Here is a 144,179-nt window from a genome sequence, read left to right on the forward strand (position 1 = left end):
GATTGACTTGCCTATGTTGGGAAGGAGATACATGGTGTAATTCAATGGAAGGTGAGAGATGGAGTAGGTTAGACAGGTTCCTGGTTAACTCAAATTGGTTGGGTTGGTTTAGATACAAACTCTGGGGTCTGACTAGGTCTATCTCAGATCACTGTCCAATTATCCTGATGGAGGACGAGGGAAATTGGGGCCCAAAGCCATTTAGATTCATCAATGCTTGGGTAGCTCATCCTTCCTTCATGTCTGAACTGAAAAAAGTTTGGAAGGGCAGCCAGGTAGATGGTTGGGCTGGCTACAAAATAAAAACCAAACTCGAAGAACTTAAACAAGCTTTAAAGAAGTGGAATGTTGAAGTGTTTAGGAATATGAAGTCTAAACTAAAACAAGCTGAAGGGAAATTACATGCTCTGGAGCTAATTGCTGAAAGTAGAACTCTGAATGAGGATGAAGGTAGGAGGAGCAGAGAGGTGAGAGGAGAAGTATGGAAGCTCAGAAAGATGCTAGAAAGAATTTGGTTGCAGAAGTCAAGGTTGAACTGGAGTTTAAAGGGAGATAAAAATACTAAATTTTTTCACATCATAGTTACGAAAAGACAAAATATTAATGCAGTTGACTCTATGTTAGTGAATGGGGCAGCAGTGAAGCATCCTATGGAGGTGAGACAAGTTGTGTATGATCACTTCAGATGTAGTTTCCTTGAACATTGGCATCACAGACCCAAGCAAATGGGCCCATTTAAGGTAATCCAACAGAGCCAGCAGTTCAGTAGTTTGGAAGTTGAATTCTCTGAAGATGAAATTAAGGCTGCAGTTTCAGATTGTAATGGTAACAAGGCTCCTGGCCTTGATGGGTTCAATATGACCTGCTTCCAAAAAGGATGGAAATTCATGAAAGGTGATATCCTCTCTTTCCTGTAGGAATTCTACACTAACAGCAGTTTGGTTGGGGGTTTAAATAGTTCTTTCATTACTTTGGTTCCAAAAACAGACAACCCTTTAGGCATCCAAGATTTTAGGCCCATTAGTCTTATAAATTCCACATATAAAATTCTTTCCAAGGTTCTCTCCAATAGAATGAAAAGAGTTCTTCCTGATGTGATGGATACTGCCCCATCTGCATTCCTAGGGGGAAGGAATATTTTGGATGGAGTATTGATAGCTAATGAGGTGGTGAACTGGTGGAAGAAATCTAGAAGAAAAGGGCTGATTTTGAAATTGGATTTCCAAAAAGCTTATGATACAGTTAATTAGAACTTTCTTATCCAAATGCTATCCAACTTTGGGTTTGCTGCTAAGTGGGTGAATTGGATCCATACTTGCATTTCTTAAGCTAAAGTTTCTGTGTTGGTTAATGGTTCACCTACACCTGAGTTTTGCCCTCAAAAAGGGCTCAGACAAGGTGACCCATTATCACATTTCCTATTTAATGTGGTGGCTGAAGGTCTCAATCTGCTTTTTACAAGAGCAAAGGGGTTGGGCTTGGTTAAAGGGATAACCATTGGATCTAATGGCATTAATATTTCCCATCTCCAGTTTGCGAATGACACAATTATTTTTTGTGAAGCTGAGTGGTCGGAAGTGTTGATTGTGAAGAGAATTCTCAGATGCTTTGAGATTATTTCTGGGTTGAGGATCAATTTTCATAAGAGTACTGTATGTGGTGTGGGCATTCCTGATGTTATGGTGCAATCCTTTGCTTCTAGACTAAACTGTAAATGCCAAAAGCTCCCATTGAAGTATCTTGGAATGCCTTTAGGGGCCAATCCACCAAGGAGAGCAACATGGAAGCCTGTGATGGAGAAATTTAGAAAGAAACTATCTGGTTGGAAGAGGATGCTGTTGTCCTTTGCAGGTAGAGTAACACTAATCAAATTGGTTTTGTCCTCATCACCTGTTTATTACTTGTCTTTGCCCAGTAGTGTGGGTAAAGAGATCGATAAGATCCAAGCAACTTTCTTGTTGGGTGATTCTGAGGCCAAGAAGAGAGTCCACTTGGTGAAATGGAAAGATGTAACCATGGACAAAAACCTAGGTGGGTTGAGGATTCGAAACTTAAAGGTAGTAAACAATTGCTTACTTGCTAAGTGGTGGTGGAGATTTGGGAGAGAAGACAACTCTTTATGGAAACAACTCATCTGCAATAAGTATAAGTTAGAGGAGGGAAGGTGGTTCCTTTTCATGCAGAGGCCACCAATATCTCAAGAGTGTGGAGTGACATCATCCTTGTTAATGAATCTAACAACAACCTGTTTAACTATTATTTGCACAATGTTGAACTCAGGATTGGTAATGGTGAAAGACTTAGTTTCTGGGTTGATAATTGGTTAGGAACTAGTTGTTTGAAGTCCTAATTTCCTAGATTATACTACCTATCAGTGGAAAGGGACATATCTTTGCATATACTGTGGTCTAGGGCCAGAAATCAGCACATCTGGGCATTTAATTTCAAAAGACCTCTACTGGCATAGGAGGAAGATGAACTTCTGAGGCTTTATGATGTTCTAGGGTAGGGCCCTGTTTTGAATTTCGGTTCTAATGACACTATTTTGTGAAAAGCTGACCCTGCAGGCATTTTTACTATTAAACATGCTGTTAATTGGTGTGAATCTGTTATTGGTCCTGTTCTAAAGCTTCCTGATCTGATCTGGCATAATCTCTCTCTCCCTAAAGCCCAATTTCTCTCTTGGTTAGTATGGAAGGGGAGGTTAAAGACCTCAGATTATCTGCATAGAATGGGTATCCTAAGTGTTGAAGTTAGTAATAAGTGTGTGTTTTGTCATGCGAAGGTTGAAACACTCAATCATGTTCTTTTGCTTTTCCTCCTTTGCTTAGAAAGCTTGGTTTTCCATAATCAAATGGTGGGGTTTGCAATGGGCCTTCCCTAGTACTGTGGTCATGCTTATGCACTGGTGGTTTGGTTGGACTTATAGGAAAAGGGAGAAACAATTATGGAGATTAGTTTTAATTGTTGGGCTGTGGTCCCTTTGGAATTGCAGAAATGACTGCCTCTTCAATGATTTGCAGCCTATCTGTGAAGACCTCTGTCAGTTAATTAAAACTAGAGTAGCCTTATGGATGAAAGCTCATTCATTTGGCCAAGGTTATGCGATGGATGAATTTGTTTACAATATTCAACAAGTTAGAAGATGCCTGTAACTACCCTGTGGAGCCTGAGTGCTTTGCTTTTTTGCTCTGCTGCGATCTGTTTGCTGTCAGCAGAGATGGTTGAGGGTGGTCTAAACATGGTATGTACCTGTCTTGGGTTGGTCTGCCTCTATATTAGTATGGGAGCAGTGTTCACTGAATTTGCTGACGCTTCATATGGGAGCAGTATTCACTAGTATCTGTGTAATGGCTGAGTGTGGTCAACTCCTATACCAGTATCTGTGTAATAGTTGAGGCTTGCTGGCTCTTAGATTGGTCTGCTAAGTTTTGTTCTGGTGTATGGTGGTCTGATATTCTGGTGCTAAGTTCTGGTGTATGGTGGTCTAATATCCTTGGTGCTACTGAGTTCAATGCGGTTGAACTGATATGTTTAGCTGATGTCTGCTCTGTTGGTTTTACTAAGTGGTTGGTCTGCTCAGCTCTGTTGGACTGCTCAGCCAATAGCAGATTTGGTCTGCTCAGCTGATGCTAGTTTGTGTTGTGATGTTGTGATGAAATTGGGTGTTTGGTCTGCTCTGTTGCTCTAATGAAATTGGGTGTTTGCTCAGTTCTGTTTCTTTGTTATTATGTTTTGTTGCCTGTTACTGCATTGGTGGAAATTATTCAAGTTCCAAGCTGAAGTGTTTCTGAGGTCTACAAGTTACTCTAGTTCCAAGTTTGCATTGGTGGTTGCATTTGAAATTTCTCAGCTATTAGGTAATAGTCTGCTGGTCTTTATTGTTGGTGTTTGGTTTGTTTTCTCGTTGGTTTCTCATCAATTCTGGGGGTGCTAGCAAATGATAGGATGGGCTTTTTGGTGCTAACTTAGTTGGGATAATTTAGCTCATTGTGATGCTTCTGCATCTCCCTTTCCTTTATTGATGTTTTTTGTTTTGTACTGTGTACTTGTTTCTTATATCAATAAAACTTTTCTTTGCCGATCAAAAAAAATATATAAAAGGACTTTTGCTGAAACATCTTGTATTACTTCTACTCTAAATTGTTACAAAATTTTAAAGTTTAGTGATTTTAAATTTAGATATTTGTTTTAAAATAAAATTAATATTACTAAAATCTTCATGTTGAGATCAAAAAAATAAGATTTATATTGAATGTAAATTTTAAAAGATATAGTGAAATTTCGCTATCTGAGATAACATTAGTATAAATTTTACTATTTGAATATAACATTTAAATAATGAAATTTCACTATGTTATCTTTGAAAAATATATGAAATAAAAAATCCTAGATTATCTTCTTTTTTTTTTTTTTTTTTTTTTTTTACAGAATAATGACATGATGAAATTTGATTACTATCTAACAATTAATAAGTGAAATACCCTTCATAATAACATTGGACATTTTACAAGAAGGAAAAGTGAAATTTTAGCAAGAAGATTTAGTGGGCACCCTTTATGTTTTCATAAGGGCTCATTTGAAAGTAGTTTTTTCAATTAGGTTTTTTGTTTTAGTAGATTTTTTAAAAAAGTATTCACTATTTTTTTTTTGGTCTAAAAGTCCCTAAATTTTATATAATAAATGAATTTAAATAGTCCACTAAAAATAAAATGAAATGATTTAATTAAAAAATAGCATTTTATACAGTTTTTTAAATTTTTATTAAAAAATTAAGGGATTTTTATACTAAAATTTTTCTACAATTTTAAAAAAGATTAAGAAAATTACACATTGTGAATCTTTTCAAAACTAATTTCAAATCAGTGATAAATTTTATCAACTTTCACTACAACATGTAAGAGTTTTGGAGACCAAATGTTTTGGTTTCTAAAAGTGAAAATTTTATTGCAAAAAATATTTAAGGACAAATTTCTATTATTGTGAAAAATATGACTTTTAGTGACAAAATTTTGAAAGTGTCACTAATAAATAAAAACTTTTAGGGACAACATGATTTGGTCTCAAAATGGTTTATTTTTTCAGATAAAAAATTTAGTTCCAAAAAAATAATAATTCATCACTAATGTCCAATTTTTGTTACTAAAAATATAATGACGATACTTTTCACAATAAAAATATTTAGTCACTAAAAAATAATTTTGTTCCAAATTTTAGTTTTTAAAACCTTAATTTTTTGTAGTGTTTAATAATTATAACCATAAAGTTTTTATAAATTTATAAATTTATAATTATTTTGAGAAGTTACTATTGATTTGTAATTTTTTTAAAAATATTTGCTTAAAATTAGCAAAAATTCAAAAAGAAACATAAAAAAAGCTGTTTATTATTAATTCCCCCCCCCTCATACCTATGCAAACCTAACCGCTCAAAATTTCAGGGGATTTTTTTTTTTCGAAATTTCGTGGGAAAATGTTTCCTTTTGGCCAACTTTTCCCACCAAAACAAATAGAGCAAAGGTTGAACCGAACGTTTTGCATTTCTCATATTTATGTATAAAAAATTGTAAGAAATCTCAAAAATTTTATTAAATGTCTCGTAATTGTATGGATCTCACATTTGATAAAAATTTTGATAGAATTTTTGGTGTCTTATTATATGTTCTTGCAGGAGTCTCAGTAGTAATTAATTTCACAAGGTATAGTTTTTAATCTTTCGATCTTTTATTGTTGCTGTTTGGGTATTTCATTGTTCTATCATTTTGAGAAAATGAGCTCATATACCATGATCAATACCCATGATTTCTTTAATTTTCTTGTACTGGCTTTCATATTTTGTGTTCGTGATGAATATATATGATCTTTTCTGAAAAACACATTTATGCATACATACGAATGTGTTAGTAGATATTTTAATATTATAATGTGTTATAGGTTTGATTTTCTTTTCTTTCTCTCCAAGTTTTCTTCGCCTTTAAGTCAAGTTTTTCTTCTTCTCCAAGTCTTATAAGTCTTGCCCACCAAGTCAAGTCTTCTTCTCCAAGTCTTCCAAGGAAATTGCCCACCAATTTCCTCTCGTATACTTTTCCTCCAAGTTAACCCCTTTCTTGGTGACTAAGCTTTCCTCTCCTATAAATTGAGCCTTTTACCTCTCTTTTTGGTAGCTCAAATTTCTTATTTGAGAGATTATCAGGCAAAGAAATAAAATGTGTATGTGATGAAGTTTTGAGTTCAACCAATTGTGCAGTATTGGTGAACTATAAGACTTAGTCGGGCTGTTGTATCCTAGGGGGGACAAGTCATGGTTTTTTTCTGCTACACCAGTGTGAGGTTTTTTCTAACCGTAGAGGGCTTGAATTTCCTTAAAGAGAGCGAATTTTCCGTGCCTCAGCCCTTACAATAGTTATTATAATTTTTTTTTTTGTATTTTCTGGTGTTTTATTTGTATTTATCACCAACAATTTTAAGGAGATTCAAATAGTAAAATTCATGGAGCCAATATTGGAGAAGCCCAACGAGAATATCAGCGATCTTAACAAGCCCTTCCGGTTCAAAGGAGCCATTTCAAAAGATGGAATGGTAATGTGCTTTTCTATCTTAGTCTCTTCAAGGTGGCCTATATCCTGACCGAGTCTACTAAAGAGATGACTGACAAGGAGTATGCCGCTCATCTTGAAAAAATCGAGAAATACAACACAGATGAGTATAAATGTCAATATTATCTTTTGAATTGTCTTTCGGATCAATTTTATGATTATTATGATACTACTTACATCACTGCCAAGAAAATTTAGAAAGCCTTGCAAAATAAATATGACACTGAAGAGGTAGGCGCTAAAAAATATGCAGCAAGCTACTTTTTTCGCTATCAGATGATAGATGGAAAATCAGTGGTGGAACAAGTACAAGATTTTCAAATGCTAGTGGCTAAAGTTAGATCCAAAGGCATCAAAATTGGAGACAATCTTGTTGTGGCAGGTATTATTGACAAACTATCATCATCTTGGAGAGAGTTTTAGAAGTCAATGTGTCACAAGCAAAAAGAGACGTCCTTGGAGACTTTAATCATACGGATTCAGGTGGAGGAAGAAACACAAGGACAAGATACACTTATGACACAAAAGCATTCTACTACAAAGGTAAATTTAACTTTTGGAAATACTTTACCTAAAGGTCGATTTCATAAAAATAGTCACTTGAAACCAGTTAAGAAAATTTGGAAAAATACTAGAAGGCCACAAAATAAAAATTACCCGAGGCAAAAGAAATGGAACCAAGAACCCCCTTCACAAGATCTGACAAATGTGACATGTTTTGTGTGTGGCAAAAGTGGGCATATTGCTCGACCTTGCAAATTTCGGAAACAATAGTCTCGACCACAGGCTAATGTTACCGAGGAACCATTTGTGGCTATGATTACAGATATTTTTATGGTTCCATCTGTGGATGAGTGGTGGGCAGACTCTGGTGCCAATAGGCATGTCTGCTACGATAAAGATTGGTTCAAAGATTTCACTCCTTTTAATGAAGAGAGGACTGTTATGCTTGGTGACTCCAATTTAACCAAGGTGCTCGGGTGTGGAGTTGTTGAGCTGAAATTTACCTCTAGACGTATGCTTGTTTTAAAAGATATGTTGTACACATCGTCCATGAGGAAAAATTTGATGTCAAGTTATTTGCTCAACAAAGCTGGCTTCAAGCAGACTATTGAATCTGACCAATATGTAATCACTAAAAAAGACATATTTGTAGGGAAAGAGTATGCATGTAATGGAATGTTTAAATTAAATGTTGAGAATAAGAAAGCACATGTTTCTGTTTACATGCTGTCTTCTATGAATTTTTGGAATGCTTATTTGTGTCATATTAATAGCCGATATGTGGAAGTCATGAGTAGTTTAGGATTAATTCACAGGCTAACAAATAAGTTTGAGAAATGTGAAATTTGCAGTCAAGCAAAAATAACTAAAAGGTCTCATAAAGGTGTGGTGAGAAATACTGAATTGTTAGAATTAATTCACACTGATTTTATGTGAATTTGAAGGAATTTTAACACATGGTGGAAATAGATATTTTATCACTTTTATTGATAATTTTTCAAAATACACTTATGTATACTTGTTGAAAATAAAAGTGATGCTTTTGAAAATTCCTTCTTGAAGTTGAAAATCAATTCGGTAAAAAGATTAAAAGATATAGAAGTGATAGAGGTCGGGAGTATGAATATTTTGGATCCAACTCGTTTGCTCAGTCTTTGGGAATAATTCATGAAACTACTCTATCATATTCACCTGTATCTAATGGTGTAGCAGAAAGGAAATATAGAACTTTAATTGATTTAACAAATGCTATACTAATTGAAGTAGGTGCTCCTTCAAATTTGTGGGGAGAAGAAATTTTAACTGCATGTTATGTTATGAATAGAGTGCCACATAAAAAAATAAAAGTTACACCTTTTGAGTTGTGGTAAGGGCATAAGCCAAATTTGTTATATTTGAGGGTTTGGGATTGTTTAGATTTTGTTAGACTTGTAGACCCTCAAAAACCTAAATTATGTGTGAAAGCTGCCACTTGTGCTTTTCTTGGATATGCAACAAATAGTACAGTCTATAGATTTTTTGATATTGAAAACAAAATAATTTGTGTATCAGATGATGTAATTTTTCATGAAGAAAAATTTCATTTTAAATCTAAATATAGTGGGGGTCAAAATTATTAAAAAAATATTTTATCTGAAATCGTTTCCTTTACTCCTCTTTTACAAAACCAAGATACTGTAGTTTTTGAACCTAGAAGGAGTAAAAGAGCCAGATTAGAAAAAGATTTTGGCACTGATTATCCTGTTTTTAATATGGAGGAAACTCCATTAACTTTACAAGAAGCTTTGGCATCTCCTGACTCTATTTTTTGGAACGAGGTTGTAAATGATGAAATGGAATCATTATTATCCAATAAAACTTGGGTATTAGTAGATTTACCACCAGGTTATAAAACTATTGGCTGTAAATGGGTTTTGAGAAATAAACTTACACCGGATGGAACTAATGATAAATATAAAGTAAGGCTTGTTGCAAAAGGTTTTAAACAACAAATAGATCTTGACTTTTTTGATACATTTTCTCCAATTACTAAAGTTACATCCATTAGATTATTAATTGCAGTGGCTGCAATTCATGATCTAAAAATTCATCAAATGGATGTTAAAACAGCCTTTTTAAATGGAGACCTGGGTGAAGAAATCTATATGAATCAACCTGAGGGCTTTGTGGAACCCGGTCAAGAAAGCAAAGTGTGCAAGCTAGTTAAATCCCTATATGGCTTAAAATAGGTCCCTAAACAGTAGCATGAGAAATTGATTCCTGCATGATTGAGAATGGCTATAAAACGAATGAATGTGATAAATGCATCTACTATAAATCTGAAGAAAAATCACATGTCATTATTAGCCTCTATGTGGATAATTTACTTATATTTGGCTATAATTTGCATATTATCGTAGAAACTAAAAATATGCTTAGTAGCCATTTTGATATGAAAGATCTTGGTGAGGCTAATTATATTTTGGGAATGGAAATTACTAAAACTTGTGATGGTACATTTCTTGATCAGTTGCGTTATGTTGAGAAAATTTTGAGAAAATATAATATTTTTAAATGCAAGCATGTTCATACTCCTTTTGATCCTCATGTGCGTTTATTTCCTATTGAAAATAATAAGGATGTAATTAATCAAAAGGGATATGCTAGTATGATTGGTAGCCTGCATTATGCGACTGACTGTACTAGACTTGACATTGCCTATGCAGTTGGAGTACTTAGCAGGTTTACTAGCAAGCCTGGTAGTGATCACTAGCTAGCCATTGAGTGGATTATGAAATATTTATCTGGTATCATAAAATATGGCTTGTTTTATAATAAGTATCTTGCAGTACTTAAAGGTTACAGTGATGCCGATTGGAATACCTTGTCAGGTGATTCATTATCAACCACTGGTTATTTATTTACCTTGGGAGGTGGTGCTATAAGTTAGAAATCAAAAAAGCAAATCATTATTGCTAATTCAACAATGGAGGCTGAACTTATTGCTTTAGCTACAGCCAATGAAGAAGCAAATTAGTTAAGAGATTTGTTAAATGAAATCTTTTGTTAGGAAAAACCGATTACACCTATATTGATTCATTGTGATAGCACCACAGTAATTGGTCGAGTTAATAACCGTTATTATAACTGTAAATCCAGACCTATCAGAAGAAAACACAATACTGTGAGATCTTATATGAATAACGACATGATAAATGTGGATTATATTAAATCTGGTGATAATCTTGCAGATCCATTAACTAAGGCCTTAGCAAGAGATAGAGTCTGGAATATATCGAGGGGGATGGGGTTAAAGCCCATTGAATATAGCAGGAGCCATGTATGAGGATACTCAACCCAGGCACTAGAGATCCTATAACTGGGTTCAATGAGAAAAATGATCATATGATGGCCATGAGAAATGCACTAAATTACTTTTTACCCATCCCTATAATGTAAGTGCATTTATCCTATAACGTTGTAGAGGTTGAGTTATTAAAAAACTCTTAATGAATTTCTGTAGCTCTTATTGAGTGGGTTTCATAGTTACAGGAGCACCCTTGACAAAATTCACCTATGTGAGTGTGGTAGTGGGGACGCTACCTATGAGATTTGGGCTAATTCTCAAACATACTCATGAATCCTAAGATCGCCCAAGGCCGTAATGTGCTGACACTTAAAGTTTATGTGAACACCTGGAATATTATGTGTGTGCAATAATTGTTTATTTCCCTTTAGTAGTCATAGTTCAATGCTATGTATACTATTGGCTCTGGAGTAGATACTATTATTTCACTAATGGAGGTTCAATGTAGAGCACACCTACCATGATGCATAATATCCTTCTTTGCCTAATAATCTCAGATTTTGCTACCTATAATATTAAAATAGGTGGGGGAATGTTAGCAAATATTTTAATATTATAATGTGTTATAGGTTTGATTTTCTTTTCTTTCCCTCCAAGTTTTCTTTGCCTTTAAGTCAAGTTTTTCTTCTTCTCCAAGTCTTCCAAGTCTTGCCCACTAAGTCAAGTCTTCTTCTCCAGTCTTCCAAGGAAATTGCCTACCAATTTTCTCTCCTATACTTTTCCTCCAAGTTAACCCCTTTCTTCGTAACCAAGCTTTTCTCTCCTATAAATTCAGTCTTTCACCTCTTTTTTTGGTAACTCAAGTTTCCTATTTGAGAGACTATCAAGTAAAGAAATAAAAGGTGTATGTAATGAAGCTTTGGGTTTAACCAATTGTACAGTATTAGTGAACCATACGACTTAGTCGGGCTGTTGTATCCTAGGGGGGACGAGTCATGGTTTTTTGTCTGCTACCCCGGTGTGAGACTTTGCCAAACTGCAGAGGGCTTGAATCTCCTTAAAGAGAATGAATTTCCCGCGCCTCAGCCCTTACAATAGTTATTGTAATTTTTTTTTATTTGTATTTTCTGGTATTTTATTTGTAATTATCACCAACAGAATGTATATGTATAATCTTGGATAACCCTTGTTGTACCAAGCTCTGTAACATTCAATGGTGAGTGCATTTTTTGTTGGAAAAAATTAAGGCTGTATTTTGATCATGGATTTGGAAAGGGAAAGAAAAATTTGAATGTAAAAAGATAAAATTAGTATATATTTCCTTCATATTTCTCTTGCTTTTCCCTTTTCCAATTCTTATCCAAATTCATGATTCAAATTATGCTTAAAGGTGACCCCATGCATGAGACTCTAGCTAATGTGGGATTTTGGGAAGACAATATATACGCAACCTTATTTTATTTTTGAAGAGTTTGTTTTCATGACTCAAACCCACAACACCAGAGATACTAATGGCAAGACTTACTGTTCGGCCAAGCCACACCGATCCAAAATAGAATCACCCCTCCCAAAGAAAAAGAAAGAAAAATAAAAATTCACTCTTGAAAGAGAACATAAGCGTCATTGCTTGATGATTTGGTGATTAAGTATATAAAGGACTTGAGGTCGTGGAAACATCACTTGAGGATCTAACCAATTTGCGGGTCCATTTAACTGAACCAATTTATTTATCTTTTTATGAGGGGGTTGGGATGAGGGGACAATTTTCTTTCTTGTTTGCTTTAATCAAAGGAAATTCTATTCAAGCTTTCTTTTATTGGGATGAGTGTCTATAAAACCAAGGCATATTTCTCCCCTCCTTTTAAACTTAACTTCCAAGTCTATGCGTATTAGAGAGAAGGAATTGAATGTTCTTGTGGGGACATAATTTTTGAATAATAACACGTGGCCGAGGTGGCACTGAAGTGCCAGCCGAGGTGCCATGTGTCCTGGTCATGACGCCGAGATAATCTCGACTAAACCGAGGTTATCGGCGAAGATACCAGAATCCGGGATAAGAGAATAAGAGACAAGAGTCCTAGAATGAGAGAGGACTTCAGTTTGGATAAAGATAACTCTTAGAGAGTTTATCCTAATCTAACTGGGAGTCCAGGATTAGCATTGAGTTAGAGTCCATTGAAGCTAGGCTTCTATTGGGATTAGGTCAGTGTTGGCTATAAAAGAGAGGCACCCTCGTGGGTCTAAGGTACGCTTTTTATATTCTGAATAGTGAGTTAAGCACTTTTGTGATCTTTGAGAGATAACTGACTTGATGGTTGGAGTGCCCCCGGGTGGACGAACCACCGCCAGAACCTTATCTTTCTATAGCAGGTTGTTCGAGCTTAATCTATTCTGCCTCTGTTTTCCAGCTGAGAACCTATTTGGCAGTGTGGGAATGAAAGGAGAATAGATGGCCAACAACGAACAGAAAGAGAATGTTGGAGACGACATCCCTACTGGGAGTGGTAAGCACTTTGATCCCAACGTAGGGAAGGATAATTACAATGAAGAAACTTAGGATAAGAATCTCGGAGAGAAAGATGTCAGCCAAGAGGGCGACGTACCAAAGAAATCAAACCGAAGCGGGTATTACAACGAGGACGACCTCCAGGTATGGAAAGATAAATACCTGCGGAAGGACGACGAGATGAAGGGAATGGCGAACAAATTGGCGGACCTGCAAATGGTCGTCAATTTCATGATGCAAAACAACGTCATGCAGCCACCGTTCCCATTACAAGATATGCTGATTCCAGCGGCCAAGAAAGATGCCCGAAAAGGGGGGCAGAAAACAGTTCCTGTAGTCCCACAGCACGACAGGACCAAAGGACATTCTCACCGGCTTTCACGGGAGGACGGGCATAAAGAATTAACGAGAAGAGAATCCCAGAAGACACGTTGAACCAAAGAAGCCTGCACCAAAGAACATCGGGATGTTCAAAGGAAGGAACTCTGTTTCGACACGACCAATGAAGGGAGGTCCAAAAGGACTCATAATGACACTAGAAGTAGTGCACCAAAAAGGGTGAAATCCAGAGATAACCGAGCTCCTAGACGAACCAAGGAGGATCTGAGGGATTACCTCCAGAGAAAATGACAAGATGCCGAGGTAACTTCTCAAGTTAAACCGAGAATGCCGTTTTCGGTAGAATTGGATAAATTCGAAGCCCTGAAAAGGTTCAATATGCCGAGATTCCAGATATACGACAGTAAGTCGGACCCAACTTTCACGTCGGCTTGTACCTAAACTCAATGGCACTATACACTGGGAACGAGTCATTGATTTGCAAGGTGTTCCCCTCGTCCTTCGGGGAAATTGCATCGGACTGGTTTCACAAGTTGCCGAAAGGAACTGTGAAGACCTGGGAAGGCCTAGCCGAGATGTTCGTGGCCAGGTTTGTGACGAACGCGCTACAACCATTAAGGGTGGACTCCCTGATGGCTCTGAGAATCAGTGAGGATGAAAACCTTAGGGCCTATGCCAAGAGGTACGATGAGGTGTTCAACCGAATACCAGGGTACAATTAAGAGGTGGCGGTCTTGTCTTTTAAAAACGGCCTGAACGATGATTGTCTACTTCGAAAATCATTGGCAAAAACACTGCCAAAAAGTATAGAGGAATTAATGGCCAGAATATAGAAGTATGCCAGAGCCAAAGAAGACACGCCAAGGACAAAGGCGTCAAAACAAGAGAAGAGAAACGGCTCGTCAAAACGAGGCCGAGGTAATGGCGGATACAATAAGCCAGAGACAGGATTAAGGGCTGCGTAGGCAGTCACAACTGTATTCCGATTCCCAGTTTACAAAGTCTTGGAGAAAATCCAAAATCAACCCTATTACAGAGCACTAGTAAGGGTTCTGGGCGAATTTATGTGAAGAAGCCTTGGCAAGCACTGTGCTTACCACAATGAAGATGGGCATCTGACTTAAGGGTGCAGAGCCTTGAAGGCACATCTGGAAGACCTGGTAAGACAAGGTCATTTGAAAGACCTTGTAGACGAGGCCAGGACAAGGGAAGAGCAAGCAAGACTACCTCAGGCTCCGGCAGCACCACCTCTTCCAGCACCACAATCGCAGGCAGGAGGACCTCGAGTGATCAATGTGATTCACTCGAAGGTTAATGAAAATGAAATATGTGGGGAGACTCAGAAGGTAAAGCACTTGCAGCATGTATACCAGGTCCGGCAGAAAAGACCTAGGGCAGACAAGTGCCAAGGGTCAGTGGTGTGCTTTACTGAAGATGACCTAGAGATGATACAACATCCACACAACGATGCCTTGGTAATATCCCTCCAGATTGGAGAATGCCAAGTGAAGTGCATCTTAATTGACCAGGGCAACTCTTGTGACATCATGTATGTCAGGTGTTACAAAGAGCTTGGCCTTCACCAAGATGATCTAGAGCAATCCAATGGTCCAATGGTCCAATGGTCGGGTTCAATGGAACGCCGACGTGGCCCCTGGGAGCAGTAAGTTTAGAGGTGGAGGCTGGCACCAAAAAGATAAAACAGAGTTCGTAATAATTGACAATCCCTCCCCTTACAATGCTATCCTGTGAAGGTCATGGCTGCATGCAATGGAGGCTGTCCCCTCAACATTGCACTAGCTGTTACGATTCCCAACAGAGCATAGAATTGAGGAGGTTAAAGGGAACCAAATGCAGGCAAAGAATTGCTCCATGACAACAACGAAATCCACCTGTAATATACGAGAAGTAGAAACAACGGAGATCGAGGGTGAGGACATGGAAGTCCTGGAGGACGTCGGCAAAGAACCAGCCGAGAAGAATGAGGAAGCCCTAAATAAAATCCTTGTTGTCACGACCCAAACCCGCCCCTATGGGTTTAACATCATAACCGGCCAGTAATCCGTGATTACCAAAGGCCTACTTAACAGGGGTCTCGCTCGAGCATGGCTTTCTCTGATCAAGCGTGGCTTTCTCTGCTTGAGCGAGCTTACTGAAACAGAGAGGTCGCTCAAGCATAGACTCCCTCGCTCAAGCGGTCTGCAAAAATATGAAAAGTACTGGTTGCTGAAATTCTTCGCTCGATGGTCGCTCGAGCACGAGACACAGTTCCTCGCTCGAGCGTAGGTCCCGTCGCTCGAGCATATGTCTACACACGCAAAAATCTGAGAGCTTGCAATTCACGCTCGAGCCAGAATTTCGTCGCTCGAGCGGGATTCTGAAACAAAGGTGGTCGCTCGAGCGTGGAATACTTCGCTCAAGCGTGGAAGCCAAAATCTGGGTTTTCCAGATTTGCTCCCAAAGCTCAAACCAAGAATCAAACATGCCAAAACTCATCCTTTTGGGCCAATTTTCTAGAAAACGCGTAGAAACTCACAAGACAACATGTTTTGAAGATCATTTCATAAAACCAAGCCCAAAGGTGTGATAATTGAACACAAATTTTAATGTAAACATGAAGAACAATGCAAGAACATAACATGCATGAGTTCTTATGAACTCTTAAGCTCCAAAGTATGACCAAATGCAAGATTGAACTAAAAAACATAGTGAATTCTTGGATCACAACTAAAATATGAACATGCATGTGTGAATCCCATGAAAACAACTTCAAAATTTCCTTGGTATGATCATGCATGTATGAATGGACTCTCAAATTAACACTTTAAGCTAATTCTTGACTCTAATCACCAATTTTTCCATGAACCATGCATGTAACAACTTAAATTCATAATTAAGAGAATGAATTTCCTACCCCAAGTCTTGAATTCCAAGTGTGGTAGCTTAAACATGCAATTCTCCTTCAATTCCTCTAAATTTTCAAGCCAATATCTAGATGAATTCAATTTTCCCCTATTCTCTCTCTCTCTCTCTCTCTCACGGTTTGGTCTAGAGGATGCCAAAGATGATGTATCAAACATGTATGAAGTGTGAAAAGAGTTAGTCTTGAATTAACCCACTCAATGGCAAAAATGTAAATAACCTATATTCAATTAATTTAGCAATATTTATTCCAATTTAATCATTCCAAATTTAATTTTAATTAAACCTACCATAAAATCCTAAAAATCCTAATTAACATATAACACAAGACAATTTCTGAATCGGTCACCGATAATGCTTTCAATTCGCAATTTGAAATTAAAACATGAACAGATCATTCGGTAACAAACAGATAGAAATACAATAAAAACAACACACTCATGTAATCAATTTAGGATTCCATCTTAATCAATTACTTATCATGTTTAAACACAAATTAACGCTAATCAGGGGTGAGGGTTGTCACAGTCTTCCCCTCTTAAAAAGAGTTTGGTCCTTCAAACTCGAATTACCTTCATTTTGGAATAACACCGGATCCAGGGAGAACAATTCAGGATATCTTTTTATCATATCGTCTTCCCTTTTCCAAGTGGCATAAACGTCACCATGGTTTTTCCAATCCACTTTCACTAACGGGATTTCCTTATTTCTCAACTTCTTGATTCGTCGGTTTACAATCTGAATAGGCCGTTCTTCATAAGTGTAATCATCACTTAACACCACACGGGTAGGCTCAATAACATGGAAAGAACCCCGAAGATAATCCCTCAACATGGAAATATGGAAGACATTATGCATATGCTCCATTTCAGGAGGAAACACCACTTGATATGCCACTGGATTAATCTTTTCAATGATTTCATACTGCCCAACATATCTTGGTGCTAGCTTATCCTTAGCCCCAAAATGAGTCTGTCCTTTCATTGGTGTCACTTTAAAAAAAACATAATCACCCGCTTCATATTCCCTGTCTCGCCTTCGGACATCCGCATAACTTTTCTGTCGGCTTTGTGTAGTTTTTAACTTTTGTTGAATCAGTTTCACCTTTTCTGTGGTCTCGTGTACAATTGCGGGCTCAAGTAAAGGCCCATCTCCAACTTCTGCCCAACAAATAGGAGATCGACATTTTCTGGCATATAAAGCCTCGAAAGGCGTCATACCAATGCTCGAGTGAAAACTGTTGTTATAGGCGAACTCGGCTAAAGGTAAATGACTTTCCCAATTTCCTTGGAAATCAAGAACACACATGCACAATAAGTCTTCCAGAGTCTGGATTGTTCTTGCTGATTGGCCATCTGTATGAGGATGGTATGCACTACTTAGCCTCAATTCAGTACCCAAGGCCGTTTGTAGACTTTGCCAAAATCTTGATGTAAATTTCAAGTCCCTATCAAAAACAATAGACAAAGGCACTCCATGCAATCTTACAATCTCATCAATATAAATTGTAGCCAATTTGTTCACATTATAAATTGTTTTGACAGGTAAGAAATGAGCAGGTTTAGTCAATTGATCAACAATAACACAAATCGAGTCCATACCTCTACTGGAGTGAGGTAACCCAACAATGAAATCCATAGTAATATGTTCTCATTTCCACTCCGGTATTGGTAAGGGTTGAAGTAAACCTGCAGGTCGTTGATGTTCAGCTTTGACTTGTTGGCAATATAGGCATTTTGACACAAATTCAACAATTTGGCCACCAGAAATTAAGCTTCAAATCTTGATACATTTTTGTATTTCCTGGGTGGATAAAAAGTTTTGAATTGTGGCCTTCCTGCAAAACTCGCTTTTTCAATTCAGGATCATTTGGTACACACAACCTTCCCTGAAATTTCAATATATTGTTTTCAAATTTAAAATCTGGCCTTGGTTTGGATTCCCTTTAATCAATGATCTTTTTCAAAAAGTCATCTTGTTGTTGTTTCTCTTTGATCTCTTCAATGAGTGCTGGTTGAGCAGAAATAGCAGTCAATGTCCCACATTGTTCTCGCAAAACAATTTCAACTTCAAATTTCTCAAGATCACATAACAGTTCTTTCTGTCCGGTGAGTAAGCAGGCCAAATTCCCAATTGATTTCCGACTAAGTGCATCAGCAACGGTGTTAGCTTTCCTCGGATGGTATAAAATTTACAAATCATAGTCTTTTATCAGTTCTAACCATCTCCGCTGTCTCATGTTCAACTCTTTCCGTGTAAAGAAATATTTTAAACTCTTGTGATCGGTGTACACCTCACATGTTGCCCCATATAAGTAGTGACGCCAAATTTTCAATGCAAATACCACTGCGGTAAGTTCCAAGTCATGAGTTGGGTAATTCTTTTCGTGTGGCCTCAGTTGTTGGGAAGCATACACAATAACTTTACCATTCTGCATTAATACACATCCCAAACCCCTATAAGAAGCATCACTAAAAATAGTAAATCCATCCGTACCTGAGGGTAGGGTGAGAATCGGTACAGTCATAAGTCGAGTCTTTAATTCTTGGAAAGCTGATTCTCTCTGATCGGTCCAGTCAAATGATATTCCCTTTTGAGCCAACTGAGTTAATGGCAGAGCAATTTTGGAAAAATCTTTCACAAACCTTCTGTAGCACCCGGCTAAACTCAAGAAACTCCGAACTTCGGTAACATTAGTCGGTCGACGCCAATTCACCACTGCTTGAATCTTCTGTGGGTCAACTGAAATGCCATTCTTACTAATCACATGCCCCAAAAACATGACATTATCAAGCCAAAATTCACACTTTGTTAGTTTCGCATACAGTTTCTGTTCTCTTAAAGTCTGTAAAGCAATTCTCAAATGACGTTCATGTTCCTCCTTACTCTTAGAATAAATCAAAATGTCATCTATAAAAACAACCACAAATTCGTCAAGGAATAGTTTGAAAATTATGTTCATAAGATCCATAAATGCAGCAGGTGCATTAGTAACTCCGAAAGGCATAACAAGAAATTCATAATGTCCATACCTCGTTCGGAAGGCAGTCCTTTCAACGTCCTCTGCTTTGACTTTCAATTGATGATATTCAGATCTAAGGTCAATTTTGGAAAAGACCTGAGCACCTTGCAATTGGTCGAATAAATCATCAAGACAAGGCAATGGGTACTTGTTTTTCACTGTCACCTTGTTCAATTCACGGTAGTCAATGCAAAGTCTTAGTGAGCCATCCTTCTTTTTCACAAATAAAACTGGTCGCCCCACGGTGAAGTACTGGGTCTGATAAACTTCTTATCCAACAATTCTTGCAGCTGAATTTTCAATTCTTTCAATTTAGTAAGTGTCATTCTGTACGGAGCTTTGGAAATCGGCTGTGTACCTGGTAATACCTCAATGGTGAACTCAATCTCTTTATCAATCAAATCCCCTAGCAAATCATCTGAAAAAAAATCTGAGAATTCTCTGACTATAGGAATACTGTCCACATTAGTTTTAGTATCAGCAGGTACAGTCAATATGCAACATAAGTACCCTTTACACTCCTTTTTAATTAATTTGAATGCTTTCATGGACGAAATTAGATATGGGGGAGGTACTACACCAACTCCATTAAATACAAATTCAGGCAATCCAAGTGGACGAAAAACAACTTGTTTCGTTACACAATCAATGAAAGCATGGTATTTTGTCAACCAATCCATTTCCAAAATTACATCAAAGTAATCAAGGTTCAAGGATAGCAAGTCAACATACAAAAGTACATCTCCAATAACAATCTCACATGCAGGATACACATAAGCGCAAGTCACAGATCCCCCAGCAGGTGAAGATATAGCTAACAAATAGTTCATAGGTTCCAGTGGTCTATTTAATTTTAGTGAAAAAGCATGCAAGACAAACGAATGTGCAGACCCCGAATCAATTAGAATAAAAGCATTTTGGGCACAAATTGAGAGTATACCTGGCACAACTGTCTCGGTGTTCTGCACGTCTCCTGGTACAAGTGCAAACACCCAGCCTTGCCTTAACGGTTCCTTTCCAGTAGCTTTGGGATTGGGTTTTGGTATAACAGTTGATGCTGCGACACTAGTTGTAGCCCTACTAGTGCCTTGAGACGTGGAAGGGCAATCCTTGACCATGTGACCCACCTTACCATACTTGTAACATGCCCCAGAAATTTTGTAGCAAACCCCTTTGTGCCTCTTGCCGCATTCTAAACAAGGCGGTATGGAATTGTTGCCCTGGCTGGAACTGCTCGATGACCCAGTGTTTTGCTTCTTGTTCAATGAACTATTCCAGCCTTTCTTAAAATTAAAGCCCTACCTCTTACCCCGCCACTCAATCGCTGACGTTTTATTTGGTTTCAATGCTGCCTCATTCGTCTCGGCTATTATTGCTCGGTCAAAAACATTCACATATTTGAGTAGTTTCAAAACGTTGATTCGATCAAGTATCTCTACATTGAGCCCGCCTTCAAACTTTCTGGCCTTTTTATAATTAGTGTCAACCATGTGTGGTGCATATCGGGCGAGTTCGGTGAACTTTGATTCATATTCGGCTACAGACATTGTGCCCTACTTTAATTGCTCAAATTCAGTCACCTTGCGGTCCCTGACACACTGAGGGAAGTATTTCTCATAAAAAGCTTCCTTGAATTGAGTCCAGGTCATGGCATTGTTAGTACCACATATAAGCATCTACCACCGTCTGCCCTCTTCTTGCAAGGTAAATGTAGCCAGTAAGACTTTGTGTGCCTCAGAACAAGGAAACACTTCAAACAGCTTTTTAGTTTCCAATATACATGCTTTGGCCTTTAGTGGCTCAAGACCTCCTTGAAGCGTTGGTGGCTTCATTTTGTTAAACTTTTACGTCAAGGCAATCACATCATCAATGATATTTGGTTCAGGTTGTACAGGAGAAGGTGGGGGCTGTTAGTTCTGTTGTTGCCTTAGAGCGTCAGTTAACAGTTCAACCATTCTTTCCAACCTTGTCATTCTTGCTTCAGATGATTCAGATTCATCGGCATCTCTTACATTCTTCATTTCATTTCATTATATGCCCTAATTACTTTTCCATGACATCCTATAATTCATTTGGACACGTGTGTGCGGTATAACTCGTGCTCTGATACCGCTCTGTTACAACCCAAACCCGCCCTTATGGGTTTAGCATCGTAACCGGCCAGTAATTCGTGATTACCAAAGGTCTGCTTAATAGGGGTCTCGCTCGAGCGTGGCTTTCTTTGCTCGAGCGAGCTTACCGAAACAGAGAGGTCGCTTGAGCGTAGACTACCTCGCTCGAGCGGTCTGCAAAAATATGAAAAGTACTTGTTACTGAATTTCTCCGCTCGATGCTCGCTCGAGCGTGAGACACAGTTCCTCGCTCGAGTGTAGGTCCCCTCGCTCGAGTATACGTTTGCACACGCAAAAACCTGAGAGCTTGCAATTCACGCTCAAGCCGCATTCCGTCGCTCGAGCGGGATTCTGAAACAAAGGTGGTCACTCGAGTGTGGAATCCTTCGCTCGAACATAGAAGCCAAAATCTGGGTTTTCCAGATTTGCTCCCAAAGCTCAAACCAAGAATCAAACATGCCAAAACTCATCCTTTTGGGCTAATTTTCTGGAAAATACTTAGAAACTCATAATACAACATGTTTTGAAGATCATTTCATAAAATCAAGCCCAAAGGTGTGACAATTGAACACAAATTTTAATGTAAACATGAAGAACAACGCAAGAACATAACATGCATGAGTTCTTATGAACTCTTATGCTCCAAAGTATGACCAAATGCAAGATTGAACTAAAAAACATGGTGAATTCTTGGATCACAACTAAAATATGAACATGCATGTGTGAATCCCATGGAAACAACTTCAAAATTTCCTTGGTATGATCAAGCATGTATGAATGGACTCTCAAATTAACACTTTAAGCTAATTCTTGACTCTAATCACTAATTTTTCCATGAACCATGCATATAACAACTTAAATTCATAATTAAGAGAATGAATTTCCTACCTCAAGTCTTGAATTCCAAGTGTGGTAGCTTAAACATGCAATTTTCCTACAATTCCTCTAAATTTTCCAGCCAATCTCTAGATGAATCCAATTTTCCCCTATTTTCCCTCTCTCTCATAGTTTGGTCTAGAGGATGCCAAAGATGATGTATCAAACACGTATGAAGTGTGAAAAGAGTTGGTCTTGAATTAACCCACTCAATGGCAAAAATGTAAATAACCTATATTCAATTAATTTAGCAAAATTTTTTCCAATTTAATCATTCCAAATTGAATTTTAATTAAACCTAACATAAATTCCTATAAATCCTAATTAACATATAACACAAGACAATTTCTGAATTGGTCGCTGATAAGGCTTTCAATTCGCAATTCGAAATTAAAACATGAACAGATCATTCGGTAACAAACAGATAGAAATACAATTAAAACAACACACTCATGTAATCAATTTAAGATTTCATCTTAATCAATTACTTATCATGCTTAAACACAAATTAACGCTAATTAGGGGTGAGGGTCGTCACACTTGTCCAACAAGGGGGTGAAAAGCGCTTCTTCCTTCTCGGCTCGGGCTTGGCTGAGGAAGAGAAAAAAGAGCTAGAGGTGTTCTTGAGAGAAAACATTGAGGTGTTTTCCTAGACGTCGTACGAGATGCCTGATGTTGACCCCGAGGTCACTTGCCATAAGTTGAATGTAGACAAGCCGGCTAAACCTGTAATCCAGCAAGCAAGAAGGTTGACGTTAATGCATGTTGAGGCAGTGGAAGAGGAAGTGGATAAACTTCTGGAGACCAGAGCCATTCGAGAGGTAAATTACCCGGCATGGTTATCAAACACGGTGGTTGTGAAGAAAAAAAATGGGAAGTGAAGGGTCTATGTGGACTTCACCAGCCTGAACAAGGCTTGTCCCAAAGACAGTTTTCCACTACCTAAGATTGACCAACTGGTGGATGCCACCTCAGGACAAGGAAGGATGAGCTTCATGGATGCCTACAGGGGGTACCATTAGATAGCCATGTACCCTCCAGATGAGGAGAAGACTGCATTTATCACCCTAAAAGAGCTGTATTGCTACAGAGTAATTCCTTTTGGGTTGAAAAATACAGGAACTACTTACCAAAAATTGGTGACTAAGATGTTCAGACATCTGATAGGTAAAACGGTAGAGGTGTACATAGATGACATGGTCATGAAGACCAAGGAACCTGAGGATCATCTAGAAGACTTAAGGCAGTTTTTAACATCCTTAGAACATATCGGCTCTAACTCAATGCATCGAAGTGCGCATTTGGAGTTGGGTCTGGTAAGTTCTTAGGATACTTAGTTACCAGAAGGGGCATTGAGGTTAGCCCCGACCAAATCAAGGCCATTCTGGAGTTGAAGAGCCCAACATTGGCAAAGCAAGTGCAGATGTTGACTAGAAGGGCTGCAGCCCTGAATAGATTCACAAATAGAAGTTCTGACAAATGTAAACCTTTCTTCAGCTTAGTGAAGAAAGCCACAAACTTCTTATGGATAGAAAAGTGCGAAGTCGCCTTAGCCGACTTGAAGAAGTATTTGACCAAAGCTCCAGTCCTCTCAAATCCAGTACCTGGAGAGGAGCTGTTCTTATACTTGGCAGTATCAGAGCATGTAGTAAGTGCAGTAGTAACCAGAGAAGAAAAGGGAGAGCAAATAACAGTTTACTACATAAGTAAAACCCTAGCTGATGCAGAGACCAGATACCTACCCTTGGAGAAGCTAACACTGACTTTAGTAATAGCTTCCAAGAAGCTGAATCATTACTTTTAAGCCCACAAAATTATGGTGTAAACTGAGCATCTCTTGAAGTCCCTGTTGCAGCAGGGAGATCTGACAAGCAGAATAGCTAGATGGGCAGTGGTGTTGGGCCAATACGACCTGAAATTCAGACCTAGAACAGTAATCAAAGGCCAAGTTTTGGCCGACTTCGTGGCCGAGTTCACACCAGGCGCCATCACGTATCAGGTTCCGTTGAGCCGAGGCCCAGGTGAACAAGGAGAAACCCAGTTGGGGATAGCCAAATAGAGAAAAGAAGAGAAACTCAGGCCATGCAGTATTTACATAGGCGACTCCTTCTGGCTGTTTGTTGATGGGAGTTCAAACCGATAAGGAACGGGGGCAAGAGTAGTGCTAGTATCGCCAGATGGGCAAATGCTAGAACAATGCATTCGTTTGGGGTTTAAAGCCTCAAACAATGAAGCAGAGTATGAAGCACTGATCGCAGAATTAAAACTAGCAGTAGCAAGGGAAGCTAATGAGGTAATAGTCTTCTGTGACTCCCAGCTTATCGTCAACTAGGCAATAGACGAATATGCAGCCCGAGATAAAAGGATGTCGGCCTATGTAAAGAAGGTGGGCAGACTGGTAGCCGTATTCCAGAATTGCCGACTACAGCAGGTCAGTCGAGATGACAACAACTATGCTGATGCTCTGGCCAACCTAGCTAGTGCAATAAAACCTGGAGAGGCAAGGACGATAATGGTGGACTACTTGTCAGGTCCAAGCATAGAACCACTGAACACAGAGCATGAAACAATGTATATGGAAATGGGACCAAGCCGAATGGATGCAATCATAGTATTCCTTAAAGAGGAAAAACTGCCAGATGATCATAAAGAAGCACACAAGATCAGACTGAAGTCGGCAAGATTCGGTCTGACAATAGAAGGACATCTCTACAGAAGATCTTTTACTGGACCCCTTTTGAGGTGTGTACATCCTTCACAAGTTGAAGAGTTCTTGTATGAGGTACACGAAGAAGTATGTGGAAGCCACACAGGGGACAAGTCACTTGCTCATAAGGCCATTACTCAAGGGTACTGGTGGCCTTACATGCAGAAAGATGCTGAAGCTTATGTTAAGAAGTGTGAGAAATGCCAAAGGTTTGCACCTTTTATACATCAACCAGCAGCGGACTTGAACCCAGTGTCCAGCCCTTGGCCATTTGCCCAATGGGGCATGGATCTTGTTAGACAACTGCCTCAAGCAACTGGATAAAAGAAGTACCTGCTAGTGGCAATAGATTACTTTACCAAGTGGGTGGAAACTGAACCCCTCGCAAAGATTCGAGATGTTAATGTGAAGAGCTTCATGTGGAAGAACATCATCACCAGGTTTGGGATTCTAAGGGCAATAATAGCAGACAATGGTACACAGTTTAACAGTAAGCTAATCAAGAGCTTCTGTGCAAAGTATAAGATCAAGAATTACTATTCCACTCCAAGTTTCCCTCAAAGTAATGGACAAGCAGAAGCATCCAACAAAGTTATTTTGGATGAGATCAAGAAGAGGCTGGAAACAACAAAAGGAAGTGGGTAAAAGAGTTACCTAGTGTACTCTGGGTATATCAGACTACGCCGAGAAGATTAACTAGGGAGTCTCCATTTGCCATGGCTTATGGTACAGAAGCAGTTATTCCACTGGAGGTCGGCATCCCAGGGATCAGAACCCAAGGAGTAGAAAACGGGACCAATGAAGCATTCTTGGCGCGAGATCTGGATTTATTAGAAGAAAGAAGGGAGAAAACAACAATTCAGCTAGGGGTATACCAGCAGCAGCTTGTTAGGACTTATAATAAAAAGGTTAACCCATGAGAGTTCCAAGTTGGGGACCTCGTCCTAAGAAAGGTCGTCGGCAACAAGAAGGATCCTAGAGAGGGCAAGCTTGGCCCAAATTGGGGCGACCTTATAGAATCATCTCGGTCCTGGGCAATGGTGCGTATCAGCTTGAAGACAGTGAAGGCAAAGAGTTGCCAAGACCCTGAAATACTTGCAATCTGAAGTTTTTCTATCATTAGATTTTTTTTTTAAAGTTTTTTGTTATTAGCCGAAGTAATAATAAAATCTTAGCTTGATTTTTAAACTTGTGTAGTATGACTGACCAGTCACTTGGCAATGTTTCTGATTGAAACATGACGAATAACTTAGACTTATTATATAGTAGAGTTGAATTATACTTGCATATAATAGAGTTGAACTAAGTTGGCAATGTTTCTGATTGAAACATGACGAATAACTTAGACTTATTATATGGCAGAGTTGAATTATACTTGCATATAATAGAGTTGAACTAAGTTGGCGATGTTTCTGATTGAAACATGACGAATAACTTAGACTTCTTATTTGGCAGAGTTGAATTATACTTGCATATAATAGAGTTGAACTAAGTTGGCGATGTTTCCAATTGAAACATGACGAATAACTTAGACTTATCATATGGCAAAGTTTTTCGACTTACATATAATAGAGTTGAACTAAGTTGAATTAACATGGACATGCCATATCGGCAGAATCAGATACAAATTGAAACTAAGTACATATAAGTTAGATTAACAAAGAGACCAAGGTTAGTAACCTTGGCCAGTCTTTGTTTGAATATGACCTCGGCGACGAGGTCAAAGCCACATGCTTAATGAGAACCTAAGTGGAACTTAAGTTCACATTAGGGGGTAGAGGGCTGGAAGAATGATGTTTGGGAGTTGGAATTTACAAGCTAAGGTTGGTTTAACACTTGTTGAAATTTTAAGAAAAATTTACAAGTTGAAGTTAAGCCGATGTTATTTTAAAGGAAGGATGGTTTAACACTTGTTGAAATTTTAAGAAAAATTTACAAGTTGAAGTTAAGCCAAGATTATGCTAAAAGACGTATCTATGTACTTGCCGAGATTAACATGTTGCCAAGACTTGGAAGATATTTGAAGATAGAAGTTTTGCTAAGTAAAAGTAAAGTGGCAGGTTTTATATAGCACATATGAAAATATTTTTACAAATGTTTTCAAGTATTAAGCCATGGCCGAGATAAACAGTCAACAGTTATACCCGAAATATTTTACCCCGAGAAAATCACACACTTAAGGTGTACTTTGAAGACATGCAGAATATTATAAGTATAGAATCATACAAGACAGTAAAGAAAAGACAAACATGCAAACACTTGAAAAAAGAAGTTGTCTTGCATTCAAATGTGAGAAAGGGCACTTCGGCCTACAAAGGGATTACTTGTTCAGATTACGAAAGTGGCACGTCGGCCAAATTAAAGCTAACATTGTTTCACAAGTGAGAAAAAAAGTACAAGGTACAAGAAACAAAGGAAAAGATTATAACAAGACTACTCGGCAGGCTAGGTCTCGGTCCCAGAAGACAACTGGGGAATCTCCTCAACAGCCTTCTCAGCCTCAAGCTCGGCGTCGATCTCTTGTAGAGTATGATTGATGCTCCTCTCGGCGATTGGCACCTCAGAGGTTGTCTTCTAGGAGAAGGCACCTTTTGAGACTTCATCTTCCTCATCCTAAGTCAAGTCCAAGACTTGCTCATTCAGAGTTGGGGACTTGGCCCCAGCAGCTTCTTCCATCTTCTCGGCCTTAGCTTCCTCCTCAGACTGACTTGGAGTTGGGGGGAATGGTAGGACAAGTCGGCTTTCGTCTTTAAGCGCAGAATCCTCGGGGACGGCCAGTTCTTTCAAAGCAGCCATCCAGCCAAGAGAGTAACCCTTGTTGCATGCCTTTTTGACCTGCTTCTTGTAGTCCTCGCGAACATCGGCTGCCCCCTCCAAGTAGGCCTTCTCGTCCGCAACTTTGATCTCGACCTCTTTTGTGGCCAAGGCAGCCCGAAGCTCGGCCTGGGCTTTGACCGTTTTTGCTTCGGCCTCTTTTTTCTCGACTTTGAGGACCTTGGCAATGGCCTCAGCAGCTCCTACCCTCTCCTCGGCCTCATCTTGGGCCTGCTTGGCCACCTTAGCCTGATCCGTCGGTGTTTTCATCTTGGCCTCGGCTCTGTTGACTGTCTTCAGCAAACTAGCAGCCTCCTTGGTCTTGTTGACCAATTCGTTCTTGATGTCAAAAGCCTGCATCGCGAAGGAGTGGGCGTGTTGGATCACCTAGAAAAGATGGACAAAACAAAGTTAGTGAAATTCTCTAAGTATGCAAAAAATAAAGAATGAAAAATGCCAAGTGTTAGGGGCTTACTTGTACAGAGTGCTGCAACATCAGAGCGAAATTTTTACATTCGCTGACCTCAGCGTTGCGTCCGAGGTCTTTTGGAAGGAGCAAGGCAGTAGAGAGGGCAACGCCGACTTCAAGGTCAGTCGCACTGTTGCCGGCTCTGACTGGCTTGTCCTCAATGGTGATTGGAAAGGCCCAGGGGAAATCTGATTTCATAGACCCCGAGGCTATTGTAGACTCTGACCTCGACTTCTTTGACCGGGTTGATTCAGAGGGAGCAGCTGCGGCGGGCCTCTTTTTGGTAGCGAAGGCACTTTTTTCCGCCACAGCAATCTTGGAGATCAGCAAGGTATCCTCAGAGTCGATCTGAGTTACCGTTGCCTTAGGTTGGGCTTTCTTCAGTCTTTTCGGCTTCGGCTTTGGCTGAGACTGGAATGGTGAAATTTGAGCGGTGACAGAGTTGGGGATGTCGGCAAGAAGGTCGTCTGCTATAGCCTTCTTATGACCCATCTCGAAGGCAGCTACAGTTCGACGTCGATGCTTGCATTGAGAAGATGGGATTAGTTATGGAGCTGAGGTTGATGGCTGCTCTACGAGATCAGAGGTTGAGTAGCTCATAAAATCCTTTCTGGGATAGAAGTTTTTTCGAAAGTCTACAGTTCGACGTCGATGCTTGATTGATAGGCAACTTGAGTAGCTCATAAAATCCTTTCTGGGATAGAAGTTTTTTCGAAAGTCCTTTGAAGGCTGAGGAAGAACTGCAAAATAAAACATACAGACGTTAGAACATATAAAAATATCAAAGTAAAAAATACTTGAGAAGCAAGTAGAAGCAAACACTTGGATCTTACTATCTCTCTCTCTGAACAGTGTACGACTTAGAGGGTAGAGGTGAAGGTCGTCATCTGGAAGGAACTCCAAGTTTCCTGAGACGATGAAATAATCGTTCCCGGCGCCCTTGTTGGAATTAGGGAGGTTGGCGATGAGTTTGTATTCCGTCGACCTCGGCTTAAGGTAGTAAATGTAGCATTTTTCTGACTTAAGGCCACACATGGTGTAGCAGTACTAGATGTCGGCTAGAGTTACCATAACATTTTCTCGACCAGCTAAGGCGATAATACCATTGATGACTCTGTAAGAGTTAATGGTTAATTGCATTGGGTTGAGTTTATAATAGTGAAGGACTTCTCGGAAAAGAATATCGAGAGGGAGCCTAAGTCCACACTCGACGAAAGCTATGACTGGAAAAGGCATAGAGTCGTCATTGGGCATGATAGAGTCTTCCTCCCTAGCCAACCTAAGGTGAACGTCGGTAGGAATGACGAACTCCTGCCTGAAATATTATAGCTTAAGTGGGGTGTCTACCTTCCATCTCCACATACCCATGACGTTGGCTTAAGGGAAAAGTGTTGGATTGAAAAAGGAATTGGTTTGTTAGGGTTTAAAGGACCTCAACAAAACCTAAATGAATGCTGGGGCAAGGGTTTTTGAGGATCTAAAGGGAAATTGTTTCAATTTTTCCTAAAGTTTGTAAGTTCTAGAACTAGTCCCAAACCTAAGGCTACGGAAACAAGGATTGAAGGTAAGAATCTGGAGAACACAACAAAAAAACAGAGAAGAATAGAGATTCAGACTTAAGAAAACCAGAAGGGGATCAAGAACATCGTATAAAAAATAAAGGTGCACCAGTCAAGAACAATATTAAAATATCAAGAATGTCAAGTATATGAACAGTATGTGGGTACCACTTGTGTATACCAGCAACAGATTGTGCAAGAGTAGAATCATGAAACAGATGATAAATGGTGGAAATCAACACAGAAGTAACAAATTAAGAGCATAAATAAGAACACCATGGCAGTGTACAAGCATGGCAGTTTAAAGCAAAAGCAAGAAATTGAAGTAAGAAGGAACAGTCGCTTACCGAGAAAAGAAAGACCGGTGTGAAGTGCGCCGGTGTCAAACGGTGGCAGTGAGCAAAGAAGTGCAGCAAAAACCTCGCCAGAGGGAGAGAAAGAAAGTGGTTGCAGAAAGCTTCATGGAATCAGCAATGGAGGATTTGGGAGTAGAGAGAAAGTTTGAACAAAAACGAAGATACAAAAGTGAAAAGACAGAGAGAGATGGATGATTTTGATCAAACACGCAGAATGGCGGCAGAATGGCAATTAGTGTGCCTAGGACGACGTGCTTGTCAGACGGTGTACGCAAATGCGATGCGACTTAATGGCGCGTGTCAGGTACGGCTCAGTAGGGGAAGGACGCGTAGCAAAACGATTGAAATACTATGCGTGACAGTTCATACGCATGTTGAAACTCTTGGAGTTCTTGATTTAATGGAGCAGAACCTCAGCTAAGGGGATGATCTTGGCTGAGAAACTTGAACAAACTTGGTTATTGGTTTTGAAGCATTGCTGAAAATAGACCAAGTCTTGGTCATATTGAGCCGACGAATGATGACCTCGGTAATGAAGAACAAAGCGAGCTTAGCCGACGTGCTAAATGGAAGAAACGATATAGGTTCCATCACCTTAGGACGCTGAAGTAATAGAACCTAGGGGGCAGTTGTGGGGACATAATTTTTGAATGACAACACGTGGCCGAGGTGGCACCGAAGTGCCGGCCGAGGTGCCACGTGTCCTGGTCATGACACCGAGATAATCTCCACTAGGCCGAGGTTATCTGCGATGATACCGGAATCCGGGATAAGAGGATAAGGGACAAGAGTCTTAGAATGAGAGAGGACTTCAGTTTGGATAAAGATAACTCTTAGAGAGTTTATCCCAATTTAACTAGGAGTCTAGGATTAGTATTGAGCCAGAGTCCATTGAAGCTAGGCTTCTATTGGGATTAGGTCAGTGTTAGCTATAAAAGAGAGGCACCCTTATGGGTCTAAGGTAGGCTTTTTGTATTATGAATAGTGAGTTAAGCACTTTTGCTATCTTTGAGAGATAACTGACTTGATCGTCAGAGTACCTCCGGGTGGACGAATCACCACCGAAATCTTATCCTTCTATGACAGGTTGTTTGGGTTTAATCTATTCTGCCGGTATTCTCCAGCTGAGTACCTGTTTGGCAGTGTGGTCAGAAATTGACACACACAGTTCTCGAATGGAAGATTTAGATGTATTACTTCTAATGGTTGGCGTTGACTTTTAAAAGGGACATTGAAGAATCAAAGTTACAAAGGTTCTGATTGCATGGGGAATTTTTTTATTTTATTATTTTTTTTGCACCTAAAATGGAGTTCCTTATAGCATTTCCGAAAACCATTGCTTAGTTGGATGGGAAGACAGAGCTTTAACTTTAATAGGTCTTGTCATGGAGCTTAATAGTTTTAGATGAAGTGGAATTTCTTCAAACTTCAATTCTTTCCATATCACTCTCACATTTTGTGTTGGGTTATCATGGTCAAGATACTTCTAAGATCTGTCCTAAGTAAAGATGTATTCAAAATTTTTGTACCCTTGCTGTGTTGGTTTAGTACTTTTTAGAATTTGCCGTGTCAGTATTTCCATACTGTTTCTTGCCTGGTTTTGATGTCCAGTGGCTGCTGTTTATTCCTGTTCTACTAAAATGTCAAATGCATCTCTCATGTTTGGAATTTTTTGGGTGCTTGTGTCTGGGAGCATGAATCATTGAGTTTCAAGAAACTTCATAAAAACTCATCGCTGATAAATTGGAACTTTTGCTTTTTTAGGACCTTTCTAATTTAGACATGTTGCTTGGGATCATCGATTTTACTACCAATTGATTGGTTACATGCTTGCCTTCCAAGTCCGAGATATTGATGTGCATGTTTATCTTTCTTGTTTTTAGGGGCTGAACTACAATGGAGAAGTGGTGAATTAAGTTGTTAAAATAAGGGAAGGATTAGGGTCTGTAAAAATTGGAAATAGGCATTGGGCTGAGCTTTCATTTTGTTAATGCAAAGGGCTATAAACAATCTAATAGAAGAAGACAGTCAGCAAGTCAAGAGATTTGAGATAAAAAAAAATGAGAGCTACAATCAGATCAATAGAGAAGTTCTAGAGACATTGTTTTAGAAGATCATTGAGATCTGAGCATTGCTGTAGTTGGGCCAAGGGAATGAGCTGCCACATGTCCCTAAGCATGGAACACTGTGCAAGAGTGACTTGGGCTGGTCCTCACAGCCCAACTCTGGTGGTCTCATATTCAATTCTCTTATTTTATTTTGAATGGCAAATCCTTTGCATACAATTTCTACCCTTAATTTGAGCTGGAGTGTTGTCAGATTTGTTGTCAAAATGATGGAACTGTGAAAATATATTGTGTATATATGGCATTGTGTATATTAATTTACGCCTAAATCCTAATATACATAATGCCATATATACACACAATATTCTCAGAGGAACCAGTTGGACAAATACAATCCAATTCAACTTCTCAATTCAATGGGCCGTGTACTTGATGTATGGTCTAGATAATTAATTCCTCTTCTTTTTACATCAATTTTTATAATTAATAGGACAAAATGACTCAAGCACAGTCATGAGACAGAAGAGATAATGTCGTCTGGAGACCAAAAATGAGAGTAACTAGCTAGATGGTTTGAGACTTGCAAAAAAATTAATAACTGCACTAGTGAGGGGATAACATGGTTCATATTGAGGGTAATGCTAGGGAAAATGCAAATCCAAAAAACATCATGGATCGGGATAGCAAGGAAAGACATTTAGTTTGAGTTGTTTAACTGAAACTATATGTCCGAAGAAGATGCCAAACAGTCGGACAAGGCTTTATTGAGTTATGTTCTCTCTTCACTATTAGTCTAGCCTCTAGGCAAGTAGGGTGTATAGAGCTTGTTTGCTCAATACTTAGAAACATAGTGAGGAACAAAACCAATGCAAGATCATACTATTCCAGTAAATCTGAATGGTAGATGAGGTTTAGCTTAGAATACGAACATAATATCGGTTGACTAGTTGATTTGAAAGGTAAGGCTCAAATTAAATTCTAATTGTTTAAGAAAACAAAGAACTTGAAGACTGAAGTTTACAAAAGAAGAGGGGTAAATATAGCCAATGATGGGTAGAAGAGCAAATCATTGAAACAAGAAGAGAGATTTCAATATTTTAGTGTTTATCAACAAAAGTAAAAGGAAAGCTCGTTGAATCAGACCATGAGCACACATGGGAAGGAACATACATATGGTTTGATTCCAAAATTGTCAATATTTTGCTGCTCATCATTCGATATATATGATGTAATAAGTTTTAGAAGCAAATTGATATGCATCAGTAGTATGCATCCCATGGTTAATGCATCAAAGATGCACATACTATACAATAACCAATACAACACAATTTGAACATACTTCGATTGAAAAATTCTTCTATTTTTTGATTTCTTTGCTTTCTTAAAAACACAAAAAAAGAAAAGAAAAAAACTTTTTACAGTAATCAAGACATGACTCGACCATTTGGACTATTTTATGCCATTCACATTAGGAGAAGCCTAATTGTTGCACCTTTTTATTTTAAAATTTGGACGACATATGAACTTTGGCATTATAGGAAAATCTTAAAACCTAAAAGTCATAAATTAGAATTTGATGCAGTATTGAGTCTATGACATTAACAGAAATACATTGGACTATGAGAACAAGCACATCATTGAACTTTTCCAACTATGTTAACAATATCCTTATATTTCTGTTAGATCACAGATTTAACATTTGACCTAATCAAAAACAATAAAATAAAATAAAAAAACATTTAGCACTTAATTGTTGTTTCAATGAAGATGTTGTCTTGCGAGTTTCCTTTCCAATTTCATAGATATTTGCGCCTATTATTTTCTAACTTTTATTTCATTTCATTACTTAAATGTATCTCATGATAGAGGATATGGCACATGATACAAAATGGTAAAATATAAAATTCAATACAATATGTGATACACAAACAGACAATATACTGAATATCAGTAATTAGCTTGTTGAAACTCTCCGTTCTATTATGTAACTCTTTGATCTATAGAGAAAAATATCTGGCCCATAGCTATCTCTGTCGTAAGTGTCCAAAGTAATCTTTGGATGTAAAGTCATTTACATGTCATGTCTATGACTACAAGTATCCAACAGGCGGCAAATCAATATTGTTGTACAAAATCTTAGCTCTATACTTGGAAGAAAAATGTTGGGAGTGATTTTCTTAATTTATACTGTATACTACTTAAAAATGGTTTGTAAGAGGATAAGTCACAATGATGATTAAAAAACACACAACAAACCCAAGTTAGAACAAATAAAGTTCAAATGATTGTCTTGATATAGATTCTGACTCATAAGACAATGATGCTCGAGTTTTTTTGAAATCTTTAGTGACGACGGGGAATTAGGAAGCAAGGGCTTGAACTGGAATTTGGGATTATGCAAAATGTTCTAAAATGACACAAAAACTCGAGTCGTATCACACTGAAGGACTCTATTGAACCCTGGGATCTCATTGCTTGGTGTCATTCTTTGTCTTCGTTCATATCTATGCAAACTTATACCTTTGTGGATGGGACTTCCATTTAGTATTGGGCTTGGTGTTGATATCAATCTTATCATGCAACCTTGCTGACTTGAGCCGTGACTATTAGCCTACATATATTGGGCCTGCAAAGCTTGACTTATCTGAGGTGTTTTGACCTCATGCAAAAAGCCATCTGTTTTCCAAATTTGTAATTAAAGTCTATCAATTTGTTTTCTAGTTCAATAAACTTTTAGCCCTAGGATTTATTATATTCAAGTATCATGATTAGTTTTGTACTTGATTCATGCATTTTTTTAGGAGCGTCATTATTGGAATTCATAGATAGCATGGCTCCTTGATGAATTTTTAGTTATGCTTATCCTGTACTTTCTTTAATACAAAACTTAAATACTATTAGAAAATGATAATGTTTGGAATTTTCATACTTTATATTGATTTTGATTTTGACTTTCTAATGATAATGTTCCCTTTGTTAAGTTTCAACAAATACCAGGTGTTTCCTTATTCACTTTCACTTGGTTTTTTTAGTTTTATTATTTGGATAAATTTGTGCTTGTAGATCAAGATCCAAAATATATAAAAAGAAAAGGAAATTTCTTTATGTAGCAGTTATTATTCTGTATTTAAACATTGGCTTTTTCCACAATAACATCCTTTTTTGGAATGATTGAAGGGCAACTCAGCATCCACAACTTTATCTTTTTACTTTTGAATTTAAAACTTTAACCATTTGTTTGCATCAAAACTATGTGATTCCATGCCAATTCAACCATCATGAAAAATATGTTTTGCTGTTTGTACCAAATTAATTGGCTTTTGATTAGATTGAATTGATATACACTAGCTATTGAGGAACTATTTCTTTTAGAAAAATTTCATTTCAAGCCACAGATACATCAACTCATTAGAACAATGGATGTTGATATAATACATCAATATGCTTGATATTGATTTTCTTAAATTATGTTGCTATTATACTCATCTTGACAACCCAGAATGAGTTTAGACGAGCTTTCATGTACAAATACAACCCCCTCTGTCTTTCTTAAGGGGGGTTGACTTGGAGGATGATTTGTGTGGTTTTGGAGTCCTCCGAGAAGCATAAGTGCTTGCACAAGCTAACCACCACCAGTGGTTAGACTTTAGACAAAGGGAATCCATGTAGTAAGTAAAGGAGCGTTTCTTGCGGCTTGTCACTCGCTAACCACTCCCAGCTCCACAAGTTCCCACTCTCATGCTTTTTTTTTTGCTTTTATTCTAAACACTCCTATAAGTTATTCCATAATACAGTTGTCCTATTAGTCTCTTAGTTAGGAGCATCATAAATTTCTTACTAAAATATTAGGAGTTGGGTTCACATTCTATTCAAGAAAAAGGAGAAAAGAGTCTTGAAAGGGAACTCACATGTGCAAACTTGGTGCCGCTCACATATTTAATTAAGGGAAAAGCACAAAAAATGATGCTTTCATTGTAAGAGCCATGAATCTCTCTCTCTCTCTCTCTCTCTCTCTCTCTCTCTCTCCTGTGTGTCTACTTATTATATGTTGGGTAGTAATTTTTGTAGTCATTCATTTTTATTTTTATTTATTTATTTTTGTAGGTTTGAAGGAATGGTCTGATCCACATAATGCCCGTGATGGGAGCTCAAGATAAGCGTGTCCTCTAGGCTCTAGTTAACCAGTTTTTGAAGCTAATGCAACCTCATGGTGGTTTAAGCATCAATTTGAGGACAAAGCCAAGTATACAAGTAAAATTTCAAAATGACTGTTTATTATTCAGTTTGAAAGTTATTAAATCTTGTCCTCTAGGCTCTAGTTAACCAGTTTTTTATAATTGATGAGTTATGATAAATTTAAGAGGGTAGTCATTCGCACAACAAAAAGATTGCTTCATTGTGACTTGGGCATAAGTAAGGTTGCGCGTACATTTGACATCGTCAAACCTTGGAGTGGCAAAGGCCTCATATAATGGGACTGCCCTGATTAATTATGTAATAACACAACCTCAATTAAGTCTTAAGCTATACTTGGATTTTTGCATAACTGACCTCTTGATTGTTACATCTAAAACTTGTACTTGGAAATAGTAAACAAGATGCTAATGAACTATTTTGTAGATGTAATGATGAACCATGGGTTTCATTTGAACATGTACATAGAAGAAGTCACTTGACTCATTTTGTATGGCAACGGGACACTAAGTTCACTAATCACATGGCCAAACTCTCAAGCATGGAGCTCAAGCTTTCAACCAACTTCCAGTCATGAATTGAATCTAACTGAGCTTGTCGGTTGGATTGAATTGCTGCGTAAGTATCTTTCATGTAATCTTTATTAACTTGTTTGAAATTTCTTTTTAATCTTTGTTTATCAAATTTATCAGTTCATAAAATTTATTTGGATCATTAACTCATACTCATTCATCCTAATCATTTGTGCCCTTAAATAAAGTAGTATAAAAAGCCTGTCCCTCGTATACATCTTGACTAAGGGGTGTTTGGCAAATAACTAAAAAAGTCACATTTTTCATTTTCTGAACTTTTGTAGCTGGTGATTTTTTTGCAAAATTATATATATATATTTTTTTTCTTTTCAGCTCCATCTTGTGTAGAAAAATTTTAAAAGTAAAAAATAAAAAAATAAATAAAAAAGCATAAAAAGTCAATTTTGAGGGGTTTTTTTTAAAATTAAAAAAAAAAAATTGGTTCATCTAATCTAGTGCAACCCAAAAGTTTTTAAAAAAGTAAACTTCAGACACCACTAATATATAAAGCAAATGTATTATTTTAATTCTCTCTAACTACGTGATAATTATTAAATTCAATTACAAATTACATGTGCCCATCTCTAGTTAGAGTATAAAGGAAAGCTGATAATAAGAATTTTTGAGTTTTCAATAATAATAATTGAATTAAGTTCTACAAACATGGGTCTCTTTGAGAATTTTACAAATTAAGATTGTATTTGGTTTAAGAATTTGGAGAGAAATTTGAAAAGAAAAAGGAAAAGAAAAATAGTAGATAAAATGTAAATAAAATATAGAGAAAATTAGTGAAACATCCATCTCTAACTTTGTATAGTAGGAGATGTTGAAAATATTTTTTTTATTAGCTAAGGTCCTTCAATTAAATTTTTTTGTGAAAATTGAAATTTCTTTGTATCGGAGTCGAAATTTCTCTCAGTCGAATTTTCTCTATAAAAATATTGAGAGATTTTAACTATTATAAAAATATTATATATTATTTATCTTATAAAATTTTAATATCAGAAATTTTTTTAAAAATTCTTTTAAAATATATTTATATTTTACTTAATCTCATATATATATATATATATATATATATATTGTTTCAACAATGATTCATCCCCCTTTTCCCTCACCCCCTTTGACCCCCTCTCTCTCATTGGTTATATTTTCTTTTTCTTTTCTTTTTTTTTTTCTACTTCTCCAATCACCACCCGCCACGTAACAAAGAGGGTGAAGGAATGACCCCCAAAAGGGGTCCCAGCATTATTCATATTTTGTTTTTACACCTCTCCAAATCCAGTAGCGTGTGCGTGTCAGGTAGGAAATGAAGAGTGGGGGCCATGATTTCGTGTAGGCGAGTCCATTAGAAGGAGGTGGACCTCAGAGGATCACAGAGTGTCACGTGGTGAAGCGTGGAAGGAATAAAAAGTCTTCAATAGCCCAAGAAACCCCCATTAAGACTCGGCACGTGCTCACCATTGATGTTTGAGCCCTCGTGGATTCAAGTGGACTACGACTGTACAGGTGTCCTACTCTCAACGGTGACTTTTCCGGTCCTTTTTTGACTTGAGCTTCTGCACGTGATGCATAGTTTGTATTTGACCCAAGTATTTAGTTTCAATTTTTTAAATTTAATTTTTTGTAAATTTAATTTTTTATTTTTTTGTACTTTTTTTTATTTTTAATGATTATTTTTAAAATTTTAAGTATTTTCTTTAAAATTTTGTTTACATGCATCTTATTTAAATATATCTAAAATATAAATATTTGTAAAAAAATATTTTAACAAAGAAAAATGCTTGGGAGCACTAATTAGTGCTCCCACTAATTAGGTGGCAGTGGGTCCCGCCATTAATGATGTGATGTTTTGGTCTTGGAGTTGTGCTTTTTTTTTTTTACTTTTTTAATGCATTAGTGCTATTAGTGGTGATGTTTTTGGTGGGATGAATCATTGTTGTTTAACAAATTAATAAATACACAAGAATGCAAAAAAAAAGTATTATTTTTGGTATTTAGTGAAATTTTTTTAAAAAAATTTATGAATATTATACTTTTTAAGTGCATTTATGTTAGGTGTATCTAGAATTTTTTTAAAAAAATTGTTTAAAACATTAAAAAAATTAGTAAAAAAAAAAAGACAAAAAATTTTAATTTTCTGAAAAGTGAATCCTGAATTATGAAACCAAACAGTTGATTAATTTCAATTTTCTGGATTTACTTTTTAGAAAACTAGAATTTTTTTTATTTTTCATATATTTTTTTTTTGTTTTTATTTAATTTTTTAAATATATTAAGTAATTATTTTAATTTTTAGATGTACTAAACATAAATATACTTAAAAAATATAATATTTGTAAATTTTTTTTAAAAAAAAAAAACTCATTAAATACCAAAAATACAAAAAAAAAAAAAAGAAAATTCAATACATTTTTATATTCTTGTGTATTTATTGTTTTTCTACAAATATTTTATTTTTTAGATATATCTAAGTAAGGTGCATCTAAAAAAAAATTTACTTAAAATTTTAAAAATATTCACTAAAAATAAAGAATACTAAAAAATAGAAACCAAACAAGGTTAGTATTCAAGAGACTATACAATGTTAGAGATACCTCTTTATATAAAAATGAAAATAAAAAAAATTGAATTGTTATTCACATTTCATTTTGAAGTTGTTTGGAATTATTTAAATAAGTGTATTTTTTATTTTTTTTATAAAATATATATATATATATATATAATATGGATATTTACCAATAAATCTCATCTCACAAACAAGTACTCCCCAATTAATCCCAAGTTTTTTCTATTGACTGTTAAGTCCTATTAATGAAAAGTTTCTTTCCGTGTGCTCCTATTTTTTATTTTGGTATTGTTTTGGTGGACATCTATATCCTTTTATTAATGTGATAGGTATGATGTGATACTCTAATATGACATGTATTAATGTGACACTTCAAAAAAATTAAAAATTCCTTAGTGTATTTTTTTTTCTAAATGTGACAACGTAACGGGTATAATGTGACACTCCAAAACTTTTACTCTAAAAAAATTAAAAACTTTTTAGTGTATTTTTTTTCAAATGTGACAACGTGGCGAATGTGATATGACACTTCAAAAAAAATAAATATTTCTCAGTATACTTTTCTTAAACATGGCAACGTAACAGATATGATATGACACTCTAAAAAAAATTAAAAATTCCTTAGTGTATTTTTTTCCAAACGTAACATGTGATACTCTAACCTAGCGAGTATAATGTGACATTCTAAAAAAATTAAAAACTTGATGTACTTTTTCCAAACGTAACATGTGACACTCCATCCTGGTGGGTATAATATAACACTCTAAAAAAATTGAAAACTCTTTAGTGTATTTTTCTCAAATGTGGCACTCTAACATGGCGGGTATAATGTGACAGTAAAATCGGACAGGTATTAACGTGACACTTTAGCAATGTGACACTTCAAAAAAATTAAAAAGTTCTTAGTGTACTTTTCCTAAATGAAATTGCATGGCACACTTCAAAAAAATAAAAACTCTAGTGTACTTTTTTCAAATGTGACAACGTAGCGAGTATAATATGGCATTCCAAAAAAAATAAAAAAACTCCTTAGTGTATTTTTTCCAAATGTGACATGTAACACTCCAACATGACGGGTATGATATGACACTCTAAAAAAATTAAAAATTATTTAATGTATTTTTCTCAAATGTGACACTCTAACGTGGTGGGTATGATGTGACACTAAAAAACCTCTTTTTTGTACTTTTTTCTAAATGTGACACTTTAATGTAGTGGGTAAATGAGTCATTATACATTCAAAATGATTAAATGAATCACCAAAAAAAAAATATGAAACTATATTGGTTATGAATTTAAAATATTAGACTTATTGGTTAATTTCTTTAAAAAATAAAATAAATGATATGACTAGAAAAGGATAAAAAGATGGAGTAAAAAATATACCCAAACAAGCTCGGGCAACCACTCCCCTACGGTTGAATAGAAGCAATAAAAAGTTAAAAATATAAAATAGTGAGACTTTAATCAATACGAGCTATTTGCTGGTAATTATATGTATATAGAGTATATTTATAAGATTTTGTATTTATGTCATTTAAAAAAATAACAAATAATAATAACGATAATTTTACAGTTCATCTTGTTTCTTTTTCTTATTTTTTTTAGTTTTTATTTTTAATTTAAACAAAAATTCAATGTATGAGGAAAAAACTACTTGGATATTAAAGTGCAATAATAAAAATAATTTTGATTTCTTCTTTCAAGAAATTCCCTGTCATAGTACATATTGTATAGCTTAAATAAAAACCTATACCTACATTTAGATCACTAGTTTTAACAAAAAAATGTTCACAAAGACGAAATAAATGTGTGACGTCTATGGAGGATTTGAAGTATTATTAGATCTATATTTTTACAAGATATGCTAAGAAATAATTTGTGCATTGGAATCTTAAAACATATGAAAACAGTAATTAAATGAAGATTTCTTTAAATTCTTGCATTATGCATTGTATGTTCGTTTTAGGACTTAGGAATTCATCTAGTCCTCGAGTTTGAATTGCTCATACCTAATAGGAGAATATCGAGGCACTGCAAAGCGCGTGCATGCGCACACACACACTGTAAGTTTGTAATTTGAATCATTCTGGGATAGGGAGAAATTAGATTCAAATTCCCATTGGAGAACACTTCTCATGATCTCCAACAAGTTCATGCACATACTAGTAAGAAATCTAACCCTAACCCTAGCTAAAAACTGTGTTTATCAGACATATATCTTTGTTTGACAATTGGTGCAACACTCCAACACTCCTTTCCTTTCAGAATCCTTCCAACACAAATGCGAAAAGATAAGAAAGAGTGTTTTATGTCCAAGGAACGTTGATCAGGAAAAATGTTTTTGTTATACCAAATGCCGGAAAATATGGAAGCCGAAACAAACGGAGATGCTTCCTCTATGCCTAGTGAAACAGATAAACGGATAAACATGATCTATTTAGCAGCATGTAAGGCCAATGGGCTTATTTCATTATTTATTGCAAAGTCCTTAAAACCCACAACTGCAGTGGCACATTTACACTGTCTCTTAGTTAGGACCCCTTCACACACTGTCCCCTTATTTGGGTGACAAGCATTTCATCCATTTTCCTACTCCTTGTCCCTTCTCTGCATATTTTGAAACTGTCTGTGTTTGGTAGCAAGAATTTTTCTATCTTGTTCAAAGATATATGAACTCCCCAATGTTTAGCTTGCACTATTATATATGCTCCTTGATCCTTAGACCTGAGTGTGCTATATATCCTCATGTGCTATATATCCTCATTAATTATTATCAAACTAGGCATATTTATGTCAACAATATAAAAGATGAAGGAAAGAAGTGCTATTCAATGAAGAGACATTAGTTCTATTTCTTTATCCCTCTAACCAAACATGTCTTATTGTAATCTCAAAGGCTTAACTGATAGCAAATTGAGTAGTGATAAGCACCTCGGGAAGTCCATCGACCCTAGGGTCCAAGACTATTAATTATTGGGTATTTGTGAAACGGAAGAATTGCATGTATGGAGGGACTAATTGAGGCACAACCCAAATACTCCTTTGTTACCAAAAATATATATATGTATATAGAAAAAAACTTAATGATTTGTTGAACATAGTATTATTATTATAGGAGTAAAGATATTTTTGATTGGCGAAAGTCATTTGTTGATTTTTTGATTTTTATCCTGAAATCGAACCTCCAACCCCTTCTTTGCAAACACTTAAGTGCTGACTTCATGTCACTAGACCACAAGATTATAGGCCTTTATATACAACATATTTTTTGTATAAAATCTTTATACACAATGATGTGTTTTCTTATGGTCTCTTCATTTCCAATCCAAACAATTAATCTTGTTCTTATAATTTCAACATTGCTATAAATATATCATTTAAAATATATTTTCTGTATAATATTCTTTGTTATATAGCTCATAAACTAGTATTTGGTGGGGGCACAAAATATGTAACCAATGTTTAAGAAAGTAAAGCAAGTTGCAAAGACAAAACCCTCCTCCCAACATATGACAATAATAGGACAAATGGGAGTCATTATCAGAGCCACATGGGTTGGTCTCATGATAATAGTGTGTAGCAAACACATAACCCACCCATTATGTAGCCTTCTTCTCCTTTCTTTTTTAACTTTTTCTTTTTGTTTATTTTAAGATTTCAAACACCATGGAATCTATGCTGTAATGGCTTTGTTATTTTAATCGACAAATTTGTTTTTGTTTTAATTTTAAGTGCAGTGTAGGCCACCTTTCAAATGTTTTACAATCGTTCATTTTGAATATTAAATGGAGTTCACAAGTTAGCTTTAGCATAACCATTTAAAAAATTTTAAAATTAAAAAGACGATTTGATGTATTTGTCACTTTTGATGGTGATGGGTTTTTGGAGTTTTTAGAGAAAAGAACACAGTTAACATGATTGCAGTGGAGTTCCTAACCTAGACATATTTCCTTTTTGCTTCAACTTTACTGCCAAGTGCATTGCATTATTATTGTCCTCCTTAACTTTTTTTAGGCACAATTTAGTATTTGGAGCAGTAATACTATCTACTCAAATTTTTTATTTAAAAATATTAATACGTAATTCAGATTTATTGTACACATCGACCTCATAATATACCCATTCAATCTTCATTATAAATCTAAATTTCAAGTAAAAATCTAAACCAAATTTCTCGATTCTTATACTAGCAGTGTAGTACCAAACAAGAATGTTGACTCAGTGGCCTCTATGGTCATATAAATGTGCACAAAAAAATGAATATGTGATCTAAATTTGTCCTGGGTGTGCTAGGGATCACACTCAAAATGAATCTAAGTTCATATTAATTTTTTGAACAAATTACACGTGCAATCTCTGTAATTTATTTTTTGTGTTAATTTTTTATAATTTTCATTGTATCAATTTTATTTTTGATTTTTCATATTGTGTTATTGTAGCCCAATTAATAACGTTCCTTTAGAAATTTGACTTGAAATTAAGGAAAAAAATAGTTTGTTCACTCTCCTCAAAGTGATTGAACAACTGGTGTGCAATTGAAATAGATTGATCATTATGTTCTTAATTTCTATTCAATTTTTAATAAATATTATCAGTTGTACTAGAACTATTATGGAGAACAATGGTAGAATTTGCCTTCAAACTTTTATTTTTATTTTTTTGTGTGCACATTTTTATGCCTTTTGTTTTCTGTACTATTTTCAATAGTTCATATGACTAGGAAAGAGCAAAAATAAATGTTATTGTCATTCTAAACGTGTCCAGAAAATTGTGGAGATTTGGAAGTTTTCGAAGGTGAGAAGGGAAGTACATCCTGTTTATATGGCATTGGCATTTATTGTAGCTTCTATAAAGTCTTGCTTGTTCAACCATGATCGAGTAGTTACACCTTAGGTTGTAAAAAGTGAGAGGTTAAAAGTTCAAATTGATGGAGCAACGGTAACCCTTCAGTTGTAATCTAATTATACCTTTCAGTTGTGTCAACGGTGACTCTTCACTTGGTTATCATTTTTCAACAACACTTTTTAAAAAATTTTACTTTTTTATTTATCGTCTTTTTTTTGTTTTTACTGAATTTTTTTAATATTTTGAGCAATTTTTTTAATTTTTAAACATACCTAACATACATATACCTAAAAAGTAAAAAAAAATTAAAAAAAAAACCTTTTAAAAATTCACTAAATACCAAAAATACGAAAAAAAAATATGAGAATTCAGTACATTTTTTTGTATTTTTATGTATTTATTAATTTTTAAAAATATATTTTCACAAATTTTTTACTTTTTAGATACATCTAAGTAAGGTGCATCTAAAAAAGTTAAAAAAAAATATTTAAAATTTTAAAAATATTCACTAAAAACAAAAAAAAACACGAAAACCAAAAAACTCAATTTTCAAAAAACTTAATTCAAAAAACTCAAACCAAACACACTGAATGCAGAAAAAAAAAACCATGAGTTCACTACAACAAAAAGTGTATTTAGAGACGAAAACTAATGACGAAAATAAATTTTGTCACGAAAGACGTACCTTTTAATGAAGAAAATAATTTTTCGTCTCCAAATGTACCATTTTTAGAGATAAAAGTAAAATTTCGTCACCAATCTGCATACATAATAAAAAGATTAGGTGACGAAATTATTTTTCGTCATTATTTATTTTTTTGTCACTAAAGATTTTTCCGCTAATTTTTCGAATGGCGCCAAAATTTTCAAACTTTTGGTGAGGAAAAAATTGGTCACCAATAATAAAATTATTAATGACGAATATATTTTCGTCACCAATAATTTTTAATATTTTAATATTATTTCGTGAGAAAACTATTTTCGTGGCTAATAATTTTATCTTTTAGTGAGGAAATAATTTTGTCACCAAATAAATGGTTGAGTTGCTAAAGGTTTTTAGAGGGAAATGAATATATTAGCGCCTTAGATATATCAGTTCTTCTTCTCACACACAGATTTGACCACCAAACCTCACCCTACATGACCTCACCTCAGCGCACACCACCAACGTCGCTCGCCACCGCCACCCCTACAGCCACGACCACCGCCCGTAGATCACCACCGCCACATCCTCACAAGTATTCTCTCACTCTCGGTCTGTCTCTCTCTCACTTACAGTCTGTTTTTCGCTTTGCCTACCTCAGTCATTCTCTCTCCCTCTCTGTCTCCCTTTGTCTTCTCTCACACCTCACGCCTCTGTGTTTCTTCTCTCTTACACCTCACGCCTCTGCCCTCCTCTCTGTTATTGAAGCATCACCGCAAGGGTTAGACGAGCACAACGCAAGGGTTAGACGAGCACACCGTAAGGGTTAGCACCACCGTCGCTTTGTCTCGGGTAGGTATGTCCTCTATTTCGCCCTCTTTCTCTTTCTTTCTCTGTGCGTGTGTGTGTGTCTCTCTCTGTCTTCCTCTCCATGTCTTATTCGATTCGCATATACATTCGCACCCAACCCTAACACTACTAGAGAAATGGGTATATGACATGGAACTTTTAGCGACGGTATATTTTCTGTCACAAAAAGTAACCTTTTGTGACGGTTAATATCCTGTCGCTAATGGTCACTTTTTGCGATGGCAATTCCTGTCTCGAAAAGAGAAAATGATATGTTGGATGGTTTTTGCGATGGCAAACCATTAACTGTCGTAAAAGACCTTTTTTTTTAGACTGCTTTCTATCCCCGTCGCAAAAAGATTTTTTTTGCCACGGCCTTTGTTGTCGTGGCTAATGGACCCAAAAAAAAAACGCTTCTTATTCTTTCTCTCTATCACTCCTGTGTCTCTTTGTCACGCCCTCCTTCTCCTCCGCCCCCCCTCTCTCTTTCTCTCCACCGCCATCGGTACATAAGCACACGACGACCACCGTCATTGATATCACCATTGCAAACCAGCAACCATTCTCTAAAATTGGGGAGACGCAATCGAAGGGGTTTGACATTGAGATCGCTGGCCAAAGTTAGAGGCTAGAATCGACAGAGGCGGCAATTGAGATGCGTAGTAGGGGCGAAATGTAGTGGAGGAATCAAAAACCCTAATTTTATTTCTCTTTTCTCTCTCTCTCTCTCTCTCTCTCTCTCTCTCTCTCTCTCATATATATTATATATATACGTATGTATAAGCAGCTTCAAATCTCTCTCTTTCTTCAATTCAATTTACAAAACATGATGATTTGCTTTGTTTTGCTTTGATTGCTTTCTCAGAACTCAGAAACAAAAATAGAAAGGGTTTTCTTGACAACTCCATTCGATTCATCTGAAATTCTCGTTTTCTATGAAATAGGGTTGTGGAATTCCCTTCTCAATTGGCTCTGCAGGTAATTTACTCCCTTCTGTTCTAATCTTCCATATTTTTTTTTGTCATTCTTCAGATTGTCTCTCTCTTATTTTCTTGGAAATGTTGTTCATGGTTTATTGGGTTCAACCTGGTCTCACGAGGTTTCTTACATGGCCCTTTAGAGTTACACTTATTCATAACAAACACTACAAAAATTCATAACTTCACCTCAAAAAATTCTCAAGTTTCTTATGATAGTGGACTGTACGTGGTAGTATTTCCTTAAGAAAATTGAACAAAATAGGTTACCAAGAAAAAAAAAAAAAAAACTCTATGGAAGAAATACGATTTGTAAATACAACTACTATTGCAGTATTTTTCTAATATGAATTTTGTGATTGGTTTGAAATGAAAGGATTACAAAAGATTGTCATTATGCATGCAACTGAAAGTGAGAGAATTCAAGTTCAAAGTATTATTTGATTTCCTCTTTTTTTTTTTTTTTTTTAAATTACTCTTTGCTCCATAACCTTTGAAATTGAGATCACTCTGAAATTAAGATTTTATATTCAACTCCACAACATCAGCCCCCAAGCAACAGTGTGGCATTGCAAATATGAGATGGGCTTGTTACCAACAAAACAAAGCACCCACGTGCTAATTGTCGCGCGCGAGCAGGCGGGGAGGGGGAGGGGGAATTGAATAGCTATGCCATGTTGTTAGATAATCTTTGAGAAGCAAATTTAATTAGATCAGTTCCACAAGTACAAAGAATAAATTAGAGTAGCAAAATTCTTTTTGGAAGATTTACGATCAATTTGGTTCACTGTAATGGTTCTCTATTTTGGTGTAATGAGAAGAAATGTGGTATGGAAATACTATGGTTGGTTAGTTCTGTTACATTTTCTTTTATGAATTTCATATTGCCTCCAATCTTAACTAAATTAACCAAATGTATTCACTCTCTGCTTAATATGCAGGAAAAGCTTCGGCAGACTCGTGAATTATATGCCTCCTTTAATGCAATGTTGGAGATAAAAGACTTGATGCTAAAGAAGACTTCTTTGTTAAACTCTATAAACCCACCAATTTGTACTCTATCTTCATCCCTATTTCTAGTTTTGCTAGTTACAATTCTTATAGTCTATCCTAGTTCTACTTAAATCTAAACTTTTATATTTTGAAATATCTCTCCACAATTTTAGCTTAAAGTTTTCTCATTCTCTTGTTTCGTCAACTAAATTTGTATTGTCTGCAAATTTTATACACTGGAGATATTCTCTTTGAATGCTCTTTTTAAGTTCATCCATTACTATGTATGTAAGCATGTTGGAAATACTATATTTGTGATATGATATCTATTAAACTATATGACACAAAATAGGTTTCTTTCAAAATGTTTAATAAGTCTACATTTTGTATGTGTATAGGACATTTTTAAAGAGGTCATTGTCAGACGACAACATTCTTTGTGAAAGCAATTCACCCATTGAAGCCACTGATGTTTGACAAAATGAATATCACAATCAGCCTTTGCCTGATAAGACGCAAGGTCTTTCAGAGTCAACTCTAGAAATCTCAACTTGTGAAAGTGAATTATCTTATTCAAGGTGAGCTTACATCACTTTGTTAAATCTGGTACCTGAAGGAGCTTCTTTATCATTTAACTTTGTTCTCTACAAGTGCAATTGGGCTTTCCCATTATTTGATTTACTGTAGCTAATATAATGGCCAAAATTGACCATCTAATTTACATAATTCTTTGAAGAATAAAGTAGAAAGGCTCTAATAAAAATATAATGTTCCAAAGTTGTCAATTTGTCAAAAAAACCAATTTGGACTAGCCAATTGGACTGGATTGGCTCAGATGTGGAGCTCTTAAAGACCAAATGCCCAGGTGACCATAAAGTTGATGAAATTCAGAAAGTGTAGCTGCACTAAAGCTTTAACTTGCTGGATTCATCATGAGTGGACAAATAATCTACCCAGATGATATGAATGATGAATTTGAAACTGTTAAAGTATCATCTAACAAAAACATGTGGATTTTGACCACCATTTAGAATGTCTTTTGAAAATTGAATGAGTAATTTCAAATACCAAATGAGCTTATCATATATGATAAACACTTGAAGCTTGAATATTGTATTGAATACATCTTATATTTAAAACGTCTCTCTAGTATTGTTTTGCATGCATAGCTTGACTCCTCTTGGAAGTTAAAGTCACTGTTTGTGTGTCAATTAGTGTTGAACATGTGGTGTGGTATGCGATATGATGGCCAATTATATCTCACATTGTACACTTATATAATTTAATAATTACAACTGAGAGGGTAATTTATATGAATAAATTGGGCCGAGATTGGATAATGGGCCGCTTTGGGCCGTAGTAAGAAAGGCGGAGTGAAATGGCTTTTTTCATTAGCTCGGTACAAGAAGGCCTTGTTGTTATCTCGGTCGCCACGGCCAAATTGGTTGACCCGGTCGTAATCTTGAACCGAAGTATACTGAGCCCTCTTCAGGACTTGGTTTTAGGTTAGTTCGGCTTAAACTCTTCTATGGATAGCTCGGTCTTGGCATGTGAAGCCGAGGTAGAAGAAAAGCAAGGAAGAGCCGAACTAACAGTTAGATCGGTCACTCCAGGTAGTCTAGCATGGCAATGTTATTTCGGTTGTATGGTAGTCCGGCCATGGTAAAACCATCTCACTTGGTTTAAGCAGTGAGGGGGGTGTTGAAGGATAAGCATTATCCTTCAGGAGTATGAATCCTAGGAGGACTCTACATGGAGGAGTATGAGTCCTACTTGGATTGTGCTACACGGAACCTATAAAAGCTCACCAATATCACCTATGGAGAGGTAACACACAACTTTGATACACAGAGCTTTTTGTCTTTGTCTATTTTTCTAACTTAGGCATCGGAAGGGGTTTCCGGCACACACCCGCCGACTAGCTCACGTTTGTGTTTTCAGGGAGTAAAGCGACGACGTTTGGAGAAGCGCAGACTTGATCAAAAGGATTATACGAGAAGGTTTATTTCTTTCCCGTACAATTGGCGCCGTCTGTAGGAATTCAGACAAGAACAAAACCTCTTGATCAAGCTTTTCCTCTTTAGAAGTAATGGCACACAACGAAGATTTGTCGCAGTCTGCCATCGACGAACAAACACCAGAGGGGGGTGCAAGACACGAAGGCCTACCTTCTATCCCTCCCATGGGGGACTTAGAGCCACAGTGACAAAATCCCAGGAGGGATACAAGGGGGAGGAGGTGGACTAACAGCCCACGTCACTCTCATTCACGAAGTCCTAACAGACAAAGGCGGAGGATTGATCCTCAAGTTCTGGAGGACCGCGTGAAGGAGCAAGATGAATTAATAAGGAAGATGACGGCCAACATGGAGGCCTTGAAGCGCCAGATGAAGGGAAAAGGAGTGGCGACAGGAGAGGGGCGCAAAAACAAAACGCCCCCTCGCCGCTCAGAAGACCGTGGAAGGCATTCCACACCATCACAAGCAGAGAGTAGAAGCCTCAGGACAGGCGATACTCAATCCAGAACCTCCAGAACTCGTTACTCTAGGTCTGAGAGAACGAGATCATTGAGGTCTTACACTGACGGAAGTACCTATCGACCCTCGCGCTCGCACCAGACATCATCCAGGCAGACGGAGTTGCCAAGATCATCCGATTTGCGGATCATGCTAGAAGAAAAGGCACGATGGAAGGAGGATACTAGGGCACGCAACCCTCGCAGGGTATCTGCCCTTCAACGGTTGGCTCCTCGGACACATGGAAGCGTCGAGGTCGGAATGCCGTTAGCACACTCTGCCTACGAACCAACGGACAAAGCATTAGCAAGGCTGCAGACCTCACCGTTTGTCCCGGCAATTGAAAACGCACCCCTACCTTCAGGCTTCCTTCAGCCAAAATTCACCACGTACGAAGGGAAGACGGACCCTTACATACACCTAAGCCACTTCCGCCAATTCCATTTCACAGAGTTCTCCAATTTTGCATACCAGGTTGCGGCTATCCCAGACAGGGTTCGGCCGAATAGTGACAATTTCTGGGCTGTGGTCAAACCCATTGGCCTCAAGATATCAGAAAACAATTGGAGGTGCACCATTGGGTCTTCAGAGCCATCAAATCGATCGATATGCGGCATTTTAAACTGCTCCGGCAAGGTCACCACTGAGTCGGTATAGCCATCCTCTATATCAGGAATAGAGCGGGCCCCTTGAGACTTTTTGAACAATTTCTCAAGCTTGCTCACTTTTAATGCTGTGGGGTCCGTCTCAAACTCAAAGGGGGAGTCTGGTAGGTTGGTGGGTGTTTTAAACAGCTGGGGTAGCACCGGGGGCGGAGCTGGCCTGCCTGGAATGTCCGTATCATCCTGGACGTGGGTTGCCTCCCCGAGTATGGGAACTCTTGGTGGGGGAGGAGCCTGGTGTGAAGTAGATACTCCAGTTTGCTGCTCTAACCTGGCAATTGTCTCTGCCTGTTGGGCTATGACCACAGCCTGTTGCTTGGCGAATTCCGCTTGACGGACAGCATCTTGCTGCATGGCTTTCATACTATCCTGGAGTTGGCGCACCATCTCTTCCAGACCCGACATATTGCCCTGATCTAACTAAGCAATTGGTATACCTGGGTCTGCAGTAGGCTCAGAAATCTCAACCTGGCTGTTCAAAGACCACTGAGCTGGTAGCTGCTGTACTGGTGGTCTGTGCCTGTTCGACCTTTTCACCCTGCCTCTGGTAAAGGAACACTGATTGCCCTTGAACTGAATCTCTAACCCAACAAAGTCTATCAACACAAGTTCGGTGTATCCAGGGAATATTGGGGCCTTCTGAAGCTATGGTTCCAAGACTACCTAGCAAAAGGGAAAACATGCAGCATCTCAGCCTGATTTCAGCTGAACAGATATGAGCCTAGTTGAATGAGTGTGCTCTCTACTGAATTTTGCCCCCAAAATTCTGCCTCAAATCTGATACCCTCGGGTAAAACTGATTCCCAGATACTGATGCCCGCAGGCCTGATGCCCAAACTTGTAGACTGATACATGCATTCCTATAGAGACGCACTCTAAAAGCACATAACAAGCAAGTGAGAGCCAAAACACCCCTATGTTGGGGTAGGGTTTCCCTGTCCTATTTTTTCAGGAGCTAGGGTTTCATTACGCACGCAGCGGTTTCAAACAACCTATAAACGGGTAAGCAACCTGTCCTAGTTTGGAATGGTCACTATGGATCCGAATATGCACTAGGTCGAATGGTCAAAAAGGGTGCCCCGGTAAAACCGGAGTTTGTGTTCCCATACTGGCAGAGCCCACAACCGGTCAGCCTTATGGTCATGCCTTGACAAGACAAGCCTCCGGCAAACCGTTCAGGAATAACAGATGGCAAACACGGTGTCCTAGGCGCACCAATGCACATGCAATGCAAAGAAACACACCAGTGTAGTCAAAAACAGATATCATGAGTTTGAGTCAAGTCCTCTAAATCCCCAGCAGAGTCGCCAGAAATTGTAGACATCCCCCCGAACGCCCCGGGAGAAACGAGCTCCCGTTCCGTTCATTTGGGGTCACTACAGCTCAGGACTCTCAAATTGTCACGGTTCTAAGTCTGAACCAAAGAGTCCAAATCTGGCAAATCGTTTTGAGAAAACAGGTTTTTTTTAGAAAAGAAGTGCCAAACATGGACTGCTTCGCCAGATACAGAGTTGCCACCTAAATATTTTATTTTGGGGAAATTTAAGAAACCCTGACTCATTTGCCTAAGGCCACGTGTCCGTCATCACCAAAGTTGCCTCGGCTCGGGAACTTGGGTACAATTAGGAAAGGTCACTTCGTGAGCACCCCCACTCGCCCGATCAAAGATCAGCCTCTACTAATCATGATATCTAGTTTTGAAAACATTGTGCGTTCTTATTCCGGTTATTAGCCTAGATTACTATGTGATGCGCACAGCATACAAGTATAGACTGGATCGCCTGAATTGGAACACAACATTTCATGTTTGTTTATTTGAAAATGGTTTGATGGTGCTACTCGCAAGTAGGCTAAGATGTGGATTTGCCACCCTCAAGTGGGCTTAGGAAAAACATGTTAAAACTCACAGTCAATGATTTGTTCCAATCCAAATAACCCAACCTTCACCCACAGGCATTCAGGCAGTTGTATCACATAAGCAATTAGCCTCATGGTAAGCATGCTATTCATGGCAGCACTCACACGCATGCAAGGATGCTAAAGCATAAAACTCACCGAGTACTCCAAGCCAAAAAAGAAGCTAATTAGAAATCCATACATGATCCTAATTATACAGAAATGCCTAATGCAACACATGCAAAATGCAACTATAGCAGGCTCGGCTATTCTAGACATGGCATATGAAATGCTACAGCTAACATGTATTCAATTTGGAATTGAAAATACGATGCAGTTAGTATGATGCGCCGAGCCCGGTGCATGCAAAACAGATGAATGAATGCAAACATGCTATCATACTGTATGCTAATTGAAACATGCCCTAATCTAACCATCATAAGCAGGTAAATAAAAGGGAGAAAGACGTGGGGTTGGAAGACATGCATCACACACACGCACACTTATTACAGTTGTGCCCTCGCACGGAGGGTCCGAAAGAATAATACAGTCCAAATATTACAGTCCAAATAATACAGTCCGAATATAAACAAATTCCTAATTAATTTACAAATTAACTAAGAAAGCTATAAAGTGGCATGCAAGGGACTGCCTTGACTCTGATGAATGATGCATGTCTGGGCTGCCTTGCGCGGAAATCCACTGGGATGCCCCGATTAGCCTCTGTTTTGAGATTATTCTTGGAAAGCGTGCCAAGCTCTGGGAGGTTGCTAATTCTTGATTTGCTGCAACAGAGAGCAGGAAAGGGGCATAGCAATGTATTTTCACAGATGTATGCATGCCTCGATCCTGGTGCCACCAATCACGCATCTCGATGCATGATGGCCGAGGAGTCGAATTGTGCAACTCAATATAGAATGAATGCATATGAAAACTCAACTAAAACCTAACTCCAACATGGATAATCCGGAGTGTCGGCGACTGGGGAATTGAGACACGTTCCGTCACTCGGAGTACGAAACGTACCTCGTTTCCCGTGCTCTGGCTAACTCCTACCCCAAGCACAATGCAATATGCATGACATGTATGAAATGCAATTAAAATACAACCTAGCATACACAATGCTATGAAATGGCATACACGATGCACGAGATAACATGGCATACACAATGCTCTAACATACGACCTAGCATACGCAATGCTATGAAATGAAATGGCATACACAATGCACAATGGACTTATACTAACACAAGTGGACCTCAGCCACACTCGCATAAGAGGCCATAAGATGAAAATAAGACAACTCGAAGTGCGTGCACGTGTGCACGCAAACCGAGAACCGAACCTACGGCACGGAATGCCACTCTAACAAGACATGGCAAAACATGGAATATGGCATATGATCATGCAATTTTCAGAGGCAAAATGAGATGCAAAATAGCCCCGAATCATGGCAAAATGATACCCGATGCATGGAACGAGTCCCGAAACATGAATTTTGGCGCATGAAATGGCCTATAGCTATGCAATGCATGCATAATTTGAACATGAAGTATGAAGACAGAAGCTAGGCAGCCCCAAAACAAGCATGTTTACAGTTTAAAGCATGGCCAAACATGGAACACAAATGAGGCTAGATTAGCATACAAAAATGGGGCCAAGAGAGGGATAATGACAAGTGGCACATGGAGGTCCCAAACAGTGATGAAGAAGGGCTCAAAATAAGCCTATCTACAGTTTACATCATGCTCCAAAACAGATCATACATAGGCCAAAAATACTATGCAAGATTATGGCATACAAAGGGGTAATGAAGCAAGTGCAAGATGGGGGTCCCAAACAGGGTAAGACCCTCAATGAAAGATGAAATAGAGCTCAAAAAAAAAGCCACTTTCAGTTTTGGTCGGAGCTCAAAACAGCAAGCAAAGGGGGCTAAGAAAACTTGCAAAAATGAGCTAGAAAGAGGGAGAAATCAACTCACCCTTGAAAACCAATCCTTTGCTGCCTCTTGGACCAAGAAAAGCTGCCTCCTAGCCTCTGAGAAGACCTCCAAGCTGCTGGAATGGAAGTGGTAGTGTGGTGCTAGGTGGTGATGAAGAAAAGGGTGTAGGACTTGGTGTTTTGAGGCTTAGAGTAGAGAGAGAGGGAGAATTGATACAAGGCTCTCAAAACAAATTTTGTAACCCTAAAATCTGAAGGGGAGGGGCTGTATATATAAGCAAAAGGGGTGGAAAAGAGGGGGGAAAAAAGGGGGGGAAAACAAATCAAGTTTCCCCTCGAAATGGCCAAACCCTCGGACATGGGTGTAGTGGAAAACAAAATTCACTTCTAGGACACACTTGGGGAAGGGGGCATGGCCGGCTAGTTTAAAAGGGCAAAAAAGTCATTTCACCAGCTAGGAGGCCGGCCAGCTAGATTTTCTGGCTGGCCAGCTACTTTCAGGACAAAAAAATGGACTACCGGAAAGAAAAGTGGCCGGTGGGTGGTAGGAAGGTCCAATGGTGGCCGTTCAAGTGTTCAAATTGAAGCCCCGGAAGTTATCTTTCCAATGGCACAAACCTTGCATTAAAATTCCTCCTGTGGAAAAAGTTATGCCCTTTTTTGGTGAAGCCGCGCAGGTTTCGGTCCAACCGGAGTGATGCCCTACTTCAATCAACTATATCTTCCCCGTCCGGAATTGGATTTCTGAGATTCTTGAGTGAAAAATGAAGCCCCGGAAGTGTTATTTTCAACGGTGGTGGCCTCATAGTTTGATTCCAAGTATCCAAATGAATAGGCCCGATTCGGCGAGGGCTGCTTAACTTTCTTTTAACGGTTCATGCCCATTTTCTCCCCCGATTGGATTTCTTCCCTCTTCTCTTCTTTTCTTCAACTTCAAACCCCTAAGTAAGGTGTTTTGAAAGATTTTTCAAAGATTTCATCTCTCTTTCATTCATTTCCACTTTGTCCTTGCTTGGTTTACCGAAAAGCGCAATTTTTGACAAAATGCGAGCCTCGGAACATCGCAGAAACTTTATTTCAAAATTGTTTTTGAAAGAGAGGGTTTTAAGTCTAAAATCTTTTGATTGAGATCGTTCTGGTCCAGAACAGGGGTATGAAGTTGAGATTTGACTCTCTCTTTGCTGAAGAAATTGAACCTTTGCCCTGCACACCTTTCTCCACCATGTAAATCATCAGTCGCGTCGAAGTCTTATGGACGGTCAAAAATGGGGTGTCTACAGTTGCCCCTCTTTGACAGAACTCGGAAGTCAAGAAGTGATGGGAGTGAATGTCAAAGCCCAGAGACGACCCATTTTTGACGAGGCCGAAGACTTGGACAAACAAACAAAATATAGACAAATAAATGGTTGTGCCCGCAGGCTGCCTACGTATCCTTTTGCAAGGAATCAAACCAGTGTAGTTCAGGGGCAGGATACGAAATGATATGCAGAAAGATTTTCAAAATTGGACTTATACGCTACGCGAAGCCGGTTTGAAAATTGGACTTATACACTATGCGAAGCCGGTTTGATAATTGGACTTATACGCTACGCAAATAGCGCAACCCCTGATGCAGTATACTCAGTCAGACCCCATGGCAGACCAGAGTAAAGACAGTAAGGAAGAAGCAAACCATGCTATACCAAGCCAAGACTCACCAACAAATAAAGACTTGGTACAATCAGATAGCGAGAGGCAGACACCAAGCATGGACCTTGAAGAAAACACCAGCAACATTCTTGACCCCACGACATCATCTGACCCCTCCACTTGCTGGAAGTTGTTCGTTGGTGAGATGTGGAAGCTCTTTGTGGATGGAGCATCCAACCGGCATAGTGCAGGACTTGGCATAGTCCTCATCTTACCAAATGGCCTGGTTGTGGAGCAAGCAATCAACCTTGGCTTCCCAGTATCAAACAACGAAGCGGAGAATGAAGCACTTCTTGCAGGACTCAAATCAGCATTCTATATGAAGGCCATCAAATTAATGGTCTACAGTGACTCACAGCTGGTGGTAAACCAAATTTTTGGCGACTATGAAGCAAAGGATGACAGGATGGCCAAGTACCAAGAATTGGTCAGAATAGAGATCAAGAAATTTGAAGTAGTAAGGATAGAACAAATTGGCAGGGAGGAAAACAGCAGAGCAGACGAACTAGCAGGCTTTGCGTCAATGGCAAATACATCCATCCCTCACCCACTACTAATTGACTACCTATCAAGGCCAAGCATTGAAGACCCCGAAGTAGAAGAGGTATGTTGCGCCGAATTAGGCCCCTCATGGATAGATCCCATTATACTGTTCTTAAAAGATGGCATCTTACCGGAAGACAAGAAAGAAGCCAACAAAATTCGAGCAAAGTCGCAGCGATTTTGGCTCTCCTCATCCATGGCATTATACAAAAAGTCATTCTCAGGACCTTATCTAAAGTGTGTCCACCCCAGCAAAGTAGAAGCATTCTTGTTCGAAATACACGAAGGGGTGTGCGGAAGCCACCAAGGGGGAAGATCGTTAGCTTACAGAGCCATTTCGCAAGGATACTGGTGGCCATACATGCAAGAAGACTCAGAGAAGTACGTGAAGAAGTGCGAGAAATGTCAGAAGTTCGCATATCAAATGCATCAGCTGGCCAGAGAACTCCTACCATTGACCAGCCCATGGCCCTTTGCAATGTGGGGCTTGGACATAGTAGGACTACTTCCAACAGCACCCGGAAACAGAAAGTTCTTTCTCGCAGCAACGAACTACTTCACAAAGTGGGTGGAAGCAGAAGCACTGGCATCAATCAAGGAAAAAGATGTGAAGAAATTCGTCTGGCAGAATATCATTACTCGATTCGGCATACCTAAAGCCCTAATATCAGACAACGGCACCCAGTTTGATGGCAGAATCTTTAGAGGCTTTTGTGAAGAATACAAGATAGAATTCTACAATTCTACACCAGCATATCCTCAAGCAAATGGCCAAGCAGAAGCATCAAACAAGGTCATCTTGGATGGACTAAAGAAAAGGCTAGAGAAGGCAAAAGGCAAGTGGGCAGAGGAACTTCCTCATGTTTTATGGGCTTACCGCACCACACCTCGACGATCAACAGGAGAAACACCATTCTCCTTAGCCTACGGCATGGAAGCAGTAATCCCACTGGAAGTTGGCCTTCCCATAATTAGAAGCGAAAATTTTGCTCCCAACTTAAATGGAGAAGCCATATCATTGGAGCTCAACCTCGCCGAAGAAAGAAGAGAAAGAGCACTGGTTCACATTGCCTCATACCAACAAGAGTTATCCAGGAAATACAACAAAACAGTGCATCCAAGGCAATTCAAGATCGGAGATTGGGTGCTGCGCAAAGTGATGGGAAACACCTTGGTACCAGGGGATGGCAAGTTAGGGCCTAATTGGAAAGGACCTTACAAAGTCGTTGGGTTAGCCGGCAAAGGGGCATGCCACTTAGAAGATGAGGACGGCAAAACAATTCCCAGGCCATGGAACACTGTCAATCTCAAACTATTTTATTTTTAATTTTTCTTCAAAATACTTGTAATTTTTCTTTTTCCCAATAAAACAAGTAGTTTTTTCGGCATAAGTGTTTTATTCTGTAAAAATTGTTTTAGCAAATTAGGGGCATTGAAAACATGGTTGGCTGGAAAAACCAGCACCCTTCCTAAGCCTAGGATAAGGATCCAAGCTGCAGGACGTTTGGTCGGAATACCCAAACACTATACTTTAGGTTGGCTGGAAAAACCAACACCCTTCCTAAGCCCAGGATAAGGATCCAGGCTGCAGGACGTTTGGTCGGAATACCCAAACACTATACTTTAGGTTAGCTGAAAAAACCAATCTAGAGGTTGGCTGGAAAAACCAACACCCTTCCTAAGCCCAGGATCAGGATCCAGGCTGCAGGACGTTTGGTCGAAATAACCAAACACTTTACTTTAGGTTAGCTGGAAAAACCAACCTAGAGGTTGGCTGGATTAAACCAACACTTGGTACTCTTTAGCCGAAGTAAGGATATCGGCTAAAGAATGGTTGGCTGGATTAAACTAACTCTTGGTACTCTTTAGCCGATGTAAAGACATCGGCTAAAGAGTGGTTGGCTGGATTAAACCAACTCTTAGTACTCTTTAGCCGAAGTAAAGGCATCAGCTAAAGAGTGGTTGGCTGGACTAAACCAATACCTAGTACTCTTTAGCCGAAGTAAGGACATCGGCTAAAGAGTGGTTGGCTGGATTAAACCAACTCTTAGTACTCTTTAGCCGAAGTAAGGACATCAACTAAAGAGTGGTTGGCTAGATTAAACTAACTCTTAATACTCTTTAGCCGAAGAAAGGACATCGGCTAAAGAGTGGTTGGCTGGATTAAACCAACTCTTAATACTCTTTAGCCGAAGAAAAGACATCGGCTAAAGAGTGGTTGGCTGGACTAAACCAACTCTTGTACTCTTTAGCCGAAGAAAATGACATCGACTAAAGAGTGGTTGGCTGGATTAAACCAACTCTTCGTACTCTTTAGCCGAAGTAAGGACATCGGCTAAAGAGTGGTTGACTGGGCAAAACCAACTTAGAGGATAGCCGAATTAAACTCTTATTGCTCTTCAGCCGAAGTAAAGGTTTAGGCTGAAGAGTAATTGTAACAACCCTCGTCACTGTTTACCGATTAACCACTGATTACCGTTAAACTGAAACTGATTATGACTGATAAGTGAACTGAATAAACTACTGAACTGACTAACGGGAATTGAAACTGAATTGACTGAGTATACCTATTTAATTGTAATTCTATCTGTTTGGTTATTTGATTATTGTTTGTGTCTTGTGTTTAAACTGCTAATTAAAGGCCTTATCGGTGGCTGAACTGGAAACCGATTAGTATTTTATGATCATCGTGATTTATGTGATTTTATGGTGTAATTACCTGAAAACTGATTAGGTATGATTAAATTAGATTAAATATTGACATTGCATAGTTGGCCTTATTTCCATTTTGCCATCCTTAGTGGCCACTACCTCAACATGGTGAGCCTTATTACACTTAGACACACATTGTTCAGCCACATTTGAGAAGTCAACCGACCAAGATAGAGAGTGAGAGAGAGTTGAGTTGTTCTTGAGAGTTTTGGCTTGAATCTTGAAGAATTGAAAGCTTAAGTGCATAATTGAGCCTCTAGGCTTGTAATTGAGGAGCCTAGGTATGAATTTCATCCTTCTTATTGTGTATTTAAGTCCCTTCTAGCATGAATCATGGTAGTTTAAAGCGCTAAGTCAAGAATTGGTTCAATAGTGTTGAATTGAAGCTTAATCTTTGCATGCATGGCATACTCTTGCATTTTTGAGGTTGTTCTTCATGGATTTTTGCATGCATGTCCATGTTAATGCTTAGGACCATGTTTTCATCTTGTTTTTGGAACAATTGGCTCCTTAGAGCATCAAATTGAGCTTTGAAATGGTTTTAATCCATGCATGTTTGCATGTTCTTCATATTCATGAAAATTGGTTTGAATTGAGTTGTTTGAAACACCCTTGGGCTTTGATTTTACAAATTGAGCTTTGAATCATGTTAAAGTATGAGTTTTGATGTGTTTTCTGGAAAATTGGCCCAAGAGGATCGAAATTTATGGATTAAAACTTGGTTTTGAGCTTGAGGTTCAAATCTAGAATTTCCAGAATTTGGACTCACGCTCGAGCAGGGTGATTGGCACTCGAGCGTGAAATTCGTGCTCGCAGCATTTTGTTCTGTTTTGAAGACAGCTCGAGCGGAAGAATTGACGCTCAAGCAGGACATTGTGTCTCATGCTCGAGCGGGTGTCGAGCGCCCAATCAAGCGTGATTTTCACCTATCCATCACTTTTGACTGTTTTGCAGAACGCTGGAGCGGGTAAGTCTATGCTCGAGCAGAAACCTCTGTCTGCATGTCCGCTCGAGCTGAGTAACCTACGCTCGAGCGTGACCCCTGTTTTCTGAAAATACTTTTAAAGTGAATCTTTGCATCCTCATCTCATCCTAGGCATTCTTAGGCCTAGTTTAAGGCATCTTAATGAGGATATAGATGTAGAACACACCGAGGTAAATTAGGGATTAAGCTATTATCTTTCCCAACTGTGTAGCTTAGTGTGTGTTCGATCTGTAAACTGTGTAGGGTTGGCGACTGGGGACGCACTCTAGCCTTACTGTAGCCTAGAACTCTGTGAGTAACAACTGTGTAAAGATATGTTCAAAATGATTATCTTCTGAACAATTGAACTGTGCTGCTTTCTGAACTGTTACTGTTAATTGAATGAATGTATGTCCTATATTCTGAACTGTATTGTGGCATCCTTAGCAACTACTGTTTACTGTTACTGTTACAGAGATCTCTATCGGTTCCCTCGTTGGAACCACTACTGTTACTGACTGATTGCCATCATTTACTGTTCAATCTTTTAAGACCTACTGTTTATTGTACTGTTATGCTAATGGATGTACCACATATGACTGTATCGACTGAACGACTGAAATACTGATTTAATGAATTGTTTTCATTACTGTAAGGACATTCATTCTTAACCCCTTTACGCATTGTGTTATTCACTGGGTTTTAGCTCACTGCTCATAGATATATGTATGTGTGCAGGCACCAGACCGCAGCTAGAAGCGTTGGGGTAAACTCCAGTTTTGTCGAGCCAACCTATGTGCCTCAATGCGAGGTTTCGAGCCTGTCAAGCTACGGCTTAGGGGTGTTTTTAATTTTCCCGTCTGTCTTTGTATCTGATCTGTGCGACTGTATAGATTGTTACGGAACTGTTTAATAGGGATTAGGTCCCTGAACTGAATGTTTGTATATATGTACATACTATTTTGTCTGACTGTATATACTTGAATGAAAAGTCTTTTTGCATACAGACTGTCACAGCTCATTGGATATTGTTTATTTACTGTATTGGCTTCCGCTAGCCCCTGTACTCTGTATTACTGTACTACTGTTAAGCAGGCCTTCGGTAATCTTGGATTACTGGCCGGTTACGGTGCTAAACCCATAGGGACGGGTTTGGGTCGTGACAGAGTGGTATCAGAGCGATACTTACCACGAGTTGTACCGCACACACGTGTCCAAATGAGCTATAGGGTGTCCTAGAAAAGTAAATAGGGCATCACATGAGCATGATAAGTGTGTGGTTATGACATGACTGCATATATGCTAATGTGTTAATCTGTTTTAAATGAACGACTGCCTGTGTTGAAAACTGTTATGACTGCATATAGTGAAATGGATAATGCGAGAACTGCAAATGAATCTGAATCCTCATCTTCTGAGGCAAGAATGGCAAGACTGGAAAGAATGATGGAATTAATAACTGAGAGACTGGACCAACAACAGAATCCACAGCCCCCACCTCCTCCTCCGGTACAGCCGGAACAAAATGTGAATGTTAATGATGGGGACATAATTGCTCTCACCCACAAGTTCAGCAAAATGAAACCGCCATCCTTTCAGGGAGGCCTTGAACCGTTAAAAGCTGAAGCATGGGTTCTTGAGACTGAAAAATTATTTGAGGTGTTCCCGTGCTTTGAAGCACACAAGGTATTGTTGGCCACCTTTACTCTGCAAGAAGAAGCTAGAAGGTGGTGGATGCTTATCCGTAATGAAAATACTGTTATGACTTGGGCTCAATTCAAAGGAGCCTTCTTCGAGAAGTATTTCCCTCAGTGTGTTAGGGATAGAAAGGTGACGGAGTTTGAACAGCTAAAACAAGGCACAATGTCTGTTGCTGAATATGAACCAAAATTTACTGAACTTGCCCGTTATGCACCACATATGGTTGACACTGACTACAAGAAGGCCAGAAAGTTTGAAGGCGGCATTAATGTTGCAATACTCGACAGAATTAATGTTTTGAAGCTACCGAACTATGTAAATGTTCTTGACCGAGCCTTGATGGCTGAATCGAATATCGAAGCACTGAAAACTGAAACACCAGCGTCCGAATGGCGTGGTAAAAGGCAGGGTTTTAAATTCAAGAAAGGAAAGCATAACCCATTGAGCAAGAAATAGAATACGGGGTCAACAACTAGCCCCAGCCAAGGGAGTGGTTTCATACCAGCCTGTTCTGAGTGTGGCAAGAAGCACAAAGGGGTCTGTTATAAAATATCTGGAGCCTGTTACAGGTGTGGCAAGGTGGGCCACATGGTTAAAGACTGCCCCTCTGCTCCCCAAGCCAATAGTAAAGCTGCACCAAGCGTGGTAGCATCAACTGTTGCACCAAAACCGAACACCAAGGCTACCGAAAAAGAGCCCATGAGGCAGGGCCGAGTGTTCGCCCTAGTACCGGGAGACGTACAGAATACCGAGACCGTTGTGTCAGGTATTTTCTCTATTTGTACTCAAAATGCTTATGTACTGATTGATTCGGGGTCTACGCATTCGTATGTGTCGCATACTTTTTCGCGAAAACTGAATAGACCATTAGAACCCATGAATTATCTGTTAGTTGTATCATCACCTATTGGGGAATCTATGACCTGTGCATATATGTACCCTGCTTGTGAAATTATTGTCGAAGATGCACATTTGTTTATTGACTTACTGCCTCTGAACATTGATCATTTTGATGTAATACTGGGAATGGACTGGTTAACGAAATACTATGCCACCATAGACTATGTAACGAAACAAGTAGTTTTCCGTCCACCGGGTTTACCCGAATTTGTATTTAATGAGTTTGGAGTAGTACCTCCTCCGTATTTGATTTCATCTGTGAAAGCTGTTAAATTGATTAGAAAGGGGTGTAAGGGATATCTGTGTTCTGTATTGACTGTATCTATTGATGCTAATGCAAATGTGAACAGTATTCCTATAGTCAGAGAATTTCCAGATGTATTTCTAGATAATCTGCCAGGGGATTTGATTGACAGGGAAATCGAATTTACCGTTGATATGATTCCGGGAACGCAGCCAGTATCTAAAGCTCCTTATCGAATGGCTCCAACTGAACTGAAAGAATTGAAAGTGCAACTGCAAGAACTGTTAGACAAAAAGTTCATCAGGCCCAGTACTTCACCATGGGGCGCTCCTGTTTTATTTGTAAAGAAGAAAGACGGCTCACTGAGACTGTGTATTGACTACCGTGAACTGAACAAGGTAACTGTGACAAATAAATACCCATTGCCATGTATTGATGACTTATTTGATCAGCTACAGGGTGCTCAAGTGTTCTCTAAGATCGATCTCAGATCAAGATACCATCAATTGAAAGTTAAACCAGAGGACATTGACAAAACTGCTTTTCGAACGAGGTATGGACATTATGAATTTTTAGTTATGCCTTTCGGAGTTACCAATGCACCTGCTGCATTTATGGACCTCATGAACAGAATCTTTAAACAATACCTTGATGACTTTATTGTAGTATTCATTGATGACATACTGATTTACTCCAAAAGTGTAGAAGAACATGAACATCATCTGAGACTTGCCCTACAGACCCTAAGAGAACAGAAACTGTATGCTAAACTGTCTAAATGTGAATTTTGGCTTGATCACGTTATGTTTTTGGGGCATGTTGTTAGCAAAGATGGAATTTCTGTTGATCCGCAGAAAATTGAAGCTGTAGTAAACTGGCCTAGACCAACAAATGTGACAGAAGTCCGAAGCTTTTTGGGACTAGCCGGGTATTACAGAAGATTTGTCAAAGATTTCTCCAAAATTGCCTTACCGTTGACTTAGTTAACTCAAAAGGGGATATCGTTTGACTGGACTGACCAAAGGGAATCTGCTTTCCAAGAGTTAAAAACTCGACTTGTGACTGCACCGATTCTTACCCTACCTTCAGGTACGGATGGTTATACTGTATTTAGTGATGCTTCTCATAAGGTTTTGGGGTGTGTTTTAATGCAGAATGGGAGAGTTATTGCTTATGCTTCCCGACAACTGAGACCACACGAAAAGAATTACCCGACCCATGATCTGGAACTTGCTGCAGTAGTATTTGCACTGAAAATCTGGCGTCACTATTTGTATGGGGTGACATGTGAAGTATATACTGACCACAAGAGTTTGAAATATTTCTTCACACAAAAAGAACTGAACATGAGACAACGAAGATGGCTAGAACTGATTAAAGACTATGACCTACAGATTTTGTACCATCCGGGAAAAGCCAACACCGTTGCCGATGCACTGAGCCGAAAATCGATTGGAAATTTAGCCTGTTTGCTTACCGGGCAGAAGGAATTGCTTTGTGACCTTGAAAAATCTGAAATTGAAATCGTTTTACGAGAACAAGGTGGAACCTTAGCTGCTATTTCTGCTCAACCAGCACTGATTGAAGAGATTAAAGAGAAACAGCAACTGGATGACTTCTTGAAGAAGATCATCGAAGAAAGGGAAACTAAACCCAGACCGAGTTTCAAATTTGAAAATAACGTACTGAAATTTCAAGAAATACTGTGTGTACCAAATGACTCTGAATTGAAAAGAAGAGTTCTACAAGAGGGCCACAATTCAAAATTTTCTATCCATCCAGGGAATACGAAAATGTATCAAGACCTGAAACTAAATTTCTGGTGGCCGGGAATGAAGAAAGAAATTGCTGATTTTGTATCGAAATGTCTTCATTGCCAACAAGTTAAAGCCGAACATCAGCGACCCGCAGGCTTATTACAGCCCTTACCCATACCGGAATGAAAATGGGAACATATCGCCATGGATTTTATTGTGGGATTGCCTCGATCCAGTAAAGGTATGGACTCAATTTGGGTTATTGTTGATAGACTGACTAAATCTGCTCACTTCTTACCTGTTAAGACAATTTATAATGCGGACAAATTGGCTATACTCTATATTGATGAAATTGTTAGACTGCATGGAGTGCCTGTGTCCATTGTTTCTGACAGGGATTCGAAGTTCACATCAAGATTTTGGCAAAGCTTACAAACTGTATTGGGTACTGAATTGAGACTAAGTAGTGCTTATCATCCTCAGACCGATGGCCAGTCAGAAAAGACCATCCAGACTCTGGAGGATTTACTGAGAATCTGTGTCCTTGATTTTCAGGGAAACTGGGAAAGCCATTTGCCATTAGCTGAATTCGCCTACAACAACAGCTATCATTCAAGTATTGGTATGGCGCCTTTCAAGGCATTGTATGGTAGAAAATGTAGATCTCCGATTTGCTGGGCAGAAGTTGGAGATGGGCCTTTGCTTGGGCCCAAGATTGTATACAAAACAACTGAGAAAGTGAAACTGATACAACAGAGACTGAAAACCGCACAAAGCAGACAGAAAAGTTATGCTGATGTCAGAAGACAGGATAGAGAATATGAAGTGGGTGATCACGTGTTTGTGAAAGTGACACCGACGAAAGGCCAGGCTCGTTTTGGAGTCAAAGGCAAGTTAGCGCCGAGATACGTCGGACCATATGAGATTATTGAGAAAATCAATCCGGTGGCATATCAAGTAGCGCTTCCTCCTGAAATGGAGCACAGGCACAACGTCTTCCACATTTCTATGTTGAGGGACTACCTCCGGGATCCTTTCTATGTGATAGAGCCTACTCGTGTAGTGCTAAGTGATAACTACACTTACGAGGAACGGCCTATTCAGATTGCAAACAGACAGATCAAGAAATTGAGAAACAAAGAGATCCCGTCAGTGAAAGTTGACTGGCAAAACCATGGTGGCTTGTATGCCACTTGGGAAAGGGAAGATGACATGGCTAAAAGATATCCTGAACTGTTTCCACTGAATCTTGCTTTCTTCCAAAACGAAGGTAACTCGAGTTTAGAGGACTAAGCTCTTTTTAAGGAGGGGAGACTGTAACAACCCTCGTCATTGTTTATCGATTAACCACTGATTACCGTTAAACTGAAACTGATTATGACTGATAAGTGAACTGAATAAACTACTGAACTGACTGACGGGAATTGAAACTGAATTGACTGAGTATACCTGTTTAATTGTAATTCTATCTGTTTGGTTATTTGATTATCTGTTCGTGTCTTGTGTTTAAACTGCTAATTAAAGGCCTTATCGGCGGCCGAACTGGAAACCGATTAGTGTTTTATGATCATCGTGATTTATGTGATTTTATGGTGTAATTGTGACGCCCCAAAAAATTTTTTTTTTTTGAAACGTCATAAGATTTAAATAACAATAACTTGCTAGATAAAATTTTAACTACTAGTTAGGAACTTTTAAGTTCTTACAAAGCCAAAGTCCAACGACAAAATAAAACTACAAGTTCACACACAACGTCACAACATAGTTTAATCCTAATACAAGGGATAACAGGATTTTATTATGACAAAATCTTGACTCTAAGTCAGCCAAGGTTCGATATTGGCAGCAGCTCCAATTTCAGCCTCAGTCCCTTCTTCAACATAATCTGGCATGAAACGCCAGGGCAACAAAATATATGCCATGAGTTTTGCAACACAGTAAGAAAACGTAACCAACCTACCATTCTTTTTAAGAGACAAATAATAATATTCTAAACATGAGATAACAATATAATTATACACAGAAATTACAACCATTAGAATAGTTTCAGTAATTTTAATAAATTAGGTGACACTCGAAATCTCACCAAAGAGATTTAACTTACCAACCACTAAGCATGGCAACGGTTAATTTGAAACCCTCCCTTGGTCAAATATTTAAGTGTTACCAATCGTAACTACCAGGGATGCCCACGTCCGGAGTTATATACCCAAGTAGTGGCATCCGTGGTCTGCCCCAAGGAAACGGTCTGCCAGGGGTAAGCAACCTCCCTGTGTGCCACCTGCACATCCACCCTTATTCCAAAACCGAATACCGAAAATGGTTCAAATAAGTCCCGTGCCATCTTAGAGTTTCGCAACACAATTTACGTGAGAATTCTCAAAACCAGGGCTCACCCTGAACAACCGGTGTTAACCGTCAACCCTTAATTCCGTACAGTCTTTAAACCAAGACTCACTCCGAACAACTGGTATTAACCGTCAATTGTTAACTTTGTATATGCCGTTAATCATTTCAGTTAATTTTGATATTAATCACAAACAATTCCAAATTTTTAATCACAAATAATGTTATACCAACTCATTAAAATTCCCAATCATAAAATATTGCATGTGTCACACAATACTAAATAAAAGTACAGAATTTAAATAAACAATTTATTTAAACCATGGTATGAAATAATAACTTAGATACAAGAATTAAACCCTAAACACACACATGCACGAATTTTTGATTTACAAAATTAGACTAGCATAATATTAAAGTGGTGATTTTATTCTGTCTAGAAAAATTTTCAGAGTATATATCTTGCAATTAAAATTATAAATACATTACTTATACAACCCTAAAATTCATATCAATCTACAGGATACTCAATAAACATGTTATGGTTATTTTTCAGAAAGCTTTTTCCAAAAATAACTTATAAATAATTCTAAACAAATTCTAAGGGTGTTTATGACACAGATTTGTCACATTTCCTTACGTTAATTCCATGCTTAAATTTATAGATCAAACCCATAATCTAAAAATTTATTATGAAACTAGACTTCTCAAATTTCATCTTCTAGTTAGAAATTACCAGATTTGGCTTAGTATAGAATTTTAAATAAATTTTCAAATACATGGTAAAATCTGTCTCACAGTTTCAGATTTAGTTAGAAATTTGTATAAATTCGTAGAAAGCTCAAAAATTGTTTCCAAAATTTCTGGATAAACTAGAAATCATTGTCAACAACTTTGTAGAAGAAATCATCTCGAAATTCTGAGTATAAAAGTTTCTAAAAATTCGGGTAACATGCTGGCAGATTCAAGACAGATTATTCTCAACACAGTTTCAGGTTTAGTTAAAAATTTGTATAAATTCGTAGAAAGCTCGAAAATTGTTTCCAAATACTTCTGGATAAACTAGACATCATTATCAACAACTTTGTAGAAGAAATCATCTCGAAATTCTGAGTATAAAATTGTCTAAAAATTCGGGTAACATGCTGGTAGATTCAAGACAGAGTATTCTCAACACAGTTTCAGGTTTAGTTAAAAATTTTTATAAATTCGTAGAAAGCTCGAAAATTGTTTCCAAACATTTCTGGATAAACTAGACATCATTATCAACAACTTTGTAGAAGAAATCATATCGAAATTCTGAGTATAAAATTGTCTAAAAATTCGGGTAACATGCTGGCAGATTCAAGACAGAGTATTCTCAACACAGTTTCAGGTTTAGTTAAAAATTTGTATAAATTCGTAGAAAGCTCTAAAATTGTTTCCAAAAATTTTTGGATAAACTAGACATCATTATCAACAACTTTGTAGAAGAAATCATCTCGAAATTCTTAGTATAAAATTGTCTAAAAATTCGGGTAACATGCTGGTAGATTCAAGACAGAGTATTCTCAACACAGTTTCAGGTTTAGTTAAAAATTTGTATAAATTCGTAGAAAGCTCGAAAATTGTTTCCAAAAATTTCTGGATAAACTAGACATCATCATCAACAACTTGGTAGAAGAAATCATATCGAAATTCTGAGTATAAAATTGTCTAAAAATTCGGGTAACATGCTGGCAGATTCAAGACAGAGTATTCTCAACACAGTTTCAGGTTTAGTTAAAAATTTGTATAAATTCGTAGAAAGCTCGAAAATTGTTTCCAAAAATTTCTGGATAAACTAGACATCATTATCAACAACTTTGTAGAAGAAATCATATCGAAATTCTGAGTATAAAATTGTCTAAAAATTCGGGTAACATGCTGGCAGATTCAAGACAGAGTATTCTCAACACAGTTTCAGGTTTAGTTAAAAATTTGTATAAATTCGTAGAAAGCTCGAAAATTGTTTCCAAAAATTTCTGGATAAACTAGACATCATTATCAACAACTTTGTAGAAGAAATCATCTCGAAATTCTGAGTATAAAATTGTCTAAAAATTCGGGTAACATGCTGGCAGATTCAAGACAGATTATTCTCAACACAGTTTTAGACAATGTATCAAATGTACATAATCTGAAAAATTTCAATTATAAAAAAAATGAGAGGGTTGAGAGGGTTTTCTTACTTAGTAGTAGGATTGAAATGGAATAATGAAATGATAGGAAAATATGCAACCTCAACCTCCTCCTCTTCTTCCACAAGAATTCCCTCTATTTGGATGTATATGGTTTATGCTTAACCTTCAAAATGTGCATGACTACTAGGTGCATTTTATAGATCTTCTCCGAGGCTAGCTCTCTCTCCCTCCCTCCCTCTCACACATTCTTTCCATTAATAAATCCATCCACTTTCTCCAAGTTCTAAGAAATGTGACTTTCACTAAATTCTTTGCTCTCTTTCTCCAAGTTCTATGGCTTTCTTTCTCTCAATTCCAAGAGCATCATTAGCTCTTCTTCCCTAAACAAGCATGCAAATCAACATGTGGAAAGCCTCCACCAAAATTCTGCAAAGGTTTGATTCATTCTTTTTTTTTTTTTTTTTTTTTTGTGTGGGTTTCTGAAAATTGACACACTAAGATTTTTAACTAAGGTATTTAGTAAGAATAATTATTATATTGAATCCTAATTAAAATAATTTATAAACAACAAATATTGAACACCCACAAAATTATTATTTTTTATAATGTCTTGTTAGTGATTGAATTGAGTCAATTTAAAACTAACTTTTACACTAATATATAATTCAGATAGACTGTAGACAAAATTAATTAATTAATTAATTTATTTATTTTCTTTAAGGAATAATTAAAGATGGGTTTTCACAGTAATTACCTGAAAATAGATTAGGTATAATTAAATTAGATTAAATATTGACATTGCATAGTTGGCCTTATTTCCATTTTGCTATCCTTAGTGGCCACTACCTCAGCATGGTAAGCCTTATTACACTTAGACACACATTGTTCAGCCACATTTGAGAAGCCAACCGACCAAGATAGAGAGTGAGAGAGAGTTGAGTTGTTCTTGAGAGTTTTGGCTTGAATCTTGAAGAATTGAAAGCTTAAGTGCATAATTGAGCCTCTAGGCTTGTAATTGAGGAACCTAGGTATGAATTTCATCCTTCTTATTGTGTATTTAAGTCCCTTCTAGCATGAATCATGGTAGTTTAAAGCGCTAAGTCAAGAATTGGTTCAATAGTGTTGAATTGAAGCTTAATCTTTGCATGCATGGCATACTCTTGCATTTTTGAGGTTGTTCTTCATGGATTTTTGCATGCATGTCCATGTTAATGCTTAGGACCATGTTTTCATCTTGTTTTTGGAACAATTGGCTCCTTAGAGCATCAAATTGAGCTTTGAAATAGTTTTAATCCATGCATGTTTGCATGTTCTTTATATTCATGAAAATTGGTTTGAATTGAGTTATTTGAAACACCCTTGGGCTTTGATTTTACAAATTGAGCTTTGAATCATGTTAAAGTATGAGTTTTGATGTGTTTTCTGGAAAATTGGCCCAAGAGGATCGAAATTTATGGATTAAAACTTGGTTTTGAGATTAAGGTTCAAATATGGAATTTCCAGAATTTGGACTCACGCTCGAGCGGGGTGACTGGCACTCGAGCGTGAAATTCGTGCTCCCAGCATTTTGTTCTATTTTGAAGACAGCTCGAGCGGAAGAATTGACGCTCGAGCGGGACATTGTGTCTCATGCTCGAGCGGGTGTCGAGCGCCCAATCGAGCGTGATTTTCACCTATCCAGCACTTTTGACTATTTTGCAGAACGCTCGAGCGGGTAAGTCTACGCTCGAGCAGAAACCTCTGTCTACATGTCCGCTTGAGCGGAGTAACCTACGCTCGAGCGTGACCCCTATTTTCTGAAAATGCTTTTAAAGTGCATCTATGCATCCTCATCTCATCCTAGGCATTCTTAGGCCTAGTTTAAGGCATCTTAATGAGGATATAGATGTAGAACACACCGAGGCAAATTAGGGATTAAGCTATTATCTTTCCCAACTGTGTAGCTTAGTGTGTGTTCAATCTGTAAACTGTGTAGGGTTGGCGACTGGGGACGCACTCTAGCCTTACTGTAGCCTAGAACTCTGTGAGTAACAACTATGTAAAGATATGTTCAAAATGATTATCTTCTGAACAATTGAATTGTGCTGCTTTTTGAACTGTTACTGTTAATTGAATGAATGTATGTCCTATATTCTGAACTGTATTGTGGCATTCTTAGCAACTACTGTTTACTGTTACTGTTACAGAGATCTCTATCGGTTCCCTCGTTGGAACCACTACTGTTACTGACTGATGTTCATCATTTACTGTTCGATCTTTTAAGACCTACTGTTTACTGTACTGTTATGCTAATGGATGTACCACATATGACTGTATCGACTAAACGACTGAAATACTGATTTAATGAACTATTTTCATTACTGTAAGGACATTCATTCTTAACCCCTTTACGCATTGTATTATTCACTAGGTTTTAGCTCACTGCTCATATATATATGTAGGTGTACAGGCACCAGACCGCAGCTAGAAGCGTTAGGGTAAACTCCAGTTGTGTCAAGCCAACCTATGTGCCTCAATGTGAGGTTCCGAGCCTGTCAAGCTACGGCTTAGGGGTGTTTTTAATTTCCCCATCCGTCTGTCTATCTGATCTGTGCGACTGTATAGACTGTTACGGTACTGTTTAATAGGGATTAGGTCCCTGAACTGAATGATTGTATATATGTACATACTGTTTTGTCTGACTGTATATACTTTAATGAAAAGTCTTTTTGCATACAGACTGTCATAGCTCATTGGACATTGTTTATTTACTGTATTAGCTTCCGCCAGCCCCTGTACTCTGTATTACTGTACTACTGTTAAGCAGGCCTTCGGTAATCTTGGATTACTAGCCAGTTAGAGTGCTAAACCCATAGGGGCGGGTTTGGGTTGTGACAGTAATTGACTGAATTAAATCACTCTTGGTACTCTTCAGCCGAAGTAAGTATATCGGCTAAAGAGTGGTTAGCTAGTAAGCTCAGTCAGATTGCTCAACTAAGACCGAAATAAAGTATCTCGGCCGAAAAATAGTATGTTTCAAGTTGCAGTTAGAAAGCATGCTCAAACAGGAAAATAAACCAAGATAACAGTTGGAGCAATAGAAGTCACTGAAAATTCATTACAGGTACAAGCATACAGATCAAACCGGAATAAGTGTTGAGCAAAAAAGATGATCTTCATTGATCAAATTCAAAACAAGTACAAAGGCGAGGCCACAGCCCGGTTACAAGAGCAAAAAGAAAAAAGAAGATACAAAATCAGTTAAAGAGATCGTCCAGATCAGCATCCAGCTCAACTCTGAGTCCGGTCTCAACAGGAAGTTCGGTCGTAGCCAGAACTCGGTTGGGCTCGGTTGAAACAAGCTCCTCTGGGTTCGGCTCAGCTGGAGACACGACTATAGCATCAGGTGTTGGGGAATTGGAGATCACTGGAATTGGAGGAGTAGGCTGGCGACCGGGCTGGAAGTCATCTTCAGAAGAAGAGCCTTCATCTCCACCTTCCTCAAGAAATTGCTTCTGAAGGTCTACAGCATACTCCGCCAGTGAGGTCGAAATGAAATACTGAGGAGCATTGTAGACCTCGATTTCAGGCCCACAACCGAGCTACTCCCCAACACCTCTCCAGCTGCACTTGAAGAATAAATCCTTTGCTGCTTCACATTGTTTGATATAAAGGGCCTCGCCCTCCTTGAAACCCCAGAGCTCGGCGTCTTCTACCTTCTTCTTCAGCTCCGCTATCTCGGCGTCCTTCTTACCTTCGAGCTTGACTAGCTCATGAAGGTACTTATCCTTCATCACAGTTAGGGCCTTCTGTTTGTCTGCATCGGCCGAGGTAACTAGTCCGGTCAGACGAACTACCTCGGCCTCTAGCTCGGCTGTTTTCTGGTAGGACTCCTTCAATTCGGTTGTTTTTGCTTCAACCTCTGCCATGGCTTGCCTTGCTGTGTTCCTGAGCTCCAACACCTTTTTATGCGCAATTTGGCCCTTTTGCATGGCCTGGAAAAAAAAAAAAAAAAAAAAAAAAAACTAATGACAAAACCGAACAGAAAGTTGGTGATATTTAGAGAGACAAGAAGAACAACTTACCAGGATCATTGATTTCGCGCCGAGCGGATGGCCTTTAGCTCGGTCAAGTTCTTGTGGTGTTCCATGTCGACTGGAAGGCACACACCCTTGGCAAGGTTGAAAGCCATCAGATAGTCTTTTTCAGCGACAACTGAATTAGTGTCCTGAATATCACGGTTCTGGAAAGTCAGTTTGGGTGCCCATTTGGAAGAGCTAGTTCGGTCGGCGTGCTCCGGTTGCGAGCTCGGTGGAGGGCTTGGTGGCAGAGTGGTTTCGTCTTCATCAACTAAGCGTTGTTCGGTCTGGGTAGTACGGGCGCACTTAGTTCGGCGTGATGAGGAGGGTTGTTGTGATGGTAGGGCCACCACGGTTTCTTGTGTTTGGTTTGGTGGTGGTACCTCGGCCCTGTTTGTCTCAGTCAAGAGGGCCCTGACTCTGTTTCTCTTGGCCATTTCTTCTTTAGCAATCAGTGGGATTAGGTTAATTTATGGCAAGGTTGGATCCGGTTCGGGGGCGTCCTCCAACAAAAAGTCAGTTACTCTGGCTTTTCGGCGGCCGCTGTATCTGTATGTCGGTTCGAAATTTAGAAGTTTGGCCTAACTTCTTTCTGAAAAACGTAGTGCGGCGCGGATAGCATTCAGGTTGGGGGTAACTATACAAGGATTGAAGATGGGCTGAATCTGCATAAAGAAGACAAACTGTTAGTTCTGATCAGGAACGGGTAGCCGAAATAAAACAAAGCATGCCAACAAACCGAAGTAATTATACCAGGTTCCCCTTTATTCCAGTTTATACTTCGGCCAGGGATCTGGGCTTGCTGGTCTTCAAAATTGCCAGACACCCAGAAAAAGTCATCATCATTCAAGTCTTTGTCTAGTGTGTCTTTTATTATTTTTTCTCAGCAGCGGCGTATTCTAAAATAGTAAACCCATCCGTCTTCTTTTGACCCTATGGAGTACTGGTGGAAGATTTCGACTAAGCCAAGGTTAATGCTAGCTCGGTGGTTTAGCTCGGCTATGCCCATTATTATGCGGTATGAGTTGGTGGAAAGCTGGGTTGGGCATATTCTCGTTTGCCTAAGGAATTCACAAATTAAGGGTTGGACTGGAAATCTTAGTCTGGTTTCTATTATTGATAAAAGGGTAAAGGGTACAAAGCCCTGATTTCCCCAAGGTATAGCATCTTTTTTGGCTAAGGTTAGGTGGACATCGTCAGGGATGTTATAATTCCTTCGGAATTCAGCCAAGCCACCTGGTGTTTCTACTAAAAACCTATATTTACCCATTTATTCCTAAGTTATGTATAAATTATGCTTGGTGCTAGCTCGGTCGGAAAATGTTGCTGTGTAGCTCGGTTGAGCGATCAAAAGGAGTGCCTAGGCAACCTAAGTTTGCAAAGTGAAAAACAGAAGTGTTAAGCACAGATCTTTAGACCGTGCTACAAAGTAAAAACAAGTTAAGTCCTACTTCGGCTTTGTGAAATGTTGCAGGTCCTATCTCGGTTTCAGCAAGGTGCTTGGTAGCTCGGTTGGGGCAAGTGATTTGTTAGACCGGTTGAAATTCTAGGGGCAGCTTTTTTAGTTCGGTTTGAACTAAGAGTGCTGGTTTAGCCCCAAGATAGTTCGGTCGGAATTGAGGCCTTCAAACACACTAAGTACAGACCTAGTTCAGTTTGTTATCTCGGCTAAGAAAAATCAAAAAGATGATTTTTTGACTTGTTAAAACTACTGGTACAAGTGTTGGTTCGGTTGAAAGGTCTGGCTAGACATACACATAGCACAAACAGTATCCTAGTTCGGTTGAGACGTGTTTATGGATCAAACAGAGTGTTCTACAGATTGCTTCGTAAAGTTCATGGGGTTCTCATGAAGTTTTTTCCCAGAAAATAAGGCAACAAAAAAGCAAAAACAGTGTTTTGTAAAAACACATGAACAGATTGCTGTGGATTGTATAAAGCAAATATGAAAACAACAAAAGCAAGAAAGATGGATTTGAGTGACTTACCAGATAAAGGGGTAGAAGCACTGAAGATGAAACAATGGCAGTGAAGAACACGAGCTCCTTAGTTACAAGAAGGAATGCGAGAAAGAGAGAGAGAAGAGGTGAATAGGAATATGTAATGATTTGAAAGGAAAAACGAAAAATTTTATTTTTGTGGTTAATGGCGGGAACTGTTCAAAATTTTGCGAAGTACGAGGGTGGCGTGACAGCTACAAAGGGCCAATCAGAGCCTGCCACGTGTCACTAGAATGGGATACGATTCAGTTTTTGTGGCTGAAGAGACGTTTTGGCTGGATAAGGATAACCTCGGCTAAAATGTAGCTCGGCTAAAAAGGCTTGAGAGTTTTTAGCTCGGCTGGAAAGGCTAAAGGGTTTTTTAGCTCAGCTGGAAAGGTTAAAACTTTAGCCTGGTTTATAGACAGATAATCCCTATCATGCTACACAGATGGAATTAAGGGGCAATTGAGAGAGTAATTTATATGAATAAATTGGGCTGAGATTAGGTAATGGGCCGCTTTAGGCCGTAGTAAGAAAGGCGGAGTGAAATGGCTTTTTTCATTAGCTCGGTCCAAGAAGGCCTTGTTGTTATCTCGGTCGCCACGGCCAAATTGGTTAGCCCAGTCGTAATCTTGAACCGAAGTATACTGAGCCCTCTTCAGGACTTGGTTTTGGGTTAGGTCAGCTTAAACTCTTCTATGGATAGCTCGGTCTTGGCATGTGAAGCCGAGGTAGGAGAAAAGCAAGGAAGAGCCGAACTAACAATTAGATCGATCACTCCAGTTAATCTAGCATGGCAATGTTATTTCGGTTGTGATGTTTGGAGGAGCACAGACTTGATCAACAAGATTATATGAGAAGGTTTATTTCTTTCTCGCACAACAACATTCCTCTAATTAATTGGCTGTCTTGTGTAGGTATACCCCCTCCATGTCTAGTAGGCAGCTTTTTCTAGATATGCAGCGGAACCAATATCTGGAAAATGATCGTGTTTGTTTAGATGGACATCGAGATTCATTCCACTGCTCAAATTTTTAGGACGTGGATTGGCTTTCTTCATCTAGAAATTCATGTGAAGAAGAAACTTATGAAAGGCGATTTTTGAGATTCTTAAGTAATAATTCCTGAAATGTTGTTTTGAAATAAGCTTAAAGTTCAATATTTTAATTGTTGTCATCATTTATTCAATGTCTGTCACTGCCAAGGGCCACCTCTTTTTTTCCTCTACTGTCATCGCCCTCATCACCACACCTATACCCTTTGTCAGCCATCAATAACTTTGCGCACAAACATTCTTTGACCCTTCATCTTTAATAAGAAAAAAATACTACTTTCACAGAGTAATTTACTGTAACAACACGAACCAAACCAAACCAAACCAAACTAAGCCTTGTGTCCCAATCAAGTTGGGTTGGCTACATGAATCATTTTTGTCATGCTGCTCTGTCAAGGGTTATAGACTCAGTTAAATTAAATAAATTCATGTCCTTTCATTGACATTTGTTCAAAGAAGTTGTCATCAAATATGTGTGTATATTGATGCAGATGCACAAATATGACCACTATCATTCATATCTGTAAATATTATACTTCCCTTGTCATGTTCTTAAATTCATACAAATCCACACGACCTTCCCTTGCTTGTGAATCATAGATTTGGATCTTGTCAGTTACAACTGTTTACTTTTATTGCCATATTTTACTTCCTTGTCTTGCTTTCTTTGTTGACTGACCGACTGACTTTAGATGCATTGTTCCTTTTGGATTTAAATTTTCTTGACTTGTTTTTTATATTTGTTTTTGGTCAGCAATTTCATGGCGTTGATGTACTTTGCACATTATGATGATCCCATTTCTAATGTATTTTTAATTATTTTTTTTAGTCAACCAAACATGGGAATTAACATTTTGATGGAATGACTTTTTATTGCTCTTCATTCCAGTGATTAGGATACCAAACACGTAGGCATGAAACTAAGTAAAAAAATACACTTTTCCAACGCTTAAGCTTGAAAATAGGCCATCGGAGGGCTAAATCACGTAACAGCCACGAGACGGCCCAGCTGACACCTCAAACACTTCGAGAGGGACCAATGTGAGTTATGGAAACTTACAGAACTAGCACGGGACTCTCGGTTTGAAAACTAAGTCCAAAATGCACTTTTTCACACTTAAGCTTGAAAATAGGCCATCGAAGGGCTAAATCTTGTAACAACGACGAGACGGCCTGGGTAACACCTCAAACACCTCGAGAGGGACCAAAGTAAGTTGTGGAAACTTATAGAACTAACACGGGAGTCTCAGTTTGAAAATTAAATCCAAAAATGTACTTTTTCACACTTAAGTTTGAAAAATAGGCCATCCGAGGCCAAAATTGTGTAACAGCCACGAGACGGCCCGGGTAACACCTCAAAACCATGGGAGGGACCAAAGTAAGTTGTGAAAACTTACGAAATTAGCACGGGACTCCCGGTTCAAAAACTAAGTCTAATAATGTACTTTTTCACACATAAGTTTGAAAAATAGGCCATCGGAGGCCAAAATCATGCAACAGCCACGAGACGGCCCGGGGAACACCTCAAACACGTCGGGAGGGACCAATGTGAGTTGTGAAAATTTACGAAACTAGCACGGGACTCCCGGTTGGAAAACTAAGTCCAAAAATGTACTTTTTCACACTTAAGCTTGAAAATAGGCCATCGGAGGACAAAATCGTGTAACAGCCACAAGACGGCCCAAGTAACACCTCAAACACCTCAGGAGGGACCAAAGTATGTTGTGGAAACTTACAAAACTATCACAGGACTCCCGGTTCAAAAACTAAGTCCACAAATGCACTTTTTCACACTTAAGCTTGAAAAACAGGCCATCAGAGGCCAAAATCTTGCAACAGCCACGAGACGGCCCGGGGAACACCTCAAACACGTTGGGCGGGACCAACATAAGTTGTGGAAACTTACGGAACTAGCACGGGACTCTCAGTTTGAAAACTAAGTCGAAAAATGCACTTTTTCACACTTAAGCTTCAAAATAGGCCACCGGAGGCCAAAATAGTGCAACAGCCATGAGATGGCCTGGGGAACACATCAAACACGTTGGGAGAGACAATTGTGAGTTGTAGAAACTTACGGAACTAGAACAGGACTCCCGATTTGAAAACTAAGTCGAAAAATGTATTTTTTCACACTTTAGCTTGAAAATAGGCCATCGGAGTCAAAATCTTGCAACAGCCATGAGACGGCTAGGGAAACATGTCAAACAAGTTGGGCGGGACCGGCATAAGTTGTGGAAACTTACGGAACTAGCACGGGACTCCCGGTTTGAAAACTAAGTCGAAAAATGCACTTTTTCACACTTAAGCTTGAAAATAGGCCATCGGAGGTCAAAATCGTGCAACAGCCACGAGACGGCCCGGGGAACACGTCAAACACGTCGGGAGGGACCAATCTGAGTTGTGAAAACTTACGGAACTAGCACGGGACTCTTGGTTTGAAAACTAAGCGAAAAATGTACTTTTTCACACTTAAGCTTCAAAATAGGCCACCGGAGGCCAAAATCGTGGAACAGCCACAAGACGGCCTGAGGAATATATGAAACACCTTGGGAGGAACCAATGTGAGTTGTGGAAACTTATAGAACTAGCACAGGACTCCCGATTTGAAAACTAAGTCCAAAATTGCACTTTTTCACACTTAAGCTTCAAAATAGGCCACTGGAGGCCAAAATAGTGCAACAGCCACGAGACGGCCCAGGGAACACGTCAAAAACCTCAGGAGGGATCAATGTGAGTTGTGAAAACTTACGGAACTAGAACGGGACTCCCGGTTTGAAAACTAAGTCGAAAAATGCACTTTTTTCACATTTAAGTTTCAAAATAGGCCACCGGAGGCCAAAATTGTGCAACAGCCATGAGACGGCCCGGGGAACATCTCAAACACCTCGGGAGGGACTAATGCGAGTTGTGAAAACTTACGGAACAAGCACGGGACTTCCAGTTTGAAAACTAAATCAAAAATTGCACTTTTTCACACTTAAGCTTCAAAATAGGCCACCGGATGTCAAAATCGTGCAATAGCCACGAGACGGCCTGGGGAACCCCTCAAACACCTCGGGAGGGATCAATGTGAGCTGTGAAAACTTATGGAACTAGCACGGGACCCCGGTCTGAAAACTAAGTCGAAAAATTCACTTTTTCACACTTAAGCTTCAAAATTGGCCACTGGAGGTCAAAATCGTGCAACAGCCACGAGACGGCTCGAGGAACACGTCAAATATCTCGGGAGGACCAATGTGAGTTGTGAAAACTTACGGAACTAGCACGGGACTCCAAGTTTGAAAACTAAGTCAAAATTGCACCTTTTCACACTTAAGCTTCAAAATAGGCCACCGGAGGCCAAAATCGTGCAATAGCCACGAGACAACCCGGGAAACACCTCAAACACCTCGGGAGGGACCAATGTGAGTTGTGGAAACTTTCGGATCTAGCACGGGAATCCCGGTTTGAAAACTAAGTTAGAAAATGCACTTTTTGACACTTAAGCTTGAAAAGTAGGCCATCGGAGGTCAAAATCGTTCAACAACCACGAGACGACCCATGGAACACGTTAAACACCTTGGGAGGGACCAATGTGAGTTGTGGAAACTTATGGAACTAGCACGGGACTCCTGGTTTGAAAACTAAGTCAAAAAATGCACTTTTTCACACTTAAGCTTCAAAATAGGCCACCAAAAACCAAAATCGTGCAACAGCCACGAGACGGACTGGGGAACACCTCAAACACCTTGGGTGGGATCAATGCGGGTTGTGAAAACTTATGGAACTAGCACGGGACTCCCGGTTTGAAAACTAAGGCCAAAATTGCACTTTTTCATACTTAAGCTTCAAAATAGGCCACCGGAGGCCAAAATCGTGCGACGGCCACGAGACGGCCCGGGGAACATGTCAAACACCTTGGGAGAGACCAATGTGAGTTTTGGAAACTTACGGATCTAGCACGGGACTCCCAGTTTGAAAACTAAGTTGGAAAATGTACTTTTTCACACTTAAGTTTCAAAATAGGCCACCGGAGGCCAAAATTGTGCAATAGCCACAAGATGGCCCGGGGAACACCTCAAACACCTCGGGAGGGACCAATGCGAGTTGTGAAAACTTAGGAAACTAGCACGGGACTCTCAGTTTGAAAACTAAGTCCAAAATTGTACTTTTTCATACTTAAGCTCCAAAATAGGCCACCGGAGGCCAAAATCGTGCAACAGCCACGAGACGGCCTAGGGAACACCTCAAACACCTCGGGAGGGACCAATGTGAATTGTGAAAACTTACGGAACTAGCACAGAACTCCCAGTTTGAAAAGTAAGTAAAAAAATGCATTTTTTCACACTTTAAGCTTCAAAATAGGCCACCGGAGGCCAAAATCGTGCAACAGCCACGAGACGGCTCGGGGAACACGTCAAACACCTCGGGAGGGACCAATATGAGTTATGAAAATTTACGGAAGTAGCACGGGACTCCCGGTTTGAAAACTAAGTCCAAAATTGCACTTTTTCACACTTAAGCTTCAAAATAGGCCACCGGAGGCCAAAATCGTGCAACAGCCACGAGACGGCCTGGGGAACACCTCAAAAATATCGGGGAGGAACCAATGTGAGTTGTGAAAACTTTCAGAACTAGCACGAGACTCCCGGTTTAAAAACTAAGTCGAAAAATGCACTTTTGAAAAGTAGGCCATCGGTGGTCAAAATCGTACAACAACCACGAAACGCCCCAAGGAACACGTCAAACACCTCGGGAGGGACCAATGTGAGTTGTGGAAACTTACGAAACTAACACGAGACTCCCGGTTTGAAAACTAAGTCGAAAAATGCACTTTTTCACACTTAAGCTTAAAAATAGGCTATTGGAGGCCAAAATCGTGCAACAGCCACGAGACGGCCCGGGAAACACCTCAAACGCCTTGGGAGGGACCAATGTGAGTTGTGGAAACTTACGGAACTAGCACGGGACTCCCAGTTTGAAAACTAATTCGAAAAATGCATGTTAAATTGTATATTTTATAGATAAGATAATAATTGTCTAAATTGCATTTATTATTTTTTTTTTTTCATTTTTTTATAGATTCGAGATTTGATATGGACATGTTTGGTAATTTGGAGGGCAGATGGTAGCTCATTTTGTGTTTTTGTTCATATTACCTTACATGTATTTTGGTTGTGTTTTAAATTTTATATTTTTGTTGGTATTACAGGACATGCTTGGTAATCCGCCCTTGATATTTTATTTTTGTTGATATTAGTAGACATGTTTTTTGTTGGATATTAGGAGATGTGTTTGGTAATCCGCATGCGGTTGATATTACATTTTTGTGGATATTAGTAGACGTTTTTTGTGGATATTAGAAGACATGCTTATAATCCGCATGCAGTTCATATTGTATTTTTGTGGATAGTGCTGAAATTCGATTGTGATGTTTATGAAAATGAACAGATTTTTGTATTGATTTGTAATAGATATTTTATTGAACAGGTTATTGAAATGTGCAGGGAATTGTTACTAAAAAGAAAAAATTTTGGAAGAAAATAATACCCCCATTTTAAAATTTTTTAATTTTTATTAGTGACGAAATAAAAAATGTCGCTACTAGTTTTCAAAAAACATGATGAATAATTTTGTCACTAATGATATAGTACAAAACAAATAATTTCGTCACATTTGCTGAATGTTTCGTCGCTAAATTGAAATATTTGGTGACAAAATATTTTTTGTCATTAAATAATTTTCTTTTTTGCTCATTTTAGTGACAAATTTTTTTGTCACCTTAACCCATATCATTGATGAGGAAAACTTTCGTCACTAAAACATATTTGGTGACGAAATATTTCGTCGCCAAAAACAATTAAAATAAATTATTATTTAGTTTTGGTGATGAAATTGATGTTTTAGAGGACGAAAAATTCAACATTTGGAGATGAAACATTTCGTCGCCAAAAATGAAAAATAGGCAACGAAACTGTTTTTCGTCACCAAGTACTTTCAACGACGACATATAGGCCACGAACGTGGTGACAAATTTTTTCGTCGCAGATCACTTTAGTGACGAAAATTTGATGTTTGGAGACAAAATCAGTCTGTCACTGTTGGCACCATTAATCTGCAATTTTTATTAATATTTATTATTTATATAATTGCAGAACATGTGGCATCCTCCTACTCATTTGGAGGTTATGAGAAGTTATGAAATGTGAAAAAGATGATGGAGAATAAAGTGGAGAACATGGAGCATGAATTGGAGGTTAAAGGAAGTTATGAAGACATGGAGAAATATATGGCATTGTGGGAATGAAGATGGAAAAGTGGGTAGTTTTAGGTGGTTATTGGGTAGTTATTGCTGGAAGTTTTTTCCTACAAATATTTGTCTATAAATAGCCATTCATGGCTACATTGTAAATAATCCAGAATTCATAATCAAAGACAATTGATTTCAACTCATTCTTCTTTTAATTTTTCTTTTCTCTACACTTGGCAATTTTGAAGTCCTCTTTGTTGAGGCAAAAGAACCATCAAAGCAATTACTTGATAATTGGCTTGAATTTAATCTGTAAGGATTTTTCAATTCTTGCTGGCACGCTCGTATTTATGATATTTTCCTTCGTAGGAAAAATAAGCCAACAGTCACCAAAAGCCTTTTTTGTTGTAGTGTGAAAATTTTTATACAATGGCTTGAAATAAAATGATTTTATTTTTTTATTTAAGCTCTTGCTACTAATATAAACAACCTAAAAACAAATAGATTTATTAATGGTATACATGCTTTTTATGCTACAACTTAGAAAAATGAACAAGAAATAAAAGGTAAATCATAAAGGTTCGTAATCACATCGTTACGAGGTAGTTTATTCTTTTTAGAGTTTATTATTTTATTTTTTTGTATCCAAAAGTAAGTAATTCACGTCATTTTAGTCCAATATTTAAACTGTATCAATCTAATGGTTAATGTATAGCAAGTGTTTTAGTATGCTCTACCAATTTAACTATGTCGGTAGAATCTATTAAAACCTAAGGTAAATGTAAAAATTTAATTAAAAAAATTACACTTTTAGTTTCCAAAATATGTGATTTATGTCATTTTAGTTCTCAACAATTAAATTCCTAATATATAAAAAAAATATTTCAATATGATCCCCTTAACATAACTAGTGGTAAAACTTGAAAACTATAAATAAACATCAACAAAAACATGAAGGAAAAAAAAAATGTTTGTAGCAAAATATTTCTGCCATCCAACATTTTTTTTTTTTTTTGGTTAGCAAAGTGAAACGTTATTGATGAAGAAAGCATTACAGGCAAAAGCTTCCATCAATAAAGAGGGAAGTGCAAAGAGTATCAGTGCTAATCTTAACAATCCCAACTAGGTTAGCACCGGTAAGGAAGCACAATCATTTGCAAGCACTTGACCCAAGATTGGTGAGAAACCAATCAAAAGGAACCAAAACGAAAGAGAAGGACAACAAACAAATCAAACAGACCAGCAGCAAAAATAGTAGGCCAATCCATTGAACAGCCCTTACTCCACAGTAGACCTTAGGCATCAGACCTTACACCAATAGTAGCCTTACTCCACAGCAACTCAGCCATTTACCCCAACAACAACCTTTCACCAAATCAACACACAATTCATCAAGCCTAATCAGCAAAACATAACAAACCAGAGCAGAGCATCTATTTTAGGTCCCACAAGAGATTCACACCAATTATAGACTGATGAACCATTAAAAAAACTCGTATGGGCAAGCAGTGGAATAAAGGACCAATGACCCTCTATACCTAACCAAGCATCTATTGCATGCCACCAGACTTGAGCCAAATCATTCAACCTCCATTTCTGATACAAAACTTCACCAAGATTAGCCCAAATCAGCAGTCCCACATGACCAAAACCTCATGCCAAAATTTGCAAACAACCCAGATGCCCACAACACAGCATAACAAAACGGAAACCAAGAGCACAGAGCTACAAACAGAACAGATACCAAACCCACAGAGCTGCAAACCCATAAACCCACGAAACTGCAAACAAACTCAAATATGCACACAAACTCAACCATCAAATCCAGAGCTGCAAACAGAACAAATACAGAACCAAACCATAAACAGTTGTTATTGCACACCAGGAGACATGGATGTCATTGAATATTGCAACGAACCGTGCCACCTAAACAAACTCTAATCTGCCAGATGTTGTAGATAAAGTCATTAATAGTAAACTAACAATCCTTAGAAGAGGCTTTCAGCCAAATAATATTCCTGCAACTCCTTCATATCTAGCTGAACATTATTGAACAAGCAATCATTCCGATGTTTCCAAATGGACCAGAGAGCAACCAAAGGGATAGCTTTCCATATCCTCATTTCAGCTTTCATGAGGCTGTTCCTAGCCCACCAACGCAGCAAGCAGTCAACAGAACCAGGCACAACCCATATTATTCCCTACCATTGCAATAGGCCAGTCCAGAACTTCCAAACCATAGGGCAAGAAATTAGAACGTGTTCAACAGATTCTGTCTCAAATTTACAAAAAACACACAGAGTGGATGCTCCCTCATCCAAAACTCCAACCCTTTGAAGGAAAACAGAAGTTTTAAGTTTATGTTTCCAAGCTAACCACCCAAAAAATTGAACTTTGGGAGGGAGGTAATTAATCCACACCAATTTACTAGAACTCTCAAATACACTAAAAGCTAATTCACAGTGCCTATATAAAGATGCAACAAAGGACTGACCTGTTTGGCATGATAGCCATCTTGGTTTATCTTTTTCACCCGAACAAAGTGTAGGTGCTGCTCTTAACACTTTAGTGAGTTTGGATGCCTCCTCACCCTCCCACTGTAGCAAAGGCCTTCTTAAACTGAGATCCCACATATCAGATCTTCCTTTGTTATCAACAAAGAACTTGAGGGAACCATTCTTAACAGTGGACAGAGAATAAAGTCTAGGGAAACCCTCTTTTTGACAACAGTAACCACACAATTTATCCTGCCAAAATCTCACTCTGCTCCCATTACCCATTTTAATATAAAGATTGTCAACAAAAAATTAGAGAAGGGTGTTTCTTTGCTCTGCCACAACTAGTATATCACCCCATACCTTAGACCATCTTATGCTAACTGTTTGATTTGGAAGCCATGCTCATTCTTCAATTTTATATATATTATAGACCATTTTTTTTTTTTGTAGTTCATTGGCAAATCTCCACCACCACTTCATTAATAGACAAGCATTAACCTCTCATATTCTCCTAATTTCTAACCCATATTGACTAATGTTTTTGGTCACCTCTTTCTATTGCACTAGATGAATATTTCTTTTCAATTCTGTGCCCCTTCCACAAGAACACAGCTTGTAATCGATCTATTTCCTTTGCAACACCTTCTGGCATCTTAAAGAGTGATAGATAATACACAGGCATACTGGACAGTACTGACTTAATTAGTGTCAGTCTGCCAGCAAAGGACGAAAGACTTTTTTTCCACCTAGCAAGTCTGATTTTGATCTTGTTAATGACAGGTTTCCATACCTTCTTTCTGCTTGAAAAAGCACCCAAAGGTAAACCAAGGAATTTCAGTGGCATACTCTGGGTTTTACAATTAAGCAAAATAGCAAAATCCTTGAGAAAACTATCAAAAATTCCTATCCCACAAACCACACTCTTATGGAAATTAATCTTAAGCCCTGAGACCATTTCAAAACATCTTGTGATTCTTTTCAAATTCATCACCTCCAGCATATCAGCTTCACAAAATAGTAGTGAATCATCAGCAAATTGTAGATATGAAACGACCACCCCATTGACACCAATATGTATCCCTTTAATCAAAATGTGATAATGGATCACCCTGTCTTAGACCTTTTTTAGGACTAAACTCTTTAGTCAGTGGCCCATTCACAAGTACTAAAACTCTAGCAATTGAGATACACTCTTTCATCCAAGAAATCCATTTAGAACCAAAACCAAAATTTGATAACATGGAAAACAAAGAACCCCAATTGATGGAGTCATAAGCTTTCTTAAAATCAAGTTTGAACAACAGCCTTTTCTTCTTGGCTTTCTTCCACCCATCCACGATTTCATTCGCAATCAAAACCCCATCCAAGATATTTCTTCCACCCAAAAAAGCTGATTGAGTTTCACTAATTACTTCTGGCAAAACTAGTTTTAATCTACTTGTAAGAACCTTAGACAACAACTTGTACATTGACCGAATCAAACTTATTGACCTATATTCATTTAGATTGAGAGCATTGACCTTCTTAGAAATTAATGTGATGAAAGAGCTATTCATTCTATAAGCCAATCTACCCACACTGTAAAACTTCTTCATGAAAAGCATCACCTTTTCTTTATACACCTTCCAGTTTTCTTGAAAACACATGAAGTTGAAGCCATCTGGACCTAGCGCTTTATTCCCATTGCATTCTTGTACTGCTGCCCATATCTCTTCCTCCGAGAACTCTGCTTCTAACTGTTAAAAACAAGCACTACAACTGGCACTCTTGAAGTCACCAATTAAAACAGGTCTGATCCTCCATTCCTCTGAAAAATGCCTGTTAAAATGAGCCCATACCTCTTGCTTCACTTGCTCTGGATCCTCAACCACCTTCTCTTCAACTAAAATAGAATTCAATGCATTCCTATTCTGCCTACTGCTGGCCATCACATGAAAAAAAACCTTGTGTTTTTATCCCCTTTTAAAATTTACTCCAATCTTGACTTTTGCAACCATTCATATTCCAACATTCTGCTGAGCCTCCACATTTCACTTCTTACCTCTCTTTTTAACTTCAACTCTGCTTCCAACAAGGGTCTATCTTTAGCCAATAAATCGAAAGAATGTAGCTGACTCTCAGCTTCTTTAATTTTTTCTGAGACATTACCAAACACCTCTTTGCTCCATTTCTTTAATTCTAACTTCAATGCATGTAATTTCCTATGCAATATGAAACCTACTCTGCCATTTATTTGTGTCTCTTGCCAAACTCTCACCAGAAAGGATGCAAAATTAGGGTGCAGCAACCACGCATTTGTGAACTTAAAAGGTTTGGGTCCCTAGTCCCTATCATCCTCCAAAAGTACGAGAGGGCAATGATCAGAAATGAGTCTAGGTAGTCCCCAAAGTTTGAGCTTGAATCTTTCTAACCACTTAGGACTAAGCATGAATCTATCAATTTTACTCCATTTGTTTCCATCAATTGCATTGCACCAAGTGAATTTTCTACCCATCATTTGTATCTCAGTCAACTCACACCTATCTATGAAATCATTGAAATCTTTTATACCCCTATCCCTTCTTGAACATCCCACTCTATCATCCAAATTTCTAATTTCATTAAAATCACTACCTACACACCAAGGTGTAGGAAAGAATGCTTTCAAGTTTACTAGACTTTCCCATAATCTCCCTCTTCTCAGAATATCATTAGGAGCATACACATTGATAAAGAAACATTCAAAAGAGTTGAAAACAGTACCTGCAAGCATAATGAAGCTTCTATTACTGCAACAATTTGAGAGCTGAAACACCTCAAGATCCCAAATGCAAAGTAACCCCCCTACTTGACCCTCAATATCAACAACCATGAACTCTATTTTATCTCTAGGCCACACTCTTTTAACATCCACACTTGAAAGGCTTGCTTTTTTTGTTTCTTGAAATAGATCTAACTCAATTTTCCAATCTAATAAGAGCTTACTAATTTTTCTCATCTTCTCAGGCCTTCCAATGCCTCTGATATTCCAGCTTAACCATTTCATAGCAACAAGTCTAATGCTCTTCAAACTAACCCAATGGAACTAATTAAGCTGCCCTATCAGCCCCAACTCCAATTCTTTCTTCATCTGTCTTCTCTATTTGAACAATTTTTTTAAGCACTTCCTCATCTTGTCCCATGCAGCCAATCCCCAAACTTTTACCCAGAAAAAGTGTGAGTTGAGCTGCATGTAGTTTGCCTTTAAAGCAACTAAGATTATATTTACCTGAAGCAGACTTCAACACAGCAGTAGCTGCAGATCTAACTACAACCCCTTTGTGGTTATTTTTACAAGATCCAACCCCCCCTGCCCTAATCTTCTAGTAAATCCAGAAAATCCACTAACTAACATGGAATTTCTAGCACCCACTTTTCTTTTCCCTTTATTATTTCTAGGCTTCATCTTATTAGAAATAGATTCACTAATGGATACACTAAAAGTATCACCATTACCGGATTTAGAGTCCAGCACAATAGGCCCATGCGCAGCCCACCCATTAGGCTGGCTAATACCAGATCCATGATGTTGAATTGTACCTGGTCCATTGATTTGAGTACTACTATGCTTATGGCCCAAGAGAACTTCCAAATTGATACCTGATCTGGCCCTCAAAGACCTATTCAAACTTCTCATAGAACCTAGTATATGGGTCTGTCCACCTTTTTTTTCCTTCATCATTGTCTCTGCCACACGTGTGCCATCCTCAATTGCTTTCCCAAGACTCTCTGCATTCTTGTTTTTGTCAACCTCAGTTGATTTCCTAATGCAATCTTCAAACTCCTCAACTATTGAGATCTCCATCAAGCTACCAGCTGCTTCCACCTCACCTCCTTCCTCCCTTCTAGTTAGCAAATCCCCTTCATCCAGCTCAATGTCATCTTCCACATCATCATCCATCACATCTGCCAAGTTATCTCCATCTTCCTCTACTCTAGGAACATCCATAGGTTGCACCTCACCATTGACATTAGAGCTGACATACTCGTCAACACCTTCTACTCTATTACATGTGCAAGTCGCTTTTACCTCCTTCACAATCTGCTCTTCACAAACTCTTATAAGATATACTCTTCCCTTGCAATCCAGATTTACATTTGTATTTATTGGCTCCATAACTCTTGTGGCAATCTTTATCTTTGCACATCGAAAAGATGCTGCCTTACAGGTATCTCCATCAAAATAAATCACTTCCTCCCATAGTCTTCCAATCTTTCTGAAGGTATCTATCTTCCATACATTGAGTGGTATTCTATAATAACTTAGAGATACAAACCTCTCTTGCTCAAGGTGTAGATTTGTTAACCATTCCTTTTTGTGCTTACTCCATTCTTGAAACCAGGTAACAAGCTTGCTTCTGTTGATACTCATATCCTCCTTTGACTTGAAAGTTATCACAACATCACGACCTCTACCCTCTTACTAACACACCAGTCATTTCATTTCGTTTGAGCTCTTCTTTGATTGCCAAAACAAAGAATATTGGTTTGAGCCTTAGAATAATGCTTTCATACAACCATCCATTACCTATCTTCTCCATATTGATAGTAATATTCTGTTTGTCGACTGAATTCGCTCCCTTTAGAACCTCTGCAAACAATCTTCTATTAATGCCTTGGTTCTAACTTTTCGTTATAAGGTTTACTGTTACATTTTTTCCATCAATCGTCCTCCTTGTTGTAGGCTTCAACCATTTGTTTTCTCCGTTGTCCTTCCCATACTCTACATTTTTTATGGTCAGTTTTCTATCATCTACCCATAACCCATTTGTTTTTTGTGCTACCACATTGGCTGCAACATGGCAATCAAAACGCACAAAACCAAATCTTGTATTTGATGATCTCCTTCTCTTATGAGGAATGAATACATCTCTAACCACCCCAAACTTAGTAAATAGCTCATGCAAACCTCTGGGATTCATTGCTTCAGGTATATTGTCCACAAACAGAGTGAATAGACCTGATCTTCTTCCATCAATCCTTACTCCTTGGTTCCTTGATCTTCCTCTCTGCTTCAGTATTGGAATCCACCCTCCTTGCTATCTTTTGCCTTCCATCTTGATAAAACCAAATCTTGTATTTGATAATTTGCCATCCAACATTTATACATATGTCACTACAACAAGTTGGGCCTTGAATGACGAAATTTTTTTGTCTCCAAAGAGCTAATTTCGTCACTATAGATATTTGTGAGGAAATATTTTCGTCACCGGTTTCGTCATTGAATGTTTGTCACTAAAAACCACTGTGACGAAAAATAATTTCGTCACCAATGAGATTACTTCAGTGACAAAATTTTTTGTCACCAATAAAACAACATTTTGTCCCCAAAAATTCTCATTTTCGTCACCAAATAATTATTCAGTATCATATTTATAACTTTAGTTGACGAATAAATTTGTCACACATGTTGATCAATGATGAAGAAATAATTTCGTCACAGTAAGATATAAAGGTGACGAAATTTTTTGTCTCCAAAAGTCATACATGGGTGACGAAATATATTTCGTCACAAATATATATATACGTGACGAAATTTTTAGTCACCAAACAACAAAAACAATGAAATCTTTCATATATAAATTGCAATAAATTGTCACAAAAAATATTTATTAGTGACAAATAATCACTTAAGTTCAAATGACGAAAAAAATTCATTATTGAACTTGTTCCATATTTTATATTTCAATTTAAATTATTATTTTACAAATATCCCTGCTCATATTCCAATAGCTTTTTAAATGTACTAAGAAATCCACTAGCTATTATACACCACTCCACAAAAAAATTCAATAAACAATTTATATTATAAATGAAAATATATCCATCAAACAAATTTAATATTAATCCATTAAGTAAAATAAATAAAACCATCACAGCAAACAGCAAATTCCAAATGAACTAACGTGAAGTCCACAAGTAAATAAATAACACTCGACTAGGTTTAAAACTAGAACTAAGTATCAGTTCAGGAAAAAAAAAATCAACACTTGATCTTGATTTGCAAGTATGCTTCCAAACATTATCAAAAATCAATCTGCAAAAAAAATAAACAAGAAAAATATTAATATATTATGAATTACATCAAAACTCATATATAAATAATTTTATTTTATGAACCAATTTAGTAGAAATGCACATAACAATCCAAAACTTTAAATAATTGAGGTGATCCTTGATGATAAAGCAACACGAATAAAAGAATTCCTCAATTGCTGCAACTGCTGCTTCTTTCCCTACTACTATTGCTTTCTATTCACTAGTCTCCTTCTCTGTTTCGAAGCTTAGTCTTAGACTCAATCTCATCAAGTCAAGACTTAATTAAATAGGTGAGAATATTGTTTAGGTTTGATAGTCATAACAAACAACCAAAGTCTAACAACCTAGGCAATATGTATATACAAACTTTTTCATTTACACTGGGGATTTAAGAATAGGTGGCCTTTATGTAGAACACATTCTACTAATGGGATTCTATAAAAGTCCACATATTTTTTCGATTTTCCATTTACACTAGTGGAGGATTATATAAAAGTCCACATATTTTTTCGATTTTCCATTTACACTGAAGAGTTAAGAACAAGTGGACACTCTATAGAACACATTTTATTGATAGGATTCATCACTAATTCAGTAACTTTGCCAGTATTCATCATCATTCCATATTCTAACATTAGCATAAGCAATGTACATCAGTCAATAGGAGTATTTTCCACCACCAATTCACATCAATAGAATGCAGATGGTCTATCATAACAAATGAGCTCATGATATTACACAGAACAAAGCAAAGTAACCTCAAACCAAAGAAAAGGAACTCAGAAATATCAGTTTCAAAACAAAGAAAGGGGAAAACGTTTCCCATTTAAGACAAGTACATAAACATCCAATCTGTGCACAGGCTATAGCCTTAAATTCATATTCTAAGCATCTGAAGTGGTAGAGGAACAAATTTAACATAAGGTAGAAAAAACCTTACACAAATTTTATGACACACTTACCAAGCTTGGGCAGCATTGCACCAACAAATATACACATACAGATAAAGAGTGGACAAGGCCCAATTTTGAAATTGAGTCTTCCAGTGCATGATCAAATATCCTAGCAACAAAACTGAAAAAAAAATAAAAATATCAGAACCATTTGGTGGGTTTCTATCCAATTAAAACCAGCAAGAGACCAACAACTAGTTACAAGGAGATATCAAAATCAAAACCCTACAAACCTTGGGCAAGAAAGTTTAGCTGCAAGAGTTGACGAGGCATTACGAGTTATAGCACTTAAAGTCTCTGCTGCATTAGCATGAACTTCAGGATGACCTTGTTCAATTTTAACAAAGTAGTCAACATGATTTGTTGCAAAACAAGAGTGGACAAGGCCCAATTTTGAAATTGAGTCTTCCAGTGCATGATCAAATATCCTAGCAACAAAACTGCAAAAAAATAAAAATATCAGAACCATTTGGTGGGTTTCTAGCCAATTAAAACCAGCAAGAGACCAAAAACTAGTTAGAAGGAGATATCAAAACAAAAACCCTACAAACCTTAGGCTAGAAAGTTTAGCAGCAAGAGTTGACGAGGCATTACGAGTTATATCACTTAAAGTTTTTGCTACATTAGCATGAACTTCAGGAGGACTTTGTTCAATTTTAACAAAGTAGTCAACATGATTTGTTGCAGAACAAGTGACATGGACACCTAATGAATTGAAAAATACTGTTTACATGCAAAAAAACTATACCAAGCAACCATTTGAACACAAACACCAAAATCAAACAATAGAGGTGACAATATTTGTAGCTGCAATTGATCATTAGAAAATATGCAATAAAAATGATAATCCCTACAATATAATCACCTATGGAAAAATGATCATCAGAAAAATATACCAGACAAGAAAAAAGCATCACCACTTAACAGAATCTTTCAAAGCATGAGAAATATTTCACTGAGCAGAATAAATAAATAATATAAACCAGGGAACTGCACACATACCTCCACCACCACTCATGGTCTTCAACAACAAGTTGAAAATATGTCAAAGCCACAGTGATGAAACCAGTAACAATTAGGAGAATGATGAGGACTATAAATAAGATGTTGTATATAGTGTAAATCTTGTGACCCAAACACTCACGAATATGTAATAGAGTTCAATATAGATTGCACTGAAAGGCAAAAACCCAGCCATTGCCATCTGAGGAAGTGCTCCATGATACCAAGGCAATGGCGGGATCTCTCTAGGATATTTTGTGGTGCGAACAGAAGCTTGAAACTCAACTGTGCTATTCTTTCCTGCGATACCACCCAACACTAGCAAAGGTGATGTGACAAAAGTTCATATGAAAACTATCACCACAATGGTAACAAATGGCAGTGCTGCTGTGGCATTGTAAAAAATTACAACAGTGTTGAGGAAACAGAATGTGACATGCAGAGGTCCGCAAAACAGGCTTCCAGTCAAAAACAAATTTCTCACCTACGAAGTCAGGGATTAAAAATTAGATCAGCATTTGATATGCACAAAAGTAGAACAAGGGAAAATCAAAAAATAGCAGAAATCCCAATTGTCTACATCTCTCTGATCATCATGATGGTACTTCCATCATGCACCACATTGATTGGGTGAAGAATATATTATTGTTGTCCCATTTCAAAACAACTCCCAAAAGAAAAAAAGAGAATTGAATTTTGATCATTTCCGACAATTTAAGTTTATTATTAGCTAGACAGTATATGCATGTGATGAATTTCATATTATTCACTCCAACATGAAGTAACCAGACCCCATTTTTAAAAATCAGTAGGAATGGCTACTCTACTTTCATCGTCCCAGGTAATGTTTAAAAGAAACCTACAAAAAAAAAATTACATCTTTCTTAACTAGACAATGCAAAAGTAGATTTCCCTACTAACCATTTTTTTTATAAGCTTTTCCATGGTACCAACTGAAGTTGTACAAAAGTGTATTACAATAAAATTTTTCTTAAATTTGCATTTTTCAAGATATCAAACTTCTCTCTCAGATACACCAATACAAAAATCCAAACTCTCTGCAAGTGTGTGTGAAAGAGAAAAACATCAACCACTTGATTGGTCAAAAAACACAATGTAAGCACATACTTTATAAGAATACAATATTTTCAAATGGCAGAACAGAGGGGAGCACTTTTATTTCATGAAAGCCCTAGTTCTCTAATTCTTTAATTCCAAGTAGAACAGGTTCTATATATTCAAATGTTAAAGAACAAACAACCTTAAAGCCAATATATTATAAAGGTACTAAAACAAGAAACAACTACAAGAAATGAGGCTATACAAAGTCTCCAAAACTTGGAGACAGGAACTCATGAGTCTTGGCACTAAATCTACACAAAATCATAATAAAAGTTAGAAGCAGAATCCAAGGCCACATACCCAATTTATTCCTTCCAGCTGGCAATAGAAAGAGGCTGCAGTATAGCCTGCAATCCCAGATGTAAGAGCCTTTCAAACCATCAAGCACACAGCGTCGACGAAGTTGACATCGATGAACCGATCGGAGATGCAATCAAACGTAGTTTTCAGATCGTTACAGTGAGAAGCTTCGAGGAGGCACTGCGAGACCTCCACTTCGCACCAGAAATTCAGATCATTGCAATCGATCGGTTGAGAGAGATTAGGACCAGAAACTCAGATAATTTCAGATCGTTGCAATCGACCGATCGAGAGAGATCGATTGAGAGAGATTGGGGTTTAGAGAGAAGTGAGAGAGAGTCGATCAATTTCCCTCAGATTCAGCATTTTTTTAGTAGTGGATGAGAGAAAACTGAAGCACCAAAAACGGGAGGGAATTAGTAGGGTTATTTTTTTCATTACGGCAAAATCTCAAAGTTCTTCCTTTAAAAGTGGTGATAAAATCACTAAAAATTTCAAAATATGAAAATTATTGACGATAAAAGTATATTTCTTATCAAATAATTTTAAAATATTTAAAATTAATTTTTTTTAAAAAAAATATTTAAAATTATTGGTGACGAAAATATACTCATCACTAATAATTTTATAATTGGTGACAAATTTGTTTTGTCACTGAAGGTCTCAAAATTTTGGTGTCACCCAAAAATATTAGGAGGAAAATCTTTGGTGACGAAATTTAATTTTTTTTTCACCTAAAAAGAAGTATTTATTGACAAAAATAAATTTCGTCACCTATTATTTTTATTTTTTTATTATATGTGACAAAAAATTTTAATTCGTCACGAATTATTCTTATTTAGTGACGAAATTTATTTTATTCATTGTTTTTTGTCACCATAATTACTTAGAGAGCTAATTAACTTGTGTTTTGTTTTGGGTGAGAGACAGAGAGAGAGAGAGAGAGAGAGTGGAAAATTGATAAACAAAAATGAAAAGGAAAAAAAAGTTAGTAGTCTATTTTTTTCCATTACCGCCCAATATGTCAAAGTTTTTCCTCCCAAATTAGTGGCAAAATAATTTTTCCTCACTAAAAAGTCTCAAAATATTAAAAATTATTAATGACAAAAATATATTTCTCACCAAATGGTCTTAAAATATTAAAAATCAAGTTTCTAAAAAAAAAATATATATACAAAATTATTGGTGACGAAAATATATTCCTCACTAATAATTTTATAATTTGTGACAAATTTTTTTCTCACCAAAAGTCTCAAAATTTTGGCGCCACCAAAAAAAATTAGTGGGAAAACTTTCAATGACAAAAATTAATTTTTCCTCACCTAAAAATAAATATTTGTTGACAAAAATAAATTTCGTCACCTATTATTTTTATTTTTTTATTATATGTGACAAAATTTTATAATTCGTCACGGATTATTCTTATTTAGTGACGAAATTTATTTTCTTCACTACTTTTCGTCACCATAGGTTACTTTTGTTGTAGTGTGTTATTTGTATATCAAAATATATTGAATGACATATTGGAAGAAAAATATTTTTCGTGTCAAACCAAATTGTCAATGAGAATCTCATTTCATTGTAAAAAGTAAGCTTTGGATGACATTTTTTTTACATCTCAAAAAGTTGTCATAAAAAAATATATTTTCTTGTATTGGTAAAAATATTTTCCTCCAAAAATGTTGGCTTTTTTTTTTTTTTTCCTTCCCTTTTTGATGATATGTATTTATGGTTTTCACCTTTTACTTCAAGTTCAAATAGACAGACAAGATTAAGTTGAGGGATTAAATTGAAACAATTTTATATATTGGGAAATAAATTGACATAGTTTAAACATTATGGACAAAAATGACATAGATTGCCTACTTTGAGGAATAAAGGTGTAATTATTTGTTTGAATTTTCACATTTACCCCTTCTTTAAACAAACATCAACAGACAAGAGTCACATTTGTAAACCAAACCAAAACTCTTTTTGTACACTGGGGGCTTACTTGACTCAATTTAAATATTTGGTCCAAAATCATGCAAATAACATACTTCGGAAACTAAAAAGATAATTAACCCTTCTTTTTAATAATACAAATCCACAATTTTCATTAATTATCACCTCTAGTACTCCTCAATTATGAATTTCTTCCCTCTTATCATTTTCAGTGTTTATTTGATGTCTTTTATCATTAGAAGTTTATAAAATAGTGAATCTAATATATATATATATATATATGTATATTTTTTAATCTGGCAATTTGCTGCAGAAACCCACCTAGTTATTTATATTAAAAATCATCAACACCCTTCATTTTCATTCAAAGAATATTTGACCTTTTGCATATATATTCTAATATTAATTGACCTTTATGCTATATATGTATTTTTAATCCAAATGTTCCTATGTCAATGATATATATTAAGTGTAATGAGATTGCGTTTGTGAGTGAGTGGTGTATATTTAATTACATTGTAGTTAAATAATTCTTAATATGGAGATACTTTAATTACATTACATTCATATAATTATATATTCCACAATAACTATAATAATAAATAAAAATATTATATTATACCTTGTAGGAGCAAGATCCAAGCAAGTCTTTCAAGTTTTCTTTGAAATATAATATATATTTTTTATAGTTAGGAATATAATATTTAGATAATGGATAATGTGTCTAAAAAATTAAGGAAGTGGTGATCATTGAGCTAAAAGGAGCAAATACGAGGTTTATTTTCTCTTATATCAATTTCATAATCAAAGATATATTGAAAAGATATACATAGAAAATAAAAGTAGTTGTTTTAAAATCCAAGATAACAACTCTACTAATCAATATCATATTAAAACAATTAATATAAATACAGGGTTCACATACTTTTGGGTTTTGTAGATATAGTTATGTTTTGAAATCAACTAAATAAATAAATAATCATTTATGGTTAGACTAACAAATAGTTTCTTTCCTTTTAGTGTTGAGTATTAATACGTGTGTGTTTGGTACATTTACAAATTTCTCCGTGGTCAAGTAAAGTTCATGTGCTAAGTCAACACCTATTTGGATTTAAGCATACATTTAGGGGTAGTTAATTATATCATTTGGGTCCGAAGACTAGTAGTATAGGTTGAGGATTGTGTTGTCATCGAGATTGTCAAGAAGATAATGTTAATTTTATATGGCAGAAAATGACGAATTAGCAATCACAAGGAGCTAAATGGTCTCAATTATTTGAAATAGTCAATTTAGACGAAGATAAGGACAATTGTCTTCTCTATCGCATTTCATAGTTGAACCCTCTATGTTTTAATGAACTTTACTTCGGACATGGTTCTTGGATATGAAAAAAACAAAACAAAACAAAACAAAATAAAACAAAAAAAGAAAGCATAATTTTTTTTTTTTTTTGGATACATTGGAAGTTGTCTGAGGAGGGATATAGAGATTGCTCGTTATTGTACACTAAGAATATGCATATTTATCTGTTAATTTTATTTTTCAAAAACTATATATTAAATAGGAAGTTGTGGTGACATAAGTTACATGTTTTAGAGTTTTTTATTCGTAAAGTACATGCTCTTTTATGAATTCATTAAAAAACTTGTTTTCATTAGTAAATATTATAGATTTTTCAAAAACAATCTATGAGGATGAGATATGTGTGGGTGTGTGTGTGGGTGTGTGTGTATAATATGTATAATAAGTCATATGCTTATGATTGCAAACCTAATTATTTATCACAAGCATTAGATTACATAAATATTAGATAATACGGTTCAACCAATAAACAAACCGTTAGGTTGAGGTTTTCTATTCCAAATTTTTTTCCAAACTATCTGTTTTAATTTATGCACAATTGTTTTATCATATATTGAGATTTTCGTGTTTCAAAATTTTTGTATTATCTAACAATTATGATTGAATTGAGATAGGAGTACAAAATATTTTAGTAAAGAATTTTGGGCAATTTTTAAAATTTTTGTTGCGTTTTTTATTTTCAAAAATATACATAGAATTGCTAATTGAATGAATAAATTAACATGACACATCCACTAGTTAAATGCTAATCAATTTTCGAAAACTAACCCCTATTTGTACACGCATAGTATGTGCACCTACAGTTAGTTTATGGGTGTGTATATATATATATTATAAAGCATATAGCTCGTTTGGTTTGAATATTGTCACAATTTTTTTTTCTTCAAAAATGTTTTTCACATAACTAAACATTCTGAATGATTTTTTAATTGATTTTTTTCATTCGTCAAATTGTTCAAAATTGGTAAATAAATTTTCTTTATTCATCAAATCACTCTTTAATCATGAAATCATTCAAAATTTTAAAAATAAAATTATAAATACATTGCGTTGGTCTGTTTGGTAACGTTTACATTTTCAGTTTATATTTACAAAAATTTTATAAACTAGTTTTTGTTTATTTTTAGAAAAACATAAACTACAAACACATTTGGTAATTGACAAAATGTTTTAAAAATTTTAAAAATATAAAAAAGAGTGAGAAATGGCAAGTGGTGGCAAGTGGCGGCGGAAGACGGTGGTGGAAAGTGGTGACAGTGGGTGGTGGGTAGCAGGTGGTGGTGGGTGGTGACAGGTGGGTGGTGGTGGTGGACGGTAGCGGGTGGTGGGTGGTGGGTGGTGGTGGCAGATGGGTGGCGAATGACGGGTGATGGTGGGTGATGGCGGATGGGCAGTGGTGGCGGGTAGGTGGCAAGTGGTGGTGGTGGGTGGATAGGTGACGGTGGCGGGTGGTGGGTAGTAGCGAGTGGGTGGTGGTGGTGGTGGCGGGTGGGTGGGTGACGGTGGTGGGTGGTAGCGAGTGGGTGGTGGTGGTGGTGGTGGTGGTGGTGGCGGGTGGCGGTAGCAGCAGGTGGGTGGTGGATGGCGGGTGGTGGCAGGTGGTGGTGGGTGGATGGGTGACGGTAGCGGGTGGTGGGTGGTAGCAAGTGGGTGATGGTGGTGGTGGTGCTGGGTGGTAGGTGGTGGTGGCGGGTGGTGGATGGTGGTAGCAGGTGGGTGGTGAGTGGTGGTGGCGGGCAGTGGATGGTAGTGGCGGGTGGCGGTTGGTGGCAGGTGGATGGCAGGTGGGTAGTGGTGGTGATGGTGGTGGTGGCGGCGGTGGTGGTGGTGGTGGTGGCGAGGGGTGGGTAATGGTGGCGAGTGGGTGGCAGGTGAGTGGTGGCAAGTGGGTGGCAGGTGGGTGGTAGCTGGTGGGTGACAGGTGGGCGGTGGTGGGTGGTGGTGGCAAGTGGGGGGTGAGTGGTGGTGGCAGGTGGTGGTGGCAGTAGACGGTGGTGGAAAATGGTAGCGGGTGGTGGCTAGTGTTGGGTGGTAAAAAAAAAAAAACTCAAAACTCAAAACAGAAACACATTTTTTGAGTTTACATTTTTTGGCCAAATTTATAAACTGAGACCACTGATTTATAAATCAAAAATTTACCAAACAAATTTTTATTTAAGTTTTTTAAATTTTTATAAATATAAACAGAAAACTGAAAACGTAAATGTTACCGAACGACACCACACAAATATTATCTGTGTGTATTTTTTTCAGAGACAAAATGCATCAAGACCAGAAAGTATGTAGTTGTGAAGGGTGTAGCCTCCTCTTCTTGCGGTTTCAAGCCCGTGAAGAGGGACAAGTTGTCCCCCCCTTCTTTTGTGTTTGCTATTTTTTATTTTTAAATTCTTAGACATAAGTATAGTAAAAGCAACAAATAATGTTTCCTTTATCAAATAGAGTTTACATACAAAGTTCTCACACGTGGAGAGAGAGCATAGAGAGAAACTTTACATACAAATTTACATTCTTTCATAATAATTTGTATGATTTAAACTCAAAAACACAATTAAGTGTATGATTTAAGGATGGTTTAAACTATAAGGGTTGGTATGGGGTCAGCTCAACCCATCGGCTAAAACCTTAAACACAAATCTTGTTTAATGGGATTCATTTAGACTAACAATCAAGCTAGCAAACCTTGTCTTATGGGTTGATATTTCAAATTTTTTTATTTTTATTTTAGTATTGTATAACGAGTTCATGTTCAACAGGCAGGGTTTGAAACCATAAGCCTAAGTTCAACCCAAACTTCATTTAGGTCGATCGAGTCGCTTGAGATACTAGCTTGATTAAATAAAAATATGCCCAATTAAGTGGATTTTCAAATCAAATGATAACTATTAGTTTAAAATTTCAAATTATCATTACAGGACTACAAATTTATTTTAAAGAATTGTAACAAGAGAGCATGAGGATGATATTATATATCAACAATTTAAATTTGTAAATTTAACTACAATGATATAATAAGAAAGTTAAACTCTATATTTAAAAATCAACATTTATTATATTTGACTATTATAGTTCAAATTATAATTATTTTTTTTTAATAATCTAAAATATTTTTCATGATGTTATGGAGAGGTGGGGGGATATGGTATGAGCAGCAGAGAGTTGGTGGGAGTAGGTGGATATTACAAGGAGGGAGAGGGGGCGGATCGGGTCAAATTAGCAAGTCAACAAGGTTGGGTTGTGTTCGCAGGGGCAATAGCTATTGGGAGAGTCATATTTGGCTCTTTCTGACTGCCATTTGTCTCTCTTTTGAAGGGGTAATTAACCCCTTGGAGTTGCTTGTCAATTCTCATGACGTCAACGTAGGGAGATAATGTTTAATAACAAAAAAAAAAAAAAAACAATAGTAGAGATTATAGCTGTGTAAAATATCATTTAATTTGTTAAAATTGTATTAATTTATATTAATTTGTACAACAATGATAGAGACCACTAATTTTGGAGCTCTAAAAAGACCACTAATGACATGACACTCAATAAAAAAAGAAAAAAAATACAACACCAAGACCAAAATATCAAATCATTCATGGTGAGACCTACTGCCACATCATTCGTGGGAGCACTAATTAGTGCTCCCACTCATTTTCCTAATTTGTATCGTTTTAATTGCTAATCGCAATTTAAATTTTAAAATTTATAATCCGTCAATCGAACCGTTCCCCTCCGCTATAGTTAATACATATATATTTTTTAACTTCTAATGAAATATTAATATAAAAATAAATGTGCGAGAGATTTAAGATATGAAATTTATTACAAATGAGTGGTTATATATATGAAACATATTATGTAAAATTACTTTATGTTATATATCTAAAAAATATTATATAAATTAATATTATATATTATGTAAATATATGATAATTAATTAAAATATTTTTTAATCTATCAATCCGTCAAAAACCGTTCAAATCATAATTTGTCAATCTATTAATTCACTAATTTGTCATTATTAATTCACTAATTTGTCATTTAATTTATAATTTTACGTTAAAACTACTCGAATCATATCGCGCACGGTCCCGTTAGGGACTAGAGAGATAATATGCACGAGAGAGAGAGAGAGAGAGAGAGAGAAGCAAAAGGTCCGGGGGAGCCTAAATTACTGGGGTGCTTTTCTGAGATTGGGTCATTGGGTTGGGTACTTGTTTATTTTAAGATCTTTACAATGAGTCTGAATTGATTCATTATTGAACTAATTTAGATTTATTTTGATAATTATTTATCTTATACAATAAATTAAGAAAATTATCTATGCAAAAATCAAATTCATCCAATATCGATTGTTAAAGTTGAAAATCTCAACTTCATAGTAAAATTACTTCATTATCGAACTAATTTAGGTTTATTTTGATAATGTAAACTGTTCACTTTATACAATTAATTAAAAAAATTATCCATATAAAAATCAAGTTCAACTTTAATAAATCCGAAATCCTTTGAATCACATTTGTACTTTAACGAAGTGAAGTAATGGGCATGATTTGTATATTTTGGACTATTTTTGAATGTAGGATAAAAGTTGTATTTTAAGCTTTTTGATATTTTTTTGAAAAAATATGCAATAAAATAGAAAGGTGATGTAAAAAAAAGATAAAAAGTTGACTTTTAACCAACTTCTCAAAATAGGCTCAAGTTAAAAGTATTAAAAATCGATAATTAAAAAATAAAAAATAAACACTTTTTTCTATATTTAATTATTTTATTTTATTCAAATTATTTTTATATAAACTATAAGTAAAAATTACACCAAATATACTAACACCAATTTTTAAAATAAAATAAGTTATAAGTTATACCAAACATGACCATTGTATATAAGTTATTAATTTATTTTAAATTTAATCATTTAAGATTTTATTTCCTATCATAAGTACTCACGCTTATTTCAAAAAATTAAATTCATATTAAAAAAAATCTACTTGTCTCTCTAATTTTTTACACATCTTTTTTATAAAAATAAAAAATTCACTAAAAAAATGAATTTCCAAAACATCCCTCAATATAATAAGGGTAAATTACAATAACTTCTCTTAAAATTTGAGAAAATATAAAACATAATAACAGGTTTAGCATAATTAAATTAGGCTCTCTTAAAAATTTAATTCAAATAACATTTTTAGTTTATTTTCATTAATTATTTATTATTCTATGGATAAAAAAAATAATATTATCATATCTTTATACTAAAATGTATATTTTTCTTATTTATCTAGTGTCTTTATACTATTTACATTATTAATTTTCAGCCTTTTTAACATTACTAAAAAAATATTAGTGTAATTATGCTAAAATTAAAAAATTACTTATATTTTTTTTTCTTTCAAATCTCAAATAAGGCTATGTTTTGAAATTGTTTATTTTAGTTAATTTCTTAATTTCTTAATTTTTTATAAAAATAATGTACAAAAATTAGAGAGAGTAATTACCAACCTTTCTTCCCAAACATAGCCTTAAATATTATATAATAAATACTAATAAACTAAGGGTTTGATTTGACTTCTCTCAAATTAGACATCTCAATTTGGGAGAACGTTTGGATTTAATAAGTCTATTTTAGAACCGATTCGAGAAATCCAAACCGTGCAATTTGTACGACTCATTGAGTAGAATATTCATATAAAAAATTAAAATAATTTTATATCGGTAGTTATATATTTAAATTAAATTTGTATTACAAAAAATATATAATTATTTTTAAAATTATATCTGTTATTCATTTTTTAAAAATAAATATGATTAAAACATATAGTTACCAATGTCCAATAACTTTAATTTTTTACATATATATTCTATTCAATGAATTCTAAAAAATAAATTATTTAAATTACCGAAATTAATATCAAAATAAACTTATGAAATTAAAATATTCCCACAAATTAGGATATAACTTTAGAAAACAATACCCATAAAATAATATGATGATTACCCGATCAAAAAATAAAATAAAATAATATGATGACTGTACGACTGCTGATCCTCAACACCATCCAAAAGACTACTTATGATCAAAACCCTAGACAGACCCAATTGAAAATTGAAAGCCCCGAGTTTTAAGGGCTCAAAAAAAATTATATCATACTCATACACAAAAGAAAACGGAGAGAGAGAGAGAGAGAGAGAGAGAGAGAGAGGAGAGAGTTTGTGCAAAAAAGGCCTCGTGGCCGACAGCTCTACGGGTCCGCTTCACCTTCTTGACCCTCCTCCATTTGTCTCTCCTCCAATCCACTTTCTAATGGTAGAAGTAATCAACTTTCACCTTATTTCACCTTTTATATTTTGGTCAAATTACATATACCTCTCTTGAAATTTGGCTAACTTACAGATACTCTTGAGGTTTCGAAAATTACATCCCGCCCCCTAAGGTTTGTATGTTCATAACAATTTGTCCCCTAAGGTTTAAATTTCATAACAAATTGCCCCCTAATTTATTATGCAAATATAACATTCAGGGAGAAATTTGTAATTTCTCAAACCTCAGGGAGATATTTGTAATTTAGCCAAACCTCGAGGGGTATATGTAATTTGCCCTTATATTTTTTATGCTTAAACAATTAATTTTACTATTAAAATTTAATTTTCATCAATTCTTAATAAAATCGTAATTAAAAATAATTTTTTATAATAAGTTTTTACATGTCACTAAAAATTAATAATTAGTGATTTTTTTGTCACAATTTTTATAAATTGTGGTTAAAACTTATAATTAGTGACTTTTTTATGATAATTTTTTTAAATTGTTGGTGAAAATGAAAAATTAGTGATTTTTTTTTAAACTGTCGTTAAAACTTATATAATTAATAATATTTTTGTGATAAAAAATTTCAAACTGTGGCTGAAAATTAATAATTAGTGATGTTTTTTAATAGTATTTGATGAAAAATATTATTAATTATTATAGAGCCTATTAGATAATTAGTCTACCTATTAGGACCTATACATACGTCTTCCTTAATTTTAAAAGGTTTGGGTTTCTCTCATATGGACATCTCAACATGAGAGAGTGTTTGGATTTGGTAAGTTCTTTTTGGAATCAATTTTGATGATCTAAATCGTTCACTTTTTAGAACACGTTAAATAAAATATTTATGTAAAAAATCAAAATAATCGGACATCAGTCACTATATATTTGAATCAAATTTATATCACAAAAAATGGATAGCCATTCTTGAAAATATATTTGTCCTCCGTTTTTTAAAAACAAATATGATTGAAACGTATAACTATCGATATTCAATCATCTCGCTTTTTGGCATAAATATTTTATTTAACAAGTCTTAAAAAATGAACGGTTTAAATTACCAAAATTAGTTCCAAAATAAACCTACTAAGACTAAACGCTCTATCAAATTAAAATGACAACTTGAAAAAAGTCAAACCTATTTTAAAACCAACACATTTATATATCATATTTAAATCTATGGGTAAATTACACTGACACCCTTTGAAGTTTCTGTTTAATATAGATCTCCCCACACATTTGAAAACTTATACTTATGTCAGATTAAAATGACATATCTGCTTCTTCGCCTTTATACGTATAAAATAATAAAATAATACAGATATTTTATTCTTGTTATTTCATGAAAAATAATAATATCATTTTCTTTGGTTTAACTCACACAAAAAATTAAGTTTTTTATTTTTCTTGTTTTTGTATTTTTTATTTTTAATGAATTTTTTTAATATTTTAAGCAATTCTTATTTTTTTAGATACACCTAATCTAAATATACTTAAGAAGTATAATATTTTGTGATTTTTTTTTAAATTCGCTGAATAAAAAAATTTAAAAATATAAAAATTCAATACATTATCTTATTTTGTTATATTCAATGATTTTTTAAAAATTTTGTACAAATTTTATACTTTTTAAATTTATCTAGATTAAATTGATCTAATCTAGATATAATGGTGGAAATAAAAATGAAAAATTATATTCATATATAAAAATTTATACAAAATATATCGTAAAAATATTGTGATTGTGATAGTGACAGTGATATTGTTGTAAATATAAACATGTTTATAAATGTTTTGTTTTAAAGTAAAATGTCACTATTAAGTTATATTATTGTGTTTGAAAATTTCTGTATAAAATTTCTATTTGTATATCATCACTCAATATGAATATATTCAGGTAGAATTTAATGATGAAAAGTTGTAGAATATAGTTATGATAATAGGAAGAAGAAATAATAGGAAAAATGACAAGATGGTCATTTAGAAAGACATCAACAATCTAGAAAAAATTTGTAATGAGATTACAAACTTCAAGGAGGAAAATATAATTTTTGCAAATATGAGGGAAGATTTATATTAAATAGAAACCTCAAGGGGTGTCAATATAATTTACCCTTAATCTATTATGTTGCCAATTCTTTCATTTATATAAAAGTTTATTATAATATTAGACACAATTTTCTTAAATATATGTGAGACTTATAAAAATAGCAAGACTCATCTCATGTAAAAAAAGTTATGTTCAATTTGTGTTCAAATTATATGGTATTAGAACTAACTGTTGTTCAAATTGTAAAATTAATCAAATAGATTTATGAAGAAATCAAAATTATATACCAAAACATATACTGATAATTACAACTAAATTTCAACAGAAATACACAAAACAATAAAATGATATAAAAACCAAATTGAAGCCTGCACGGTAGCAGTTTCCTTAAAATAGATTTTGCCGCCTCACAGGTCGAGTGCTTGAGGAATCCCGGCATCTGTCTCCTAGGATACGACGGTCAAAAACCAGCTACGGCAGAAGCACTCTCTGTCTAGCTTAGCAAACAAAAACAGTGGCAGCACTCTCTCACAGTAGGAACTTTTTGGCAAACTGACTAAAGAATGGAAGAAACAATTTCTGTGTTGAAGACTTGACAGGAGAGTCTCAATTTATATATGTATAGGCCATTAATGCACTATTAAACTCTGTAAGAAAGGCAGGAGTTACAAACCTCATTAATGCACTATTAAACTCTGCAATAAAGGCAGAAGTTACAAACCTCATTAACTCCTCCATGAAACTAAGAGCATCTCCAACGGTAGTAGGCATTTTACCTATCTGAATATTACTATAAAGTATATATTTTATTTTGCCTATCAACTGTTTTATGTTTTTACTCCAACCATGCTCTTTATTTTAGCTATTTATCCAAATACTAAAGATGGAGGGAAATGATCCTAATGATTGAATACATTTTGCCTAGCGTTGAAGGCTAGCTACATGTAGCTAGTGAAAATGAGTTGAGCCAAAATGCCTAATCATATGCCTAGTGCATTGGAATTGAAAAAAGTGAATCATGCTAGGTATTTTAACTAACAAGTATTATATGCCTAGTGCATTGGAGATGCTCTAACTTCATGGGGTAATTTCTCATTCAATTTTTAATGGTTTTGGCTATACTATTTGTGGTGTATAGATCTCATTGCAAAGTATCTAGACCTATTTAGACCCAATACAATAGATGGTTGGGACTCACTTTAATATTTAATTAAAGTCACCAAAAAAAACTATTTTTTTCCAACACTAACAAACATGAGAGACGAATTTATTCAACTAATGCAAGTATAACATATGAGATAATATATAAAATCATTGTAATACTTGTGTACAGAAAAAGTTAAAATTCAAGTTTGAAAATGTTTAAATTAAATTGGGATATGCTAGCAATATATATATATATATATATATAATTTGTGTTAAAGACCATATATTGTTTTAAGAATGAGGTGTTTCTTTATTTATTTTTTTGTGGTTAGAATCTTACCTGTTTGTGTAATGTACCTTCCACTTTTATTTTTCCCCTCCTATCAATTATCAAAAACAAAAAATAAATTTAACTTCTGTTAAATCAACCATCCTTAAAGACTTTTAAATGGAAGGTCTATTATTAATCTTAATTAAAAATTATGATTTAAGAGTTAGATTAATTAATCAGTGGTTAACTAAACGATATACTTCTAATTGAGGAGTCAATGATCAAAATTTATTTTTATTTCATCATTACTTTTGTGTTTTTTTTTTTTAGAAATTTAAAATCTAAAAAACAATGAAAAACAATATGAAAATAACTAATTATATATTTTTTTTCTTTTGTTGATTTGTTTGATACATATCATGGAGGAGAGAATCGAGAATTTGGATCCTCTAGTCTATCATTCTTTAAATTTTGAATGTTTTTGTTTGGTTTAACCTACTTTTTAAAAAATTGAGTTTTTTTATTTTTATGTTTTTTTATTTGGTGATTTTTTTAAATATTTTACACAAATTTTTTTTTTATTTTGTACCTACACTTAAAAAGTATAAATTTGTGATTTTTTTTATAAAAAATCACTAAATACAAAAAAATATAAAAATTCAATATATTTTCGTATTTTGTTGTATTCAATTAATTTTTTTTGAAGATTTTTGTATAAATTATATATTTTTTAAGTATATTAAGATTAAGTAGATCTAAAAATTAAACAAAATTAAAATACTTCAAAAAATTATTTAAAATACAAAAAAAAATATATAAAAAAAAAATAAAATAAAACTACATTTGAAAACTCCAAACTGAGTTGACCCCTAGAAACTATCGCCATATTTGTTTGGGGATTTGGAATGGCAATTTGTGGGATTCACCAAATTTTTGTTTGGACGCAACACAATATGATAGGATTAGTAGTGAAGGAGGTTTAGGGGTGTTTTCAGAAATTGGTAAAAAGTTAATTTTTGACTTTTTATCAAATTTTTTGACTTTTTTTAAAGTGATTTGAAAAGTTGGTAAAAAACTGACTTTTTATTTTTGGTTTAATATTTTTTAAAAGTGTCACATCACTTCAAAATAACCAAAATATCTTTACTTTTTAATTTTTGAATTAATTAATTAAAATGTTTCAGAGGGTAGTTTGATAAATTTGGGTGTTGCTTTTTTGGGTCTTTCCAAATGAGATTGAAAACGCAGTGGGATGGTTTGGTGTTTTTGAGCTGTTGCCAAAACGCAGCTTTTTGTTGTTGTTGCCAAAATGGCACTTAGTAATCCCCTTTATATAGGGATTAGTTTGGGTGAATTTTAGGTGGGATTAGAAAAATAATGAGAGGATTGAGTCTCTTTTATATAAAAAATTTATTATTTTAATTTTTTTTTTTACCAAGTGCTCCTATTTGTTTTAATTTTTTTTAATATAGAAATAATTTATTTATTTATTTTATATAAAAATAATTTAGCAATCTCATCACTAACCATTTCTCACACTATCATCAAAATAAACACACTTTTATTTAATCTTCTCACTAACAATTCACACATCAATAATCCTTTTACTAACAATTCTCTCACTAATAATCTCATCTAACCTAATTCGCTAAATAAACGTGGCTTATAAGCTGGGGTAGGGGTGTGATCAATGAAAGGTACCTAAAGTCTCTTGGCCATGAAAATAAATTTATTCACGCAAAAATAGAGTGCTTCAACAATACTTACTATTTCATTAGCTCGTAATTGTAAATTCCATATTTAAAAAATATAACACTCCCGTTAAATTTACGAACTTCACAATTTTAAATCAAATAAAACGCATATTTAGGTCTCGTTTGGGAATAGATTTTTTTAATATTTTTTTAATTTTTTGACTAAAATATGATGTAAAAGAAATTAGTATGTTTGAAATAACTTTTTAACTTTTTACAAAAAAATATATAAAAAATAATAATAAAAAAAACCTTTAACTTTTTAGTATAAATTATAAAATTTTTAATTTTTTTAATAACTTTTTAATTTTTTTAACTAAAAAAATCACTTACTAAACAAGTCTTTAAAAAATATTTGCAGATTTCACCTATCAAAATCAAAACCATAGTAAAGCACCAAAATTAAAGAACGCTGACATAAAAAAACGCATAGATATAGATAGATAGATAAATATAGGCCAAGTTTGAGAAGATTAAAAAAGTATATTTTTTGTCTTTTTGGACTAAAAAATTGAGGTTGAAAATATAGATGTTTGGGTTAACTTTTTGACTTTTTATTAAAAAATGTGTAATAAAAAATTGTAAAAATTGATTTGTAGGAAAAAATTTGAATTGAAAGTTGTGCAGTCGTAATTGTTGACTTTTGGTGAATAGTATTAACTTTTTAACTTTTTGAATAACTTTTTAACTTTTTGACTTTTTTTAAAGTCCCCAAACTTAGCCATAGTGTATGGTACAACAAAGATAATGATAGATAGATAAATATAGCGTATAGTACAACAAAGTAATCAAACCTACTTTGCTCTGCGTTGAGGTTACGTGAGTTCAACATTTGGAATTTGACATTTGTGATTTCTGTTGGAAAATCTTCTTAGGTTCTCTAAAAACTTTGACAAACCTAGAAAGATGCATCCAAACTGTCATCACCTTTATTCTGTCCTTTTCCTTTTCTTTATTTTTCATCTTAAACTTGTTTTACAATTATGCATCCAATCTTTTTCCTAAAAATGACTCCCAGCATCTCCGTTAATTTTTGATTGGCTCAAATTTTGTTTTTTTTTTCTTTTTTTCTGTGTTCTCCACTCTTTGACCCCACGTGTATGTGGGGATGGTGGGGTCACTCCACGTGGGGGACTCTAGCACTGCTAATCTTTTTTCCAAAATAAGCCTTTATTTATAGTTAGGACACTCAGTAAATAATTCTATATTTTAATTTTAATTGATCAAACATTCAGACGTTGAAATATTTTATCTAAAAGGATATCTCAGAGTTAAATGACCAAATCACCCTTTATATACACACACGGTGCAAAAAATTCATCTCTCTCTCTCTGTATCTCCATGTATATATCACTTACTCATTAAATCTGAGAGTAAGTGACATACTGTAATGGTGACCTCACACACACACACAATAGATCCGAATTATAAGATGGGATACTTACATGTAGGTCATAATAAGTGAACTTATTGTCTAATAGATCATATAAAAAAATTGTCATAAAAAAAGTCGATAATTGTAAGTTTTAGTGATAATTTATAAAAATCATGACAAAAAAAATTACTAATTGTCAATTTTTAGCGACATATATAAAAAAAATTACAAAAAAATTATTTTTAGCGACAATTTTATCAAGACTTATCTGCAATAGGACTTGATGGGAATTAATTCCAACTATTATGACATATTGGTAGTTTACCCTTATGAGATTATGATTTTGATTTAAATTTTGGTGATCTGAAAACATATTATGATTTTGATTTTGGTTTTGGTTTTCATTGTCAATTTGATTATGATTATGCTTTTGGTTTTCATATGAAGATTGAACAAATCTATTAAAAAAAGGTTCGAATCTAGCTTAGATCTGCTCAAAAAGCTCAGATCTTGTTCCTCTTCCTTACATGGGTCTCTGATCCAGATCTGTTCAATTCAACAGAGCAATTTTCTTTTTTTGCTATATAGATTGAATATATATATTTTTTTGGATGATTGTTGTTGTTGATGTTGATGATTGTTCTTGTTGATGAACAAATAAAGATAAAAAAATTAAACAGATAAAATTTGAATAGATAATAAATTTGGACAGATAAAATTTTATTTTGACAAATATTTAAATAGATATGGGAAATTTGAATTGAAAATTTTAAAAAATTAAACAAATAGGCTTAGTGTTCTCTCTCTCTCTCTCTCTCTCTCTCTCTCTCTCTCTCTCTCTCTCTCTCTCTCTCTCTCTCTCTGATGTATCCATGGATATCTATGATGATGAAACAGTTATAGGATAAATTTTGAATAGATAAGTGAGATCTAGTTCAAATTTTGAATAGATATAGGACAAAGATGTTCAAAATTTGAATAGATAATAATAGTTTGTGAATTTTTGTGTAATATTTGAGTGTTGGTGGTGGATAATTCTAATAGATAGAAAAATTAGTTTGTAAATTTCAAATAGATAGGAAAATGGGCTTTCAAATATGGGTAACAGATAAGAAATTGTTATTTTAACATATAAGAAAAATTGAATAGATAGATAGAATTTAGGAGAAAAAATTGAACAATTAGGTTAAAAAATTAAATGGATAGTTAAAAAATTTGAATAAATAGATAAAAATTTGAACAAATAAAAAAATTGAACAGATAGTCAACGAAAACTCAAACAGATAAAAAAATTAAGGAATAAAATTGAAAACAAAATGTCATTTATCTCTAACTAAATTATTTCACAAAGTGTAGATCTTCATCAAAAAAAATAAAAAAATTTATTCACTGGATCTAATGCCTTATACTCCCCTTATATTGGATTTACCTCTAATTTTCTCTTATGGTTAAGGGTTATATTGAAATCCATGTCATTCATTTCATAATAACCAAAATTGGATTACCTTGTTTAAATTATGACAATTATGTATCTCTAATTTTGTGTTCTCCTAAATATTAAGGTCCATGCCCATTAAAAGTATTCCTTTTTTCTTTTTTTTCTTTTTTATGTATGCACTTATTTTTAAATTGAATAATGCTATGGATTAATTTGTATAGTATGTGAACTGTCACTAATTCATTAGTTTCAACGAGCCTCAACTTTCATGTCTTATACAATATATTAGTGTCTTATCAGATTATATCTAAAATTTGATTTATGTGACATTATTATCTTTAATTACATGTATATTTTCTTACTAGATTCATTAACAAAATGATCTAAATTAATGCATAGGATCAAGGGAAATGAATTTTTTTATTTTTATTTTCTCTCCAAATCACCCAAAATAAATAGATTGTAAAGTAAAACTCGTTCTCCAACACAAACTGCTTCATAAATCACCCTTACTCAAGTACGATCAGTGAGGTGCCTCAAATTCACAACATTCACTTATGTAAATAGTTTTTTTGTAAGTGCTTCTTATAATATGAAAATATTGGTTGCTTTTATATATAAGTTGTTTACGACAATGCTACGTAGCTCAAATTTTGTGGCTCAAAAGTGGCTCAAATGGCCAAAACGACGTCGTTTTGAGTACAGAACAACATAAAAATGGCCAAAACGACGTCGTTTTGGCCATTTGAGCCACTTTGAGCCACAAAATTTGAATTACGAAACATTTTCCAGTTATTTATTCTATGCATGGTTACTCTTGTATATTTTTATTTTAACATTTGATAATATAATCTAACTAATGAAAGCATGAGGTGGTGTAAATATATTAATATGAAATGAATGTTACTATATATTTTGTTTATCAATATTATATACTCACTGTTGTACTTAAAGTTAAGTAGGTTTAATATTAATTTTTGTTAGTATTATTAAAAATTTTATTTTATTATCATCTATTGGTTTTGCAGATAATATATTAATATGAAATGAATGTTACTGTATTTTGTTTATCAATATTAATATACTCACTGTTGTACTTAAAGTTAAGTAGGTTTAATATTAATTTTTGTTAGTATTATTAAAAAATTTATTTTATTATCATCTATTGGTTTTGTAGAAAAATATTATATGTTATCCTAATGTTAATTGCTTTACATATAAAGATCACTGTACCATCATTAAATAGGAAAAGAGGAGCCTAACACATGAACAATGAGAAAGACATGAATAATTAATTTTATTATTTTTTATAATCATATTTTATGTTTTTATTAATGTGAGAAAACATGAAAACATCAATCTTTCTCCGTCAAATTTCCACGCCTACAATGTGACTACAATACAGTTAATCATTTTGCTTTGTCAAACAATAGAAAATAAAATAAAATAAAAAACCAATAATAATGTTAATCACAAGTAAGAACTGTATAGGTGTCTATGGGTGCCCAGGACCCCCTATGTTTTGTTGTCGAATTTTTAATAATTGTTTATGAGTCAGGTAAGTCATAGTCAAAGTGCAATATGCAATGGATTTTCTACTGCTTGTAACCGTGCTACCCCCGGCGTATAAAAAAATAAATAATATATATATTTGCACAAAATAACAAAATTAATTAAATTTTGGGTTTTTTTTTTTTTTTTTGGATAAATTCTCTTTCTAAGTATTTTATTCCATTTAATTTATATTATTTTTGAATATTTCGTTAAGTCCGGTTTAATCTAATATGACTAAATCATCATTTCTAATTTTTTGAACATATTTTTATTTTGAAACTAATACATAACAGTAGTCTCTCATATTATTGAGAAAATCTCTTACTCATTTTAAAGAGAAAATCTTTCCCTTATTCCATTGAAAAATTTCTCTGTTATTCTAAGGAGAAAATCTCTTCCGCATTCCATAGAGATAATCTCAGATTATGAATTTTGAACCTTTTTATAATTTAAAATTTTTAAAAATAATATAACAAAAAATCTGAATAAAAATCAAAATTCAATATGAATGTTCACAGTAAACAATAAACATACAATTAACTTTTGAAAAAACAAAACACATACTAAAGTATAATGTGAATGTTCACAATAAATAACAAACATGCAACTAACTTTCGAAAAAATAAAATTCTTACTAAAATACAATGTGAATGTTCACAATTTATAATTAACATACGACTAGCCTTAAAAAAATAACTCATACCAATGTAAAAATTTACACTACAACGTGAAAACATAAAATAAAATTGAAAAAAGTGAAAATCGACTATTTCAATTGTTCAATAATAACGAAAATGATTGTTTAACTAACAAGGATAGTAACAAAAACGACAAATATACAATTAACTTTTGAAAAAATAAAACTTATATCAAAATACAATGTGAATATTCATAATTTACAATTAATATATAACTAGTTTAGTAATAAAAAATAAAAAACTCATACCAATGCTGCAATATGAAAATATAAAATAAAATTGAAAAAAGTAAAAATCAACAATTTCGATTGTTCAATAGCAACAAAAATGATTGTTTAACCAACAAACATAGTAAAAAAAACAACAAAATATAACTAACTTTCGAAAAAAAAATTAAAAAAAATTCATACCAAAATAAAATGTGAATGTTCACAATTTACAATTAACATATAGCTAATTTTAAAAAAATTAAATTCATATCAATATGAACATTCACACTGCAACATGAAACAAAATTGAAAGGAAAAAAATGACTATTTCAATTGTTTAATGGTAACAAAAAATAATTATTCAAACAACAAGTATAGTGACAAATAACCAATAATATGTGAACATTCAAATCTTGCAAAATATATAATTATGTCCACATTTATATTCCAACACTTATTTCTCATACTTTCAAATAATGTGAATGTGAACATTTACACTGATTGACAAAAAAAAATAGAAACAATGGTAGTAATAGAATTAAAAGTCCAAAAAAAAAAAAAAACTCAATCACTCTAAAAATAAAATAAAAAATTCATCCACATCCTCATCTTCATCATCCTCATCTTATATCATTATCATTAACAATCTATGCAATTTTACCATTTCACCAATCCAAATTAAACCAAATTCACCTTTGAAGCATATGTTTGTACTAACAAAATTGACTGAACTAACAAAATGCAAGTCAAAGGAATAAAGAAAGGAAAAAAAAGTTACTGAAAGTATCATTGGTACTTCCAAAATTAAAGCGATGAGGTATTGGTTTGAGGTAATTGTTTGTTATGAGGGTCAAAATTGGAAGGAGGTTTTGTTTGGTATGAGGTGTAGATGGACTGTTAAGCCTCCGTTTGGAAAGTGGGTTGGCTTTTTGGCTTTTTGACTTTTTTGACTTTTTTTTGTGTGAGAGAAAAGTGTAATGATTATGGGTTGGATATGATATTTTGTCTGTTGTGACTGAAATAGCCTATTCTATCTTTTGTGGCTTAAAGAGCCAAAAGAGCTCAAATGAGCTCTTCCCAAACGACACCTAAGATCAGTGTTGTGGGTGTTGGGGGTGGTTATCATTTTCTTTGCTTTTTGTTTGTTCGGTTGGTTTCTCTCCAACCATGGTGTAGTGTTAGTAGATGAATGGTTTGCTTTCTCGTCCCAACTTAGTTGGAATCGTCTAGTTTGCTTAGATGTTTTGGCACTCGCCTCATTTTATTGATATTCATCTTCGTGTTCTGTACATTTGATTTTCATCAATAAATTTTCTTGTGCTGATAAAATAAAATAAAATAAAAATTGACTGGACATAAACAGAGTTTCTGTAACAACCCTCATACTGTTTACCGATTAATGACTGATTGATCACCGATAACCATCGATTACCGTTAAACTGAATTGATTATGACTGATGATTGAACTGATTAAAAGTACTGAACCGACTGACTGAAATTGAAACTGAATTAGCCAAGTATAACTATTGTGTTGCACATTCTATCTGTTTGATTGATTAATTATCTGTTCATGTCTTTGTGTTTAAACTGCTAATTGAAGGCCTTATCGGCGGCCGAATCCGGAATTGATTGAAGTTTTATGATCATCATAATTAATGTGATTTTATAGTAAAGTTATCTGAAAAAGGATTAGGTATGATTAAATTAGATTAAAACGAGTTAATTGCAAAGTTTGCCGTAATTACCAACTTGCCACTAAGTGGGCCACTATCTCACACACCTTTGAGTCTTGTATACACTCATACACTTGAATCAAAAACCATTTCCTCAGCCCTTTTTCCTTACACTAGCCGACCAAGAGAGGAGATAGGAGAGAATTGAGCCCAACTTGAGAATTGCTTGCTAATTGAAGTGTGGATTGCTAGATTGAACCTCAAGACTAGTAATTAAGGAACCTAGGTATGAATTTCATCCTTTTGGTTTGTCTTTAAGTTGATTCTTGCATGGTCCATGTTTAATTGTAGAGCTAAGTCATGTTTTAGTTCATACATGTTGATATAGAGCATAATTCATGCTTGCATGTGTTCTTGGTTGAATTTGGAGTTGAGTTCATGGCAAAATGGTGCATGCATGTCCATAATTGTGTAATGGTCCATGTTTTCAACTTGTTTTTGGATCAATTGGCTCCTTAGAGCATCAGATTGGAACTTCCAAATGATTTGAATTTGTGCATGTTTGCGTGTTCATATTGTTCATGAAATTGGTTTAAATTGAGTTTGAATTAAACACCTTTGGGCTTTGATTTCTTAAAATTGAGCTTTGAAACATGTTATTCTATGTGTTTATAAATGTTTTCCAGAAAATGGGCCCAAGAGGATCGGTTTTGATGCCTTTGAACTTGGTTTTTGGCTTGGAGGTGCAATCTGGAATTTCCAGATTTTGCATTTCCGCTCGAGCGGGGGAATCGCCGCTCGAGCGTGGAATCCGAGCATCCAGTATCTCTGCACTGTTTTACAGTCCGCTCGAGCGGAGTCATGTCTCAAGCTCGAGCGGGCGTCGAGCGGAGATTTCACTCATCCAGTACTTTTACAGTACGCTCGAGCGGAAAAGTTTACGCTCGAGCGTGTACCTTTGTTGCATGTCCGCTCGAGCGGGGAAACATGCGCTCGAGCGGGACTCTGTTTTTCTGAAAACTCCGAGACTGTTTTCTGATCACATCTTTGCACCCTCATCCCATTCTAGGCATTCTTAGACCTAGTTTAAGGCATCTTATTGAGGATATAGATGTAGAACACACCGAGGCAAATTAGGGTTTAAGTTGTTATCTTTCCCAACTGTGTAGCTTAGTGTGTGTTCAACCTGTGAACTGTGTAGGGTTGGCGACTGGGGAGGCACGCTCTAGCCTACTGTATCCCAAACTCTGTGAGTAACAACTGTGTAAAGATATGTTCAAAATGATTATTTTCTGAACAATTGAACTGTACTGCTCTCTGAACTGTTACTGTTAATTAAATGAATGTATGTCCTCTATTCTGAACTGTATTGTGGCATCCTTAGCAACTACTGTTACTGACTGTTACTGTTACAGAGATCTCTGTCGGTTTCCTCGTGGAACCACTACTGTTTACTGATTGATGGCCATCAATACTGTTCGGTCTTTAAGACCTACTGTTTACTGCTATGCTAATGGATGTACCACATATGATTGAATAACTGTTCTGACTGAAATACTGATTTAATGGACTGTTTTCATTACTGTAAGGACATTTCATTCATAACCCCTTTACGCATTATGTTATTCACTGGGCTTTAGCTCACTATTTATATATATATGTAGGTGCTCAGCCACTAGATCGGAGCTAGGAGCGTGGGTTAGACTCCAGTTTTGTCAAGCCAGCCTATGTGCCTCACTGCGAGGTTCCGAGCCTATCGTGTTAAGGCTTAGGGGTGTTTTACAATTCCCCCTTCTGTACCGTCTACTGTTCTGTATAGACTGAATGTTTACTGTACTGTTATCAAGGGATTAGGTCCCTGTACTGTGTGACTGTAAATTTTGTATAGACTGTACTGTTTGTATATGTGAATGCATGAAAAATCTTTTTGGCATACAGACTGACACAGCTCAATGGACATTATTCATTTACTGTATTGGCTTCCGCCAGGCCCTGTACTCTGTTTTACCGTACTACTGTTCTGCAGGCCTTTGGTAATCTCAGATTACTGGCCGATTACGGTGCTAAACCCATAGGGCCGGGTTTGGGTCGTGACAGTTTCGACTTACAATAATGGAGAAACATAGAGTTTCGAACACAGAGTAACAACAAACAAACACAGAACTTTGAATACAAAGTGACAATAGAGAAACATAAAGTTTTACCGTAGCAATGGATGAATATAATATTATTTCACCATGTGTAAACTAGAGTTTTTAAACCTACCAAATAGATAATTTTGAAACCCTAGCACAATGAAACAATACCACAAATGTGATTGAAACTAATAAAAAAGAAAAACCTGAATGATGGTAACTACCCAAATAGAGGTATCAACGAAAAGGAAATGTGTATATTATTTTTTTATGTAATACATATTGTGAAGACATAATTTTTGAATAACAACACGTGGCCAAGGTGTCACCGAAGTGCCAACTGAGGCACTACGTGTCTTGGTCATTACGCCGAGATCATCTCGGCTAGGCCGAGGTTATCTGCGAAGATACCGGAATCTGGGATAAGCAGATAAGGGACAAAAGTCCTAGAATGGGAGAAAACTTCAGTTTGGGTAAAAATAAGACTCTTAGAGAGTTTATCCTAATCCTACTGGGAGTCCAAGATTAGCAGTAATCCTAAGTCCATTAGAGTTAGGTTTCTATTGGGACTAGGATTGTGTTGGCTATAAAAGGGAGGCACCACCATGGGTCTAAGGTATGCTTTTTATGCTCTGAATAGTGAGTTATGCACTTTTGCTATCTTGAGAGATAACTGACTTGATCGTCAGAGTGCCCCCGGGTGGACGAACTACCGTTGGAATCTCTTCTTTTTGTGACAGTTCGTTCGGGCTTAATCTATTCTGCCAGTGTTCTCCAGATGAGTGCTTGATTGGTAGTGTGGTCGGAAATTGACACACAATTTGGCGCCGTCTGTGGGAACGAAAGGAGAATAGATGGCCAGCAACAGACAGAAAAAAAAGGTTGGGAACGACATCTCTACTATGACATGTTTAACACTTGTTGAAATTTTAAAAATTTACAAGTTGAAGTTAAATCGATATTATGTTTAACATTTGTTGAAATTTTAAAAATTTACAAGTTGAAGTTAAACCGATGACATGTTTAACACTTGCTGAAATTTATAAAAAATTTACAAGTTGAAGTTAAATCGAGGTCATGATTAAAGGAATGAATGATATAGGTTCCATCACCTCAGGATGCCGAGGTAATAGAACCTAGGGGGCAGTTGTGGAGACATAATTTTTGAATAACAACACGTGGCCGAGGTGTCACCGAAGTGCTAATCAAGGCGCCACGTGTCCTGGTCATGACGCCGAGATCATCTCGGCTAGGCCGAGGTTATTTGCGAAGATACTGGAATCCGGGATAAGCAGATAAGGGACAAGAGTCTTAGAATGAGAGAAGACTTTAGTTTGGGTAAAGATAAGACTCTTAGAGAGTTTATCCTAATCCTACTGGGAGTCCAAGATTAGCAGTAATCCTAAGTTCATTAGAGCTAGGCTTCTATTGGGATTAAGATTGTGTTGGTTATAAAAGGGAGGCACCCCATGGGTCTAAGATATGCTTTTTATGCTCTGAATAGTGAGTTAAGCACTTTTGCTATCTTTGAGAGATAACTGACTTGATCGTCGGAGTGCCCCCGGGTGGACGAACTACCGCCGGAATCTCTTCTTTTTGTGACAGGTCGTTCGGGCTTAATCTATTCTGCCAGTGTTCTCCAGCTGAGTGCTTGATTGACAGTATGGTCGGAAATTGACACACACACATATCAACAATAGACATGAGGATATAATAGTCCAACAAACAATATAAATCAGAAAAAAAGACCTCATGGAATAAAAGTGCAAATACATGGGACTAACTAGGTTATAATTTTCTTTGGTGGACTTATTGGGTTAGAACACCTCTAAATGAGATTTATCAATAAAAAATCCTTAAATTTTTGTATGTAAATTATGAAAACAAAGAAGATTAAAATTTACAATTTAAATTTCATAATTTTATCACAATTTATTTATTATTTTTTAATTTGTTACAAATTTAATCATGCACCTTTCCACCCTCCTTTCTAAAATTACAAACTTAGGTGAGTTCAACCCAAACAATTCGGGTCAAGCTTAATTTTTTTTATAAATTGGACAACATAATTTTTAAATAAGTGAGAATCTATGTAGAAATTTAAAAATTCAAATTAAATTTGAGTGGATTTGAGCAAAAATACCAAATAATCTAAGCAATCGAAACAAAATGATATATATAAATATATAAAATTATTTACTAATTTATTTTTTAAAATAGTAAATAAAATTAATTAAAAATTTAATATTAATGAACAAAAGAAAAGGTAATATACTTAAAATTCCAATAGAATTTTTTTAAAATATTTTAAAAAATACACCTTTTAAAAAGGAATCATCGAATAAAGGGTTGTTTGGGAAATGCTATATTAGCACACTTTTTATCTTCTTTTAGGTCACATCACATCTTTACTTTCTATACATTTTTTCGTAAAAAGTAAAAAATACACTTATTTACTTTTCTACATATCTTTTTGTAAAAAAAAAAAAAAAAAACATACTTATTTAATTATTTAACACTTTCAAAACAACTTATTAAAAAAATTTACTTTTTATAATGGCATAAGATAATTTAAATATAATTTTTCATAAATTATTTTTAACTTAAAAAATACAATAAAATATTAAATAGAATAAAACTAAATTTCTTAAAAAATAAAAATATTTGAATAAAAAAAAGGATAAGAAGAAAATTTAATATAATATTTTTATTTAATATGAAAATAATTTTATACGAACAATAAATTATCACTTATAACTTTGTTTTTTAATAAAAAAAATTTAATGAACCATCACTTTTAATAAATAAATAAATAAATAAATAAATAATTTCTTTCTAATTTATTTTAGAAAAAGACTTTTTAGCAATTTGAGCCAAAATTTTTTTTATTTTTCATTTTAATTTGTTTAATTGACAATTAGAGATTAAAAAAAATTAACAGAATCCATCATACTTGGCAAGTGCTAAAAAAGTCTAGATGAATTATAAACGGTCATGTGTAACGTACATTTTTTTATTATAAAAAAATAAGTTTCACCAACATCACTTTTAACATAATAATAATAATAATAATAATAATAATAATAATAATAAATAACTTCTATTTGATCTTAGCAAAAGTCACTTCTTAGCTATTTAAGACAAAAATATTTTATTTTTTTAATTTGTTTAGTTGACAACTGAGATTAAAAAAAAATTAACAGAATTTACAATATTTGGTAAGTGCTCAAAAAGCTATGTTTTTGTCTTTTGTTAAAAAACATTTATATTAAAAAATATTACTATTCAAGTCCTTATAATTTAGAAGGATATAATTTTTTTTATAAAATTTAAAACCAAAAAAAGAAAAAAAATAATAGCTATTAATAATTTGAACACATTTATTTAAAATAAATTATATTTAGACCAATAGTATTATGACACATCATTATGACATATGTAAATATTGATCTCATTCTAATTGTAATAGTATAATTTGAACAATAATTTAAATTTGAAATTTTATTTTATAATTTAATAAATGATGCATAATTTAATGAATGAATATTGATCTCATTCCAATTATAGTAATATAATTTACGTAAGAATCCAAATTTGAAAATTTATTTTAAGAATATAAAATTAATTTATAGATCAATCATATTGTGACATATATTAACAAAAATTAAACAATATAAAAAAAATGAGAAAAGAATTGCAACTTTTTACAATTATAATAACATATAGATATAGATAAATCATGGTTTAGATCATTATTTAAAAGAAACTTTACTTATAACTCTCATCTTGAAGAATGATGATTCGTTTAGTCCTAAGGATTTTTTTATAAATTAATTAGTCCTATTGATTTTTGAAAGGTAGATTTAATATATTATTTGGAAATGAGATTTATGGTTATACTCTTATTTCTATTATTTATTTTTTTAATAAATTTTTTGTCTTAGAAAGATAAGATACACAATCTATGTGAATTAAATTTGAGATGAATTTTTATATAAAAATATTTTTTATTTAGAAAACATTTCAAAATGAGTACAAAAATGACTCGAAATGTGAGATTCTTTAGACATTTCAAAATGAGTATAAAAACTTCTTAATAAGTTTTGGGCAAATATATAATTTTAAACGGTAACATTCCAATGTATCACACCAATGCAACACTCAAAAAATTCTTTGCTATACTTTTCTTAAACGTAACACTCCAATATAATACTAAAAAAAGAAAAAAAATCTTAGTATAACAATCCAATAAAACGCGCACACACACACACACACACACAAAAAAAAAAATATTTGTGTACTTTTTTCAAACATAACACTCCAATATAACATTCTAAAAAAAGAATGTGTGATTCTTCATTAAGAGGATGTGGAATTCTTCAAACTATTTCAAAAAAGTACAAAAATTCTTTTGTAAGTTTTGGACAAATGTATAATTTCACAATTTGACGTCCAGAAAAAGGACAGTAAGAAATTTTTTAGGCTTTGTTTGGGAAGTGGGTTGGCTTTTTGACTTTTTAATTTTTTTAATTATTTTAGCTTGGGGCTAAAAAGCCTAATTTGGGAAAGACTTTTGACTTTTTTGTGAGAGAAAAATGTAAGGATTATGGATTGGATGTGATGTTTTGTCTTATTGGGCTAAAAAGCCTATTTATTTTTTGTAGCTATTTTAGTTAAAAAATTCTCAAACCCAACTTCCCAAATATAGGCGTAGTGTTCTTATGTGTTACATTGGAGTGTTATATTAGAGTGTTATATTTGAAATTAAATTGATTAGAGTGTTACATTTGGGAAGTTTTTTTTGTATGTTACACTAGGAAGTTTTTTTTGTATGTTGCATTAGAATGTTATATTTGAGAAAAATATACAAATGAGTTTTTTTACAGTGTTAAGTTGTTATGTTTGGAAAAAATACACTAAGAAATTTTTTAGTATGTTACATTGGAGTATTATGTTTTTTTCGTAATGTAAGATTTGTTCTAAAATGAGGAAAAATTCAAAACCTTTATAGTGTGAATTGCCCAAATGTGCAATTTCACATTTGGAAAAATTCACTTTTATCTCTAAAAAATTAAACCCAAAGATGTAAGTTACTACCCTTTTGTGTAATTTTGACTTTAATAGGATTTTTTTTTTTTATCAGCACTTTAATAGGATCTTTGAGTTCATAAAAAAAAAAAAAAAGATTAAACAGTTTACAATATCACATTTTTGTATTTCACCCTTATTTAAAACTAATAAATTATGGGATAAATCATTATAATTTTAAATTTGAATTAATGGATCACTTTCCATATTTAGTGCTACTCAAATTTGAATTTTGAAATGAATTAATATCCTTTTTATTTTTTATTTTTTATATTTGATATACTTTCCATTTGAAAAATCATAAACCGATGGATAGTAATTTTATTTTATTTTATTTTGGCTTGAATGAGAGCTATAGAAGATTTTTTTAATTTTTTAAAATCAAAAAAATTAGAAATTTTAGTTTAAGATATTAGAGCTCTTACAAAACTTGTGGTTAGAAACTCTTTTTTACTTATGTAATACGTAGATTTAAAGTAATTTAAGGCATGTTTGATTATAGAATTAAAATTATTAATTGGTACTATTTATATTTTATTATTTTGTTACAATTTTTATTATTCAGATTAGATTTTGGTTGTCATTTTATCTAATAAATTGATAATTTTTTTAATCCTAGGACTAACTCATGCACATCAATGGCCAAAACAAGCTTGGCTATTTGCTGGGTATTTAGACATTCATGCAATGATGCAAGGCTAATACTTCTATTTTTATTTTTATTTTTTTTATGTCAACTCCAATACTAATAGAATTTTGTTTAATAAAAGTACATAAAAAGTATAATTTTTTATTTTTTTTTTCTAACTATTTTGTTGTGTAACTCTAACAACACTCTTTATTCTTGAATTGGTTTATTTAAATTCCAAGACTCTCCAAATATAATCACCATGTTTGTTTCCAGTTTTTTAAAAATATTTTTCAAAAAATTCTACTTTTTTTTTCAGTATTTTTTTTATTTTTACTGATTTTTTAAATATTTTCAACAAATTTTTTAATTTTTAAACACACCTAACATAAATACACTAAAAAGTATATTTTTTGTGAAAAAATCTTTAAAAAATTTACTAAATACCAAAAATATAAAAAAAAATACAAAAATTCACTCAAGAATATTTGGACTTTTAGGGGTGCCTGAACATTTTAAATTTTTTTTTTCTATTTTTTAACTAAAATTTTATTATTTTTCATAAAAAATGACACTAGGTCTTGAGCGGGTTGGGTTTTGAGTGGCCCTTGAGAGAGTCCACGAGACAGGTCAGGCTTTGAGTGGCTCTTGAGCGAGCCCACGGGTTGGGCCAGGCAGGTTCACGGGCCGGATTGGACTTTAAAATGACGTCCAAAGCTCAGGCTCAGAGTCTCGAACTGGACTCCGACCCAGACTTAATTGGATCTAACCAAATCGGACTCACTCGAATCGCAAACTGACTTCGAACCGTCCATTTTTACACCTCTACTAGTCCTAATATCATAATAATTCAAGCTAGTGCATTATTTATATGAATCCATGATACAGAAAGCGTCGTGCACACATAGAAATATACATATAATTTGTAATTTTTTTTTTTATAAATAATAAAGTCTATCATTAAACATGAAAATAATATATAAAATAGCCTTCAAACATCTCATTCAAATGTCAACAGCGAATGACGAATAGAGTGCTCTGAATCCAATCACTTGAAACCCAAGAAATGGGACAAAGTTGGGAATATCTAATGAGTTTCAAAATGTGATGCACAATTATCACACCTGTCTTCTCGTTAAAGGCTGTCATTTCTTAAATATTTTGGTTGCGTCTATCACTTAAATATCAACTAATGACATTATTTAGATATGCAAAATATATATTAAACAACTTAGTAACATAATATATTTAGTAATTAACAAATAATAAGTCTAAGTATACAGAGTATTAAATACAAAATAAGATACAAATATTTATATCTCATTCTGTATTTAATGTTTATATTCCTAACATTGTTAACAAAATGATAGACAATTTTAGATGATTGTTTAGATATCAATCTGTCTTTCTTTCTTTCTCTATTTTCGATTGGTGAACTAATCTTATTCAATTTATCTCATCGATAAAATAAATAATGTGAATGGTACATCTTGGGTTAAGGTTCTATCAATTTTTATATGGGTTGACCATTTGATCCATGTATTGATTTCTAAATGTTAAATTAAACAGCTATATTTAAAGAGTATTGAAGCGGCTCCCATCTAGGTGGAAACTTCATAAATTATCAAACAAATTTCTTTTACTATTAGATAAAATAAATGTACATAATAATGAAAAATATTTCGTGATGCATAAGCATTATGGAATACAAAATACAAGTGAGAGATGGAATATATTTTTCCTCGGAATCTAAATAAAAAATAAAGGAAAAAAAAATGTACAAGAATTATAAATTAGACATATACATAAAAATATGAAATTTATGTAGTTAACTTCGAAATTAATGACTACGTTTATGTAGTTAACAGAGATGAGATACAGAGATCGCCATACCAAAAAAAAAAAAAAAAACTAACATAAAGTCTACAGTGGCCATGGTTCCGTTATTATTAGAAAAGTTACAACAAAGAGAAATAGCCCCAAACCATATATACATAAAAAAAAAAAAAAAAAAACAAATAAAAAAAAACAAACATATGGCAATATATATACATTTTGTGATAACTCGGAATACAATACGGACTAATTTTAGAGGCTAATCCTACCGTTCACTAGCGGAGAGCCTATTTAAAATTCTATATAGACTGACTCCAAAAAAAATTATTTGTAACTAAGAGATTTTGAACTTGAGACATTGAAGGGAGCACACTACTAGCCAAAAATACTTTTATTCTAAAATTAAATTTTTGAACAAGTGATTAATGTACAGTGTTATCATGACCTCGTTTGAAAAGTGTTGATTTTAGTGTAGGAGTTAAAAATTACAAAAGTAAAGAGCCAACAAATTATATAAAAAAATCAAAATTTCTCTTCTCCTTCTACTTTTTACACTTTTTTATTTATTTTTTAAAAAGTTAAAAAAAAATCTCAAACATGTTAGGCCATGTTTGGTTTACTTTTTGAATCATAATTCTAAAGGCAAAATTTTTAGATCACTTTTCAAAATTCATAAGCAAACACACAATTCAAAATTATTCAAAACTCAATTCAAATATTAATTTCAAAACTCATAACCAAACATATAACTCAAAACAATATCAAAACTTTTTTCAAAAGTGCTTTGATGATATAGTGTTGAAGATGGTTAGTGATGGGTTTGTTAAATTATTTTTATAAAAAATCTAAAAAAAAATATCTAAAACAAATATATATATATATATATATATTTCAAATAACAGGTTGCAATTGTTAAAAATAAAAAAATAAATAAATTTGCACTGTTCTGGTCAATCGGCCGAATGTCTAGTGGGATGTCTGGAAGAATGTCCAAGCAGATGACCGGGTAGACCCAATCCGTTCTTTTCAAAATTTAAAATTTAAAATTCAAAATTTCCTGTCAAAACTCTTTTTAAAACTTATAACAAAATAAATTTTCTCTTTTCAAATTTCAACTCACAATTCTACATTCAAATTACAACTCAAAAAAAAAAAAAAATCACAATTCTAAAACTAAATCAAACACAATTTTAATTTTTTTATCACATATTTTAATTAAAAATTATTAAAATAATTTATTCCAAACGATACACGGGGGATAAGATAGGATTTTAAGTACCGCCAAACACACCAAAAGATGATGTATGAGAGTGAGTAGCTAGCCAAAGCCAGTCAAGCAAGGATGGCACCAAGGGAAGAAGAACGCCATCCAGGATGAGAGAGAGAGAGAGACGGAGAGAGAGGGGACAAGACAAGAGAGGGCCCATCCGCCGCAGCTGCAACACCCACTTGCCCATACCTTCCTCCTCCCCTCATTATTTTTTCCTTATTATATAAATATAAAAGTTGTCTTCCCCTTCCCTTCCCCTTCCTCACGTTTCAGTTCTACCAAACTTTGGTCAACTTCTCCCCCTCTTTAATCATGCATGGTTAAGCCTTACCCACAAAAGTTAAAAAAACCCCACACACACCAAAAAAAAAAAAAAAAAAAAAAAAAAAAAAACCATCTTCTAACCCCATCCACAAATACCCATGTAGGTTTCATTTACTCCTATTAATCATCATGTTTCATTTACTACATAAAAAGGGCGTATATCATTCTATATAAAATTTTCTATATTTGATCGAATACAATCCTAAGACAAATATATGCATGAGTCAGGGGAGGCTAGGGAGGGGGTGAGAGGACGAGAAAGGTAGGGGAGGGGCTAAGAAGGGCAGGAAGGATGGGGGAGGGGTTGGAAAGGGCGAGGGTGGCTGGGGTGGGGGAAGAGGAAGAGACGAGATGCAATTTTTGTCATTTTTAATTATTTTTTATTTTTCATTTTAACAATGTTAAAGACATATTTTGTACTCATAAATGTATTCATAATGATGTGACAACAGTAGTGGGTTCTATATAATTATATATGTAACTAATTAAAAATTGACACTTGTTAAATTATATAATTATGAGATGAATTGTAAAAAATTTCAACTTTGATAGAGACCGCCACCCCTCTCCCAACCCCGCCACCCACACACACATGGAACTTGGTGATTGAAGGGAAAATAATAATAATAATAATAATATAATTTCTGGTCAATTAGCATCCAATGGGGATGTTGGGGTCTCCCCTAGCCAGGGGGTACCAACCTTTTCTCAAAAAATTTATAAGAATCTCAAATATTTTCTTCTTCATTTTTTTTTGTAATAATTTTGTAGCCCTGAAAAAACTAACTTTAATATTTGTTTTAAAATTATTTCAAATAATTGCCACATGACTTTAGTTGGGTGAGTTAATACATAAGTATATAGAGAATAAGGATTTCACGTTTTGAAATTTCTCAATTTCCATTTAAATGTACAGATAATTATAATTATAAGATCATACTTTAAGAATTTCATGTTTGAAATGATTTTATAGTTGAGAATAAATTAAAACACAAAAAACAAATAATAATAATATTACAGACATAATATATGTGAATTATATATCCCTCAATCTAATTCTCAGGCTCGTTTAGGATGTAGATTAGCTTTTTGACTTTTAACTATTTTGAGGTTAAAAATCCTCATTTGAGATAAGTTTTTTGGGAGAAAAAAAAAATAATTATAATTTGAATATAACATTTTATTTTATTAATTTTTTAATCTATTTTATTTTTTTATAACTAAAATAATCAAAAAAAAAAAAAAAAAACCATCCAACTCTTTATGCCAAAGGAGTGCTCCATGGACTCCCAATTATTATGAAAGCCGAATTAAACTTATTTTATTTTATTTTATTAAAAAAAAGATGTTCTGAGGTGTCATCACGGTATTCGTGGAACCAGATCTCAGGATAACCAATTGATGGCCTGATTGGATACAACTCATAGGAATGGACCTACCATGCACCGAGATACTAGTAGAGCTCAACCATATGTCACAAATGAGCCTAAAGTTTGATCGGAATACAATGCGAGATCTTCGAAGAGAACCGACTGCAAAACAATCATTTTTTATCCCTCAAGATTTGAACTGGAGTCACGTCTATAAAAAATAATGTCTTCTCCACTAAGCCACCAACAACGATTAATTAGACTCAATACTTAATCCATAATACTTTGATTCTTGCACGCACTTTGAAGACACTTTTGTCATTCGTCTAATATTTTCATTTCAAACTACAAACAATTCTTATGAACTCCATCAATGCTGTTGTAGGTTTTTCTATGTGGTAGTTTTTTTCTTTGCTTTCTGTCTGTTGATGTCTCATCAATTTTGAGTCTTGTGTTGGCATATGATTGGGTTTTATTTGTAGGGTCAATCTAACCAGAATTATTTTAATTAATTATGATATTTTTTACACAATCTTACTTTGTTGATGTAAGCCTTATTTTGTATCTTAATTTCATCAATAAAACTTTTTTTTCGGTTAAAAAAAATAAAAATAAGTCTCATCTTTAATACTCTAATTCTTACACGCGCTTTGAAAATACTTTTGTCTAACTCCGCTTTTGATTTCACACAAACAAAAAGAAATAAATAAAATATTTTCAACTACATAATTTTTTATTGAGCAATGCTAGGTATCATGAAAAGACTTTCATGAAAATAATCATGAAAGATTTATGACCCTTGGATTACACTTAAAATAAAACACCACACACTAATCAAGGTAATCAAAGGATCATAAATTTTTCATGACCAGTTTCATGAAATTTTTTTCACGATCCCTATCTTTTCTTTTTTTTATTCATATATGAACTTTTAGGATGTGAGAGAAATGACTGTTTTTTTTTATCCTTTGTCCCCCCCTCGCCTCTTCCCATCCTCCTCCTCCTCCATATCCCTTTCTCTGTACTCAAATCCCTTTGTTTTCTAATCCATATTCAAACCTAGGGTTCAACTTCGGAGCTCCCTTTTTTAAATTTTTTTTGCCCCAACTTCTTAAAATAAACAAAAACCAAAAACAGTTTTTAAAAATCTTGCGTTCATTTTTTATAATTTTCTTGTTTTCTCTTGCTTCTGTTTCTGTTTTTTCCCTTCTTTTGATGTGGTTGTGTTCATGGCTGGTTTAGATTTAAGCACAGCTTCTCGTTACGTTCATCAACTCCACCACCGCTCCGACTTGCACCTCCAAAGACAATCCGATCAAAATGAAGATGACAACAATAATAATAATAGGGGTGGTGCTCAGTTTTCCGGTGATCACCACGATGAGAGCGGCGGTGGCCACCACCAGGGTCTCGAACTAGTCTCCGCCACCGCCAACCCGGGCGATATCGTGGCTCGCCGACCTAGAGGCCGACCAGCAGGGTCCAAAAACAAGCCTAAACCTCCGGTAATTATCACTAGAGAGAGTGCAAACACTCTCCGAGCTCATATTCTTGAAGTTGGAAATGGATGCGATATATTTGACTGTGTTGCCACGTACGCGCGCCGCCGGCAGCGCGGGATCTGCATTCTGAGCGGCAGCGGCACGGTGACCAATGTCAGTTTAAGGCAGCCGGCGGCGGCGGGGGCGGTGGTGACACTTCATGGGAGGTTCGAGATTTTGTCGCTTTCGGGGTCTTTTTTGCCGCCACCGGCCCCACCGGGGGCGACGAGTTTGACGATATTTTTGGCAGGAGGACAAGGTCAGGTGGTCGGAGGGAACGTGGTGGGGGAGCTCGTGGCGGCGGGCCCGGTGATTGTGATTGCTTCTTCTTTTACTAATGTTGCTTATGAGAGACTGCCGTTGGATGAGGAGGAGGCGGCGCTTCAGATGCAGCCGCCGGTTTCGCAAGGTTCCGGTGGCGGGGATGGTGGCAGATCTGGTGGTGGCGGTGGCGGTGTTAGTAGTAATCCATTTCCTGATCCTTCTTCTGGGCTTCCTTTTTTCAATTTGCCACTCAATATGCCTAATTGTCAGTTGCCGGTGGACGGTTGGGTTGGAAATTCAGCTAGCCGTCTACCGTTCTGACAAATAAGTACTAATGAGTGGTTTATGAATTCTATGTCGCGATCTTCAACTTGGTGGGAAGAAATTATGGGTCTGTTGAAGCCAATCCAATTGGGTGCAATAGGGTTTCTTGAATCATAAAAGCTCAGCAAATTACTGTTACTGGTACTACTACTAATCACCATGATCATGGATCTTCTTGTCTCTTCTTTCTCTCTCATCTTTTGTTGTTGTTGGATTTGCTTTTTAATTTTCTTTTTTTTTTTAATCTTCTTGGGTTTTTTGTATCTTTGATTTGTGGAAATAGTCTTCTTTGTTGTTCTTCATGGAACTATCTCCTTGTTAAGGAAATGGTTTGAGAATTCAGCTTTTGGGTTCACTCCTCACTATTGTTTCACACTTAAACATTTCAATTAGCTCTCTTAGTAGATAGTGATAGTGGTACTTCTGTGAATCATTATCACTTGTTAGTAAATCTTGTGGGATTTGGAAATCTTGGTTTGTTTGTGTTAATTATTTGCAGTGTTTGGAGGATATAATATCACTAGAGGACTAACAAGAATAAATAATCTAACTAAAAAGTAAGAATTTTTCCAGTGAAGTTTTCTACTACTTGAATACGAAACTGTTGGTGCCTCACCAAACATGAGCTGCATTAATGTTGTGGAAGGTTCTCCAACTAGTTTTCTAATTAAAAAAAAATAAATAGAAAACGCACTCTCTCTCAACCTAGTTATTTGGAAAAGGCGAGTTTTCCTGAAACCCAAACAGTCTTATGTTCTTCATACTCAATTACTTCTTTTTCCAGTGAATATAAACTATTGAAAACAAAATTAATTTTATTTTCTTTTCATATGTAGTAGTAGTACTCAATCAGTCATGTTCTTTGACAAAAATAAAAGTAATATAATCACTATGCCAAAGATAACATTGTTTTATCTTTGTTTCAAGCCAGTTTTGACAATGACAACCTAGTTTTTGCTTCATTTCCCAAGTATCTGTTGGCCTAACAATGTCAATAGCAATCCACTGATTCATTCATCTTGAAACATGGACTCACAGTGATACATTCAGATTTAAACTATGTTATTAAAATTATTATGTAAAATTAGAGGACTGGAGCTAGAAGTGTTGCCTTAAGTAACAACTTTGAGCATTCATAATGTTTTCAAAGAGGCATTTTTCAAACAAGGTGACACATTTCTATTTTTTTTCTTTCTTTGATAGTGACGAGGAAGTTGTTTTGTTGATAAAAGGCGAGATAAATCATGTGTTCGAACCTGACCACCTACCTGGTAATTAAAATCCCTACATATGTTTAGCTCACTTATAAAGAAGACTGGTAATGTAAAAAGACGTTGAGAATATAAATAATAAAGTTACCATTTGCTATAATATTTTAAGCTTTCAAATGAGTTAGTGGCTACCAATTTAACGAGTTTCATGAATATGTTTGTTTGTTTGTTTATTGGTTGAACATTTTTGTTTTTCTTTTGATCAACAAAAAAAGGGAGGCTCTTAATTAATGAAATCAAAAGAATTACATCAATAAGGATAAGGAAGTGCAAAAAGCTGCATGCTAACCCTGACTCATCCCAACTAGGTTGAAGATGATGCAAGGAGCTTTTATGTAACAACTTCTTCATAGCTTCTATTTCCTTCATTGAATCCAAAACTTTGCAGGAAAAAAAACTATATATTCAACTCTACTATTTGTGGGATAACCTCCATGTTTTGAGTTCATTAGCAGTGTAGTGTAGACTTCTTCATTACTATAACAGTTTGTTTCATATTTTAGAGCTATTCCACTACAACAACATAAATGACAGATTAAAAAGAGAGTTCTGTCATTCTATGTGATAGAAAGATTTACTAATCCTTCTTGCCACAATTTTTTTGCTGCTTTTGGTTTCAACCAAACAAGTAGCAATGAGTTTGTGCAACACACTCATTTTTGTTTTATCGGCAAAAAAAATGACTACATACTAAGGGCTAGTTTGACATGTACTAAATAAGTCAAAAAGTCAAAATTACTATCTTATTTAAGTCACATCATCTTATTTAAATCACATCACCTCTCTAACACATCACATCAAACCCAACCCAAACCCACCAATAAGTCAAAAAGTGCACTTTTTTAGGACATCCCAAACCAACCCTAAGGGTGTTTGCGGTTCAGGTATTCGCGGTTCAGTTGAGGTCAGGAACCTCCAATCCGTCATTTCTTCGCCGAATTGATGGATTGAAAAAAATTAATCTACATCCGTCTACCTGATTGGCGGATCAGGATTGACGGATGGATGCGAATCGGTTTGACTTTTTAAATTTTTACAAATTTTGAACATAATATAATAACTTGTTAATATTTTTTTTTTTTGTAACAATCCAACTCAACATAATCAAAAGATTATCAAGTAAATTTTCAAATATCAATAATATATTCATATAAGAAAACCATGTATTATCAAAACTATTTTATTATTTTTTTTTATTCAAAAACTATTTAATTTGATTTTTTTAAAAAAATGACAAAATTAAGTCTTATATTTTCCACACAAAAATACAAAATATCAACACTTGCTATTTGATAAAAAGGATTTTCAAATTGAAAATAAATTGAAAACACAACAGAATATCTAAATTCTTTTTCAATTGAAAAATCAAACAAAATATCTAAACAAATTGAAAACACAAAGTCTTACAAATTAGTAGGGGTGCTCACGATTTGGCGGTTTTGTAGCCAAAGGAATCTCAAATCCGTCATCCGTTCAAAACTAGACTGATTAAAAAAAATCAATCTGTAACCGTCTACTCCTCATCACGCATCTATCTAAAATACGACTGATCAATTCAGTTCAATTGATTTATACGGATCGACATACATTGATGCACAAACATAGTACAAGGAGTACAATGGATATGGAACCGGAGAGGGCCTAGTGGAATTGTGATTTCTGTAAGAGTGGGTGACACAATGCACGAAACTCCCCAATGGGAGGCTCAGACTCTAGTGACTCGAACTCGATTTATCAAAAAGCTGACAAGAAGTCTTTAGTGTTTGGTGGCAATCAAATTTGCCATTAACATGCTATAACCTCACCTTCATTCTTCTGGTGCTTATTTGGCCTATCTCAGGCTTACTGCACTTGTATTTCACTTTTTATTGGTCTTTAATAATATTCTTCTTCTCCAATCAAAATAAAAATAAAAATAAAAAGTTGGCCACTAACAAATGAAAATTATAGTGAGTACACTCCATCATGAGTAATAAGGTAAGAGATCATCAAAGCTTCCCTAATCAAGATGGTTTAATTCTCATGAAAAATTGGTCACATTAATAAGTCTTTCTATAAATGTAATGTCAACTGATGACTTTATTCTCCACTTGGAATATTAATTGTATGCTGAGTTGCCTGTGAATTTATGTATAATAAGAAAATGGCCATTTGCATCTAGTCTTCTGATCCTTACTGCTCACAATTGGATCAGATTCCTCTTAATTAAATTAAGCATAATTAATTAAGAAATATGCTTATGCTAATTCTCTCTTTGGGGTTTATAGGGTGATGCTTTGATTTAGGGTTGTATGGTATAGTTTGTGTAGGGAATAGGGAGCTTATTAGGTTGTGAAGGATAACAATTATTCTCAAAGAGTAGAAAAATAGGAAGTTAATTGTCTGCTCTGATGAAAAATGATTTACATTTATTTTGAATATGTCCTTATCACATCATTCTTATTAAAATTTTTATATAATTTTTTGGGAAAATTATGCAAATATTTCCTGTATTTTACACGACGTGTCAATTTGGTCACTGTAGTTTCAATTTGCTCGATTTTGCCCCTTAATTTAACGGATTGTATCATTTTAGTTCAATAAATAATGGTAGTTAAGTTAATTTAACGGAAAGTCAAGCAATGTGTCAATTTAGTCCCTATATTTTTCACAATGTGTCAATTTAGTCCCTGTCAAAATCGAGAAAGTTGAAACTACAGAGACCAAATTGACACATTATTTGACTTTCCGTTAAATTAACTTAACAACCGTTATTTATTAGACTAAAATGACACAATCCGTTAAATTAAGAGGCAAAATCGAGTAAATTGAAACTACAATGACCAAATTGACACATAGGGTAAAGTATATGAACTATTTGCATAATTTACCCTAATTTTTTGGGCAAATTTAAGCTGGTACTTATTATATTTTGTCTCTTGTGTCATTTTAGCCCCTTTATTTTCAATTGACTGGATATTAACCTTGAATTTTTTTATTTTATCTCATTTTGATCCAATCGATAACGTCACTTAGGATTTTTGATAGAAAAAGTGCATATGTGGGAGAAGGAAGGAGGAGAGGAGTGGCGTGAAATGTCCATTTTTACAATGGTCTCATATTGCTCACTTGAGCTTTTTATGTCAAAAACCTTAATTAACGTTATCGATTGAACTAAATTGATATAAAATTCAAAAATTCAAAATCAAAGTCTAGTCAATTGAAATTGCCGAAACCGAAATGACATAATAAACAAAGTACACGATTTTTTTCTAATTTTTTTATTTATATATCATTACTCACAATATGTTGACATATAAAATGTTGATTGTGTGCTCGCATGATATTATGCCAATGCATCAAGTTTGATCAGAAATGGAGAAATGTGTGTCATGCTTTACTTCAGCCCTTTGCATGTATAGAAATTATGAGCCTTCACTGAAATTGAAGGATATGGGAACAAATTTAGGACCTGCTTTAATATATATATATATATATATGCTTTTTTAAATTGGGTGTTCGGGTTAATTTACCCACATCTTAATTTTAAAATCCTAAAATTAATGATAAGATAAATTTCCAATGACCCCTTAAGGTGACATAATACTTGTTAGCTATTTAATGATGGAATCGTTATTAATTATGGCTATGAAGCTTGAAAAAAGTTTAGAAACATAAAAAATCGATTACAAAATCAAATATAATCCTCTCAAATGAGATGAGTCTTACTTTTTTTATGGATCTCACACCCTCATATAGAATAATTGTATGTGATTCAGTAATTTAATTCATGTACATTTCACACAAAAAAATAAATAAATAAATAAAATAAAAAAATAATAATAATATGTAATTCATGTACAAGTAAAAAACAAGCAAGAGTCAATGCATATATGTAAATAAATTATTCACTATGCATTATCAAAATAGTTGCTTAATTGGGATTTAAGAAGCTAGGAGTACTTTCCAAGGAGTACATTAACAACATGAAAGGTACAGATTCTTGTTTATCCCTACTGAGGATTGGAACGAGAATATAAATAATGAGCTTGCTGTCCCTCTCTCTAATCGTTAATTTTTTTTTTTTTGGCTAAGTAATCGTTAAATTTTTAGATGAACTAGTGGTTGATAATTTATCATACTATAGAGATAATAAATTATGTGTACCACCATAATTAAAATACTTAAACGTGTTTGATTTATTTATGAATGAGGAGAATTTGATCACACCCTATTGAATTGAATGATAGAGCATGAGCCAAAAAAACTTGTTTTCTATTTCACATTAATTCTGTGAAATGTGAAGATTTCCCCATAATATGGGACTAATAAGAATGTTGAAGGCTGAGCAGGAAAAAAAAAATAGTTGGAGATGGTTTTGAAGCAATGATGATATCAATGATAAGGTTGTGGGCATAGTTCTAAATCGCGGTATCGGGTAACGTAACGGTATCGATCGCAGAGTATCAGTATCGGTAGTATAGACCAGTACGTATCGGGTATCGGGCGTCGCGACTGTGAAATTTCAAAAATCATTAGCAATCTCTCTAAAACTCAATTTTATGCATGTTTTGACTCTTTTAGCCTTAATTTATCACATTTTAATCAAAATTTTGATACGTAGAGGTACTTTTGACTCATTTTCAACTAAATGATATGTATTTATTTTAGTCTCAAACTTTTATTTGGCATATATGTTAAACTTTTAATATAAAATTGATGTGAAAATATTTTTTTACTTATTTTCAACAATGAAATACTTCCACATGCACAACAAATTAATAAGAGAAAGAGGGACATGAAAATAAATTATTCGCTTCAGTCATAATCGCATACAAACAATTTACTACAAATCAACAACTTTAAAACTTAATAATAAAAAGAATTATGTGGTGGTATAGAAGAATCTCCATATCTCACATCACTTTGATCATCACTATGAATTGGTTGGCCTATTTCTCCATATTGATATTCTTGGTAGTAGTTATTGAAAGTACATTGATCATAAGTAGTGTTATTGTTGCCACTGCTACTTGATTGTTGTCGTGTCATTGCAAGCCCCCATGTACCATAATTGAAACCCTCTACATATGGATATTGATAAGGTTGTTGAGAGTAGTTCCAATTTTCCATATAAGGTGGTTGATAGATGTGTGGTGGTGGTTGACTTGGAAGAGGGTAATAAGGATATGATACTTGGGGCATATTGGTCGCCAATGTTAAGTTCCCTTTCCATCTTCTTGTCTAACTCTGAGATGTCCAAATTGATTTCTAAATTCATGATAACCATAAATATCATCAATATGTCGTGAACGCCCAATTGATGCTTCTACATCAGGAGTAGAAATAGAATGTCGTTGTTGCTGTGTAGAATCCCTATTCCAATCATGATCAATATGATGAATATTGCGTCTACAACCATGTACAGAACCTGCAGACCCCCATTGCCATCACTACCACCACCTGTTAGAGGACGACTGCCATCACTATCATCTCCACTACCACTAGGTGGACTCAAACCACGACCCTCACTAGAGCCACTTCCAGCAGACCCTGCTCTTTGATGGTGTTGAGGTACTTGGCTACTAGTGGCATGATCTCCCTCATCATCATTATCATCAACAATCAACCAAGCCGAGTTATCTTTGTCATCCAAGACTACATGTTCTCTATCTTGAAGCCATGGAGTTAATAGATCATCTTCTTCGACTATATAGGCAAGATTGATGGGGTTAAAAGATTCCTCTCTGTCATTTTGGCTTTTTCGTGTTGCATGTTTGATCTTTAGCCTCATATTGTAATACACATAAACAAGTTTATTTAATTTTTTATACTTCAACCGATTCCTTGTCTTTGTATGTATCAGGCTAAATGCACTCCAATTGCGCTCACAATTAGAAGAAGACGTGGTTTGGCTCAATACTCTCACAGCCACTTTTTGGAGTGCCGGAGCCGATGTACCATAATGGATCCACCATTCAGCTATATACAAATCAATCAAATATTAGTGATTATGTTATAATTTGATATAGAAATGTTGACAATGTAACAATAATATGTAATTAAAATAGTTAATAGTTGATTGAGTATATAATAATTATTAGGATTTGTTGCTTTTACTGCTCTTTGTGCTAACACAGTACCAAAAGAATCTTCTTTATTACAAAATAAAGAGATCTACAATGAACAAAAAGCAATAAGCAGTTTTACAAACACAATTCACAAGTAAAATAATAAGTTATCAATTTAACTAATATTAAATAATGACTAACTTGGTTTATTGCCTATATTTGCTTGTTTAAATCTAGTAGAAGTCTTCAAATCACATTTCTAACTCCACTCATCACTTCTCGATGATTAGAAAAGTGCTCCCCATATTGGAATATGGGATTTAAAAAATAACCTACATTCAAATATAAAATAATAATAAAAGTGAGATAAGGAACACACAATTTATAATTTAAATAAATTAAAAATTAGTTGCCAGTAGCATGTAAGTCCGTGTGTAATTGGAAAACCCATCGATTATCAATAATCTACATAACAGCGACAATTTTGTTTGATGGCCAACTTTGCTCTATCCATGGCTTCATATATAAAACCTATTGTGGGCTTTTCATTCCCATCTACAAGTCTAAGCACCTTTAGAAGTGGTTTTTGAACTTTTAATACATCTGCTGCCTTGGTCCAAAAATCCCTACTTTGTATAATTTTTTTCGCTTCTTTTGCATCATCCTTTTTGGACCATTTGTTGTGCTTCCACTCTTGAGAATGAAACATATCTTGTAAAGCAGTCTTATGCTTAGCAATGCTTTCCAAAGTAATGAAATTGGTGGCAAAGCATGTGATGACAGGACGTAACAACTCTCTATCTCCTGTGAATCTCTTCATAAAAATCAATGACCCAATTGGAGTTGTAAATAAAGCGTGTGATTACTTTTGCACAATCCAACACCTTTGCTACACTTTTTTTCTTTCCAATATCCTCTAACATAAGATCAATACAATGAACTGCACATCCTATCCAATACAAATTCTCCCTTTTTTGCATGAGTTTGTAACCAGCTGCCTTTATCGCAGCTTTGTTATTAGTTACGATTTGCACAACATATTCTTCTCCAATTTCATCAACTACCTTGTCCATGAGGCCTAAGTAATAATTAGCTGTCCTACTAGGTACATCAGTTACATCCACAGACTTCTGAAAAATTGTTCCACGATTGCTATACACAACAAAATTAACAATGTGCTTTCTTGTGGGTCCAGACCATCCATCACACATAATTGTAACACCTCTCTCAGCCCAACTAGATTTATGAGATTTTATCCAATTTTGTAAAGGTTCATACTCCACTGGTAAATACACTTCAGTTACCTGTTTAATAATAAATAACAAACAAAAACTATTAACAAGCATCTTAACAATTTATTTATTTTTAAACATAAATAGAGTTTTTTCAAACTTTAAGTTAGAGGCTTACTTCATAAGAAGTAGGTAGCTTTGTTCCTTTTCCAACCTCTCTTGCAGTATCCAACATTGGTTCTAGCCATTTAGAATTAACAACATTAGTAGGCACTGGAGTGAATAATACAAACTGGCTAACTGCTCTTCCTAATTTTTTCTTTGCTTCTTTCAAGAATCTAGAGGAGAGTTTGGATTGTTTGTTGCCATTGGTCCTATAAAGATCCACATCTATGTCTAATAATTGAACTTCTGGAGAGGATGTATCAATCTATTTCCTACCTGTACTAGCCTCACGAACACTATGGCTTCGCCGAGCAAAACCAAGAGGAGGTGCAACCTCAATATCGTCAGCCCTATTTTGTCGGGCCATAACCATTTCTAAGTCCTCCTCATCATTTTCATCATCATCACACTGACTGGCTCTAATTTGTTCTATCAATTCCTCATTCATATTTCTTTTGTCAAGCTTTTTGCCCTTATAATTATTCAAATGATCTGTCTTAGTGTTCGAACTTCACCACTGACATTAGCACAAGGTGCGACTTGACCTTTCATATGGGCCAAATGTTACTTCAACCTAGTTATACCACCATTTAGCTCTTTTCTACAAAATTTACACCTAATTTTATTAAATTTCCAACCAATATCATCACTTGGAGGTTTTCCATTAGAACCACCTTTGTGCGCCATTATAACTTTCAATTATCTACAATAACAATTCTCAATTAACAAATATTGTAATTCTAATTTAGTTACTAATAATAACGCATTTAAAATAAAAATAAAAAATCTAAAATATTAAACCTCTTTACCTCTTTAAAAAAATCTGACAGATGAAACCTCTTTAAAAAAAATCTGATATAAAAATAATCTGAAATAAAAAAATTTGACAGATTAAAAAATCTAAAATAAAATCTGAAATAACAATAAAAAAATCTAACAGATTAAACCTCTTTAAATAAAAATAAAAAATCTAAAATATTAAACATCTTTAAAAAAAAATGAACAATCAAGCTGTTGACAGACAAAAGTTTTGAAAACTGTAGCGAAAGTCAGTCAAGCAGATTTGATACATGAACCTAATTATACATTGCTACCACTTAATTTATTGGTTTTAATAGGTTCATGAACAATGAGTCTAATAAATCAACTTAAAGGAATGAAGAAGTGAAATAAGTATGAAACATACTCTACAGGTACATTGCTAAGAAAAAAAAAAATAATAATATATATATAAATATTTGAACAATCATAAATATACATATTAAAATATCTCTCTTCCCATACCATTATATAACCACAGAACAATGGCTTAAATCAACTACAAAACAGAAAAAAGGAAAAAAAAAAAAACAAACAAAACAAAACAAAACAAAAAATATATATAAATATTTGAAAAATCATATATATATATATATATATTAAAATATCTCTCATCCCAGACCATAATATAACCACACAACAATGGCTTAAATCAACTACAAAACAGGAAGAAAAAAAAAAATATATATATATATATATATATAAATATTTGAACAATCATAAATATATATTAAAATATATCTCATTCTCATCCCATACCATAATATAAATAATAAATTACCACAAAACAAACAGAAAAAAGGGGAAAAAAAAAAAAAACAAATTATAAACCAAACACAAACAACTTAACAAGCAAAAGCATGACTTATTCTTCCAAAAGAAAAAACTGAGCATGACAAATATATAAACAGAGCATGAGAGAGCACACCTTCAACGAAGAAGCTTGAAAGCGATGATGGGTTTGGGTTCGATTTGATGCTTCTCACTGCAACACTTTACAAGATCGATGCCCCAGGGAGATGGATTTAGGTTTGATTGACGATTTGGATTTGGTTCGATTGAGGGTTTTTCTTTAGAGGTTGTGTAGACATCCCCTGAACGCCCCGGGAGGAAATCCCGTTCTGTTCATTTTGGGCTCACTACAGTTCGGACTCTCAAATCGTCATGGTTCTTAATCTAAGCCAAAAAGTCCAAATCCGGTAAATTATTTTGGAAAACAGATTTTTAGGAAAGAAGGGCCAAACATGGACTGCTTTGCCAGATACAGAGTCGCCACCTAAATATTTTATTTTGGGAATTTAGGAAACCCTGACTCGTTTGCCTAAGGCCACGTGTCCGTCATCACCAAAGTTGCCTCGACTCGGGAACTTGGGTACGATTGGGGAAGGTCAGTTATGAGCACCCCCTCTCGCCCGATCCGAAGATCGGCCTCTACTAACCATGATATCTTGTTTTGAAAACATTATGCGTTCTTATTCCAATTATTTTAGCTAGAATTACTATGTGATGCGCACAACACAAAAGTATAGACTAAATCGTCTAATTTGGAACAAAGCATTGCATATCCGTTTGTTTAGAAAACGTTTGAAATTTGCTACTCGCGAGTAGGCTAAAACACGGATTTCAACGAGTTGTTCCAATTCAAACAATCCAACCTTCACCCACAGGCAGTCATGCAGTTATATCACATAAGCATTTAGCCACATGGTAAGCATGCTGTCATGGCAACACTCACACGCATGCAACGATGCTAAAGCGAAAAGACTTACAGAGTACTCCAAGCCAAAACATAAGTTATGTTAGAAATCCATGCATGGTCTTAATTATACAAAAATGCCTAATGTAACACATGCAGGAATGCAACTATAATAGGCTCGACTATTCTAAAATGACATGTGAAATGCTACAGGTAACACGTATTTAATTTGGGATTGAAATACAAATGCAGTTAGTATGATGTGCCGAGCCCGGTGCATGCAGAACGAATGAATGTATGCAAACATGTTATCATAAGTATGCTAATTGAAACATACCCTGAACTAACCATTGAAAGCTAGTAAATAAAAGGGAAGAAAGACGTGGGGTTGGAAGACATACACACACTCACGCACACTTATTACACAATTTCCCTCGCTCGGAGGGTCCGAATAAATAATACAAAACAAATAAATAATTAACCCTTCTAACTAATTAAATATTACATATCTTCTATTTAATTAACAAATTAAATGCAGAAAGAGGATGGCCGCAGCCCTGCCTCGGAATGCTAGGATGATGCATGCTCGACTCGCCCTGCCCGAAAACCCGTGCCATGCCACTGTTGCCTCTGTTTACATTGCCTTGCTCCTCTGAAAATTCTGAAAGTCCCCATACCCATTTTGAATCACCCTTTGAGTGCTCTGGGGGGTCACCGGCCACAATTCAAGTTCACCGGCCATAGGGATGGATTTATCGGCCAAAAGTTACACCACCGGCTGGATATTGATGGTCGATCGGCACTGTATGTAGCTGGCCGGCCATTTCTTTCTGCAGAAACCTGTTTTTGACAGCAACAGAGAGCAGACAGTGCATGGCAAGGAAATTCAAAGCAATGTATGCATGGCCACTCTCCCAATCATGCTACGGACTCATGGGAGTGTGACCCTCGGTACTCGGGCCACCAATCACGCATTTCGATGCATGATGGCCTAAGGCACCAAGTTTGCAACTTAATGTAAATGCATACATAAAAGAGATAAATGCCTTATGCCCTATCCAGTTGGGGTCAAGGGCATTGGCGACCGAGAGTTGAGGCGTGTTTCGTCACTTTGAGTACGAACACACCTCACCCCTCATGCTTGGTTTGACACCCCAAACCAAACCATGCAATGCATGTATACAAACATGGCTAAAAAATGTAACGTGGCTCAAATATGCAACATGAGGCTAAGTTACAAGGCATGCCAAATGCAAGGTAACCTATCATGCAAGAATGTAAAGTGCCAAGTATGCAATGCTACAATGCGATGCAACCTAATATATGATGCAA

General features: G+C 35.4%; 2 protein-coding genes, 1 long non-coding RNA gene and 1 pseudogene across 4 annotated transcripts; 2 read left to right on the plus strand and 2 right to left on the minus strand.

Annotated features, from left to right (window-relative positions):
• Positions 1-47,590: 47,590 nt before the first annotated feature.
• On the plus strand, positions 47,591-76,944 carry LOC114283386 (uncharacterized). Its single transcript, XR_003636544.2, has 3 exons — positions 47,591-47,837; positions 48,176-48,355; positions 76,791-76,944. It is a non-coding gene; the product is annotated as an uncharacterized LOC114283386 (long non-coding RNA).
• Positions 76,945-93,438: 16,494 nt separating this feature from the next.
• LOC114266463 (transmembrane 9 superfamily member 3 pseudogene) lies at positions 93,439-109,019 on the minus strand (annotated as a pseudogene). Its single transcript, XR_014347869.1, has 3 exons — positions 108,975-109,019; positions 95,065-95,133; positions 93,439-94,126 (listed from the first exon to the last, which is right to left on the minus strand). The product of XR_014347869.1 is annotated as a transmembrane 9 superfamily member 3 pseudogene (transcript).
• Positions 109,020-130,406: 21,387 nt separating this feature from the next.
• Positions 130,407-132,083, plus strand: LOC114283409 (AT-hook motif nuclear-localized protein 21). The gene has a single exon (XM_028226215.2). The coding sequence runs from the start codon at positions 130,715-130,717 to the stop codon at positions 131,609-131,611; it is 897 nt and encodes a 298-aa protein (XP_028082016.1). The 5' UTR covers positions 130,407-130,714; the 3' UTR covers positions 131,612-132,083.
• Positions 132,084-139,732: 7,649 nt separating this feature from the next.
• Positions 139,733-140,780, minus strand: LOC145805348 (uncharacterized). The gene is made up of 3 exons (XM_082900468.1): positions 140,609-140,780; positions 140,346-140,563; positions 139,733-140,239 (listed from the first exon to the last, which is right to left on the minus strand). Exons 1-3 carry the CDS (start codon positions 140,778-140,780, stop codon positions 139,733-139,735), a joined length of 897 nt encoding a protein of 298 aa, XP_082756594.1.
• Between the last annotated feature and the right edge of the window lie 3,399 nt (positions 140,781-144,179).

The sequence above is a fragment of the Camellia sinensis genome, chromosome 13 (assembly GCF_055761805.1).
Source record: "Camellia sinensis isolate YWXY chromosome 13, ASM5576180v1, whole genome shotgun sequence".
Classification (NCBI taxonomy): Eukaryota; Viridiplantae; Streptophyta; class Magnoliopsida; order Ericales; family Theaceae; genus Camellia; species Camellia sinensis.

Coding starts and splice junctions, on each gene's coding strand:
- LOC145805348 (XM_082900468.1), bottom strand. CDS start 140,780: ATGAATGAGGAATTGATAGAACAAATTAGAGCCAGTCAGTGTGATGAT. Junction 140,564..140,608: donor TGTTCGTGAGGCTAGTACAG/GTAGGAAATAGA, acceptor TTCAATTATTAG/ACATAGATGTGGATCTTTAT. Junction 140,240..140,345: donor AGCTACCTACTTCTTATGAA/GTAAGCCTCTAA, acceptor ATTATTAAACAG/GTAACTGAAGTGTATTTACC.
- LOC114283409 (XM_028226215.2), top strand. CDS start 130,715: ATGGCTGGTTTAGATTTAAGCACAGCTTCTCGTTACGTTCATCAACTC.